The sequence below is a fragment of the Lagenorhynchus albirostris genome, chromosome 4, assembly GCF_949774975.1.
Source record: "Lagenorhynchus albirostris chromosome 4, mLagAlb1.1, whole genome shotgun sequence".
Classification (NCBI taxonomy): domain Eukaryota; kingdom Metazoa; phylum Chordata; class Mammalia; order Artiodactyla; family Delphinidae; genus Lagenorhynchus; species Lagenorhynchus albirostris.
Genome location: NC_083098.1, coordinates 72,688,154 through 72,801,774, shown reverse-complemented (window position 1 = coordinate 72,801,774; position 113,621 = coordinate 72,688,154). Strand labels below are relative to the sequence as shown.

Below are 113,621 nucleotides of genomic sequence, written 5' to 3'. Positions count from 1 at the left end.
CAGTTATAAGATAAATAAGCACCAGGGATGGAACCTACAACATGATGACTCTAGTTAACACTGCTGTATGCATTACAGGAAAGTTGTTAAGAGAGTAGATCCTAAGAATTTTCATCACAAGGAGAAAAAATATTTTTTTTTATTGTATCAATATGAGAGGATGGATGTTAACCAAACTTATCATGGTAATCATTTCACAATACATGTAAATCACACCATCATGCTGTACACCTTAAACTTATACAGGGATGTATGTCCGTTATTTCTCAATAAAACTGGAAAAATAATTTTTTAAAAGAGGGGAATTACATAATAAAGAGGTCAACTCTGCAAGATGTAATGATCCTACATGCAAGTGTATGCGCTTAGAAACAGACTTAAGGGAAGCAAAAACAGCTGATCAGGGAGCCTGCCCCTTTTCTCTGTTTCACCTGCCTCCTCTCTAAGGGGCGGGGCCCCAGGTGGGCCCCCGCAACTTGGCGCGTCGTCTTGGCAACGGGAGAACGTGCAGGGAGGGGCCCAGAGGCGGGGCTTGTTACGCGCTGCCGCGTCGCGTCTGAGTTGGGCGCGCTGGGGCGGGGCGCGCGGAGTGCGGGCCGTCAGCCCATCCTCTCCCATCTTCTAGAAGGCGAGAAGCCTCCGGTCGTCGCCCAGCGGGAGCTTCTGGGCCGCCAATGGAGAGCCAGGAGTTTTCGGGTTCTTCTGGGCTGTCCGATGGGCACGACATGGCAGAAATATCCACTCGCTCAGAAGCCCTCCACAAGCCCATTGTAGTCAGGATATTTGACGTGCTCAACCAGCCTGGGGAGTCCGAGGAGCCGGGGTTAGCCGAGGAGGCCGGCGAGCAAGACCAGCCAGGCGAGTCAGAGGGGTGTGCAGAGTCCCACCAGATCCCCAAGCCCCACAAGCCCTATGAGCTCTACCAACCCTGTGAGCCCCACAGGCCCCCCAAACCCCATGCACCTTACAAGCCTCATCCACCCCGCGAGCCCCACAAGCCCCACGAAGTCGAGTTGCTTCCCAGAGCTGGCGTGATGATCTCCCCGTCTCTGCTGACCAGATCCCCGCCACGGCTTCTGCCATCTTCCCTGAGAGGTAGGTGTTGGGGGTCCCTCTGGGGGTTCTAATGGGAAGGTTTGCCTGCAAGGAACCTTTTATTTTTTTAATATAAATTTATTTATTTATTTATTTTTGGCTGCACTGGGTCTTCGCTGCTGCGCGAGCTTTCTCTAGTTGCGGCGAGCGGGGCTGCTCTTCATTGCCGTGCGCGGGCTTCTCACTGTGGTGGCTTCTCTTGTTGTGGAGCACCGGCTCTAAGCACGAGGGCTCAGTAGTTGTGTCACGCGGGGTCTAGAGTGCAGACTCAGTAGTTGTGACTCACGGGCTTAGTAGCTCCACGGCACGTGGGATCTTCCCTGACCAGGGCTTGAACCCGTGGTCCCTGCATTGGCAGGTGGATTCTTAACCACTGTGCCACCAAGGAAGTCCCCCCCCCATTTTGTTTTAAAGGAGGATAACACTTGTGTCATTTACCTGCTGTTTTGCAATGCCCTGTCTTTGGACCTCAAGAAGCTCTGATGGGAAATTGAGACTGGTGATGAAACAATCTCTTCACTCTGCTCTCTCTCCACCTGGGGACTTGCTAGCTGTCCTTGATTAGTCACTGTCACTAGCTGTCCTCGATTAATCACTGTCACTTCTTTTTGAAGCCCTTCTTAAGGCTTCTCTACAGTTAGTCATTGCAGTCCTCTGGGTTGCCACTTTGAACATACCTCTATTATAGCACTTAAGATTTTGGGTTATATCATTATCTTTTTCCTCAGCTAAGGGGAGGGATCCTTGAAGGGAGGATAGTTTTCTCAGTGTTTAGCACATGGTGGTGCTCAATAAATGCTATTACATTGTTAAAGATGTAGTAACAAAACACTCATTGAACAAAAATTCAAACAGTATGTTTACTAAGTGCTTGCTGTATGTTCAGTCATCACCAAGTTCACAAGCTAACAGGGCTGATGGGACTTGGGTATAAACATCCAGCTCACTTATGGCCTCTCATTGATGACTCCACCCAGAACAATTCCTTGTCCACACTGGGCTTCCAGTTCCTTGGCTGACCACGTTTCATCTCATTTTCTCCTTGACTTGTCTTTATCAGCCTTGATTCTATGGTCTGTCATGTCAGTTGCTTACTTACAACATCTTCACCTCCCCATTGGCTCTTTGGCTGTTCACCGTACTTCTCCTGGGAGAACCTCAACCCTGGTTAAGCCCACCCATCCACCCTCTGCCTACACCTGAGCATCTGACTCTTCCTGTACAAAATCACACAATCATACTGACTGCTTTTATTTCAATTTCATAACCACAGATCTCAGCTCGTCACTTGGCACTGCCTGGCAAGCCCACTTTATTCACCTAATAAATTAGTTCTCCTAATCTGTGAGATGACTAAATGCCTTCTTTACTCTACTCCAGCCTTCACACCTTTGACCCCAAACAGCTGAAGACTTTGCCTCACACTTGAGAAAATAGAAGCGATGTCATGAACTCCCTTATTTTCTTACCATGAATCTATTGCCTTACTCTAACCTGCACCCATGGATTCTGCCTTTTCTCATATTTCAGGGAAGAACTGTGCCTCTTTTTATGAGTGGCAAAAGCCTCCACTTGTGCTTTGGATTCCACTCTTGTCTCCTGAAGACCTTTGTTCCTGCAGTTATCCCCTCTCTCTCCTAACAGCATCAGTCTCTCTCTTTCTAATGAATCAGACCCATGAGCATACACATGTACTCTAGAATCTTCTATCTTTTTTTTTTAACATCTTTACTGGAGTATAATTGCTTTACAATGGTGTGTTAGTTTCTGCTTTATAACAAAGTGAATCAGTTATACATGTACATATATCCCCATAACTCTTCCCTCTTGCGTCTCTCCCTCCCTCCCACCCTCCCTATCCCACCCCTCTAGGTGGTCACAAAGCACCGAGCTGATCTCCCTGTGCTATGCAGCTGCTTCCCACTAGCTATCTACCTTACGTTTGGTAGTGTATATATGTCCATGGCACTCTCTCGCTTTGTCCCAGCTTACTCTTCCCCCTCCCCATATCCTCAAGTCCATTCTCTAGTAGGTCTGCGTCTTTATTCCTATCTTGCCCCTAGGTTCTTCATGACCATTTTGTTGTTGTTGTTTTTTAGATTCCATATATATGTGTTAGCATACAGTATTTATTTTTCTTTTTCTGACTCACTTCACTCTGTATGACAGACTGTAGGTCCATCCACCTCACTACAAATAACTCAATTTTGTTTCTTTTTATGGCTGAGTAATATTCCATTGTATATATATGTGCCACATCTTCTTTATCCATTCATCTGTCGATGGACACTTAGGTTGCTTCCATGTCCTGGCTATTGAAAATAGAGCTGCAATGAACATTGTGGTACATGACTCTTTTTGGACTATGGTTTTCTCAGGGTATATGCCCAGTAGTGGGATAGCTGGGTCGTATGGTAGTTCTATTTGTAGTTTTTTAAGGAACCTCTATACTGTTCTCCATAGTGGCTGTATCAATTTACATTCCCACCAACAGTGCAAGAGCGTTCCCTTTTCTCCACACCCTCTCCAGCATGTATTGTTTGTAGATTTTTAAATTTTTTTTTATTTTATTATTTTTTTTTTATTATTTTTTGCTGTATGCGGGCCTCTCACTGACGTGGCCCCTCCCGCTGCGGAGCACAGGCTCCGGATGCACAGGCCCAGCGGCCATGGCTCACGGGCCCATCCACTCTGCGGCATGTGGGATCCTCCCGGACCCGGGCATGAACCCGCGTCCCCTGCATTGGCAGGCGGACTCCCAACCACTGCGCCACCAGGGAAGCCCCTGTTTGTAGATTTTTTGATGATGGCCATTCTGACTGGTGTGAGATGATATCTCATTGTAGTTTTGATTTGCATTTCTCTAATGATTAATGATGTTGAGCAGAATCTTCTATCTTGAAATAACCCTTAACCCCATGTCTTCTTCAGACCCTTCCTTCTCGCACCATCAGCCCCATTTTTCTGCAAGTCACTGCAGAGCTTGTCAAAAGAGTTATCTGTACTCACTGACTCCTTTTTCTTGCTTGCCATTCTCTTCTCTACCCACCTAGTTAGGCGTCTTTCTCCTCCACTCTACTGAAACTGCTCTAGTTTACTGTCTTTCTCCCACCGCCAACCCTTTTGTCTCCTTTTTGTGTGGATATTTCAGTATAGGTGATCCATTTGCCTTCTTAGTTCTTTGACCTCTTCACTTTGAATGATGGGATCCTTCACTGCATCTTAGACACCCACTGCATTAGCCTTTGATAATGTCAATTGCTGTAGCACTTCCAAAATGTCTGTTTCAAGCACTCTAATCTCTAAGCACATCTATCTTTCCAGCTCACTTACTCCTCCTTGTACCCTCTCAATTCTTCAGCTTCAAAGGGACCTCTAATCCACTGATGCTATCAACTGTTCATTATATACCACTTACTACCTTATGTCCTTCTGTCTCTCCTTACCTTAGTCCATAGTCTACCAATGGAATCACTTCCTTGCAAGTATTAGCTCCCTTGTCTCTCCCTCTTGTCATTCTTGCTTAGTTAAATCCAATTCTTGCCTGCACTTGAAAAGATGCAAAAAAAAAAAAAAAAAAGATGACAAGGGAAAACAAACAACTATGTTGACTGATCTTTAAATCCATGACCTTGAACTTCAAGTGTGCTTTCATTGCTCTCAGTGATTGTGTGGCAGTCATACTACATTTCCCTAATCAATTCATTTGCTAACATGGAACCTACCAAACTACCAGGATCTATACATATATACTCTACCTTTTGTCCTGTTAATAATAGACAAGCTGTCTTTGTTCTTACCAGAGGCCATTCTCTCAACCTGTATGTTGAATCCTATTCCACCTAATTTTAAGCTCTTTGCCCCTAAAATTAGCCCCTCTCTTTCCCACATCATTTTATTTCCCTCTCCACTGGATCATTCCCATGAGCACATGAACATGCAACCATAACTCCTGTCTTGAAGAAACCAAACCTTCCCTTAACCCCATGTACCCCTCCAGATACCACTCCTATACTCTGCTCCTTTTTAGAGGAAAATTCCTCAAAATAGTTTATGAGTTATTGTCTCCATCCTCTCTTCCCGTTCTCTTGAGAACCGACTTAAGCTTTTATCCCCTCTACTTAGCTGAAGTTGCTCTTGTTGAGATCACAATGACCTCTACCTTGCCAAATTCAATGGCTAATTCTTCATCCTCATCTTACTTGTTTGACACATTCACTCCCTGTTTCTTGGAAGTCTTTCTCTACTTGACTTCTGGGATACCACTTCATCGTCATCCTACCTCATTGAATGCTCCTGACTCAGTTTCCTTTGCTAGATCATCTTTGTTTTCCCAGCCTCTAGGTTGAAGTGGGCGATGGCTCAGTTCTCTCAGATTCTTTAGAACTTTCCTTGCTCCCTGGATGATGTCATCAGTTCTGTGGCTTTAACTGCATGCTGATGACTTCCCAAATTATCTCCAGCCTCCATTTCTTTCTTGAGCTCCAGAGTTTTGTAACCAATTGTCTCTTTAACAGCCCTACTCGAATATCTAGTAGAAATGTAAAATTTAACATATCCATAACTGAACTCTTACTTCTGCCCCCAAACTTGCTCTTCCTCCACTGTTCCCCATTTTAGCAAATGGCACCACAATTCATTCATCCAGGTGCGAAGGTCAAAAACCTTGGAGTCATTCTTGACACCCGTTTTTCCCTTACACTTTCCCTCCAAGCCATTAGCAAACCCTAATTTTGAAATATGTCATGACAATGACCATTCTTTTTTTTTTTTTTTTTTTTTTTTGCGGTACGCGGCGCCTCTCACTGTTGTGGGCTCTCCCGTTGTGGAGCACAGGCTCCGGACGTGCAGGCTCAGCGGCCATGGCTCACGGGGCCAGCCACTCTGCAGCATGTGGGATCTTCCCGGACCGAGGCACGAACCCCCGTCCCCTGCATTGACAGGCGGATTCCCAACCTCTGTGCCACCAGGGAAGCCCGACAATGACCATTCTTAACATCCAAGCATTCATCACCTTTGTAAGCCACTATCATCTCTTGCTTGGTCTGCTTCAGTAGCTTCCACTCTTGCGACATTCATGCCTTCCCCACATCATTTCCACCAGTTCATGGTTCATGTGGCAGTCACAGGGATCCCTTAGAACATAAATTACGCACAACTCTCCTGCTCTCACCTCTCCAGAGGGAGTTCTCATCTTGCAGAGTTTGTAGTCTAAAGTCCTAAGTAAGCCTACAAGGCCCACATGATCTGACCTGCCTCTCCAGCCTCGTGTCCCACCACTCTCCCCACTGCCTCTGCTCTCCAGCCACGTGGGCCTCCTTGCTCCCACCTCGATCATTCCACTTGCTTTTTCCTCTGCCAGGACACTCTTCCCTCAAGTATTTGTCACCTCCTTATAAAGGTGTACCGGATCACTCTGCCAAAAATATACTCTTTGGTCTGCTCATGTTTTTAAAGTCCCACACTTTTGTATTCAACTGCCTACTGGACATCTTCATTTGGATGTATCATAGGCACCTCAAATATAATATGCTTTGAGACAGAAGTCTTGACTTTCCTCCCAATCTTGTTCCTCCTTTGGTCTTCCAACTGAAGACTGAAGATTTCCCCCCCGCCAAAATCTATTTCTCCCTGATTCCTTTTTCTTCACCCTCAAATCCAATGCATCCAATGTAAGTTCTCTTTGTTTTCTTTCCAGACCATTTCCTGAATTCATTCATTTCCTCTGCTACTTGCGGTCATTTACGGTCATCATCCCACTCATCCTGCTTACAGTCATTTCTCACCTGGATTTCTACATTCTCCTCCTGAGTAGTCTCCCTGCTTCTGCTCTTGTTCCCTTTCAGGTCTTTACTACCTTAGCCAGAGGGGATATTTTAAAAACCAAATTGGATCACATCTTTCCCTTACTATATTATCCTTCCTGTGGTGTCCCATTGCTCTTAGGATAAACCCAAACCTTTTGTAGGGGTCTCTAGGCTCCACGGGCTCTCTGACCTCACTCCCTACCACTTTCCCTACTGCTCACTCTGCCCCAGTCACACTGGCTTCTTTTCTCTTCCCCTAAAAGGCCAATCCCATACTTGGTCCTGCTTCAGAATCTGCATGGGTGGTTTTCTCTCCCTAGATGTTTATTGTTTTCCTAGGATCATCTCGTGGTTAATTCCTGTTCAGATCTCAGCCCATGTTTTTAAAGGGTGGGAAAGCCTACCTTTTAGAGGGCCTTGCCTGTCTGTGCTGCGCCACAATAGCCCCCCTGAAGTCCCGGTATAGAAAGTTTTCAGACTTTGCTTTAGAAAGGACTACTTTAAAGCTTCTATCTTCTGAATTTATCTTCTAGATTTTCCTTGTTAAAAATTCCAGTAAGTCTTTATGTTAATTCAATAAGCAGCGAGTATATTTATATATTATTTACATAAAATAATGTAAACATTAGGCCATATGTAGTCAGCATGTCACCCTGCCCCTCTCACTCAAGTGTTCCTTCATATGAAAGACGTTTACTGAGAATATACTAAGGCACTCTTCTGTGTCCTGTGAGGGTGTTGAGATGACTGAGACATGGCAGTTTTGGTTGTGTGCACATTTAAAAAATGTATATTGTAGAGTAAGTTCCATCATTCTAACACCTTACTAATGTGTTGTCACTAATCATCACTGTCACTGTTAAACTTTATTGAGCACTTACTATGTTCAGGGCATAGGCACTGAGCTGTAGATGAATAAGACGTGGATCCCATCCTTGGACTGTCAGTGTGGTTGGGGAGGCCAAACACATCCTCAACACATCCCTGGCATAGAAAGTAAAGTGGACTGGAGTATCCTATAGGACCATCACTTCATTTTTCTGAGTTAAATGGCAGTACTGACCTCTTTTATGGCTTCTGTATTGAATCATAATTAGAAATGTCTCTTTCTACTTCTAGGTGATGAAAGAATTCACCATGGGTTTTCTTTTCTTAAACATTGAAATCTTTGATCCATTTAGAATTTATCCTGGTGTATGGTATGAGTTATAAACCCAGCTTTCTTAGTGCCTACTCAGTTGCCAGTGCTATCTTGACCCAGATGAAATCAGGTGAAAATGAACATGAAACATATATTTGAAACAAGAGAAAAAGGTCACAAAAATGCAGACCGAGGGGGTGTGAGAGGAGACACAGCTTAATAGTTAGCTTGGTGATGTGATATTTTTGAGCTCTAGTTTGCATGGAGGTCCCAGTTTTTGTTGTTGTTGAACCAGATGGAAGGGCTTGCCCTCTTCCTGCCTCTGCCTTCTCACCCTCAAGCAAAACCCTTTCCCACATTCTCCTATCTCTTGCCCAAATGACCCTGAGCTAAGGCAGTGGGGAGCTGTGCCTAGGAGAGGATTGAGGAAGAATGAATAGTAATAATGATTATATAGCTTAATCTGTCATGTCAGAGAACATCCCAATGTCTGTTTACATGGTCATACCCAGCATAGACCTGGACTGCTTTAAGACCGGTCTTCAAAACCATAGTGTACCTAAAAACAAGCACAAATTTTACTTCAGAAAGCTTTGAGAAATAACCTAGGTCTTACCGAAGTACCTTCAAGGGAATTCTACCATCTAACACAGAGCAAATCCTGCTGAAATGTTCTTGAGGCACATCTCTTCCCAAGTCCCAGTCACCATGGCAGCTGTTCCCCACAAATACCTTTCCTCTTTCTCTCAAGCTGCAGCTTGCCTCTGTCTTGCCCGCCTGTGCCCCCTAGTTCTGTCCTGAGAGGTGTTCCCTGCCTTTCCTTTATAGGTCAGTGGTATCCCGTTCGTACCTGAGGCGGAGCAGCTCACACACGGGCTCCTTAAGGAGGCAGGGTAGAGGGCAAGTGGAGAGTAGTTATACTTTGACATTTCATCCTTACGGTGTTACAAAACACTTTACTTCTACATGCAGCGGGAATCCCCGTGTAGGAGTGCCTCAGTCCCCATCAGGGAACAACGGCTTTTTAATCATGCTTCCTCCCAGCAGATGGCAGCCTTCCCCAGCAAATGGCTTGGAGCACAAGCCAGATCATCCCACTGTTGGCTCCAGTGGCAACAAGAGCAGTGTGGTTTGTTTGCTGCGGAATAAAATACAAACATCTAAAGGGCATAACACAGCCATAACGTTCTGATTGTCTCTTAAAGGGAGATGCTAGTCATCATTCTGCTCAGAATCCTTTAGAGGCTCCTTCCTGTTGGCCTTATAATAAGAGCCAAACTCCTCCAGGGCTCATTGTGATCTGGCCTCACCACAAATCCTGCTCTCCTCTTCCTTGCTCCCTTCCCTCCAGCCACCCTGACTGCTGTCTTGCTGCGCCTTTCTCTTAATTTCACCTCAGAGCCTTCACACTTGCTGTTTCTTGGTCTGAAATGCTCTTCCTCTCTCATTTCCCTTTCTCCCCTCTCCTATATCTGGCCCTTTCTTGTCTTTCATTTCCACAGGTAGAGTGTCACTTCCTCCGAAGACACTTCCCTATCTCCCTAAACTAGGTGCCCCCTTCCTTCCACGCAGTGAACGTCATGCTAGTTTATCTTCTTCCGGTGCTCACCACCGTCTGAAATTGTTCACCTGCTTATTGTCTGTCTGTCCACCTGAAAGGCGAGCTGCTTGAGGGGAGGACAGGGACTTTATCTTGACCCTTCTCTAGTCCAAAGCTTAGAACGTGGAGATGAATTCCGCCTAAAAGTCATTCATATGGACGTGGTCTAGATTCACCCAGTCGTCGTTATTCAGCTCACAGCAACTTAGGTCCATTGAGTGTCCTACGTATTTAACACCATCTCATTTTATCTTTAAAACGACCCTTTGGTGAAAGTGCTATTTGTGTCCCCACTTTGCAGATGAGGAAACTGAGGCAGAGAGGAGGTAAGTGACTTGCCAAAGGCCACACACACAGTAACAGAGCAGAGATTGGGCCCAGGCAGGCAATCCCACACCCTGCTCCACTTTACCACCACACTTCTACCTGTGCTAGGTGCTATGGGTGACAAGGGAAGTAGATAGGAAGATAGTGAGGGGAAGGAGCTCAGCACAGTGCTTGGCACATGGTAAGTGCTCAATAGATATTATAGTGTTTTGTAAATAGTGGGCCTGTCTATTCTATCTATTCAGCTGTGTATGTTATGTGCTGTGAGGACTACAAAATAAAGCAGTCTTTCCTCACATGTTTACAAGCTTAGGGAAATACTATAGACATAAACGTAGCAAAATATGTAATTAGAGCCCAGATGAGTGATGTGGCCTTCAGTCCAACCATAACCAGACACTCTACCTCTACATACAATTATCTCCCATTCTTGTACCACCCTGCAAAGTTTTGTTTTGTTTTTTTTGACTGGGAACATAATTTGATTTTGTTTGGCACAGTGGGCAGGGGTCCAGTCTTAGAACTTCTGGACTTGCATCTTGGTGCCAGCAGCCTTGGAGACCTTCACATTGAAGCATACCGTCTTGCTCAGGGGCCATCCCTCACCCACTGTGTAAATGTCGCCGATCTGGATGTCCCTGAAGCAGGGGGAAAGGTGCACGGATGTGTTGTTGTGGTGCTTCTCGAAGTGGTTGTACTTTCGGCTGTAGTGGAGGTAGTCTCGGCAGATGACAGTGGTCCTCTGCATCTTCAACTTGGTCACCAAGCCAGACAGGATCCTGCCTCAGATGGAGAAATTACCAGTGAAAGGGCATTTCTTGTCAATGTAAGTGCCCTCAGTGGCCTCCTTCGGTGTCTTGAAGCCCAGACTGATGTTCTTGTTGTATTGCGGGAGCTTCTCCTTGACAGTTTCTCCAAGCAGGACCCTCTTCTCATTTTGAAAGATGGTCAGTTGCTTTCTGTAGACACGCTCAGTCTGAATGTCCGCCATCTTCCAAGCTGCCTGAAAAAAGGTTCTGCAAAGTATTTTTGTCCTCAATTTACAGATGAGGAATCTGAGACTCGGCATTTGTCTGTGGGCATGTAGTGGTGGGACCAGCATTCAAAGCCCTGTTAGTTTGATCCAAAGCCTGTGAAGTACTGCAGTGGCTATACAGGAGAAAAGGATGGAGAATGGAGAAAAGAAGCACTGCTGCTGTTACTCTCTAGGAAAAAGGAGCTGGGAAATATTTTAGGAACAGGGAGTGATACTGGAGTTGTACTCAGGAAGATCTGCCCCAAGGATGGATTGGATGTTTGAAATCCTGCCCCTGCCCCCAAAGAAATGTGAATGCTTGAACACTGCAGTGCCTGAGTCACGGCTCCACCCACATACTGGGGATTTCAATTTGAGCACATAGTAGAAGAGGGAGCTTGATGCCACTGGAAAGGGCACTAAACTAGGAGGTTAGTTCTGGTTTTGTCATAGCTGCATGTCTGTTTCCTTCCTAGTGAAATGAGAATTCTAGTGCTGAGAATCTGGATTTTAATACAGCTGCTTAATTTGATACAGCAAGATGTTGCCAAAATGAGATTACTATATATTCTTGATTATAAGGAAATTTGGAAAAACTCTAGCCAATTTGAATAGATAAACTTTTAGGAAGAAAGATAGTTAGACAAATGTTTATTTAGAAAGGTGTTAATTTATATTAACACCTATAAAATTAAAATAACATTAAAATCAATGATATAATTTAGAAATAGTTCTTATTTCTAACGTTACATTTCATGGAAAAGCAGTTTTATTCAACTTTTTCACTTGCATGCTTGACATCACTAGAGTTACCTTTTGAGTAATTTAACACTTTTTCCAGGAAAATCATTTTTATTTCTTAAGTTATTTGAGATAGAAAATTTAAGAGTTTTATTATAGAAATTTTCAAACACACCCAAAATAGAGAATGTTATAGTGTACCCCCGTATACCCATCACTTAGTTTTAATAATTATTAACATTTTGCTAATCTCATTTCATCTAGGTATTCTCTTACCAACCCTCCCTACCACACACACACACACACACACACATTTTGGGGCTTCCTGTAGGACAGGTTTTTTTAATTTATTTATTTTTCATACAGCAGATTCTTATTAGTTATCTATTTTACACATATTAGTGTATATATGTCAGTCCCAGTCTCCCAATTCATTCCCCCCACCCCCTGCTCTCCCCCCTTGGTGTCCATGCGTTTGTTCTCTACATCTCTGTCTCTATTTCTGCCTTGCAAACCAGTTCACCTGTACCATTTTTCTAGCTTCCACATACATGCATTAATATACGATATTTGTTTTTCTGACTTACTTCACTCTGTATGACAGTCTCTAGGTCCATCCACGTCTCTACAAATGACCCAATTTTGTTTCTTTTTATGGCTGAGTATTTTTTTTTCTTGAAGGATAAATTTATTAATTTATTGAGCAAATACTTATTGTACCAGGCATTGTACTTAACAGCACAGTTCCAGAAGCTGCCTTGTTAGTCTGATTCTGCCTTTGCTGGGGAACCTGTCATCTGCTTGTGCAACATCACTCATGGGCCTCATCAGACAAGTTGTTTTAAAGAAAATACTAGACACCATTTCATTTTGCCCATAAGTATCTTATATGTCTTTCTCATTGCTAAGGACTTTAAAAAACCCATAAATTATCATGCCATTATTTACACTTAAAATTTACAATTATTCTTTAATACCGTCTAATACCCGCTAAATATTTAAGCTTCCTTAATTGTCTCAAAAGTGTATTTTTACAGTTGGTTAGTTTGAATTAGCCCTCACACAAGGGCCACACATCGTCTCTTCTCTGTTACTCTTTTTTTTTTTTTTTGGCCGCACTGAGCGGCATGTGGGATCTTAGTTCCCAGACCATGGATGGAACCTGCACCCCCTGCAGTGGAAGCACAGAGTCTTAACCACTGGACCACCAGGGAAGTCCCTCTGTTACTCTTTAACACCTACCCTGATCCTCTCTCCCTTTTTCAAACACATTTGTTAGAAACTTTGGGTAAAATATACCATATTCTGAATTTAATTTGTTCTTTGTGACGTCTTTAACTTGCTCTTCTAGCTCCCCTTTTTTTTGGAAAGCCTATAGATTAAGAGGCTTGCTTAGACTGAAAATAGTTTCAAGCAAGAATTTTTCATAGGTGGTGCCACGCTTGGGGGCATACAGTGTCAGGCTCTGACGTTTGTGGTGGTTCTAAGATTGATGAGTGAGTTCAGGTGAGGTTGGCTCAACCCCTCCATGGGAAAGTTCCCCATCCACCTTTCACCAGGTGGTTTCAGCAGCCAGTTTCGTTCTTTGCCTAGGTTCCATTATATCATTAGGGATAAGATAGGCACCTTTTGAACCTGTGTTTTATGCTGTCACTAGAAATTATGTAACAAGCCATCAGAACCCATTCATGTAATGTAACAGAACTTAAAAAAAATTCATTCTGTAACTGTACTTTTATCTGCACAATACAACTACCTCATTCTTTGTGTTTCTATTTTGCTTTTTAAAATGATGTTTAATTATTTAGAGCAACATCCAATGCTTAGGATTACAAAAGCATATCCCCAAGAATAATTATTAAATCTGTTTTAAATTTCTTTACTTCGTCCCTCTTTTTAAATACTGATTTAAATTTAAATTGTAGGGAGATCTCTATAATTATTTTAGCATTAATTGAAGTTTTTTCAGGCTGATATGTTTTCGTTTCTCATTTCTTTGTTGGGAAAATAAAGTAATTGAGAAAGTGTCTCATAAGATGAAATTTATAAGAACTTGCATGCAAGGTAACCTCGTTTCTGAGGAATAATTTTTGGGAACAGAATCTTTCCTTATACTCAGTTATTTATGGTGCTCTACTGAAAACTTCTTATTTTTTAAAATTTATCATGGTTTCATGAAACGCATATATCAAGAGTAAAGTTTAAAGAAGGAAGAAAACTAAGAAAATAGGATTCTCTTCACCTTTTCATTCTCAAGTCCTATAATTTATTTTGTGTGTGTATAACACCGTTGAGACCTCACAAGAGAAGTTTCTTTCAGATTTCAATATTAGGAAAAGTTGATGTTTTTTGCTTTCAATGGTAGAATTAGAATGTTCAGATATAACTGTACAAGGCTTTAATTATACATTCTTCCTTTTGTTTCATTTTATTTTCCTTTCTCTTCTCCCTCCACTATTTTTCTATCTCTCCTTGAATTTTTCATCTTAAAACAGATAATATCCTATTGTAGTGTATGCGTTTATGTAAGCAATCTAAAATTCATTTAGAAATGAGGGGAGGGTATAAATACATAAGGAAACCAATGAAAATACATGTGAGTACATGATCACAATTAGGTTCTCATTTCATTAATTTTCATAGGTGGAATCTTTAACAGTAAATTATTGGGTTGGCCAAAAAGTTCGTTCAGGTTTTTCTGTAAGGTGTTGGAGAAAAACCCAAATGAACTTTTTGGTCAACCCAATACTTAAACTTTACAATTACTGAAACTTAACAGTTACTTAAACTTTTTTTTATTTACAGAAATTTAAGCATTTAAAATTAATTAATCTTAATTTTTAAATTTTTAGGATTATAGCTATGATTTATTGTGTATTTACTATGTTTTGGGCACTATGCAGAGTGCTTTACATGTATTATCTTATTTAACTTTCAGACAACAACCTTTTGTGGTACATGACCGTGAGAAAACTAAGGTATGGAGAGCTTTAGTAAACTTGCCCAAGATCAGAGGTTGGAGCCAGGATTTGGTTCTAGGCAGACTGATTCCAGAGCCAGTGGTCCTATCCATTAAACAATATTATAGTATTCCCTAAAGCTGTTTGCTTCAAAAAATACCAGTGCTTGTCCCACCCCCTGAGGTTGTGACTTAACTGGGCTGGGACCCAAAATTTTTAAAAGATTTCCAGGTGATTCTAATGTGCAGACAAGTTTGGAAACCATTGTAATACTGCTTTGCTTGGGACATAGCTGACACAATGGCCACCTGAGAGCTATTCCTTCCTGCCAGTTGATGAGATAACATCAAAAATGTGTTTCTAAAATGAAGCATGAAAGCTCTACCTGTGGGAGAAATTATAGCATGAAAGGGCAAAAGGAAATAGCATAATTCATTCGTATTACCAGCATTTGTAGAAGTTATTTTAGGATTAACTCAGTGTTATATTGACTCTGACTTGTGTATATAAAGCTGGAAACCAAGCTTGGTGATGCATCAAAATCCACAAAACAAGTGCTGTATCTTTCATGAGGGACAGCATGACTGTGTACAAGGGCATTTTTGTAGACTACTCTCCCCTCTTCCTTACGTCTGAGTCAGTTTAGCCTTAAAAGGAGACTAATAGAAAATAGCCGAACTCAAAATTTTCATTTATTTTTTTTTTTTAAGGTCATAGCCTATCTCCTAGTGGGCTGTAAACTCCTTGTAAAGAGAAACCAACCGTATCTTATAAATTTTGTTCTCTCAACTTTGGCACCAGGCTGCACATACTAGAAACCCAATCAATACCTGAGTGCTGTGTTTCCTACAGTGCTCCTACATTGATGCACTAAAGTTGTAACTAATAATTCTACCACTCACCTACTGTCTGCATCTATTATATGCAGGGTGTTTTACATACATGTCACTAATCTTTACACACACCTACCCATTATCCTCCTATCTGAGGAGAGGAAACTGAGTCTCAGAGAAGTTAAGGAATTTGCCCAAGATTGTACAGCTGAGTAAGTAACAAAACTGGGGTTTGAGTCATGTCTGTCTGATGCCAGAGCACACCCACTTTCCTTTACCCCAAACACTCCAGAGGGTGGACTCATAGATGTGATTAAAAACTCCCAAGGAGAAACTGTCTGGAACAATTTGTCATAATGAGGCCTATTATAATAGGCCTTTGGATAATTTGGCCTGTATGATCGCCTATATTTTCCCATAGTAAAAAAAAAAACTTCTAAACATAATTTTTTTTTTTTAAAGATTTAATTTTATTTATTTTTGGCTGCGCTGGGTCTTCGTTTCTGTGTGCGGGCTTTATCTAGTTACGGCAAGTGGGGGCTACTCTTCACTGCTGTGCGCGGGCTTCTCATCGCGGTGGCTTCTCTTGTTGCAGAGCACGGGCTCTAGGTGCACAGGCTTCAGTAGTTGTGACACATGGGCTCAGTAGTTGTGGCTCACGGGCTCTAGAGTGCAGGCTCAGTAGTTGTGGCACATGGGCTTAGTTGCTCCACGGCATGTGGGATCTTCCCGGACCAGGGATCAAACCCATGTCCACTGTGCCACCAGGGAAGTTGCTCTAAACATGAATTTTAATTTGCTTCCATTTTGTCTGTTTTGAATAGTTCAGGTGTATCCAGCTTTCTACTGTTAAAGATACCACCATTAACATTTTTGTGCATAAATCTTTGCCCACAGTTGGAATTATTTCTTTAGGGTACATGTTTAGAAGTAGAATTGGATTAAGGAGTATAAGCATTGCTGACTCGTACTACCAAATTATTTTTCACAAAGTGTACTGATTTAAATATCCACCAGCAGCATGCAAGTACTCATTTCATCTTACCCCTCCAGCATTGTTTTTTTTTTTTTTTTTGCTGCTCCTTGTGGCCTGTGGGATCTTAGTTCCCTGACCAGGGATTGAACCTGAACCTGTGCCCACTGCAGTGGAAGCACAAAGTCTTAACCACTGGACCACCAGGGAAGTCCCTGCATTGTTATCCTTTGTAAAAAAATTTTGCTCATTTGATAGTTTTTAAAAATCTCATTTTTTGTGACAGGGCGAGAGAGAGTCATGGACATATACACACTAACAAACGTAGTAAGGTAGATAGCTAGTTGGAAGCAGCCGCATGGCACAGGGATATTGGCTTGGTGCTTTGTGACAGCCTGGAGGGGTGGGATAGGGAGGGTGGGAGGGAGGGAGACGCAAGAGGGAAGAGATATGGGAACATATGTATATGTATAACTGATTCACTTTGTTATAAAGCAGAAACTAACACACCATTGTAAAGCAATTATACCCCAATAAAGATGTTTAAAAAAAAAATCTCATTTTTTATTTGCATTGTTTTGATTACAAGCAAGTTTGAACTTTTTCTTATGATTATTAGCCCTTTGTGTCTCCATAGATGAATTCCTCTTCTTTGTCCATTTAACTTTTGACACCTTCCTTAGTGTTTTCCTTATTCATCTATCCTTTTATACTCTTCAGTTATTAAGACTATAAAGCCTTTATCATTTTACCAAATATTTCTCCAAATTTTTATTCTAAGTTTTATTTTTTGACACACAGAAGTTTTGTTTTAAATATTTTAATCTGTATGTTTCCTCTGTATCTTCTGTCACCTTTAATGCAGATTAAAATCCAGTGATTAAGTAGGTATTCTCTTATTTTTGCTCTAATTCAATTTTTTTTTAATTTAATCTTTGATCTACCTGTGGTTTACTTTGATAAAGTAGTGTGATATATTTAATTTGGTCTTTCCCCTAAATAGTTACTTTTCCTAGCTCCTTTGTTTATTGATTTGTGATGGCTATTTTTATCATATATTTGATTCTTACTGAATCTAATTTTTGCTTTTACTTTTCTTTTTGCAGATCCTAGTCCCTGTGACTTTGTAAGGAAATGGTAAGACTATAGATATAGTACCATTTTCCCAGACTTTACTAGCTGAATGGGGCACTCAAGCTGGGGCATTTGAGGTGAAAGCCTGTCTTGGGGGTTTTGAGAAGATTCCTATGCTTTCCCTTTGTCATAAGGCCCTTTTCTCATGGTAATTCCTGTGGGAAAAAGGAAAGAAGAGAGGTGAAGTGATTAAAATGAAGATTTAGGAGAACTCTTCTTATATTCACTCAGTGCTTACTTGTTTGCTCAATGCTATGTGTGTCACATAATAGGGCTGAACCTTTAAGGGACTTGGGATTCTGCACTGACAATCTCATGTCATAGATTTTGTGAAGCTCCAAGTTAATGTATCCCAGTCTCCTCTTGCCTCTAATTCAAATTCAGTAGTTAATGAAATTTTAAGAAAGTGACCTCTATGAAAAAAAATGTGTGTATGTGTGTACATACAGTGTATAAACTAGATGCCTCCTGAAAATAGATGCTTACTCTTGGTTTGGCTAAGATATACTTAGAAGAGGTAACAGAATAGAATCATTAAAGAGAAAATACCAAGGGTTCATATCAATGGCTCATATAGATGAGAAGTAAATAATATCAGATTTTATTTTATTTTATTTTATTTTATTTTTTTGCGTTACGTGGGCCTCTCACTATTGTGGCCTCTCCCGTTGCGGAGCACAGGCTCCGGACGCACAGGCTCAGCGGCCATGGCTCACGGGCCCAGCCGCTCCACGGCATGTGGGATCTTCCCAGAACGGGGCACGAACCCGTGTCCCCTGCATCAGCAGGCGGACTCTCGACCACTGTGCCACCAGGGAAGCCCAAGAGAGTGTTTTTAAAATGTATTTGTTTTTACTGTTATACTACTTGTTGCTTTTGTTTTATTGCTTAATTTGGTTTGATTCTGTGAGAAAATTGTTCTATCTCCATTTTCTATCCCTGTCCCAGTCCTCTCAAACAATCTTGTTAAACAAATGTGCTGTACCTGATTGTTATAAAAGAAAATATTTTCTGAATATAAGCAAAATAGTCAAGTGTAAAAGAGCATTTTGACTGACAGAATTATTTGATTCAGACCTGAAATCATTTCCATAATTGTTGCTATATAAACATATATTTATTGCTCTGCACCTAAGGTAAGGATTTCCAAAACTTTCTTAGCTGTTGTCAAACTATAGGAGACTAATTATCAATGAAGACATGGAACAGCAAGGGAATCCTTATTAAAAAAAAATTTGCCTTCAAGAGTTAAAATCCTTCGACCACATTTTCTTGTTTCTGCACAGGATCACGACTAGACATTGTGAGGTAATATAATACCTGAGAGAGAAGGGAAGCCTGCCTTAAGATGAAGAGATGTAGGTTGCAGATGTAGCTATGGTGACATAATACACAATACGTGAATGAAAAGGAGAGATATTAGTCAGACCTCCACATAGGATTAGCAGATGTTAATGAGATGATTTCCAATAGAAGTAACAATCCAATTTAAGTATCTATAGGAATAAACGAGGAAACTGTCAACTGTCTTGTGTAAAATGATACATTAAAAGAATATTGTTTAGCTGATGAAGAAAAGGTAGGGAGGGAAATCTTGGCTTGGAGGTGATGATGGGAGCCAGAAGCTGACTTGCTTGCAAAGATTAATATATAATAAAATGTTCTGTCTGCACTAAGGCTTGCTGTTTTCCTCTACCAAGCCACCTCCCCTGGAGTTGGCTCAGGCTGTCTCAGCAGGGCTCAAACAATACCTGCATGTCAAAACCATTGTTTTATTGAGTAAGGGTGTAGTTTTTTGGGGTTTTTTTTCCTTCTGGCAATGGACAGTGTCTTCATTGTTTCCTGACAGTAACATGTCTTAGGGATTGCATTGTATCAATTACATAGCAGATCTCAAACTTTCACCGCGAAAGGATCTTTTGGTTATCTCAATCCACCACCACGATTTCATGTTTGGAAATATTTTTTGTTGTTATTGTTCATTATATTTGTTAACTTTAAAAAAAATTAAGGACATGCAAAAGTACTAAACAGAGTCTTCTATCAGCGTGAAGTAATGTATGGAGTTGATATAGTTCAGAAACAAATTTGGTGTTTGGGGGAGCCTCAACAGCCTGTTAGTGGGTGGTGTCAGATTCCATTTGATTTTCTGAGATGTTCTAAAGGTTGTGGACTCCCATTATTGTCCTCATAGATCTCCTAAGGTTTGGGGAACTTTAGGCTGGGAACCCTTAAGGTAAGCATCAGAGTAGTCCTGAGGGACAAAATGCAGATAGGTTAGTTGCAATAGGAAAGGGGGTAGTTAGAAGAGTCCAGAATATGACACTGGGGGAAAAGGGTGTAGAAGCGGTATACTGTTCTTACTGCCTTCAAACCTGTATTTTACCTAGCAAACTCTTTGAGTGATAACACAGTTTAAACAATCTTAAATGTATTACTTTATCTGGTTTACTGATGGTTCCATGATTTTCCCTTATAAGATGCTTAAACTCAGTTTATATTTTAAACAATTAAATACCAATTCAATTAAATTAGCATTTACTGAGCATTTACTATTATACATGCAAGGTATCATACTAGGTGCTGTGAATGAGAAAGGAAAAAGGAACTAACATTTATTGAGTACTCACTCCATGGTTAGAATGCTAGGTACATAACCCTCCAAGATGGATATAGTTATTTTTATTTACAAATGAGGCTAACTGCACTGGCCTCCTGTTATTTTTCAGACATATAGGCATGCTTCTGCCCCAGGGTGTTTGCACTTGCTATCACTGCTTCAATGGGATGATCTTTTCTTGAAAAGTTTATATACCTTATCCTTGTTCAAATATAAGCTGATCAGTGATGCCTTCTTTGACCACCCTATTTAAAATTGCAACCCCGTTCCCCTCTACATACTGCTCATCCCCTTACTGACTTTATTTTTCTTTGTAGCTCTTATTGACATCTTATATACTATGTATTTATTTTTTCATTATTGTCTTTCCGCCCTGACTTGAGGGCAAAGATTTTGTCTGTTTTGTTCCGCTATATACTCTCAGTCCTAGAACACTACTTGTTACATAGTAAGTGCTCAATAAATATTTGTTGAACAGATGAATGAAAACTGAGAGAATTAAGTAACTTGCTCCGGGATAAGAAAATAACACTTCATTTAAAAATAAGAAAACACAGAATATCCATTGTTGGTACTGGAATAATAATCTCTTACATGAGAAAAATGGTTGGATCAAATGTTCCATGTTTCTAAGATTGAGTGCTGCCACCATCACACTGGCCTCAGGGGAAATGTTCCATTGTTAATACTGTGGCCTGGGTGTGTGCCTAGAATCCTGACTTGCATTTCTCTGCTAGCACAGCTAAGGCAAGGCATTAAGGGGCAAAAAAGTCATTACTAAAGGCTGAGGGACAACAAAAGTTGTTGAATTAAACAGAGAGTAACATGGAAATAGATAAACTGATTGAAAGATTTCAGCTTGATCTTTAGGATGGATGGCCCAGTTTTGTGACTGTACAACTTCGGGAGTTCCTGTTAATCCCCCCTTGCCTCCTCCCACTTTTTAAAAGGAAGACTTCATGTAAGGGTTTGCCCGAATCCTACCTGACACCAGGCAGGGCCAGAGCTTATTTTAACATAAAGAGTTTAGAGCCTATTAGAGAGCTCAGGCAAGTGTTAGGGAGAATGCTTTTCCTCTCACCTGCCTTTTTGTACATAGAAGCACTTTCCTTGAGTAATTCTGGCCTCTTTCCTTATCCCATAATTAGACCCCCCCAGGGGGTAGAAGTGACATTTGTTTGATGGGATTGGGAGAGAGAACTGGTCACTTCTGGGTCCTCTCTCTTTGGGACCTGCTTATCTACACTGAATGATCTTTGTGATCTGCTTTCTGTCACATAGCAAACTTAGCCTCTGAAGGGGGAGGCTTGCAGCCTTGGGAGACAAGTTCAATACAGGGATGTCAGGGATCTGCAGGACTCTCTTCAATATCATCTTATCAATAACAGAGAAAGTATTTTTTTTCTACTTGTCTGACTTTGTGCCTATTTTCAGTTAGTTACTAATTGTGGTAGGCAAAAAGGGTTGTTATTTATTGGGTCCTTCAAACTCCAAGCAAGTACATAAATAATTATAACATGAGCTATAGTAAAATATGTGGTGTATTAGTCTGCATAGGATAGGCAATGCTGCAGTAACAAACAAGGTACAAAACTCTCAATGACTAGATGCAATAAAAGTTTATTTACCCCTCATGTCACGATCCAGTGTGAGTTAGCTGGCTGTGCTGTACAGAATATATAGTTTCTAGGGTCACTGCAACAGGAAAAGAGAGAGGGAGGAGGAGGACACTAGTTCTCTCTCTTTTATAAAAAAATTTTTATTGAAGTATAGTTGATCTACAATGTTGTGTTAGTTTCTGCTGTATAGCAAAGTGAATCACTTATACATATACACATATCAACTCTTTTTTTTTTTTAAGATTCTTTCCCCATATAGGTCATTACAGAGTATTGAGTAGAGTTCCCTGTGCTATACAGTAGGTTCTTATTAGTTATCTCTTTTATATATAGTAGTGTATATATGTCAATCCCAGTCTCCCAATTTATCCCTCCCCATCCCCCCCGCCAGGACACTAGTTCTTAAGTGCATTGTCCTGGAGTGATACCCAACACTTCTGCTGAATGTAGACATAACTGGTCACATGGCTTCAAACAACCGCAAAGGAGGCTGGGAAATGTAAAGGAACACATGGATACTTGGGGAGCACAAACTGTGTCTGCTATCAGTGGATTCAGAATAGTCAGGGAAGGTCCAAGGGAGCAGAGTAGGGCAGAACAGGGGATGAGCAGTACCCAGAGTATATTTTGCCTGTTTCATAGTTTTCTCAAAGCCAGATATTCTGTCTGAAATTTATCTATACAGTCTCTTCAGAATCCAATGCCATCAAGCCATTTACAAAATTACTTAAATTACTTAATATGAAAATTGTGGGAGTTTGCCATTAAGTGTGCATTTTACCTGGGTTCTTCTGGAGACAATATGCTCTTGGTTATATTGTATATATATTATCTTTGTTTTATTATGTACTGTATTTTTATTTTGTATTTTATTTGTATTTTATTTTATTTTATTTTTATAAAATAAAATTTTTATTTTATTTTATTGAGTATTTTGGGTCCACAATATTTTTGAATACTTTGCACTTTTTAGCACTCTTCAAATCACATAAAATAGAGCATGTGGAAAGGAGGGCCTCTGGAGTGTGGAGTTGCGGACTTTGGAGAAGCTGCTGGCCTCACTGAATGATGGAACAACCTACCAAAGGCACAGCTGAAGCAGCAGCTCAGATATAATTCTTTTTGAGGATGGTGCCTACATACTCTAGGACAAAGTATCTACTTTGAATCAAATAAATTGATGTGGTTCTGTGGCCCAATAAGAAGAATACAGTGATGACCAGGCCCTCCCATCAGGAAACTTGCTCAAGCCTCTTAGATAGCCTCATCCACCAGAGAGCAGACAGCAGAAGTAAGAAGAACTACAATCCTGTAGCCTGTGGAACAAAAACCACATTCACAGAGAGATAGACAAGATAAAAAGGCAGAGGGCAATGTACCAGATGAAGGAACAATATAAAACCCCAGAAAAACAACTAAATGAAGTGGAGATAGGCAACCTTCCAGAAAAAGAATTCAGAATAATGAGAGTGAAGATGATCCAGGACCTCAGAAAAAGAATGGAGGCAAAGATCGAGAAGATGCAAGAAATGTTTTACAAAGACCTAGCAGAATTAAAGAACAAACAGAGATGAACAACACAATAACTGAAATGAAAAATACACTAGAAGGAATCAATAGCAGGATAACGGAGGCAGAAGAATGGATAAGTGACCTGGAAGACAGAATGGTGGAATTCACTGCCGTGGAACAGAATAAAGAAAAAAGAATGAAAAGAAATGAAGACAGCCTAGGAGACCTCTGGGACAACATTAAACGTAACAACATTCACATGATAGGGGTCCCAGAAGGAGAAGCGAGAGAAAAAAGACACAAGAAAATATTTGAAGAGAGTATAGTAGAAAACGTCCCTAACATGGGAAAGGAAATAGCCACCCAAGTCCAGGAAACGCAGTGAGTCTGATACAGGATAAAGCCAAGGAGAAACACGCCAAGACACATAGTAATCAAAATGGCAAAAATTAAAGACATTATTGAAAGCAGCAAGGGAAAAACGACAAATAACATACAAGGGAACTCCCATAAGGTTAACAACTGGTTTCTCAGCAGAAACTCTACAAGCCAGAAGGGAGTGGCATGACATATTTAAAGTGAGGAAAGGGAACACCCTACAACCAAGATTACTCTGCCCAACAAGGATCTCATTCAGATTGGAGGGAGAAATCAAAAGCTTTACAGACAAGCAAAAGCTAAGAGAATTCAGCACCACCAAACCAGCTCTACAACAAATGCTAAAGGAACTTCTGTAAGTGGGAAACACAAGAGAAGAAAAGGACCTACAAAAACAAATGCAAAACAATTTAAAAAATGGTAACAGGAACATACATATCAATAATTACCTTAAACATGAATGGATTAAATGCTCCAACCAAAAGACACAGGCTCACTGAATGGATACAAAAACAAGACTCATATATGCTGTCTACAAGAGACCCACTTCAGACCTAGGGACACATACAGACTGAAAGTGAGGGGATGGAAAAAGATATTCCATGCAAATGGAAATCAAAAGAAAGCTGGAGTAGCAATACTCATATCAGATAAAATAGATTTTAAAATAAAGAATGTTACAAGAGACAAGGAAGGACACCACGTAATCATCAAGGGATCAACCCAAGAAGAAGATATAACAATTATAAATATATATGCACCCAACATAGGACCACCTCAATACATAAGGCAACTGCTAACAGCTATAAAAGAGGATATAGACAGTAACACAGTATAGTGGGGGACTTTAACACCTCACTTACACCAATGAACAGATCATCCAAACAGAAATACTAAGGAAACAGAAGCTTTAAATGACACAATAGACCAGATAGATTTAATTGATATTTATAGGACATTCCATCCAAAAACAGCAGATTACACTTTCTTCTCAAGTGCGCATGGAACATTCTCCAGGATAGATCACATCTTGGGTCACAAATCAAGTCTCAGTAAATTTAAGAAAATTGAAGTCATATCAAGCATCTTTTCTGACCACAACGCTATGAGATTAGAAATCAATTACAGGGAAAAAAACGTAAAAAACACAAACACGTGGAGGCTAAGCAATACGTTACCAAATAACCAAGAGATCACTGAAGAAATCAAAGAAAGTAAAAAAATACCTAGAGACAAATTACAATGAAAACACGATGTTCCAAAACCTGTGCGATGCAGCAAAAGCAGTTGTAAGAGGGAAGTTTATAGCTATACAAGCCTACCTCAAGAAACAAGAAAAATCTCTGATAAACAATCTAACCTTACACCTAAAGGAACTAGAGAAAGAACACACAAAACCCAAAGTTAGTAGAATGAAAGAAATCATAAAGATCAGAGCAGAAATAAATGAAATAGAAACAAAGAAAACAGTAGCAAAGATCAATAAAACTAAAAGCGGGTTCTTTGAGAAGATAAACAAAATTGATAAACCTTTAGCCAGACTGATCAAGAAGAAGGAGAGGACTCAAATCAATAAAATTAGAAATGAAAAAGGAGAAGTTACAACAGACACTGCAGAAATACAAAGCATCCTAAGAGACTACTACAAGTAACTCTATGCCAATAAAATGGACAACCTAGAAGAAATGGACAAATTCTTAGACAGGTATAATCTTCCAAGGCTGAACCAGGAAGAAATAGAAAATATGAACAGACCAATCACAAGTAATGAAATTGAAACTGTGATTAAAAATCTTCCAACAAACAAAAGTCCAGGACCAGATGGCTTCACAGGTGAATTCTATCAAACATTTAGAGAAGAGCTAACACCCAGCCTTCTCAAACTCTTCCAAAAAATTGCAGAGGAAGGAACACTCCCAATCTCATTCTATGAGGCCACCATCACCCTGATAGCAAAACCATACAAAGATACTACAAAAAAAGAGAATTACAGACCAGTATCACTCATGAATATAGATGCAAAAATCCTCAACAAAATACTAGCAAACAGAATCCAAAAACACATGAAAAAGATTGTACACCATGATAAAGTGGGATTTATCCGAGGCATGCAAGAATTCTTCAATATACACAAATCAATCAATGTAATACATATTAACAAATTGAAGGATAAAAACCATATGGTCATCTTAATAGATGCAGAAAAAGCTTTTGACAAAATTCAACACCCATTTATGATAAAAACTCTCCAGAAAGTGGGCATAGAGGGAACCTACCTCAACATAATAAAGGCCATATATGACAAACCCACAGCAAACATCATTCTCAATGGTGAAAAACTGAAAGCATTTCCTCTAAGATCAGAACAAGACAAGGATGTCCACTCTCACCACTATTATTCAGCATAGTTTTGGAAGTCCTAGCCACAGCAGTCAGAGAAGAGAAAGAAATAAAAGGAATACAAGTTGGAAAAGAAGAAGTAAAACTGTCACTGTTTGCAGATTTTATTATACTATACATAGAGAATCCTAAAGATGCCACCAGAAAACTACTAGAGCTGATCAATGAATTTGGTGAAGTTGCAGGGTACAAAATTAATGCACAGAAATCTCTTGCATTCCTATACACTAATGATGAAAAATCTGAAAGGGATATGAAGGAAACACTCCCATTTACCACTGCAACAAAAAGAATAAAATACCTAGGAATAAACCTACCTAGGGAGACAAAAGACCTGTATGCAGAAAATTATAAGACACTGATGAAAGAAATTAAAGGTGATACAAACAGATGGAGAGATATACCATGTTCTTGGATTGGAGCAATCAATATTGTGAAAATGACTATACTACCCAAAGCAATCTACAGATTCACTGCAATCTCTATGAAATTACCAATGGCATTTTTTACAGAACTGGAACAAAAAAATCTTAAAATTTTTATGGAGACACAAAAGACCCCAAATAGTCAAAGCAGTCTTGAGGGAAAAAAACGGAGCTGGAGGAATCAGACTCCCTGACTTCAGACTATACTACAAAGCTACAGTATTCAAGACAATATGGTACTGGCACAAAAACAGAGATATAGATCAATGGAACAGGATAGAAAGCCCAGAGATAAACCCATGCACCTGTGGTCAACTAATCTATGACAAAGGAGGCAAGGATATACAATGGAGAAAAGACAGTCTCTTCAATAAGTGGTGGTGGGAAAACTGGACAGCTACATGTAGAAGAATGAAATTAGAACACTCCCAAACACCATACACAAAAGTAAACTCAAAATGGATTAGAGATCTAATTGTAAGATTGGACACTGTAAAACTCTTAGAGGAAAACATAGGAAGAATACCGGTTTTTTTTTGTTTGTTTTTTTGTTTTGTGGTACACGGGCCTCTCACTGTTGTGGCCTCTCCCGTTGCAGAGCACAGGCTCCGGACACGCAGGCTCGGCGGCCATGGCTCACGGGCCCAACCACTCCACAGCATGTGGGATCCTTCCAGACCGGGGCACGAACCCATGTCCTCTGCATTGGCAGGCAGACTCTTAACCACTGCACCACCAGGGAAGCCCAGGAAGAACACTCTTTGATGTAAATCATAGCAAGATCTTTTTTTGATCCCCCTTCTAGAGTAATGGAAATAAAAATAAACAAATGGGACCTACTGAAACTTAAAAGCTTTTGCACAGCAAAGGAAACTACAACGAAGACGAAAAGACAACCCTCAGAATGGCAGAAAATATTTGCAAATGAATCAACAGACAAAGGATTAATCTCGAAAATATATAAACAGCTCATGCAGCTCAATATTAAAAAAAAAAAACCCAATCCCAAAATGGGCAGAAGAACTAGATAGACATTTCTCCAAAGAAGACATACAGATGGCCAAGAAGCACATGAAAAGCTGTTCAACATCACTAATTTTAGAGAAATGCAAATCAAAACTACAATGAGGTATCACCTCACACCAGTTAGAATGGGCATCATCAGAAAATCTACAAACAAATGCTGGAGAGGGTGTGGAGAAACGGGAACCCTCTTACACTGTTGGTGGGAATGTAAATTTATACAGCCACTATGGAGGACAATATGGAGGTTCCTTAAAAAACTAAAAATAGAGCTACCCTATGACCCAGCCATCCCACTACTGGGCATATACCCAGAGAAAGCCATGATTCAAAAAGAGTCATGCACCACAATGTTCATTGCAACACTATTTACAATAGCCAGGTCATGGAAGCAACCTAAATGCCCGTCGACAGATGAATGGATAAAGAAGAGGTGGTACATACATACAATGGAATATTACTCAGCCATAAAAAGGAACAAAATTGGGTCATTTTTAGAGACGTGGATGAATCTAGAGAGTGTCATACAGAATGAAGTAAGTCCGAAAGAGAAAAACAAATGTCGTATATTAACGCATATATGTGGAACCTAGAAAAATGGTACAGATGAACTGATTTGCAGGGCAGAAATTGAGACACAGATGCAGAGAACAAACTTACGGACACCAAGGGGGGAAAGTGGCATTGATATTGGGATTGATACATATATACACTAATATGTATAAAATGGATAACTAATAAGAACCTGCTACATTAAAAAAAAGAAAATTAAAAAAATCACATTAAATAGGACATTGGTTTTTCTTTCTTCCTCTAATGAGATTTGTTTGAGTAGGAGTCATCTAATGTAATCATATTTGTTAAACATTCTCTTTGAATTAATCAGCTGGTATTTGTTAGTTCTTTTTCTAGGAAGAGAATTCAAGATCTTTCTAGGCCTAAGAAACAATGGGGAGCCCCAGATAGGTAAGGCAATATTATGTAGTCTTGTGTGTGATGATGTATTCCTTACATTAAGTAGGTAAGTATTATTCTTACCTGTCCACTAACTGGATCCACTGAATCAATATTTTCACCTCAGTTGAGTCAACACATAGAAGGCAAACCCTAGGTCATTGATTCTCAAATTTGACTGCACACTGGAATCACCTGGAAAATTTTAAAACTGACTGATGCTTGAGTCCTGTTCCCAGAAATCCTGACTCATTTGGCCTAGGGTGCAGCATAGGCTTCAGGAGTGTTAAAAGCTCCCCAGATGATTCCAATACGCTGATGGCTAGTGAAAACACAGAGAGAAAAGCTCCCCAGATGATTCCAACCGCTGTCCCAGGGCATTATTCCACACTCACGTGAAACACTTGTGTCTATCCTCCAAGTTCAACTTTGTTGCTTCTAACAGCTGGTCCTGCTGTCTCTAAGCCCCTGCCTAGAGCATATCTGTGTTCTAGATTTCCAGCAGGCTGGACCCACTGTCTTTCCACTTTTGGTCACAGGACTCCCCCTTTTCTTTTTTGGCTCCCGAGTGAAGCCTGATTTTTTTTTTCTTTTTTCTGATCTCCTATTGCTTTTTTATTTTTTAAATTAATAGATTTTATTTTTTAAAGCAGTTTTAGATTTACAGAAAAACTCAACAGAAGTACAGAGAAGTACAGAGAAAGTTTCTATATTACCACCCACTAGTTTCCCCTGTTATTAACATTATTATCTTGCATTAATGTGATACACTTGTTACAATTAATGAATGAATATTGACACATTATTATTCCCAAAAGTCTGTAGTTTACATTAGGGTTCACTTTTTGTGTTGTACAGTTCTATGGGTCTTGACAAATGCATAATGTCATATATTCATTACTACGTTATTATACAGAATAGTTTCAGTGCCCTAAAAATTACTTGTGCTCCACTTATAGATCCCTTCCCTCTCTCCGTCTTCTTCAGACCCCTGGTGACCACTGATCTTTTAACTATATCTATAGTTTTACATTTTCCAGAATGCCATATAATGTTGGAATTGTACAATGTGTTAATTTTTCAGACAGGCTTCTTTCACTTAGAAATATGCATTTAGGGTTCCTCCATGGCTTTCATTTCAGTAGCAATTTCTTTTTAGCATTGAGTAATATTCTGTAGTCTGGATGTACCATAGTTTATCTGTTCACCTGCTGAAGGACATGTTGGTTGGTTCTGATTTTTGGCAGTTTTGAATAAAGTTGCTATAAATATTCATATGCAGGTTTTGTGTAGATACAAGTTTTCACCTCTTTTGGGTAAATACCTAGGAGTGCAATTACTGGATCATATGGTAAGAATATGATCTTAGCTTTGTCAGAAACTACGAAACTGTCTTCCAGAGTGTGTCTGCACCATTCCCACCAGCAATGAATGAAAGTTCCTGTTGCTCCACACTGTCATCAGTGGTTTATATTTTAGCCCTTCTAATAGGTGTGTAGTGCTATCTTATTATTTTAATTTGCAATTCCATAATGACATGATGATGAGCGTATTACATATGCTTATTTGCCATCTGTATATTGTCTTTTGTAAAGTGTCTATTCAGATCTTTTGCCCACTGATCGGGTTGTTTTCTTATTGTTGAATTTTAAGAGTTCTTTGTATATTTTGAATACCAGTATTTTATCAGATGATATAGACTGAATGTTTATGTCCCCTTAAAATTTATATGTTGAAATCCCAACCCCCAGTGTGATGGTATTTTGAGGTGGGGCCTTTGGGAGTTGATTAGGTCTGACCACCTGGTACAGTGCTTTACCCAAACTGGGAGCACAGTGTAGATAAGTGGCATGCCCATTTTTTGCTGACCTGACTATAAATTACAGTGTTAATTACATGTTGGCAGAAATAGAACTATCTCTAATAGGTTCATTTTTGGTCAGCATCTTTTAAGACAGTAGATAAAACAGTCTTGTTCTTGTTTTAACTTCCATAAGTAGTTTATTCAGCTTCTGATGTCTGGAAACTGTAAAATTTTGTAATAGAGATAGTTCTTGAAGTGAAGTAAAATTAGTAGAGAAGACATCAAGAGCCATTTCTAAGATGCCAATTAGCAGTGAATTTCTTACCATTATATTTTTCTGCTTTTTAACAGAAAACTGTTTTGGGGAAATCAAGATCCTATTCGCCCTGTTTCCCGGAATGCTTTGAAGGCTCAACTGACCAAAAGACTTGAGAACCTTGCCCAGCCTAAGGAAGTCTCCCACGAATATGTACCTAACAGGTTAGTATTTGTGTGTTATCAGGAACACAAAATTTATTGGGGATTAGGGATTCTATATCTGTTTCCAATCTGATGCTACAGTAAAACTTTTCCAGAGCAACATCTAATAGTTAGCTGTTGCAGACTTGTATTATATTTTATACTGTCTTGGCTTATCACAATTTTGATTTTTTAATAAAATAAGGTAGTATGCAAGGATACGTACCATATATAACACTGTTGTGGGTGAACTTATTTGTGCATGAAACTGTGAATTTTGTATACCACCCATGGGCGTGGTTACCATAAGTTAATTAGGGCATCTAAAGGTAATAATGTTAAGACTTTTGACGCCCATTGCAAATTTGTTTTTGGTGCATGTTTGTTGAATGACTGGACTTTCTGCTGGTTGGCTCTTTGAGGAAAGATGGTGAGGTGTAGGGAAGATGGGTACAGGCAGTGAGGGAGTTTAAAGTAAAGAAAAAAGTGAAGATGCTATTATTTATCTGAAATTTGGTTTCCATGATAATTGAGGTAGCCATTTCTCTCCTCTTTCAATATACAACTTTAGTCAAAAGTCAGCAAACTTTTTCTGGAAGGGGCCAGATATAAAGTTGGCCATTAAATATCTGCAGCAACTACCCAACTCTGGGAAAGCAGCTACAGACATATGTAAACCGAGAATGCCTGTGTTCCAATAAAATTTTAGAATTTTTGCATCAGTGTTCATGAGGGATATTGGTCTATAGTTTTCTTGTAATATCTTTGTTTTTTGTAATGTCTTTGTTTATGGCAATGCTGTCCTCATAGAATCAATCGGAAAATGTATAGAATTGGTATTTATTACTTCTTCTCTGTGGGCTCCAATTACACATTAGGCTGCTTGGATTTGTCCTACAGCTCATTGAATCTGTTCTCTTTCCCTCTCTTTCTGTTTTATTTCCCTCTGTGTTTTCACTAGCCATTTTCTCTGTAGTATATAATATACTATTAATCCTATCCAGGGTAATTTTTATTTCATGTGTCATAGTTTTTATCACTAGAAGTTCAGTTTGGGTATTTTTTATATCTTATCTCTACTTGCTCAATTTTTTAATCTCCTTGCCTACTAATTCTATACTATGTCATTTGTGGGTCTGTTTCTAGGGATTGATTTTTCTCATTATTGGTAATAATTTGCTGCTTTTATATGTTTGCTGCTTTTTTTATATGTGGGAAATGCTTATGCTATAATATTAAGTGAAAAAAATTAAATAGAAAACTGTATTATGATATGATCCTCTTTTTATTTTTAATAATGTTTATTCATCAAACATGTCATGATCTTTACCATCTCAAGACCTTGTTCATATTTCTCCCTCTGCCTACAATGCTTACAATGACTAAGACTTTCTGGTCCTTAAGTCTCAGCATAGGTCTCAGCTTTTCGGAGGGACTTTCCTGACTGCTCTTCTCCACATAACATTCCACCTCCTCACAAACCTACTCGGAAAGCCTCTATCTCTGTTGCATAGCCAATGCCCTTCATAGCACTTATCACAACTATCTACCGAATTTTTGCTATTCTCCTCCCAACATAGAGAAGAAGCTCCAAGAAAGCAGTGATTTTGTGTCTGTCTTACTTTCTGCTCTCTCCTTAGTGCCTAACAGTGCCTGGTGCTCAATAAGTATTGAGTGTATGAGTCAGGAAATATTTTTCCAAAGTATTGTTGTCTCTGAATGGCAGGATAATATATGCTTTTTGTTTTTCTCTCTTAAACTTTTCTTGCTCTAACAAAGTTTCTATAATGAATATTTATCTCTTTTACAATGAGAAAAATGCAGAGTATTTTAAATACTCTATATTAAAATAATATTTGAGTACTTGCTACATTGATGGAATGGTGAGACTTGGGTGTGTAAATGACTACAAGACAGGAGAAGCACCTAAAGGCAGCAGCTATACATTCTATTAATATACAGTATCTATAAGCAGAAAAGATATGTACACATGAAACTTAGAATTAATATACAAGTTAGTTAATAAAATTTTATTTGAATAGTGCTTTGTAACTTAATTAAATGACTTACATTCTCTTATTTAATCTTCATAACCACCATAAGATGTATTATTTTCTCCATCTTCTAGAATGCTCGTGTACTGCTAGTTGTTGGCAGAGTAAGGCATAAGTATTATGGTTTGATGTTAGCCACTCCCACCTCAGAGAATGTTGAATAATTGAGTTATGTCTCTGGTGTCCTCCCATCTTTCTTCTTCTTTTTTTTGTTTGTTTGTTTTATTTGCTTCCTGAACTTCTACCCTTTGCCCTACTCTCCAAGAGCATCTTTCTTTTGTGCTGCTCACTCCTTCCTTCCACCCACTGTGCCCTCCTTTCTTGGGTCTGATCTCTTCCAAATGCCCCCCTGTTCAAAATCACCTCTTCCTTCTCTGTCTCCAATTCCCAAACTGAACTCCCAGTTCCTGCAAAAGGCAAATCCCAGGTAAGTGCTGGAGGTTCTCTGCCTGTCAGAGCTTGGCTGTGTATGTGGGTGGCAGTGGCTGAGTCAGCTCTGTCAGGCAGTAGAGCCAGGGCTGCATAGTCTCAAGCCCCTTAAAAGCAGATGTGTGATGGTATAGATGGGTCTCAAGTCTGAGTGGTCAAAAGCAAGGGAAATACAGGCTTAAACCCAGACCAAGGCTTATATTAGCAACCAGCAGACAGAAGCCTGGGCAGATGAACGCAGAGCCATATCTATGAATGTCCTAAAGGAGCAGAGGTCCTTTGGAAAATAATAGAAGCAGGAGTGGGACTACGATCTAAATTAACGCCAGGTTAAAGTAGTCAATATCACTTCTTTTTCCACTAATGATAATATTTTGATAAAGGAAAGATTGAAGGGCAGGAGTGATAAGAAGAACAATATTATTATCTTAAATAAAATCTTAATAAACAGAGCCTGATAATGATTAAATAATCTATAAACCATGATCAAGTAGCATTTATTCCTAAGCTCAGAGGTCTTTAACATAAAGAAAAGCATCATGTAATTTATCCTATTAACTAAAAATTTAGTAAAAATATTTAAATTGTCTATATAGATGCTAAAGAAAATATTTTATTTAAAAAGCAGCAAATTTTCTCTTCATCAGGGTAATTTTTGGTCTATTTAGAAAATGAACTTCATTTATTACAGAAAATTGTCTGTTTTAGAATAGGATATTAGAAGACAGCTGAAAACTTGATGGCTTATAACTGTTTCTAATTTCTCCCTATGTAGAAAATAGCTCCGCAGCGAAGGGATAAACTGTCATACCCACTCCCCTAGACCTGGGGGATGGGGGTCAGTGTTGGAAATTACTATGGTAATTTGAATTCATGTCTGTTTCGTTCACGTCTTTTCTCTTTTACAACTTGCAGGGTTCAGTATTATTACAGCTGCGGTAGAGAGTCTGTAATCTGGGAGATCCCTTCTCCTGCACTGCTTGGCCAACCTTCCAAAAGGATCCAGAAGCTGGCACAGCCCAACAGATTCAAGAAAGGGTATCTAATAAATAGGTAAAGTACCTTGAGAATCTCCATAAATTCTCATCTAATTTGGTGGATGTCACAATATTGTTGTTCTAATTTTAGTGTCTGCAATTTCATAAAATAGAAGTCCACTTGTGTTTCAAAGCATCAGGGTGAAAAATCAAATATTTGCAGCAATTGTGGGTAATCAGAAGATCATCATCAATAATTACATTTGACTCAAATTGTAGTGAAGCTAAAATTCACACTAAACTTACCGCTGTCAGCCAATTTAAAAATATGCAAATGAAACATTACAGGTTTTTTCAATTCATGTTCTCTTACACCTCTGTGACTGCAAATGCTCTTCCTTCTGCTTTAAATTCTGAAATTCTCCTTGTCTTTAAAAGACAGATTAGGAAATTCCCTGGTGGTCCACTGGTTAGGACTTCATGCTCTCACTGCTGAGGGCCTGGGTTCAATCCCTGCTGGGGGAACTAAAATGCCATAAGCCATGCAGCATGGCCAAAGAAAAAAAGAGCTTAGGTGTTACTTTCCACATGGGAGTTAAGATTGTGATAAGGTTATTGGAAAAAATGTTAGGTTGCATTAGTGGAATATGTACACTGGACACGTTCCACCAAGTGTGGAGTGTGATAGTACTACTGTACACTACTTTAATCAGAACACATTACATATATGTGTCCACTTATGGATGTTATACCTGAAGAAACTGATAATAAATTTGAGGCTATTCAGAGGTGACGAATGAGATGTTGATTCTTCTGGAAGCTGTTATATGAACAATAGTTAAGAGAAATAATATGTTTAGCTTAGAGAAGACACCTAAGTAGCAGTGATAGCTATGTTTCAAGGGTCAGCATCTGAAAGAGGAAAGGGAAGTCAAAGTAAAATTACTTAGAACTAGAAGTAGAACAAGGAATTTACAGAGCAGCTGATGTCAGCTAAGTGTAGAAAAATCTTTCTGGTAGCTATGCAGTAATGGAGGCGTTTATTTGGAAAGGTCAACTGCCAACTCCACCCAAATCCCTGAAAATGTTCAAGCACAAACTGGAATGATGACTGTACATGGATTTTAGAAAAGATTCCTGTATTCAGGCATAGGTTGAACTGGACAACTTGAGTCTTTTTCCATCATAGAATCCAGCAAAAGTGGCCCAATTCCTCCACAAAATTTGCTTATTTGTCAGTTTATTAAATAAAATCTGTTAAGTTAGTTAAAATATGCATGTAAATCTGGTAAAGATCTGTATCTGTAAACTAGAAGAATACTTTAATTATCTGTTACCAATTTTTGAGACATCTGAGATTGACGTTTCATATAAGTGAAACCCCCTTGAGTGCTAAAACTTCCTGTATTTTTAGAAGTTTGTTTCCCTGCTTTCCTAAGGAGATTCTTTTGATACTGAACATACATGTAACCTTTTTCCATTGGCTTGAGATATTTATTATGAATATCAACTATCACATAATGATTTAATTTGGTAAACCTCTCAGAAAGTGTTTAAGTATGAAGCACATTGCTTAGCCTAAGTGGTCTGACCTCTTTAGATTATGATATTCACTTTTCATAGCTTTCCTGTCATTTCTCTTTTTATTGGGAGAATAGTCTGTAAGTAGCCTCTTTTCTGATCTTTTGTGCTCTGGAAACAGATAACCAAGCTTGTTCAGAATTGTATGAGGGGGAAAATGCAAGTGCTTAATGAAGACACACAGGGTTGTCCAATAAATGTACTACATGAGCCTGGACTTTGTGACATATATTTTAGCTGATTCACTAGAGGGCTCAACAGTAGATTTGAGCAGTCAGAAGAAAGAATCAGCAAACTTAAAGATAGGTCAGTGAAGATGATCAAGTCTGAGGAACAGAAAGAAAAAAGAATAAAATAAAATAAACAAAGCCTCAAAGCCCTGTAAGACAGCATCAAGGGTATTAACATATTGATAATGGGAATTTCATAAAGAGAGTAGAGAGATAAAGGGGCAGAAGGAATATTTAAAGAAACAATCGCCAAAAGCTTCCCAGCTTAGATGAAAAACAACCTTCACATCCAGGTAACTCAACAAACTCCAAGTGTGATATACTCAAAAAGATCTACAACCTGACGCATCATAATCAAACTGTCCACCATCAAAGACAAAGAGAGAATCTTGAAAGCAGCAAGAGAAGTGACTCATCATAAGCAAAGGATCTGCAATAAGATTAACAGGTGACCTCTCATCAGAAACCATAGAGGCCAGAAGGCAGTGGCATGACATATTTAAAGCACTGAAAGAAAAATACTGTCAGCCAAGAATACTCTAGCTAACAAAATTATCCTTCAAAAATAAAAGAAATTAAGACATTTCCAGTTAAACAAAAACTGAGAAAATTCATCACAGCAGACCTGCTTTACAGTAAATACTAAAGGGAGTCCTTCAGGCTAAAATGAAAGGACACTAGACAATAACTTGAATCCACATGAAATAAAGAAATAAAATTGAGTTAACTACATAGGTAAACATAAAAGGTAGTATACATGTATTTTTCTGTTTGTAACCCTTTTATTCTCCTACATAATTTAAAGGACAGCTGCATAGGACTTCCCTGGCAGTCCAGTGGTTAAGACTCCATGCTCCCAATGCAGGGGGCGCAGGTTCAATCCCTGATCAGGGAATGAATATCCCACATGCCGCGTGGCATGGGCAAAAGAAAAAAAAGACAACTGCATAAAGCAATAATTATAAATCTGTGTTGATGAACATACAATGTATTAAAAAACAGCCCAAAGAGGGGAGGGAATGGAGTGATATTAATCTGAATTAGATTGTTATAAGTTAAGATATACAGGGTAACAACTAAGAAAATAATTTTTAAAATATAGTAAAAGAAATAACAAGGAATTTAAAGGGTACACTAGAAAATATCTAACATGGAAGAAGGGTGGAATGGAGGAATAGAGGAATAAAAAGATGTAACATGTGAAAAACAAAAGCAAAATGGCAAGCATAAATTCCATGTTATGAGTAATTGCATTAAATGCAAATGAACTGTCCAATCAAAAGGCAGGGATTGACAGAATGGTTTAAAAGAATGTACTCAGTAGTATGCTGTCTATAAGACACATACTTTAGATTCAAAGAAATATATAAGCTGAAAGGAAAAGGACGAAAAAAGATATACTATGAAAACTAACTGAAGTGAGTGGATATACTCATATTGGACGATTAGACTTTAAGACAAAGAAGGACATTTTATAGTAATGAAATGGTCAATCCATTAGAGGACTATGACAATTATAAACGTATATATACCTAACAACAAGAACCCAAAATAGATGAAGCAAAACCTGGTAGAATTGAAAAGAGAAATAGATAATTCAACAAGTTCAGTTTTTCAATACTGTACTTTCAATAATAGAAAGAATAACAAGCAGAAGATCAACAAGGAAATAGAAGGCTTGAACAATACTATAAACCAAAAATATCTAATTGACATTTATAGGACACTATACCCAACAATAGCAGAACACACATTCTTCTCAAGTGCACATGGAATATTCTCTAGGATAGATCATGTATTAGGTCATAAAACAAATGTCAATAAATTTATAAGAATTGAATTCATACAAAATCTGTTCTCTGACCACAATGATGAAATTAGGAACCAATAGCAGAAGAAAAAATTTAAATATGTGTAATTAAATACACTCCTAAACAAACAATGGGTCAAAGAATAACTCACTTTGATATTAATAAAATGAAAACAATATACCAAAACTTATGAGATACAGCTAAGGTAGTGATTAGTGGGAAATTTTAGCTGAAGATACCTACATAAAAAATAAAAAAGATTGCAAATTGTAACCTAATCTTCCATCTTAAGAGATTACAAATGGAAAAGCAAACTAATTCAAACAAGCAGAAAGAAGGAAATTATAAAGATTAGTGTGGAAATGAATAGAAACCAGAAAGACAGAGAAAATCAACAAAACTGAAAGTTGGCTCTTTGAAAAGATCAACAAAACAAACCTTTGGCTAGACTTATCAAGACAACAGGACAGAAGGCTCAAATTACTAAAATCATGAAAGAAAGAAGGGACCTTTCTCAGGAATCATTTGCAAAAGAAGGGTTGCAAATTGATCTTATATAGAGAAAAAAGTATTATAAGGGATTACTATGAGCAATTGTAAGGCCAACAGATTAGATAACATAAACGAAATGGACAAATTCCTAGAAAGACAAACCACTGAAACTGACTGAATAATAGAAAATCTCACCAGACCCATAACAAATAAAGAGATTTAATCAATACTTTTTAAAAACTTCCTATGAACAGCTCAGGAACAGATGCCTTCATTGATGAATTCAATGATATGCTTAGAGAAGCCCTAGACCAATCCTGCAGATTCTTCCAAAAGGTAGGTCACTTCCCAACTCATTCCATGAGGTCCATGTTACCCTGATACCAAACCAAAAAACGTTTGTAATGACAAGAGAAGAAAATGACAGACAATATCTCTTATGAATATATGTGTAACAATTCATACCAAAATACTACCAAACCAAATCCAAATATACATGCAGCAATCCACACCAAAATACTACCAAAGCATATCAAACAATATATAAAAATAATTATGCACCATGACCAAGTTGGATTTATTCTAGGAATACAAGAATATGTTGAGTTCAACATACTAAAATCAATGTAATACACCAAATTAATAGAATAAAAAACCCCAAAACTACATGATTACCTGAATAGACTCAGAAAAAGCACTTAACAAAATTTAACACGTATCATACTCCACAAACTAGGTAGAGAAGTGAACTTCCTCAGCTTGATAAAGGGCATCTACAAAGAGCCCACAGCTATCATCATAATTAGTGGTGAAAGACTAAAACCTTTCACCCTAAGATCAGGAATAAGACAAGAACATCAGCTCTCACCACTTCTATTCAACATCATACTAGAGGTTTGAGTCAGGGCAGTTAGGCAAGAGAAAGAAATAAAGCTATTCAGGTTGTAAAGGAAGAAGTATTGATAACTCTCTACTCATAGATGACATGATCTTATATATAGAAAACCTCAGGGAATCCACATGAAAACGATTAGAGCTAATAAATTAGTTCAGGAAGGCACAGAATCCAAGATCAATATACAAAAATCAATTGTATATCTATCCACTAGCAATGAACAATCTGAAAATAAAATTAAGAAACAGTTCCATTTACAGCAACGTCAAAAAGCACAAAACAATATGTGCAATGGAATATTAGCCTTAAAAAGGAAGAAAATTCTGACAAATGCTACAACATGGATGAACCTTGAGGACATTATGCTAAATGAAATAAGCCAGTCACAAGAAACCAAATACTGTATGACTCCACTTATACACAGTACCAACTGTAGTCAAATTCATACACAGAAAGTAAGATGGTGGTTTTCAGGGGCTAGGGGGTGGGGAGAATGAGGAGTTGTTTATGGGTATAGAGATTTGCATGACAAAAATTGTTCTGGAGGTTGGTTGCACAACGATGTGAATACATTTAATGCTACTGTACTATACACTGAAAAATGGTGAAGATGGTAAATTTTATGTTATATATATTTTAATATAATTAAAAATAAAAGAACAAAATACTGAGGAATAAACTTAACAAAAGAAGTGCAATGTACGTACACAGAAAGCTACAAACATTGTTGAAAGAAATTGAAGATTTAAATACATAGAAAGACATTCTCTGTTCATGGATTAGAAGTCTTAATTTTCTTATGATGACACTTCTCACCAAATTGATCGACAGATTTAGTACAATCCCTATTAAAAGTCCAGCTCTCCTTTTTGGGTAGAAATTGACAAGGTGATTCTAAAATTCATATAGAAATGCAAGAGACCTAGAATAGCAAAAACAATCTTGAAAAAGAATAACAAAGTTGGAAGACTTACAGCTTCTGATTTGAAAACTTACTAAAAAGCTACAGTAATCAAAACAGTGTTACTGGCATAAGAATAGACATATAGATCAATGGAATAGAATTGAGAGTCCAGAAATAAACCCTTATGGTATATGTCAGTTGATTTTTGACAAGGATGCTTAGACAGTTTAATTGAGGAAGAATAGTCTTTTAAACAAATGGTGCTAGGATAACTGGATATCCACATGCAAAAGAATGAAGTTGAACCCCTACTTCACACCATACACAAAAGTTAATTCAAAATGGATCACAGACCTAAATATGAGAGCTAAAATTATAAAACTCGTAGAAGAAAACATAGGCATATATCTCTATGACCTAAGCAGTGGTTTCTTAGATATGACACCCAAAACACATGTGACAAAAATACAATAAATTGGACTTCATTAAAAAGTAAAAACTTTTCTGCATCAAAGGACACTCTCAAGGGAATGAAAAGACAACTCGTAAATTGGGAGAAAATATTTGCAAATCATATATCTGATAAGAGACTAGTATTCAGAATATATACAAAGAATTCTTAATACTGTTCAAAAAAGACAAATAACCCAATTTAAAAAATAAGCGAAGGACTTGAATAGACATTTCTCCACAGAAAATATACAAGGAACAAGAAGCACATGAGAAGATGCTAAATATCATTAGTCATCTTGGAACTGCATGTTAAAACCCTGAGATTCTACTTCACACCTCTAGAATGGCAATAATAATAATAAAGAGAAAATTACTTGGAGAGGATGTGGAGAAATTGAAACCCTCATATATTGCTGGTGGGAATGTAAACTGGTGAAGCTTACGTGGAAAATAGTTTTCCAGGTCCTCAAAATGTTAAACATAGAATTATCATATGATCAGCAACTCCACTCCTAGGCATGTACCCAAGACAGTTGAAAACATATGTTCACACGAAAGCTTGTACATGAATATTCACAGCATCATTCCAAAATAGCCAAAAAGTGGAAGCAACTCAAATGTTCATCAATGGTTGCATGGATAAACAAAATGTGACAAATCCATATAATGAGATATTATTCAACCATAAAAGGAAAGACATACTCATACATGATTCTTAAAAATATGCCAAGTGAAGGAAGCTAGACACAAAACGTGACATATTTGTATGATTCCATGTATTTGAAATTTCCAGAATAGGCAGATTCATAGAGATAGAAAGTAGATTACTAGTTCCTAGTGGTGGGGAGGGGCTGGGGAGGGGGTAATAGGATGGGATTTTAATTGGTATAGGATTTCTCTTTAGGGTGTTGAAAACGTTCTGAATTTAGGTAGTGGTGATGGTTGCACAATTTTGTGAATATTCTAGAAAGCATAGAATTGTACACTTTAAAAGGGTAACTTCTACGGTATGTTAACTATATATCAAGTTTTAAAACTAACAGACTACCCCTAGAGGGTAATCATATTTATTTGAGAAAACCTTTTTCCATATTAGGTTTGTAGGTTTGTTGGTTGATAGGTTTCTGTTCTGGGAAAGGAGTATGTGGGGAAACCACCTATGATAATCGGCCAGGTTGCTGGGAGTTATGTCCAGCACTATCTCAAACTGCACTGCAGAGGAGACTGGCCATCACAGAGGGTTCTTGGTAGTGACTGGAATTTTTATCTCAGGGTTTTAATAGGAGGTTTTGGTAGGAAGTGAGGTGTTTTTTAAACTGCAAGTCTCAACCTATCAGTGGATCATGAAATCAATTCCAGTTGTTGTTTTTATGAAATCAAATGAAAATTTAAAAATCAGAATGCATTGCCTAGGGAAAGCATCGTTTCATGATCATTTTGTTTCAGATACACAGATTTACATATATTGTATCACAATATAAAATGTACTTCTTACTGTGGATCATAGTAAAACAACTTTAAGAAACACCAATCTAGTAGAAAGAACACTAATGATTATGGGAAAAGATGTTCCTAAGATAGAAACAATAAATATAATTGATTGGAGGTTGATTATAGCAATGAAGAATGCAGTTATTGTTCCTCCAGTGATTATAATATTTCATGTTCCATTTGCATATAGGCCCTTCAGTGATTACTTAAGAGATTCTCTTCAAATCTCTGATCCTTCTCCCCGGATATTACGACTCTCAATACCCAAAGTCACAAATCCAAACTATGTTCCTCCAAGAAGCGTAAGTGGGTCCATGTGAAAGAAACAGTTCCTGATGCACTTTGTAACATGTAGCATGTTTGTAACTGTAATGTGCTCCCCTCTTATTTCTAGATGTGTTTTTTCCTTTTCTTCATGTTTATTTTCCCCTCTTATCAAATGAATTTTTCTGACTATCTGCCCTGTGCCTAATGTATCAGTCAGGATTTGATGAGAGAAGCAGAACCACAATGCATATTATAGAATTAACCTTAAGCAATTGTGGGAGCTGATGAGAAGTCTATGGAAGACTGTTACAGCAGCTGGGACTTGGGTCTGGTCATAGATCTAGAAGAAATGAGAGAGACTAGGGGTAGTTCAGCAGTCCCCTAGAAGATATTTACTTCAGGAGAGGCAATTATAGGAGAGTCTTGCCTGTTCAGACAAGGGAGGAAGGGCTGATTCTATTGCAAAGGAAGGCTCAGGTATGTTCAGGGCTTCAAAGCCCCCCCTTCATTGGAATGTGCCCTTATGTTCCGATTCCAATTTTTAAGGTCCAATTCCTTCTCAATCATTGCCCTAACTTTAATATAGGAGACCATATAAGTTTGGGAATTCAATTTGTGCTGTAATTCATCCACTCACAGAATTAGATTTTACGCTTGGTTTTGAGAATTTTCAGTCCTGTGACCATTAAAGATAAGGGTTTCTTTTGGGTAAGTCACAAAAACTTTCTGGTCCCTTAACTATGCCTTAAGGTGGGAATTTAAAGGCCTGAGCTGGTAATTTCTTTCCTCAAGTTCTCCAGTGCACTTAGAAGCAATGAGCCCACCTCACTATACCTCTTTATTTCACTAAAATGATCTCTGTCAGCAGCTGCTTGATTACCAAATCTTGCTTTCTGTTTTGTCAGTGCATGCCACGGATTACCAGTGTGTTTTTTTTTTTTTTAAACGACTGGCAATAGGATCATTAATAGCTTTAAATCTAATCTGCTCAGAAAACAAATTCCAGATGGTCTAGAACCAGTACAGGCATACCTCAGAGATATTTTGGGTTCAGTTCTAGACCACTGCAATAAAGCAAATATTGCAATAAAGCAAGTCACACAAACTTTTTGCTTTCCCAGTGCATATAAAGGTTATGTTTACACTACTGTATTCTATTAAATGTGCAATAGCATTATGTCTAAAATAACAATGTACACACCTTAGTTAAAAAAATACTGCTAAAAAATCTTAACCATCATCAGAACCTTCAGTGAGTTGTAATCTTTTTGCAATAGTAATGTCAAAGATCACTGATCACATATCAGCATAATATAATAAAAATGTAAAAGTTTGAAATATTGTGAGAATATTTCTTTTTTTTTTTTAACATCTTTATTGGGGTATAATTGCTTTACAATGGTGTGTTAGTTTCTGCTTTATAACAAAGTGAATCAGTCATACATAAACATATGTTCCCATATGTCTTCCCTCTTGCGTCTCCCTCCCTCCCACCCTCCCTATCCCACCCCTCCAGGCTGTCACAAAGCACCGAGCCAATATCCCTGTGCCATGCGGCTGCTTCCCACTAGCTATCTACCTTACTACGTTTGTTAAGTGTGTATATGCCCATGACTCTCTCTCGCCCTGTCACAGCTCACCCTTCCCCCTCCCCATAACCTCAAGTCCGTTCTCTAGGAGGTCTGCGTCTTTATTCCTGCTTTACCCCTAGGTTCTTCATGACATTTTTTTTCTTAAATTCCATATATATGTGTTAGCATACGGTATTTGTCTTTTTCTTTCTGACTTACTTCACTCTGTATGACAGACTCTAGGTCTATCCACCTCATTACAAATAGCTCAATTTCGTTTCTTTTTATGGCTGAGTAATATTCCATTGTATATATGTGCCACATCTTCTTTATCCATTCATCCGATGATGGGCACTTGTGAGAATATTTCTGACACAGAGATACAAAGTGAGCAAATGCTGTTGTGGGGAAATGGTGCCGATAGACTTGCTTGATGCAGGGTTGCCACAAAACTTCAATTTGTGAAAAACGCAGTATCTGCAAAGTACAATAAAACACAGTATGCCTGAACAAAGAACCCATCCTTAAAGTTCTGATCTGGTTATCTGTTGCTTTATACCAAACCACCCCCAAACTTAGTGATTTTAAACAACAGCCAGGGGGGAGGAGTCAAGATGGCGGTGTGGGAAGCTGCGGAGTTAGCTCTCCCCACAACTAGGGCACCTGCTGGCCGCTGGTGGGGGACTCTAACCACCAAGGAGACGGGAGGAATCCCAGAGTGAACCAGTAGGATGTAGGGGGACTGAGGGAGGAGAAGTGGAGGCCAGAGAAGATCGGCACTCCTGAGGCCGGGGAGATCAGGAGAGGCAGGCGGGAGGGACTCTCCGGGAAGAGCGGGAGAGGAGCAGCGGGTGATCACCTGGCCCACTGGGCCACAGAGCCTGCTGAGCTCCCAAGCTGGTTCCCCCCCTCCAAAGCCCCATCCAGGCCGCGTGGGTCCTGGGGGCATAGGAGGGAGGCCAGGGAGATCAGGAGTGGCAGCGGGGAGGGGCCATCCAGGAGAAGTGGGAGAGGACCAGAGGGTGATTGCCCTGCTCACTGGGGCCTGGGGAGACTGCTGAGCTCCCAGGCCAGTTCCCTGCCCTCCAAGGCCCGCCACCATTGGTCCTGAGGGCATAGGAGGGAGGCCAGGAGATCAGGAGAGGCAGGCGAGAGGGGCCCTCCCGGACCCCAGACCGGAGGAGTGGGAGAGGAGAGGAGGGAGTTTGTCCCGCCCACTCGAGCCCAGGAAGCCTGTTGGGCTCCCAGGTGAGGTCTCCTGCCCTCTGAGACCAGCGGTAGGGGGCACGCCTGGGCCCTTTCTGTTCCTTGAGCCTAAGCCCCACCCCCACAGCCCACAGGGCCTTTTTCAGCCCTGTGGTTCCTGAGCATAGGCCCCACCCACCACCCAAAACTTGCCCTTGCTTAGGCCCCGCCCTCAACAGCCAAGGCCTTTCATGACCTTTTTTTTTCTTTTCTTTTTAGCATTCAGCAAGTATTATTAAAATGAAGGGAGATTTATGGATGACACTTTGTAACAATCAGGAACTGTTGATTAATAAAGTTAGTTCGTTATTCTCCTGAAACCTAGGCAGCAATGAGAATTGTCAGACGGATCATTTTACTCATTATTTTTGATTAATGCACCCAGATTCTCTGACTCTGAAGGGAAAAAAAAAACCTCCTCCTCTTTTTCACTATTGTGGTACTAACATACCTTCCGGTTGTTGATTCATCTATTTTTGCATTCTTTCTAACATATCTGTTAGTTTCCTAGTCTAATTTTATGTTTTACTTTGTTATTGTTTGGGTTTTTTTTTACCACTCCACGTGGCTTGCGGGTTTTTTTTTTTTTTTTTTTTCAGTACGCGGACCTCTCACTGTTGTGGCCTCTCCCGTTGCGGAGCACAGGCTCCGGACGCGCAGGCTCAGCGGCCATGGCTCACGGACCCAGCCGCTCCGTGGCATGTGAGATCTTCCCAGACCGGGGCACGAACCCGTGTCCCCTGCATCGGCAGGCAGACTCTCAACCACTGCGCCACCAGGGAAGCCCAATTCTAGCAGTTTTTGACAGTGACTTTTAAGAGTCCTAAATAATGCTTGATTTGGTTTCCAAACTTAATTAAATACCTTCAAATACTTTATAAATACATTAAATTTGATTTCTTTTTAAAGTATTTTATTTCAACCATCTACATTAACAAAACCTTCTCAAATATTAAATAATTATTAAAAATCTAATACTTTAAACTTATAAATATAGTGAACCTGAAGTTTTTTAACGTTGTAAGAATTGATACTAAGGTTCTTGGACTCTTTAATCAACAGAAATTGATAAGAGGCCAGATGAGAAATTCAGGTAAGGCTTTACTGGGACTCGTGCTATAGCAGGAGGGAGGGAAAACAAGTAACACATGCCCTTGCTCACTCCCTGAGAGGAGGCGAGCTGGTCCCTTAAACAGGGTGAAGATAGGGGCCAATAGGTGGATCGGGCCGGGGGGTGGCATACGTGGTGGGCCCACCCTCTTGGTGGTGCTGGGTACAGGGATCATGCATAGTACCCTACTTTTGCTCCTGGTACCTCAAAAGTGGCAGCTGGGTTTTGGCCTTTTTGTATGTTCTTATTGTTCATAATTTGCCCCAACTGCGCTTGCGCGCAGTTCTTTTTAGTCCCTTTTAGTTTATTTGTATTCTGTTGCTCCAGGAGGCATTTGTCAGGGTGGAAGCACTACAGTCAAGGGTCTCAGGTCCCAGCCAGTCTCAGAATGACATAAATTTAAGATTTCAACTTAATGTCATAATTCTAAACAGTTACTCTGTTATATATTTCAAATTGCAATTGTAGTGTTATCACTCTTACAGGCCAAATTCTCTTAAAACATATACCTGCTTTTTATTTTTTATTTATTTTTATTTATTTATTTTTTTGTGTGATACGCGGGCCTCTCACTGTTGTGGCCTCTCCCATTGCGGAGCACAGGCTCCAGACACGCAGGCCCAGCAGCCATGGCTCACGGGCCCAGCTGCTCCGCAGCATGTGGGACCTTCCCGGACCGGGGCATGAACCCATGTCCCCTGCATCGGCAGGCGGACTCTCAACCACTTCACCACCAGGGAAGCCCCCTGCTTTTTATTTTAATAATATACACTTATTTTTTGTTTTAACAATAATTTCAAATTTACTGAAAATCTGCAAAAGTTAAAGTCCATTGGCTTTATCATTCTCTCTCCTCCGTGGTGTGTGTGTGTGTGTATATTTAATCTTTTCCCTGAATCATTTTTGAAAGTTAATGACAGACATCATATACCCCTTTTCCTCAGTACTTCAGTGTGTGTTTCCTAACAAGAGGACATTATCTTATATAACTACCATACTGTTATCAAGATCAGGAAATTTAACATTGGTATAATACTATAACTAATCTATGGTCCCTGTTCAAATTTCATCAATTCTTGCACATATTTATTATTAAGACAAAGTATTAATTCTATGATTTTGATTTTCTTAGGTTTTTGACAGTTAATTCTAAATCTTCTCAGAGTTTACAAATAACACACACTCACAAAAGAAATCAAGTTACTATTACGGGTACCTGAGGTTACTTGCCACCAGAGACTTTGTATGGGTACACTGTAGGAAGTCCTTTTACCTCTATGAATGTCATGCCAAGTCTCTTTTTTTTTTTTTTTTTTTTGGCAGTACGCGGGCCTCTCACTGTTGTGGCCTCTCCCGTTGTGGAGCACAGGCTCCGGACGCGCAGGCTCAGCGGCCATGGCTCACGGGCCCAGCCGCTCCGCGGCATGTGGGATCTTCCCGGACCAGGGCACGAACCCATGTCCCCTGCATTGGCAGGCAGATTCTCAACCACTGCGCCACCAGGGAAGCCCCCCAAGTCTCTTTTTATAATAGCTGTTAGGACTACAAAACTTAAAAAGAAAGGGGTTGGTTTCATAGCTCACTTAATCCATAACTATTTTAATGAGATCTATTTTATTATAAAATTAATATTTTGTAAAATAAATAATTAATATATTATGTGCAGTAAAAAAAAGGCAGCCCAAATAATGCAAGTGAATATGTAAATAAAAATCACTTTTGTTGTAACACATTTTCAGACTTTATGTGAATCACCTCAAAAATGTTCATAACCTTGATTCAGTCATTTTACTTCTAGAATTTTTATTCTCAGAAAATAATCAAGATTGAGAATGATGGGGGAGAGACATGTTGGTATAATGACCTCATGGATTAGGAGAAATTTCATTTCTCCGATTATTAATAAAGTCACATTGTTCTCTACATTTATTTGCCATGTGTATTTTCCTTTTCTAAATTTGTCTGTTCATGGCTTTATTTTTCTACTGGTCTGTTCATTTTTTATTGATTCACAAAATTCTTTACATCTTAGGGATATTAATCCTTCATCTGTTATATATGATGTGCATATTTTTCCCAGCTTGTAACTTGAAAGTTTGGGGTTATAATTTATATAATAATAATATATATAATATACTAAAATTATAATATATGTATAAAATTTTAAATGTATGGATCTTATATAGTTTAATAAGCTTTTAACAAATATATATACCCATTCATTAACCACCATAATCAAGATACAAGAATAAGTATTATTCTTGACTGAGAAGCCCAAATGATCTTTTCTCTTTATTTTGTTAATGTACATACTTCTGTGCATAGTTGCTTAGAGTTGGTTTTTTGGCTTTTGTTTTGTTTTGCTTTTGTGGCATGTGGGCCTCTCACTGTTGTGGCCTCTCCCATTGCGGAGCACAGGCTCCGGACGCGCAGGCTCAGTAATGAATGAGGTAATGAATCTTTGGTGTTTATTCACATACATACACACATTTTCATCTATATTTATTTCCATATTGATTTATATATGATTTTTCACCTTTACCTCCAATTCTGATCCAACACTACCGAGTTTATTCTTTTCCTCCCTTGCCTTATTTGTAATGCTTGTCTCTGAAAGTTAAAAACCTGGCTCCCATTACCCTTAATACATGTCCTCTCTGTGTATAATCATTCCCCCATCTCTGCTGTCTTCTCTTTCTGCATATGGGCTCTTACACCCCGCACTATGCCACTCAGTCTCTGACACTTCATACTGGGAGGCCCCTTCCCAAAGCTCTGATCTCTTACTGGTATCTCTGATATCTCAATCCCTCTTACTTGGTCGACCCTTCTCTTGATGCTCTGGCCCTGACATCCTGCTATGGGCCACTGTGCCTTCTCCCTTCCCACCAGACTGAGACACCTACCTTGCTTTGCTCTCCCAGATGATCAGGAAGGGGCGAGGATGAACTGCTTTCCTTCTTTCAAGAGTCTTATCCTGTCTAGTTTCTGCCTACTTCTGATTTCTTTCCAGTGCCTTCAAAAAGTTCTGTTTTGTTTTGTTTTGTTTTCAATGTTTTATTCAGAGTCTCTAACTGTTAGAGGCAAGAAGATTAGTTCAATACAAGCTACTCTGCTATTACTGGAAGCAGAACTTCTAATTTGCCTCTTAATTTTGTTTTGGTTATCTTGAGGTTAAAATTTTATGTGTGGTAAAACCCATAATCTTATTATTTTGAGGTTTCTTCCATTGCTTTATGATTAGAAAATTCTACCCCAAAAGAATTCAGAAAATCACCCCCAGTAGTGTGCTTGTACTGGCTCACAAGAGCTGATGGTACACATCTCTTTCTAACTTTGCATTTAGTGAGATCCATCACCTTCATAGTTTGAAATTGACCATGGTGGGAATTTTTGCACCATAGAAATTGGCAAGCACTACAAATGAGTCTTTTTTCTCTGAGGAGCTAACTGTTAAACATTTACCTGCACACCACTGGTCACCTCTATTTTCCTGTACTATTTTTGTGGTTTCTTTTTATTTTTAAAGTAGATAATTCCTCAACTTATTTGAAGTATATTTCTATGTAAAATATGGGGTAAGAATCTGCTTCTCCCCCATGATTGCCCCAGCCTTTATTTGTTCACTGCCACAGTTATTATATACCACAATGTTATTTATACTAGGGCAACGGTTTTCAAAAATGTGACCCAGGTATGCATAAAGGTTTCCCAGAACCTTTTAAGTAATCTGAAAGTTCAAAATTATGCACAAGTAAAAGGTTCACTCAATGTGTAAGATAGGCAAATGGATTTTATGGTAATGGAGTATGAAAAGTTCCTTGACAGTTTCAGATTGTACATTGCAACTCTTATGGGGTTTTTTTGTTTTTTTTTTTTTTGCGGTACACGGGCCTCTCACTGTTGTGGCCTCTCGCGTTGTGGAGCACAGGCCCCGGACGCCAGGCTCAACGGCCATGGCTCACGGGCCCAGCCACTCCGCGGCATGTGGGATCTTCCCGGACCGGGGCACGAACCTGTGTCCCCTGCATCGGCAGGCGGACTCTCAACCACTGCGCCACCAGGGAAGCCCGCAACTCTTATTTTTAAGAAACTACCCTTTGTCAAGTTTTATTTTAGTATCAAAGAAGAATATCCACAACTATCTGAAAAAGCTGTTGAAATATACTCTTTTCCAGCTAGTACGGGGAACTGGATTTTCTTCATATACTTCAACCAAAAAACAGTGTCTTCTTAAACCAGATATTAAAGAGATTTGCAAAACTGTAAACATATCAGTCTTGTCACAATTTTTTTTGTTTTGGAAAATATAGTTCTTCGTCATAAAAAATATTTGTATTTCCGTGTAATGGGTTCTTTTTACTTGAAATAATAAATGTTCTTAAATGTCTCAGTCTTTGGAAGCCCTCAGTCACTTTTTAAGAGGGTAAAGAACGTTACACATCAAATTTATACAATTAAAAAAAAGTGTAAATGGGCTCTAGACCAAAAAAATTGAGAACCACTGTATTAGATAATATTTCTGAATTCTCTATTTGGTTACACTGATCTATTTTTATGCAAGTATCATTTTGCTTAAATTATTGTAAATTTAAAAATATTTTAGGGCTTCCCTGGTGGCGCAGTGGTTAAGAATCTGCCTGCCAATGCAGGGGACACAGGTTCGAGCCCTGGTCCGGGAAGATCCCACATGCCACAGAGCAACTAAGCCTGTGTGCCACAACTACTGAGCCTGCACTCTAGAGCCCGGGAGCCACAACTACTGAAGCCTATGCACCTAGAGCCCATGCTCCACAACAAGAGAAGCCACTGCAATGAGAAGCCCGTGCACCGCAACGCAGAGTAGCCCCCACTCGCCACAACTAGAGAAAGCCCACGTGCAGCAACAAAGACCCAATGCAGCCAAAAATAAATAAATAAATTTATTTTAAATATATATATATATATATATATATATATATATTAGAATAGGGTAGGTTATGTATACCCTTTTCTTCTTTTGGCCATACTTTCTTATTGTCCTTCTGGCTTCCCGCTTTAGTCTTTCTCCCACATGCCTGACAGATTAATCTCCAGCCCTGACCATGCTTCCTCTCCAGTGAAAAGATTTCATGGTTCTTCGCTAGCTGTGAGCAGTGCCCTCCACATCTAACCTAGTTTCAGATGTATTTGCAAGCCTGATCTCCCTGCCTGACCAGACACAATCTGCTCCATGCCTCCTTGCTTCTGTGTCCAGACTTTCCCTTCAATCTTCCTTCCTTCATTCTCCCTATCTTTTCTCCTCCCTCTACTTGTCAGAATCTGATCCTTCCTTCAAGGCCCAATTTAATATCCCTTTATCCATGAAAAGAGAATTCTTCTTGGATTCTCCCACATTTCCTCTGATATTCCTCAAAACTTTATTCTCTTTTATGGATATCAAATAATCAGTGATTTGCTTATAGGTTTATGATTCCTTCTAAGTTGAAAACTACTTTAAGGAAAGGTACTGTTTATTATTCTTTGTTTTGTCTTACATAATATAATTAAGAGATATTTGTATAACGAATTAATGAATGATGTTTTATTTCCTTTTTGATTGTAAGCCTTAATTGAAGGCACTGGTTGTCATATATTTTTTTGATTTTCCAAGAGGCTGATAGGGGACAAAGCTTTATTCATTGGAAATGCTTGATTAGTACTTCATGGTATTGTGTAGATAGATAGGACCTTTGTTTGAATCCCAGCTCTGCCACTTACAAACTATATAAAGTTAAATAAAATGCCAAACTTCACAATACCTTGGTTTCTCCATTAGTGAAATAGAAATAAAAATGATATGCAGGTGAGAAATAAATGAATTAATAGGTATAAAATACTGTCTGTGTTAGTATCATCATCGTCATCATTTTTATTTATTTATTTTTGACCGTGTTGGGTCTTCATTGCTCGGCACAGGCTTTCTCTAGTTGCAGCGAGCGGGGGTTACTCTCTGTTGCGGTGCACGGGCTTCTCATTGCAGTGGCTTCTCTTGTTGCAGAGCACAGGCTCTAGGCACGCGGGCTTCAGTAGTTGTGGCACGTGGGCTCAGTAGTTGTGGCTCGCAGGCTCTAGAGCACAGGCTCAGTAGTTGTGGCACACGGGCTTAGTTGCTCCGCAGCATGTGGGATCTTCTCGGACCAGGGCTCGAACCCGTGTCCCCTGCACTGGCAGGCAGCTTCTTAACCACTGCGCCACCAAGGAAGTCCATCGTCATCATTTTAAACAACATAAGAAGGGGTTTGGAACATACCTTGTGTGTTAATTTTCTACCCACAGTTAAAACCCTATTTCATTTCCAGTTATTGATTATATTCCCACCTCAAAGTTTTGTGGTAAGTTTTGAGTTTGGATATAAGTAATTTAAATAGAAGACGATGTAATTTGAACACATTTCCACAATTAAGGTAGTGAGGAGTGTCTTGGGGGACCAGTACAACATTGTCTATGGAGATATGGTTCTGTTCTGCCTTTCTTCCTCTTGTCTTTGGTTACTTTGTATTGTCCATTCCAATTAGAAGAGAGCTACTTAAATTCATTTTAAGCATGGGGATTTGTAATAATGTGAATTCCAGTTTCCAAAGGGCAAGATAATTAAGAACAGAGCAGAGCTCTCCCCCTTATAGTGTTCTCATGTGATAGGGCTGAGAACTTCCCTCTTGGCTGAGTTTATTGTTCTAGTAATCAGCATTGCCATTTATCTCTTAGTCCATTTGTGTACTTGTCATTTTCTCCCCATCTTTAGTTTCACAGTAAGTTCCAAAAAATCTGGGTTGGAATTTATACAACCTAGTTTGAGAAGGATGGAAACTGACCCTTTCAGCTATGATCATAGGTTACTGCAGTATTCTCATCCTTTTTGCTGGATTTACTGAGAAGTCTGGTCCAGTGGTCAGATACTACTTTGTAACTTTGATTGCGATAGTGTTTATTGATTGATGCTTACAGGTACTGTTTTCTTTTTCTCCCCTAGACTAAAACCAAAATTGCGACGTCTGCCCTGACTGCTGTTGCAACTCCAAGAACTGTAGACCTTGCCTATCCAAGGATTAAGATAGAGGGTCTGTGCTTTGAAAGAGAAAGAATTGAAATGCCCATCCGTCCTGTAAGCCATCACTACCTTGGCATCCTTCAGCTCACTTTCTGTTTGTTCCTAGGGTGTTGTTTTGCTTCTATAGGGTATAGACCAAAGTCATTGGAAAAGAAAACCTTGAAAGAGTGGTCTGTGGCAGGAAGGAAGACCTAGCTGCAAGATATGGAGAGGGGCTGCAGGTAGAGGGTGAAGAGCATGGACTTTGGGGTCAGTAAGAGCTGGGTTCAAATTCCTGCCTCACCACTACTAGTTGTGTGATGTTGTAATAACCTTCCTGAGCGTTATTCATTCAATAAGGATTTGAATCTCTACTGTGTGCCCAGCACCGTGCCCAGTGAACAAGATGGAAGGAGACAGAAAATAAATAAGGAAACAGATAAGATAATGTCAGGTAGTGGTAAGTGCTATGAAGAAAATAAAATGGAAAAAAATAAAAAATAAAATAGGAAATGAGTGACTATGGCTGGGGGTGGAGAATAAGCTTCTTTGCATACGGTAGTCAGGGAAAGCCTCTCTTAAGGAAGAGATATTTGAGCTGAAACCTGAATAATGAGAAGGAGTCAGCTAAGTGAAGATCTGAGAAGAGAATGTTCTAGTAGCGGGAAGAGCACATGACAAAGTCCTTAAGTAGGATAGCTTTGAAGTTGGGTGGAGCAAGGTGAGCAAGGGGATTGTGAAGATAACAGTTCCCAGTTTCAGGGCTGTTCAGACTTGTGATAATAGATAAGGCAGGTGCTCAGCACAGAGCCTGGCACGCTCAGTGGATTGTTCGGGGGTTTTAAAAAATCCTTTAAAAAAGTGATACCATGGCACATAATCATACTCTGAGAACCCAAACTAATCTGTATCAGTGCAAATATAGAACATTTTCAGGGCTACTGAGTGGTGTTTGCTGTGGTCCTCATTCTTTTGAATGAGCACTTGAGAGAGAGAATAGTAGCTATATGTCATCTTTCCTATTTTACCAGTAAAGCAACATAATAGAAAGGCCTCCTGGCGGATGTGGTTTCCAAAGTAAGACCAAAGGGAGTTGATGAGTCAGTCAGTCAGAATATATTTATTCAGCACCAGTTATACAACAGAGCCTAGTCTAGCTTTTGGCAAACAAGTACTTCTCTCAAGTGGCTTATATTCTGGTGGGGAAAAACAGACAGTAAACATAACCAACAATGAAATAAATGAGCTAAGTCAGGTGTTGTTAAGTGCTATGAAGAAGATTAAATAAGTACTGTGGAAGAGGGTAGTTAGAAAGGCTGATATATCTTGGATGGTCAGGGAAGAACTCCTTGAGGATGTGATGTTTGAGTCTAGGGACTTGAATGACGAAGAGGCAGCCATGACAAGATTGAGGAAAGAGGGTTTCAATCAGAACTAGTAAATGCAAAGGTCCTGAGGTGGAAAGAGCTGGGCCAGAGGGGCCTTGTGTGACTAGGGTCATAGTGATTGAGGTGGGGATGGGAGGAAGGTGAGGTTGGAGGAGGGTATAGTAGGCAGATCATGTAGGACCTTCTAGGCCACAGTAAGGAGCCTAGGTGTTATTCTTAGCAAAATGGAAAGCCACTGGAAGGTTTTAAACACTGTGAGTGACATGATCTGGCTTGGGCCTTGGAAAGTACTTCCCTCATGAAGTTGTTACGGTGATTGCATGGGAATGATTTAGGCAGATCGCTGAGAACACTGTCTAGCTCATGGAATACACTTGTTAAAATGCTCCTTCTCTCCCTCAGTAACTGCTGTGTGAAGGCTGGGTTGTGGAGGAGTGAGAATGGAAGCAGGGAGATCAGTTAGGAGAGTCTGTTACAGTAATCCAGGAGAGAAAGGATGGTGACTCGATTAGGGCTATAGTTGAAAATAGAGGGAGACGTGGTGAAATTTGAGGTATGTTTTTGTGTCGTTTTGTTTTCCACTATAGATATCCTGTGCTGCCTTGCTCGCCAAACCTAGCTCTCGAATACTAGCTCTAGCTAAGCCCAGGCCTCTTCATCAAGATTATTTACCTCCCCGGGATGCCTACTGGCCAGTATCTTGTGCTGCTATCCATTCCAAGATATCTCCCAGAATTCAAGAACTAGCTAATCCAAATACAAGGTATGTCAATCTGAGGCTAAGATGGGACAGGAAAGGCAGGGGGTGCTAGGGACAGGGAAAAGTTGACCTATTAAGTTCAGTGAAATGAATCATAGAAATAGTAAAAATTTTAAAAATCATCTTATTTGTTACATTTATTGTGACAAATCTATGGTCTTCTTACCATAAATATAAGGCTACAGTTAAAGGGTTAGTGGACTAGTATTGAACTTTAGACCTAGGAGACAACTCTGTAATTATGGATATGGGATTATTTATCTAACATATATTGATAAGGATTATTTATCTAACATATATTGATCTAATAAGTTTCAGAACAGAAACATAATATGTTGTAATTTGTGTAAGAAAAAAATACATATATGCCATATATTTGCTTACATATGCCTATACTATCTCACAGGAGTACGTAAGAAGCTAGTAACAATGGTTACTTTGGGGGCCTAGGGAGCCAGGATGGTAGGAAGACTTATTTTTCACTAAATAGGCTTTTGTATTTTTCAATGTTTTTGCATCATGTACATGTATGAACTATTTCAAATAAATCAGAAAATATATTCAACAAAGAAGAAATTGCCTCTAATTCCTACTCATTTTTTAGAAGACCTCTCAACTTGCCTGAACCTCAATTCATTTTGTTACCTTCAGGGGATAATACCTGATCCCCTTTTTAAAGCACCATCAAGAAAACCTAACTGAAAAAGTAGTAGTCTTGAGCTCAGGGAATAGGAAATGTGTTTGGTCTTATATAATAAAATATTTTTAAAAATTTTTTTATTTTATTTTTTTAATAAATTTATTTATTTATTTATTTTTGGTTGCCTTGGGTCTTTGTTGCTGTGCATGGGCTTTCTCTAGCTGCAGCGAGCAGGGGCTACTCTTTGTTGCGGTGCGCGGGCTTCTTATTGCGGTGGCTTCTCTTGTTGTGGAGCACGGGCTCTAGGTGCACGGGCTTCAGTAGTCGTGGCTCGCAGGCTCTAGAGCGCAGGCTCAGTAGTTGTGGTGCACGGGCTTAGTTGCTCCGCAGCATGTGGGATCTTCCCGGACCAGGGCTCGAACCCATGTCCCCTGCATTGGCAGGCGGATTCTTAACCACTGCACCACCAGGGAAGTCCAGATTTTTAAAATTTTTATAATGTGTTTTTCCTTAAAAAAAAAAGTTCAACATCAAATGAAATGACACTCATTCTCTGTACACTGACAAAGGAAAGTGAGGAGTAAGACCAAGTGCTCAAGAGTCTGTCCTGGTAGCAAGATTATTATTTGGTGGTTAAGGTATTAAGGATGAAAACTTCAAAAAATTGATTTCTTTAAGTTCACCAGTGGATTGTCTGGCTTGTTTTAACATCGTCAAGTTATTGAGAAATTTCCAGAATTTACTTTCTATGGAAAGAGGAAAGCCTTCGGAATCTGACACATATACACATCTAGACTTGACCACAGGTCACTCTTACAACGTCCCTGAGCCTTCATTTCCTTATATGTATAGTGGAGGTCATGATACCTGTTTTATGTGGTGCTTAAGAAAATCAAAATGAGATAATATAGTGCCTAACACATAGTGGATGCCTGAGAAATGTTAGTTCCCTTTTCTGTTCATCTTATTTTAGGTCAAATCCTTTTTTCCATTTCAGGACTCCTGTGCGTATTGTATATTACGATCCAGAAGTCTTTAAAGTCAAGCCAGCTGCTTTGAAAGCACAGTGTTCTCCGAGGATCCATGAGTTGGCACAACCTCTTACGCGTTAAGCACAGAAAGCCACATCAGTCAAACTTATTATGTTTCTAGAAGACATATTAGATGACTTAGTTCCCTTGTCTGGTACTGTCAGTTTATAGCCCCCACTCCCTCAAAGCACACGAGACCTCTAGGGAACACCACTGCTGCTGTTACCGGTAATCATGTCTTTAGCAGGTCTGGGGACTCCAGCATGCAATAAAAGAGAAAATGATAGCCTGCCTTATTATCCTTACTATCTCCTCACGTGCATCTTGGCTGTCTCATTGCTCTGACTGACCTGAAGATACATTCTTCCTTATATTTGCTGGTTTTGCTTTTCTTTTCCCCATGAGATCTGTGTTCTCCAGTAGCTGATCTCACCTCAGTGCCTTCTCTAATAAATCCTGAGAACTGAAATCATTCCTTGTGTTACTTTTCCAACGTCCCCTCATTACCAAGAAATAACACTGAAATGGTGAAGCCTTTGTGGCTAAGTCAAAATGCTTTATATAATCTGTAGATGAAATTGAGGGAGTACGTTACCTTAAATGATCACATCTCCACCAACTTCTGTTCCTTCACTCATGCTCAGTGTCATTTATCATGAATGACAGAAGAAGCTAAACATTTGGTAAGCATTATAATGCTTTGTCAGATTGCATCTGCCCAGAGTTTTTATTTCATTTGCTTTATTCTCTCCATGGATTAGTATTTTACAAAGTAAACTAACTTTTATGGCCTATCTAGATTTACATGAAAATGAACTTGTTTGAAAACCAGTTTTACAGATGAATGAGTTCTATCTCTAAGGCCTTTATGTTAAAGAGATAACTAGTAAAAAAAAAAAAAAAAAAAAAAAAAAGAGATAACTAGTGTCCTGGAGAGGCAATACCATACAATAGTTTTGGTTGGTTTTTGTTTTAGTATTTTTTTTTTTTTTTAGGTAGGAAAAAAAGGTAGGTGTATTGATTAAAATGAAGCTAAATTCTTTTCCTAGCTCTAATGAAAATAAACAAGTCTAGAGCTATTGAATTTGAATCCAACAAACAGGAAGAGAGACAGTCACTTTTCACGGTCATTGCTTTTTGAGATAGGCCCGTGGTAGATTTGTCCATCCTTGGATTGCACAGCAAGTGTATTTTTTGTACTATTGGAATAAATCACCTAAATTGCCCAAATTGAACCTAGTATGTAAATTGATTACTGCAGGACAAAAAGTCCAACTGGAATTTGTCTGGGTCTAGAATAAGTCATGACATTTATAAAACCCAAGTACATTTCTGAGATACCTTCAATGTTTGTATGTTTCAGAACATGATGAAATGTATCCATTAAAAAGTACTCTGAAGAGATGGACCTCCAGCAAGGTGTCATGGGAGCTCCAGTGACCATACTCTCCAGTGAATGTTATTATTTTTTTAAATTAAAGCCTCTGGAAATGGCCCTTAGGACAAACAACAAATGAAGAAAAACATCTATTCAGGGATATCTATGAAAATTCAGTAAGAAAGGTGAGAGTCTGTGATATTCAAACTACATGTAAGCAGATTGTTTCTTGCCATGAATTACGGTTCTGTTTTTAAATTCAGATTTAAAAATTAATTTATAATTCAAATTAAATTATATTCACCTTTTGCCTATTTCCTCCCTTTGACTTGGATACAAGAATCTTAGAGCCTAATGAATGTAATGTTCAAACATGGTGAGCCCCTCAGCAAGTAAAATTCCTAGCATCACGACTAGTCATAGCAGGAAACCAAGCAATAACAGCCGCCACCATCATCCCCTCCTCCACCACCACCGCAGGAGATTGACAGCTCATCTGTGCCCCTCTTCTGCTTGGTTTCCGGTACTTTAATCTGAATTTATTTTTACTTGTTCCGTGGAGTGTATATGTGTGTGCATGTTCATAAACGTGTGTCTGTATTTGTCTTTATTACGTGTTTGCGTGTAAACTGAAAACTTCCTGAATCCGTTAAAGAAGTGGTTAAATTATAATTAAATAATCTCATTGAGGAATACTACAGAGGCCTGTGATTAACTACCAAAAGTTATAATAACTTCGCTAAGAAGCTCAAATGTCTTCTCACCCCTTTTAGCTGTCGAGTGTAATAGCTGTAAATGTCCACCTTTCTGCAGCTTATATTCCCAGACTACTGTATTAACTGTCTCTGTTAAGCCTTGGAGTGATTTTCAGCTCCCTGTTAGGAGAAAGATGGAGAATGTTATTATTAGATTTGTGAAATTTAGGTAAGTTAAGATTGTTCATTTTGGAATATGCCATCAGTGAGACTATTCATGGTCTACCTAAACTATCGAAGGATTTTTTTTAAAGCCACTAGTTCAGGAAGGCCTGAAATTCCTCAGGACAAAAGATGAAGGTTAAAACTGTTTTTTTCTGCCTTACCTGATAATATTCCCTTCTTCCCTCCTCTGGTTCTCGAAAACAAAATGAAAGCTTAACTGAAAGTTCCCACTAGATAAGTTTAATTAAACAGCATTTTGTTATACTTGACTATCATTGTACCCCTAACTCAAGCATCTGAATAATTATTTTCTATTTTCATAACTCAGGTATAGACTAACTTCACATTGAATTAATCATTAAAGCAAAGCTCATTAAAATGCTGATATAAAATATGTTTTGTTTTGATTTCTTGAACAGTAGGAAAAATTAAATATATTCATCTAAATATTCAAAAGAGAAGGTAGTGTTAAAATTTGTATGAAGAAAGTCAACTGACCTTAAAGTGCCAAAATGAATACCTCTATTTAATAAATAACAGCACATTTTACAGGGAGGTAAAAAGGAAAGCATTCCGTTGTTAATGGGTGTTGTATTTTACTAAATTTAAATAGTGTACTAGTGAGTAATAATTGACCACTATTACTCTGATAGTTATAATTGAAAAGTAAGGGGCTTCCCTGGTGGTGCAGTGGTTAAGAATCCGCCTGCCAATGCAGGGGACACAGGTTCGAGCCCTGGTCCGGGAAGATCCCACATGCCGCGGGGCAACTAAGCCTGTGCGCCACAACTACTGAGCCCGTGCACCACAACTACTGAAGCCCACGTGCCACAACTACTGAAGCCCACACGCCTAGAGCCTGTGTTCTGTGACAAGAGAAGCCACCTCAATGAGAAGCCCATGCACCGCAATGAAGAGTAGTCCCTGCTCACCACAACCAGAGAAAAGCCTGCGTGCAGCAACGAAGACCCAGCATAGCCAAAAATAAAATAAATAAAATCTATTAAAAAAAAAGAAAAGTAATATCAAAGAAATACCTCACATTTAAGTAATAATTTTAACCTCTTTAATTCCCAAATATTATTAGTTTTACCTTCAATTATACTATAAGAAGGGATAGAGAAGACATTCTACTTTGTTTAGATTTCTTACTGAAAAACAGAACTAGAAGTTATGTACCTTTATTTAACTATAAAAGTGCTAAACTATGAATCATCCAGGTGTTGTTTTATTGTGATTTAACCATGGATTTAATGCTTCTCTTGAACAATCAATGAAATGTTCGGTACTCTGGATTTTTATCTGAAGGACTGAAACTAAACATGTTGAACAATCTCTCCAGATTGTTTTAAAAATGAGTAGCAATTCTAAATAGTTTCTTTTGGAACTAGGAGGAAGAATTTTATATAACTATATAGATTATATAATTTAAAATATATATATATATATATTTACCTCAACCACTTTTTTTTTTTTGAGGTGAGATTGGTATATGACATCATATGGTAGATTTGAACTTGAATTTTGGAATCAGACCTGGGTTTGTATCCCACGTGGATCATTTACCAGGTATGTGATTTTGAAAAAATTCCCTAACTCCCTGTGCCTCAGTTTCTTTATGTATAAAGTGAGCTCCTGTGGCATTATTGTAAAGAGTAAATAAGAACATTATGTAATAAAGTATGAATTGGAAAAAATTGTTTAAAATTTAGCTCCTTTTGCCTTCTAAGGGGGGAGTGGCATACTTCATATCACTGGGAAAAGAAATATCTTTATGGCTTGATTCATACATTAAGTGAATGTTTGTTTGATGTCTTTGCTTTGCCAGGCACTGTGCTAGGCACTAAAGCTGTCATAGTAAGGCAAACATATATGGGCTCTGCTCTCATAGGCTATTTAGCCAATTGGGAGACATGGATGTTATTCAGACATTCACAAATAAATGTAAAATACAGCAGTGGCAAGCGCTATGAAGGAGAGGTTATAGTGCTATAAAATGACAGAATAGAGAACTTTGACTCCCTTGGGAAGGTGAGGGAAGGATTCTTTAATGAAAGGACGTTGGGCTGGAATCTAAAAATTAAGTAGTGTTAACTAACAAAGAAAGGACAGGAAATCAGTCCAGGTAGTGGGAAATGTGGTTAGTGGATATTTGTTGATTTGGGGGCGACCCTGCACCCATTCCTCCTCCTTCTGGTAAGAACTCCCAATTTTCTTTGGGGGATTTCTCTTCATCAATAAAGGTTTATTGAGACTTTTATTCCAGGTACCCTGGCCGAGGGATGGGCATGTGACCTGAGCCAGCTCATTGAACTGTCCTCTGGGGCTTTGGATCATGGGCAGAGCGGTGCAGAGGCAGGGGTAGTTGGAGGCGGTCGTTCCCAGTAGTGGTGCCCTGATGAGACTTCACTGTTCTCCTCCTACTTTTTTTTTTTTTTTTTTTTTTTTTTTTTTTGCAGTACGCGGGCCTCTCACTGTTATGGCCTCTCCCGTTGCGGAGCACAGGCTCCAGACGCACAGGCTTGGCGGCCATGGCTCACGGGCCCAGCTGCTCCGCGGAATGTGGGACCTTCCCGGACCGGGGCACGAACCCGTGTCCCCTGCATCGGCAGGCGGACTCTCAACCACTGCGCCACCAGGGAAGCCCTCTCCTCCTACTTTTGATACCTGGAGCTGCCCAGGCCCCCACCGCGGCCCTCCCCTGTTCATCTGCCTCAGGAGCTGTGCACAGCCTTGCAGTAAATCCCCTGTGGCAGGTGGGTAGAGGTGTTGGGGACTGAAAGGCCAGCGTGGCTCAGATGGGAAGAAAAAAAGGGGTTGTGTGATCAGTGAGGAGGCAGCAGATGGAAGCCAGACTGTACAGGGCCCTGGAGGCCACCTTGAAGATTTTAGTCTTTATACTAAAACCAGTGGGAGCTGTTGAAATAATTTAAGCATGAGGATAATGTAACCATGGTTGCCTTTTGAAAACATTACTTCTACAAATAAATTGGGGAGGGGGCAGTGGAGGTAGATAGACCAAGTTAGGAGGCTACTTAGTAGATCAGATGAAAGATGAAAATAGTTTGGTGGTACCATGGTGGAGATGCAAGGAAGAGACAGGCCTTGAGAGATATTTGAGGAGGTGTATTTTCACAGGATTTGGTGATGGATTGGATGTGGGGTTGGGGAAAGAAAAGCATTCAAGATAATTCCTCGATTTCTAACTTATGAAACAATATATAGATAGTGAGGGTCTGAATATACAAGTGGACAATGGCCAGGCCACATATGACAGTAGAACTCTGACTCACCACCTGTGCAGCAACCAGGTCAGGAATCCAAACCACAGCCTCTGCAGCAATCAGCCCAGAATGGTCAGGATCTGGCCAGTGGTCCTAATTGATACCTATTTTTTGCCCCCACTTCCATCTCAGGACCAAGTAGAGAAAGCCAAATATATTCCCCAAGCCAATCGCATAGGATGCCCTGTTTCTAGTTAGGCAGTCTCCACCTTCCCCATGCCAACAGGGTCTAACAGAGTATTCCTAAAGCCTCCATCCCCTTCCCCCCTTGCCCCCCCCCACTATAAAGCTGTCCCACTCCTCTGCCTTTGAGTCTCTGCCAACTGCAAGTAATGGTGGCTGACTCCCTGGCCATAGCAGGCTCTGAATAAACAGCCTGGGTGTGTTCTCATTTGACTGATCTTTCCCACAACAGTGAGCCCTTCACTGACGTAGGGAACACCGGGAGATGACCAGAAGAAAAGAGTGGAAAAGCATGAGTTCAGTTCAGGACACTTAGATTAGAGAACACCTTTGAGACATCTAAAAGGAGATGGCGGCTGCAGGGCTGTATTATGACTTTCAGGGACCCTAGGCACTTTTGCTTTTCTGGTTCCTTTCTTCCTTAAAATAATATTAAAAATTATATTTTATGACTGCATTAGTATAAAGATGAATATATAAATATTATATATTAAGACTTTTTCAAATTAAAAGTTCATCTTTTTTTCTCATATAAAAAGAACTAAAACATTTTTGTAATCTCCTGAAAATGTTATGGTCTGTAGGCAATGGGCCCACTGTGCCCAATGGAGCAGTCGGCCAGGTTCAGGTAGGCAGTCCTTACATGGGTCTGTGTTGTAGCGTCGAGACCTGAGACCTGCTGCAGGTGTACATGTGCAAGTCATCTCAGTTAGCTGTGGTTGGAGCTACGGGGTAAGAGGGAGGACCAGGACAGGGGGAATCCTGACTTGATATTTGCTGAAATTCGAGAATTGCTGTTAATTATATTTAGAAGGGTATTGGTATGGTGGTTATGCTTTTAAAAGCAGTTCTTTTAGAGATGCAAGCTGAGACAATTGTGAATGAAGTGATATCTAGAGTTTGCTTTGCAATAATCCCAACAGGGGAATGGATGAGGCTATAGAGGAAACGACTCTTGGTTGTGAGTTGGTGATTGTTGAAACTAAGTGATGGAATCCTAGGATTCATTGTCTAGACTATTCATTCAATAGTCTCTCTTCTGTTAGATATGTTTGAAGTTTTACCTAATAAAGTGCAAGATAGGAGGGGAGCTAGGATGGACAGTTACAGGTCTCAGCAGAGGCTTGAGGGGCCTGAGCAACTCAGAACTCCCCCAACGCTGCATACCAATCAGGTCTGCTTCACTCCCACACATTCAGTGTTAGGGCTGTTTAAGGGGAGAAATCAAGGCAATGTGTCTGTATTCCATGGCTGGGGACAGTGTGGGGAAGAACTAGCACATACAAGATGGTGAGCTAGTTTATAATTTGATGGAAATAGGATCGTGGATTTACAACCCACTAGAAATAAGGTAAAACGAGATAAACTGGTGTTCCCACCCCAAATCCAGGGGAATGGGAGGGACTCAGGACTTTCCCCACACTTCTGGTGGGGGAGGGATTTTGAGTCAACTCTAATTAAATTTTCAAAGGTCAGGATACCTCTGTCGACCTCTAGGTTGCAAGTGCTTGACACACAAGATGTGAACAAGTGGGAACAGAGAAGGTGTTAAAGACTTGTTTGTTAACCTGGATTTGGTTGAAGGAAATAAAATTGGAGCACCAATATTACATGGCTTCCTGCAGTCCAGGAGAGAGGGGGTGAAGGCAATTCCATTTCTGGTTCAAGGTGGTTGGTCTGGAATGAGGCCTTACCAAGTATTAGCTGTGCAACCCTGTACAAATTACTTAACTTCTCAATGAAAAAGGGCTAATAGTGTTTGCTGTCAAGATAAGGGAGTTTCCAGTACATTATACCCATCCTTTCCCTGCCTGAGTTAAGAAACAATTGAGAAACCCAGGCAGATGGAGTTCAAAACAACTCATTTACAATTGGTAAAGCTGTTTGGAGAAGGTGACTTTGGTGGACCAATTGGATTTCTAATATCCCCCTCCTCCTGAACTGAACTGAGCCCCTGGCTCAATTCACCAGACACACCTGCCCCCGGAGCAGGCTGAACACACTCTGCTTATGGCTCTAAGATCTCAAGGAGGGAGAAATGCACTCCTTCTCCTAGATTCACCAGGGGAGGAGTCACTGCTCCCACGGGAGGAAATAGGGGTGGGTGAGGGCAAAAACCAGGAAGTTCTCTGGGGAATTCTCCCTCTCCACATGGAAACGGGAGCACAGTTGTTCATCTCTAACACCTACCTCACTGGGTTCTTGTGAAGTATTGTACTTAGCACAGTATCCAGTACATGGTAAGTAGGTTTTGTTTTCTTAGTCATTATTATTAGCGGATATTAAGATGCTTCTCACATCTTTTTGGATAATGGAGTTTACTTCCTCTGGTGGTACTCATTGTAGTGCCAATGAAAACACAATCCTCCTATCAAGAAGTGGAGTCCACTTCCCCATGCCTTGAGTCTGGGGTGCCTGTGACTTGCTTAGACCAACAGAAGGTGGCAGAAGTGACATTGCATGATTTCCAAGCCCAGGCCCTGAGCAGCCTTGCCTTCTTGGCATGCTGCTCCAGAACTGCATGGAAAGAAACCCAGCCTCCCTGAGAGACCTCTAGCAAGAGAAGTCCAGACCTCCCCTCTGAGCCCGGCGGCCAGCTCGCCCTCTGCTGAATGCCTCCATGTGAGTGAGCCAGCAGGACCAGCAGAAGGACTGCCCGGCCAACCCACAGAAAGGTCAGGAAGGAGACTGATGGTTTTAAGCTCCTCTTTGGGGTTGGTTTGTTATTCAGCAGTGTGGAACTGAAACAGTGAAGTAAGAGAGTAAGAGAAAGAGTAAGAGAAAGAGTAAGAGAAAGTAAGTAAGAGTAAGAGACTGAAGCCGTGGGTGGTAGGGAGGGCAGCAAGGGGTTCGGACTGCAGCCAGCTGATTTTCAGAGGTTTGTGAGCAAGTACTTGGTTAGGGTCTGCTAAAGGAGCAGGCACACACTTCTCCCTCAATTAGCTGTTTTAAGTGCCTTTATCCACTTGTGTGAACTAACCTACAGCAGACCTGAACTTAAGTGACCCCTGACTGGCCAGTAAGAAACTGCATGAATTGAGGCAGAGGAGTGGGCTGCCTCCCACCTTCCCTAACTCTCCCCTCCTCCTTCAGAGGGCTTTGCTTCCTGAGGACCTATCTGAGGAGGTCCTGGCCTGTGACCATCCTTAGAGACATAGCACAGGCAGTAAGAAGACAGAGCCTGAAGGCATGCATTCTTTCACAGTTTGTGTTGTTTTTTGTTTTGGGGTTTTTTTTTTTGTGGTACGCGGGCCTCTCACTGTTGTGGCCCCTCCCGTTGTGGAGCACAGGCTCTGGACACACAGGCCCAGCGGCCATGGCTCACGGGCAGAGCTGCTCCGCGGCATGTGGGATCCTCCTGGACCGTGGCATGAACCTGTGTCCGCTGCATCAGCAGGCAGACTCTCAACCACTGCACCACCAGGGAAGCCCTGTGTTGGTTTTTCTTCTCAGTCTGGGAGGTGCTGCCATGTGAGAAAACTTCCCCACCCGTAGCAGCATGCATCTGCCTGCCTGCCTGCTCTCTGTTGCCAGGGCGTGGTCTGTTGGACCTGTCAGGATGTTGGGCATCCTAGGCTGGATTGCAAGACAGGGCAGGCAGAAGGCTGGAGACAGAGAAAGGGGGCTGGGGGAGCAGGGGAGCAGAAAGAAGCAGCTGGTCTTCAGTGTGAAGTGGGGAGCAAATTCACCCCAGGATACCAGGGACACGTAGGCAGTGGGCGGGCAGCTGCTCTGTGAACAGGGAGAGGGTGATTGAGGCTTGGCCAGATGGACATGAAAGGAAAGCAGTAACAGACCCCAGGTAACACACCGCATTTTCTGTAATGATCTAAGCAGGCAGGAGTGCCCTGGGGCTTGGATAGTTTAAAAGCACCACATTCCTGGCTTCAGCAAAGCTTAAAGCATGGCCTAGGTCAGGGAGCCATTTTAAGTTCTGGCTTCTCTGGGATTTTTAAGTGACCCGTGACCCGTGATTGTCTAGTAAGAAGCTGCATGAACTGAGGCAGAGGAGTGCATTGCTCACTGACAGAGCCGAGCCTCCCACCTTACCTACCTCCCCCCTCCTCCTTCCAGGGGGTTTTGCAACTAAGGACCTATCTGAGGAGGTCCTGGCCTATGACCACCATTGACAGCAGAGACATAGCACAGGCAGTAAGGAGAGGGAGGCTGAAGACACATGTTCTTTCACAGTTTGTGTTGATTTTTCTTGGTTGATCGCTGGTAGAGAAAGCATAAGTGACTGTATTATATGATCTCATATAATACAGGGAGGCAGTGTAGGTGTGGCCGGGAATGTGCTTTCTGGAATCAGAATGGCAGGATTTGAACCCAGGACCCGCCACTTACTAGCTTTGTGTCTTTGGATAAATTAACTAACTCCTCTGGGCCTCAATTTCCTCACTTGCAAAATGGAGCTAAGAATAATGCTGTCAAATGCTGCTCCCCAGAGCACCACCAAAGAGCTTGTGGACAAAGCAAAGCTGAGTTTATAGCTCACTGAGATAAGGGAGATCCCTACCTCAGCAGAGTTTTAGAAGCGTCTAGTAAAGACAGGGCAGTGGTGGGGTATTTATAGGTTTTCGGCTTGTTTAGGATTGTGCAAGGGCTTGACAGACACAGCAAGGTGAGGGTTTCCAAATGAGTCTTTGAGAATTGATGAGACCAGTGGAGTACTTTCATGACAATAACAAAAGTTGTATGTAACTTCATCTTCCTGGGCAAGAGTTTCCAAAAACCTATTACTGAAGGCTGTGGGTAAAAGTCATGCTAATGTAGACAGTGATCTGTGTAGGCACAGATGGTTTAGGTTCAAGTTCTCCCATTTACCTCCAGCACTGCTGTGAGGATTAAATGAGACAATGGATGAAGTGCTCTAAGTATAGTCATAGCACTTGATAAATGTTCAGTGATTATTGCTATTAGTGCATTATTTTCCAGTCCAACCCCCATTTCTCTTGCCAGTTTGCTAGTGCATAAAATTCCATCTCCAGAATTGTTTTCTCATAACCTAAGGCTTTATCCCGTTTTAAAATGTAAACACAGGCAGAAAGGGTACCTCACTAAACCTAATCAGGCATTTACACCTCAGCATGGAGGAGTTTATAAAATCCTAAACAGGAAGCCTGGAAGCTTAGAATATAAGCTTTACTAATCCCTTAGGAGAAATGGCCCCATACATCCCTAAGCTGTTCTTGAGGAGCCTTGCACGTGCCCAATTACATGCAAGACTAAGGACAGTAACACTAGGTCCAGGACATCTGAATTTCCCCCTTTCAATCTGGTGTCAGGCTGCTCCCATCTAGTAAGATGCTCTTACCTCCTTGGCATTTGTGCTTGCCCAGGGTTCTCCAGAACCAGTAGGGGATTTTCTCCCTCCCTCCCTCCCTCCCTCCCTCCCTTCCTTCCTTCCTCTCTCACTTTTTGTCTCTTTCTTTTCTTTCATCCTATCTATCTAAATGGGATTTATTATGAGGAATCGGCTCACAAGATTATGGAGGCTGAGAAAGACCCATGATCTGCCGTTTGCAAGTTGGAGACCCAGCAAAGCCAGTGGTGTAATTCACTTGGGGTCTGAAGGCCTGAGACCCAGAGGAGCTGATGATATAAATCCCAGTCTGGGGGCTTGACGTGATGAGATGAGATGTCCGAGCTCTAGCAGTGAGGTAAGAAAAAAAGAAGGAAATTCCACCTGTTTCTGCTTTTTGTTCTACTCAGGTCCCCAGTGGATTGGGTGAAGTTCATCCACATGGAGGAGGGCCATCTACTGAGTCCACCAATTCAAATGGTTAATCTCATCTGAAAACATCCTCACTGACACACCCAGAAATAATGTTTAGTCTGGACACCCCATGGCCAGTCAAGGTGACATATAAAACTAACTGTCTCACCCAGTCATAGAGAGGAGGTGGGGATTTGCAGGTGGAAGAGGTATGCGTCATTATCTCTAGAGAAGGAATAAGGTATGTTTTTGAAATCACACACTACCAGTGAAGCTCCTTAGGTTAGGGAGTTAGTAAGCTGCCCCACTTTATGCGAAGTACCTACACTCAGTCATATCTTCTGCAGGTTTCCACATCATGCCAACAGGCTCTAGACCTAGGGAGCTTAGCCCTGGCTATACCTTAGAGTCAACGGGGCAGCTTAAGAAAATACCTAAACCAGGTCTGCCCATGCAAACCCTGACCGTCCAGCGCTCAAGCAACTGGACCAAAATGTTAAGGTGAGGCCCGGGCACTGCTCTCTTTCAGAGGTTGCCCAGGTGATGCTGATACACAGCTTGAAGAAGCACTGCTCCAGATCAGTGCTATTCAAACTTTAGCTGCACAAGAGTCGCTCAGAGGACTTGTTCAAACACAGATTTTGGGCTTTCACTCCCCAGAGATTCTGATTCAGTAGGTCTGGGTTAGGGCTTGAAAATCTGTACTTCTAAGATGCTCCCAGGTGATGTTGATGCTATGTATTAGTTTTCGGAGGGCTGCCGTAACAAAGGACCACAGCCTGGGTGGCTTAAACAACAGAAATTTATTTTCTCACGAGTCTGGTGTCTAGAAGTCCAAGATCAAGGTTTCAGCAAGGTTGGTTTCTTCTGGGTGTGTGGACCCCATCACTTTGAGTAGGAAGACTCTAGATTCCACAGATCAAAGAAACAGTATGGGTTCACCAGTTAAGAGTCATTTATAAGAAATATGATCCCTAATGGAATGGCTTCTTTTATATATTCCTTTGATATTAATGAGATCTCTGAATTCTCTTTGCCCTTCCCTCTAGAGTGAAGTGAGCAAAGGGTAGAGAGGTGGACAGAGAGGTCTGAGGTCAGAGAAATAGCCAGGAACCAGGGCTTTGTAGATGATTATGAGGTCTTTTCACAGAAGGAGGAGATGAGCGCTCTCCATACTGTGACCTTCCGCTGAATATTCCAAGCTGCGGGAGATCTTCATATATTAAGATCTTCCTTTACCATCATTCGTCAGCCAACTGAGATGTTCCATGGCAAGGTGTCTGTATTTTCCTTTGCCCATTTCCCTGTTTTAGTTTAAAATGGGTTAACATTTTTAAAAAAATTTTTTATTGTGGTAAGAATACTTAACATGAGATCTACCCTCTTAACAAATTTTATATGTACAATACCTCATTGTTGACTACAGGTACAGTGTTGTACACCAGGTCTCCAGAGCTTATTCATCTTGTTGGACTGAAAATTTATGCCTGTTGGTTAGCAACTCCCCATTTCCCCCTCCCCCTAACCCCTAACACCATCATTCTACTCTTTAATTCTATGAATTTGCCTGTTTTAGATACCCCATATAAGTGGAATTATGCAGAATTTTCTTTCTGTAATGGGCTTATTTCACCTAGCATAATGTCCTCAAGGTTCCTCCATGTTATTGCATATTGCAGGATTTCCTTTTCTTTTTTAAAGGCTGAAGAGTATTCCATTGTCTGAATATACTACATTTTCTTTATCCATTTATCTGTTGATGGACATTTAAGTTCTTTCCATAGGTTGGCTATATGACAGGCAACAAAAACAAAAATAAACAAATGGAATGACCTCAACCTCAAATGCCTCTGCACAATAAAGGAAACAGTCAGCTGAGTGAAAAGGCAATCTAGAGAATGAAAGGGAGAAAATATTTGTAAGCCATGTATCTGAAAAGGGGTTAATCTGATAAGCGGTTAATCTCTAAAATATGTAAAAAGAACTCCTGCAACTCCATTGTAAAAAAAAAAAAACAACTAGTCTACATAGGTTTGATACACATGGAGTGACTCTTGTAGAATAAAATCATCGGCAGCACTAGCACACTAGGACGCACTGCAGAGTCACAGCTAAGGCCGGCTGGCTGGGATTCTGCAGCATCTACATTTACCTAAATGAATGTAAGAAGTTAGCTGAAAAATTGCTGTTTCGAAGCCTCTCCCTGGGCCTTCCTGCAGCAGCGAGTTGTAAGTCCTGCAGGGGAAATGGCAGACCACAGCTACAGCCTGCCTGCAATTTACACAAAGTAACTTCTCAAGGAAAATAAAGTCATAGCCCAAGAATCAGACGGATTCTTGCACAGCCAGGGTGAAACCTCTTTAAATTAGTTGCTTGTCCAGCTCCTTGGAAGTTTTTCATGTTGAAAAAAAGAAAATACTTGGATGTTAACTAGACCTATTGTGATCATTTTGCAATGTATACAAATATCAAATAATTATGTGTGCACCTAAAACTAATATAATGTGTGTCAACTACACCTCAATTTTCTAAAAAAAAACAAAAAACACAGCTTATATTCCACACACACAAATTTTTTTTTTTAATTATTTATTTTTGGCTGTGTTGGGTCTTCGTTTCTGTGCGAGGGCTTTCTCTAGTTGCGGCAAGTGGGGGCCACTTTTCATTGCGGTGCGCTGGCCTCTCACTATTGCGGCCTCTCTTGTTGCGGAGCACAGGCTCCAGACGCGCAGGCTCAGTAGTTGTGGCTCACGGGCCTAGTTGCTCCACGGCATGTGAGATCTTCCCAGACCAGGGCTCGAACCCATGTCCCCTGCATTGGCAGGCGGATTCTCAACCACTGCGCCACCAGGGAAGCCCCCCAATTTTTTTTTTTTGATGATCAGATAAAATGAGTTGCAGCTTTAAGGGAACAAAATAAACTCGTGTTTTTAAGGCACATGACTTTCAGCGGGGCAGGCTGAGGGGTGCATTTAGTTGTGGAAATGCATTGTAAGCAAATTTGACTTTTGTGAATCTAAAATGTTAGAAAGGAAAAACTTTTACTCTACTCTGTTAGGTTTAGTGTCTGTGGACCTGTGAGTTAAACTGACACAAGAGATTAACAGGAGAAAAAGGTTTATTCGTATGTATATGAAAACCAACAAAAGCAGTAGTCGGCTCTTTAAATAGTTAAATTTAGAGGTTTATGGACTAACTTAGTAGAGAAGAGGGAGGAAAAAAGGTGTTATGGGAAGACAAATAGGTTTCTTTAGGAAAGACAAGTGGATTTTTAGGAGAACAAATGGGAGATAAGAAAGTTGGTGATGGGCTTACCCTGGTGGTGCAGTGGTTAAGAATCCACTTGCCAGTGCAGTGCACACGGGTTCAAGCCCTGGTCTGGGAAGATCCCACATGCTGCAGAGCAACTAAGCCCGTGCGCCACAACTACTGAAGCCCGCGCACCTAGAGCCCGTGCTCCGCAACAAGAGAAATTCCCGCAGTGAGAAGCCCGCACACTGCAACTAGAGAAAGCCCGTGCGCAGCAACGAAGACCCAACGCAGCCATAAAACTACCCCAGACAGGGGATTTATGGCAGCCTTATTTCCCAAATGTTGCTGCTTTTAGTCAGCTAAGGGAAGCTCTGAGAAGGCTTCTTTCCACATCTGTTGAATCTCAAATGCTTCAGCTTAAAATAATCTTCATATCAGCTCTAGGTCCCCACAATAGTATGAGTCAGAAATACCGTCTTGCTGCATAAGGAAGTGACTTGTAAACTGTTCTCTATTGCTACCTACCACCTGGCAGTGCCCCTTTAGATGGCAAGCTGTAATCCTCTTCATCCTCCGTGCCAGGAGAGCTATGGTTATTTGAAGACATCTGAAATTCTCTTTGAAATTTAGCATTTATTACATTGTTATTCTCACATATGCTATTACTATAATTTGAAAGATTTTATAAATCCTATAAAAATATTATTCAAGTTATGATGTTGCTAAAATCAGGGCTTAAAAAATGCAACCATAAATCAAAAAGTTCAGAATAAAAGTTAGATAAATTGGTATGAATAAAGCCAATCAACCAAATTAATACTATGCTATTAATTTAAAGGATAGCCCTATAGGAAAAATTTTAAATAGTGCTTAAAAATTAAAAGCAAAAAAAAAAATTAAAAGCAACATTAAAGTAAAAATGTGCTCCAGTAGTTATAGATTTTTGTACTCTACAAATGCATTCCTCATACTCTTTATTCCTTTGGTAAAATGAGCTTGATTTATGAGAGATCTCCCAAAACTTGTTCCTTGAGTAAAATATGACCTCTATATAAGAGGGTGGACAAAAGCTAAGACATCATTTAGTTCATGAGCAAAGAATCAAATTGCAATTCAATGGCAGGTGTTTATGTAGAAGAGCTAGAAGTTGAACAAACATCTCAAAACTGTAGGGCAATTAATTCTGCAGACTCATGGCAACTATAAAGTAATTCATCCTTAAAATTATGACAAGATCAGAGATGATAAGTATGTGAACTCTGCTTGAGTTCACATAGAAATAGATTTGTGAAATAGTTCACATTGAAATAGTTCACATAGAAATAGATCTATGAAATAATGTTGATTGAAAACAATTATTGATAGAATTCAAAATAGTAGTTATTTTAGCTATGGACAAAATACAAGCTTGTCTACTGATAAAGATGGGGACTTAATTTAAACCTATGTAAATAGGACTTATATTCATTGGGTCCTCATTTTCTCCAGAGTTGTTTGTGTTAATGATAAAAGCAAATTGGAGTGGTCACCAGCTTCGGGAGGGGAAGGGAGGAAGGATAAATTGATGGAGCACAGGGGATTTTTAGGGGAATGAAACTATTCTGCATGATATTGTAATGGTGATGTATATCATTATACATTTGTCAAACCTATAGACTATACAACACAAGGAGTGAACCCTAATTTAAACCATGGACTTTAGTTAATAATAATTATCAGTATTGGCTCATCAATTATAACCATTGTACCACACTAATACAACATATTAGTAGCAGGAGAAATTGGGGGGTGGGGAGTAGGGGTGAGGAAGTATGTGGGAACTCTGTACTTTCCACTCAATTTGTCTGAAAACGTAAAACTGCCCCCCAATTAATAAAGTCTGTTAATTAAAAAAAAGCTAAATTGGTGGACAAAGAGATTGCTGATTCTTGAATCATCCAACACAAATCAGGCTAAAACATGCTTTCGGTTCTTTATTTACTTTGCTTAAAGGTGCACTGTTTATTTTGCAAGGGTGTAAGGATTAAGCACGAAATGAGAGCAATAGAATGTCTTGCACCCGTTGCCAAAATAAGCTTTCCCATTTGGTTGACTATCATGAACCTTAAGTCAGTCTACTCAGAGGAATATATTTCACCCTTTATAGGAAAAGTTCCAAATCTTCTTCCATTTATTTAGGAAGTAAACCCTGTATCTTAGAAATTCTCACTACAGGATTCACCACATCAACAAACATATATGCTTTATTGTTAGTATCTTGTTATCAGCAATCACACATTTAACTTCATCAGAACACACAGCTTTCGCTCAGGCGGTGAACCAGGTCAGTAAGCCCCTCTCGTCAGTGGAAGTTCCGTAATCCTAGAGAATTCAAACTCGCTCTCACAATCAGATCCCAGTCTCCTCCAGCCCTGGAGCCACTTGCATCCTTTCTCCTCTGGCCACTCACCACCTTCTCTGCCTTGAATCATGGGTGTAAACCCAGGTCTATGAAAAAAACATGTCTTTATTCTCTCCAACTCAGCTTGCCTTCTGACCTCAAGCTTTATTCCGCCTAGCTGGTGGAAAAACAGCCTCCCGTCTTTCCGGGGTTCCAGGAGCCTCCGAGTGCCAAGATGTTGAGTGGGGGGGGGGGGAAGATCCTCTGGGCCATGGGCCATGCAGGTTACTGCTTAGACATGTCATCCCTCTCCACATGTTCCCTGCAGGTCCTCCCGCTTTCTGCTGCTTTCCTCTGTGAGTGGCACGTGGGAGTCTTTGGCAGGGCTGCCTTTGATCCTATCTGCCTCGACACAGCCATTTTCTCTCTGGGATTGTTTCCCTTAGTAGTGACTAGTAGTGACTGTGCTGCAAAGCCAGGCACAGGTCTTTTCTGCTCCTGGAATCCACGACCTCTCATTTTTCCCTCTAGACTCCCACCTGTTAAAAACACTTTCCAGTGTGGGGATGACACGGGTTCTCTTTCTTTAATCTTCTCCACAACACCCCACCCCTAGGATTCCCTAAGGGCTTAAGTTTTTGGAACAAGAAGCAAATACTTTCAAACTATATGTTTTCTCCCTTGTACATCCCTTCCTTAAGGCAATGAGGCCAGAGCCTGCTGGGATGGAAGGAAGGGAAAGGAACCCTACAGAGAAAAAGGAAGAAACCCATATTTCAGAGTATTATTTGGCCATGTATTCTATTTGTATGGAGGCCTTATCTCCCTTAGTATATTTTAGACTGTCTGATAGCATGAGTTGTTTTCTCATGTCCTCCCTAGCATTTGTGGAGTGAAAAGGTGTGCCCTTGACAATCTCTGGTTGTTCTTCCTTTAGCCTTGACCAGCTTTGAGGACAGCTCTGGAGTGCTCCTGTGGGGTCGTGATGGTCACATCCCCGCTGCTACATCATAAGACTTCCGTTCCTAGTCATTGCCAGCTATTACATTTTGGGCCACCTTTGGAGACACTGGATACCTCTGAACACAGTTCACCAGAACAGGTGAAATTTTAAAACTTTTTTCTTTTTTTTTTGCGGTACGTGGGACTCTCACTGTTGTGGCCTCTCCGGTTGTGGAACACAGGCTCTGGACGCGCAGGCTCAGCGGCCATGGCTAATGGGCCCAGCCACTCCGCGGCATGTGGGATCTTCCCGGACTGGGGCACGAACCCGTGTCCCCTGCATCGGCAGGCGGACTCTCAACCACTGTGCCACCAGGGAAGCCCTAAAACTGTTTCTCATCAAATAGAAAAGGTTTGGTCCAAATTATTAAGAGGATGGTGAATGTTATAACCATATTACTATGGCAGGGGGAGGGAAGGGGTAGAAACCTTCATACATTGAGTCTCCTACCCCAAAATGCCATAGTGCTTCTCCAGAAGCCTCACATCAGATACTCCTCTAGGCTGAAGCACTGAAGGCCTGTCTTAAAATGTAAACGTGCTCTTTGGTGATGCTCTTAGATGACCTTGGTTACTCAGTAAAGAGCAAACCCTGAAGGAATGAGACACAGGACAGGTAAGTTTTGATGAAACAAGGTGGGAGGGGGAAAGGAGAAGACCACAGCCTCCCATGGCAGACTGGGGTAAGAAATGGAATATGAAAGGGTCTCAGAAACCAACCCAAAGGTTTGTAATTTTGTCCAAGATGGGTAGGCCCTGCATCTGTGGTAAGGGGGTGTGTGAGCCCATCAACTTTCTTTTTTGTGAGTTGTCCGATGAGCATTTTATTCATTCTCCCCTCAACTCTGCAGGGAGCCTGCAGCTGTGGTATTTAGCTCCCCCTGGGTTTCCATTGTGTGGGCTGGAGTCCCAGGGCCCTGGGTGGCTCACCACTGGGAGGGCACCACGCTGATGGAGAAGGCGGAATAAGCTCTTTGTTCCAAGCACTTCTCCTCGCCTGCTTCCACTGCCCAGGGCTGATGGGATTCTCCACGCCCCCCACCCCTCACAGCCCTGAACCTTGTCAAGGCCATTAACTTTTTTTTCAGCTGTATCAATTTAAGAATTTTTTATGGAGATGTAATTGACAGCTAACATTATATTAGTTTCAGGTGTGCAACATAATGACTCGCTAGTTGTATGAAACACTGAGGCTGGGTGCTGAGCAGCAGATCTAGTGAGGGTGGGTCCAGGCCTCATTCACCCCTGCACCCCAGCGCCCAGCCCTGTGTCTGCCACCTCAGGGCCACTCCTGCAATGTGTGCTGTGCTGAAATGAGCTGCATTTAGTCCATGTTTGTGGAATTTGGGTCTACCTCCCCAAGCCTTTTAATATCCCCAAATAAGTCTCAGGCTCTGAAAAAGACAAATTGATTTTACTAATTGACTCAGGTGATTCTAATTCTTTGTCTTTGCTTTTCTAATTGTTCTCCGTGCTCCGCAAGTATCAAGGAGTCCAACGTGCAAAGAAGTAGAAAGCAAAGGGAAAGACCCCTTCTTATTGTCAGACCAGACTCTCATGTGCTTTTGTGGAATAAGTATTTTGTACCAGGAGTGGACAACAAAGTGGGTTCCTGATGAGAGAAGATGAAAGGAATGACCGCGTTGGCCAGGATGGGGATATCAAAGGCCTTCTCTTCCCTCTGGCCAGCTGCTCAGCTCCTTGGAGCAAAACAACCCGTCTGTCTGGGATTTGTGTTAGACCTGATCCTGCTGTGGCTTTTCCCCAGACTGTGTAAGGCAAGTTCCCTGCTTATTATCCTTGTTTAGACTCAGCTAAACTCATAAACAGGACCTCTTAGGTTGCTGCTATTGTTTTGAAACTTTCTGGGCTTTGAAGATGGTCTGTGATTGATTTATTAATTACAGAAACTCGAATTCTTGGTTCATTAACCCTCACAGCTCCCAACTCTTGGTGCAAATGGAATAACTTAGTTGAAGTGCAGCTGAATTATCTAAACCTGCAAAAGATTTTAAATGGTTGCTGTTTGACCTTGTGGTATATGTGCGGCAAACTGTTCTCTGAACCCCATACAGGACATGTAAGAAAGGAGGTTTGAAATCAAAACCGTCCTGGGAGTGAGTCCTATGGTCACTTTATGTATATTGCATATTACTTGGTTAACGAAGTCATTTGCCTAAACTTGTTTGCTTAGACAGATATTATAACTACTTGTGTTCTGTAACCTCACACCAATTTGAAGGTATGGCAAACAGTTGTGGGTAAGAGAAAGACGGGAAGAGACAAACTGGTTCAGGTGTTCTGAATGAATGTTTTGGAGCTACAGGTGCTACTGATCTAAAATTAGTTGTTTGTATTTTATTATATTATTTCCATTACAAAGCATATATTAATACAATATATAAGTATATACATTGTATTAAATTTAATGTATTCTATTAATATATAATGCATTAATATGAACATATATTCAATTTATTGATAAATATATTACTTTACATTTGATATATTAATATATAACATATAATGTATGTTATATTAAATATAAATTATATATATTTAATTGGAAGTCCCTTGAGTAAATAAAACAACTTGTGCTGTGATGGCTCAGTGAATACTGTTTGGTTAAGCACCTGAATTCCAGCTGCCTTACTTTAGAGGTGAGAGTGCCTTGCTGCCAAGCTTTAGTTTTGTTTATCCTTTTTCCTCATTTTGCCTTTGCAGAAAGTCATCATACGAGTTATCTATTTCTGTGTAACAAGCTAACCTACAGCTCAGTGGCTTAAAATTGTAAGTGTTTATTATCTCAGTTTCTGTGGGCCTTGAATCTGGGTGCAGCTTAGGTGGTTGCTTTAGCTCCTTGCTGGCTGTCGACTAGAAACTTCCCTCAGTTCTTTGACATGTGGGCCTCCCCACAGGGCGGTGCACAGCGTGGCAGCAGGATCCTCAGAGTGAGTGAGAGTGAGCAAAAGAGAGCAAACAGAAGCCTGTCTTTCTGTAACCTAATCTTGGAAGTGACACCCCATCAATTTTGTCACAGGGTCTAGCCCAGTCAAGGGGAGGGGATTCCACAAGAGCATGAATATCGGGTGTAGGGATTTGAAGCCACCTTAGGTGGTGCCTACCCCAGCTAAAGAGAGAAAAGTGACTTTTTACTTATCACAGGATACTATCAAGAAAGTGAAAAGACAATCCACAGAATGGGAGAAGATATTTGCAAACCACATATGGAATAAAGGTCTAATATCCAAAATACATAAAAAGCTCTTAGAGCTCAGCAATAAAAAGACAAATAACCCAATTTAAAAATAGGCAAAGGATTTACATAGACATTTCTCCAAAGAAGGTATACAAATGGCCAATAAGTGCATGAAAAGATGCTCAGCATCATTAGTCACTAGGAAAATGCAAATCAAAATCACAATGAGTACCACTTCATGCATACTATATTTTATTTTATTTTATTTTTTAATTAATTTTTTTACTGGAATATAGTTGATTTACAGTGTTGTGTTAGTTTCTGCTGTACAGCAAAATGAATCAGTTATACATATATCCCCTCTTTTTTAGATTCTTTTCCCATATAGGTCACTACAGAGTACTGAGTAGAGTTCCCTGTGCTATACAGTAGGTTCTTATTAGTTACCTATTTTATATAGAGTAGTATGTACATGTCAATCCCAATCTTCCAATTTATCTCTCCCTGCTCCTTCCCCCTGGTAACCATAAGTTTGTTTTCTACATCTGTGACTCTATTTCTGTTTTGTAAATAAGTTCATTTGTACCAGTTTTTACATTCCACATATCAACGATATCATATATTTGTCTTTCTCTGCCTGAGTTCTTTCACTCAGTATGACAATGTCTAGGTCCATCCGTGTTCTATATTTTTTTTAAAATGAAGAATAACAGATGTTGACAACAATATGGAAAAACTGGAATCCTCACACACTGAGGTATAAAATGGTGCAGCCACTGTGGCAGCAGTTTGGCAGTTCCTCCAAAAGTTAAATATAGAATTACCACGTGACCCAGCAATGCCACTCCTACATAGGTATACACCCACGAGACATGAAAACACACATTCACAAAAAAGCCTTGTACATGAATGATCGTAGCAGCGTTATTCCTAATAGCCAAGAAGTGGAAATAATGCAAATGGCCATCAACTAATGAACGTAAAAACAAAATGTAGTATATCCATGGAATGTTGCTCAGCCATAAAAAGAAATGAAGCACTGATACATGCTACAACATGAATGAACCTTGAAAACATTATGCTAACTGAAAAAGGCCTGACACCAAAGGCCACATAGTGTATGATTCCATTTATATGAAATGTCCAGAATAGGAAAATCTGTAAAGACAGAAAACAGATTAATGTTTGCCAGGGGCTTGGAGGAAGGGGGAATAGGGACTGCCTGCTAATAGGTACAGAGTCTCTTTTTGAGGTGGTGGAAATGTTCTGAAATTATATAGTGGTGCTGGTCACACAACTCTGAGGATACACTAAAATCCACTGAACTCTACACTTAAAATGGTGAATTTTATGTTATGTGAATTTTATCTCAATAAGAATTCTTTTTTAAGTTACTATGACCAATGGTAACAAATATTTACTGAATGTTTGGTAGCCTGCTAAGTACCCTGCTGTGTCTGGGTTCTAGAACCCAGGTCAGTGGTTTTCAACCTCAGTGGCACATTAAAATCACGTGGGAGCTCTTAAAATTTTTGATGTCCAGGCCACACCCCAGACCAGTTAAATCATAATCTCTAGGGTAGAATCCAGGCCTCAGTGGTTTTTAGGGTGCCGCATGAAATTCCATCGTGCGGCCAAGTTTGAGAACCGCCAGCCTAGAGCATCATGACTCCTCAGCAAGTTGGGTTCCCTCAAGATGTCACCACTCTCACACCCTATCTTCTTTCCATTAACAGTAAACAGCAAAGAAAGCCGCTTGTCCTCAAGGACAGACTCCTCCTCCAAGTCAAGACGACCCCTTAGTTTCTCCTAATTCACCACTATTTTCCTTTCTGTGGGTGACCCAGAATGTTCAGTAATTTAAAGAGGGAATATTTTATGCTTTGCAGTGTTTTTCTCATTTTGGATTAGGTTGCTGTGATTCAGCTGTGGGCAGAGAATCATTTGTTCCACTTTGGAACAAAAGTTGAATTCTGTCCAAATGGGTTGGCACTTTTGCCCTGAAAAACCTGGATTTTATAGTTTATGAAGTTCTGAGCAAAAACCTAAGATGAAATGAGCTAGAAATGTGAGGACTTTTACTGGGCCTATGTGCTCTCTTTTGTATTTATCATCTAACTGTAATACTTTAGTTTATTTAACCATCTTCTTGGCCTCCCAGAGCCTTAGCCGTTAGTGTCCTAAATCCTCCGTTGCCAGCAGCACAGCAACCTGCTTTTGCGCGGTATTCATTCTGTTTGGCAAACCCATGTGGTCTTGTGTCCCAAACCACGAGTGGTCCTAGTTAAATCCACCAATCAAAGTACTAACTTTTTTTTTCATTTGTCCCCAGAAGCTGAAGCCAATTTGTGAAAAAGATGGAAATGGGTTAAAAAAAAAAAAAAAAAGAAGTTAGATGATTTTAAAGAGCCATAAAGAAAGGATCAGCTACAGCTACTTTAGGCTACAGGAGGACCAGTGAGGTTTTAGCTAGTAACCCACCCTGGTGGTAGGTGATGGGGGTAAATATAGTTGGCCCTCTGTACCCCAGGTTCCACATCTGCAGATTCAACCAACCATGGAACAAAAGATACTTGAAAAAAAATTCCAGAAAATTCCAAAAAGCAAAACTTGAATTTGCCATGCGCAGGCAACTATTTACATAGCATTTACATTGTATTTGCAACTATCTCTATAGCATTTACATTGTATTAGGTATCATAAGTAATCTAGAAATGATTTAAAGTATACAGGAGGAAGTACACAGACTATTTGCAAATACTATGCTATTTTATAGGAGGGACTTAAGCATCCAGGCATTTTGGTATCTGCAGAGGGTCCTGGAACCAATCACCCAAGGATCCCAAGGGACAGCTGTACACAGGATCAGCTCTGGCACCACTCACAGGGACAACGAGAGAAGAACTCTGGAAGGGAGACTGATCGGAGACTAGCAACTTCCGAAAACTTCTGGCAAGAACACAGAAAATTGCAGAGGCCTGTGGAGTGGAGGAAACCCACCCAGACAAGAAAGGGCAGGGAAGTAACAAGCAGAAGCATGTGGATCTGCCCCTTGAAGGTAGTAGAAATCAGCCATCTTTCTAGAATTAAATAGAGTGCACAAGTCTTGAGTATAATTTTTACACATATACACCTATGAAACCACCAGCCAAATCAATACCTAGAACATTTCTATCTTCCCAGAAAATTCTCTCATGCCCCCTCCAGCTCAGTAGCCTCCTCCCCTCACCCAGAAGTAGCCTCTGTTCTTATTCATATCACTGTAAATTAGCTTTGCCTTTTCTTGATCATCATATGAATGGAATCATATAGCATATTTTCATTTGTATATGGCTTCTCTTGCATGGCGTAATGTTTTTGAGATCTACCCGTATTGTTATGTGTATCAATAATTTGTTCTTTTATTATTGCTGCGTAGTATTTCATGATATAAATATGCCACATTGCTTATCCAGTCCTCTGTTGATGGACATTTGGCTTGTTTAAAGTTTGGGGCTATTCTGAATAAAGCTGCTATGAACATTGGGGGTACAGGCCTTTTCATAGACATACACATTCATTTTTCTTGAGGAGATATCTAGGAGTGGAATTTCTGGGTCATAGGGTAGGTATATGTTTAGCTTTAGTAGATACTGCCAAACAGTTTTTCAGAGGTGGTTGTATCATTTCACACTTTTACTAACAGAACTCCAGTGGTTGTTTTTGAGATGAAAAGAAAATCAGCAAATACCTTAACCTGGGCCAACTTCCTGGCAGCATAAAATTTGGGATATTTGCGGTTGAGTGATGAAAGAAAAACAATAAAAACAGAGGCCAGGGAGGGGCCTGTAACTGTCCCACCCCAACCAGTACCAGCAGGAAGGAAACCCTACAGCTATTTTGGGATAGTTTCCTAGCAGGGACATTAGCTAGTTAAAAGGGAAAGGGATTTGATAGAAAGGGAGATGCTAAAGTTGTTTCCAATTAACCTGTTGGAAAACAGTAATTAAAAAAAAAAAAGCAGGGTAGGTAGTAATGTTCCTCATACTTTACTGGGCAGGAAAATTCTGGTTAAAAATACAGAATTTGCATTTTTAAAGAGATATCCCAGGTGATATCACTGGTGTTTCAAAAACTACTCCAAAACATTGTTTAGAGGTTCAGCAATGCTAGCACATAATGTGTGCTGGGAATAAAAGTAAGAATATTCCCATCTCACTCTACATCATAGCACCTTACTGACACTGACCTTTTTGACCATTAAATGTTTTGTTGAGTATTCTTTTAAACACATAAAAATTGGGAGAAAGCTTCCACCTTTCACTTTGCCCCCTGGGGGTCTTCTTCTCAGTAATGCAAGGTTTAAAAGTGAGAGTCGGCTTCTTTCCTCCCGTCCTTGTTGCCAAGGAGGATGATCAACCTAGGTGACCCCAATCCCCTTTTAAAAGGATTTACTGTTAGTCTCAATGTAGAGCTCTGAGGAGATATCAAAAACTACTGATACATCATTGCAAAGTTAAAGCTATTTTGGCACATAGTACGTACCTGACACACGTTGAGAGAATTACATTTATTTCATTAAAAAATATATTAAGTGCCTGTTATGTGACAGGCATTATGCCAAAGCAAGGAATACCGTGGTGGAAAAGATAGAGGAGGTTTCTATTTTGAAGAGGTTTGCGTTCTAATGGGGAACTGTATTAGTCAGGGTGGGATAACTTCTCTAATGAAAACACACAGACACCTAATTCTCAATGGCTTAGCTCAATAAAAAATGGATTCTTCACTCGTTTCGTCTCAGTCTGATTTGGGCTGATGAGAGGATGGGTGTTCTGCTCCATGCAGACCCTCGGGGTCCCAGGCTCCTTCCACATTCTTTTATGTCCACAGAGCCCTCTCCATTCAGCCAGCAGATTGAAAAGAGAGTTAGGAGACTGCACGGGTAGTTTTCATGATACGGCCAAGCCTAGAAGTGGCAGACATCACTTTACCCACATTGCATTGACCAGGCTGAGACATGTGGCCACACCTAACTGCAGAGGAGGTTGGGAAACATAGCTGAGTATGCAGAAAAGAAAGGAAAGAGTTTGGTGAACACACACAGTCGCTACTGCAGGGGTAGACAAAGAAGTATAATCTGGTGTGGTTAAGTGCTGTACTATGGGGAGGTAAAGGGTGCTTGATAATATACGGGAGAGACACCTAACCCATACTGAGCTTGGGCAGAGAATATCCTGAAGGAACTGATGTCTAAGCTGGCAGAAAAAAAAGTTCACTGCTCTCTACAATATGGTAACTTGTCCCCTAATAAGATACTACTCCCTTGCATGAACAATTTGTTTAAATCCAAAAACCTTTTTTTTTTTTTCCCAAAGTAACCATTAGAAAATAATAAGCCCTTTCTTGGGTTCCTCTTGTTCTCTGCTTTAAGGAGAAATGGGCGGAGTCAAGACGGTGGACTAGGAAGACGCGTAATTCGTGTCTCCGCACAACTAGGGCACCTACAAGGCACTGGTGGGGGACCATGGACGACTAAGGGAACGGGAGGAACCTCCAGTGACCGGGTAGGATGTGAGGCATGGGGGGAGTGAAGGGGGAGGAGAAGTGGAGGCCAGGCGGGACTGGTGCCCCTGAGGGGCGGCTAGGGGAGGGGAAGGGATACCACACCCGAAGGGGGAAATTGGGGGACCATTGGGAGGGCGGAGGATCAAAAGGGAGCATGGCCAGGCTTCTCCTGCCTACTTGGGCCCCCCCAGAGCCTGCTGAGATCCCGGGCCTGATCCTCTGCCCATCGAGGCCCCCTCCAGCTGGGCGGGTCCTGTGGGAGTGGGAGGGAGGGAAGGCAGAGCAAAAGTAAAGGTCGGACCTCCGAGACCGAAACCCCTGAGGGTCGGCTGGGGTAGGGGAGGAGTTCCTACACCCAGCGGGACCCACCGATGGTGAGGGGTCCAGCGGCGACGGGGTGGACCCTGGGGGAGATGGGGGGGAGGGGCACAAAGGAACGGAAGGGAACGGGGCGAGCGCTTTCCCTGTCACTTAGGCACCGGGGAGCCTGTTGGGCTCCCGGGCCTCAGATCCTCCCTTCTAATGCATAGAGCCCAAGCCCCGCCCCTACACCCCCACCCAGGGCCCCACCTCTACACTCTGTGACCCCCTCTGAGACCCCCTCCAACGCGCTGGGGCTAAACCCCACCCACACATCCTCACCCAGGGCTCTACCTCCAAACTCCGGAACTCTACACGCCGAAGGCCCCCCTTTCCACGTGCTGCCTCTCCCTTTCTGTGCAGATCCTAAGCAGAGGTCCCGCCCCACGCTTGAACGGCACCCTGCCTAGGCCCCGCCCCCAAAGCCTTTTCTGGCTACGTGTGTCCTGAGCCTAGGCCCCTCCCCATGCTCAAACGTCACCCCCCCACCCGCCTAGGGCCTGCCCCACCCTAAACCCCACCCCTCCTAAACTCCGCCCCCATAGTCAAGGCTTTTTTATTTTATTTTATTTTATTTTATTTTCTCCTCTTTTAGATTGGAGTTCTGTTTTACCTTGTTGATTCACTGCAGTTGATTCTTTAATATTTTTATTTTTCCTAATCTTTTATTTTTCTAATTTTATTCTTTATACTTTGTTACTATTCTCTCCTTTCGCTTGTTCCTCCCCCTTTTTTCTTTTCTTTTTTCTGTTGTGGTTTTATTTTACCTTGTTGCAGTTGTTTCAATTATATTTTTCCTATTATTCTTTGATATTGTACTGCTCCTTTCTTTCTTTTTCGTTTTTTTACTGCACCACGAAGCTTGTGGGATCTTGGTTCCCAGGCTGGAGGTCAGACCTGAGCTCCTGTGGTGGGAGCTCTGAGTCCAAACTACTGGACTAACAGAGAACCTCAAACCCCAGGGAATATCAATTGGAGTGAGGCCTCCAGGAGGTCTTCATCTCAGCACCAAGACCTGGCTCTATCCAACTGCCTGCAAACTCCAGGGCTGGATGCCTCAGGCCAAACAACCAGTAAGACAGGAATACAGCACCACCCATCAAAAAAGAAAAAAAAAAAACGACAAAAAATATGTTACAGACGAAGGAGCAAGGTAAAAACCTACAAGACCAAACAAATGAAGATGAAGTAGGCAACCTACCTGAAAAAGAATTCGGAGTAAAGATAGTAAAGATAATACAAAATCTCAGAAACAGAATGGAGAAAATACAAGAAATATCTAACAAGGATCTAGAAGAACTAAAGGCAAAAAAACAGTGATGAACAACACAATTACTGAAATTAAAAATAGTCTAGAAGGAATCAATAGCAGAATAACTGAGGCAGAAGAACGGATAAGTTAGCTGGAAGATAAAATGGTGGAAATACCTGCTGAGGAGCAGAATAAAGAAAAAAAAATGAAAAGAATTGAGGACAGTCTCAGAGACCTCTGGGACAACATTAAATGCACCAACATTCGAATTATAGGGGTCCCAGAAGAAGAGAAAAAAAAGGGTCCCAGAAAATATTTGAAGAGATTATAGTTGAAAACTTCCCTAACATGGGAAAGGGAATAGTCAATCAAGTCCAGGAAACACAGAGAGTACCATACAGGATAAACCCAAAGAGAAACATGCCGAGACACATATTAATCAAACTATCAAAAATTAAATACAAAGGAAAAATATTAAAAGAAGCAAGGGAAAACAATAAATAACATACAAGGGAATCCCCATAAGGTTAACAGCTGATCTTTCAGCAGAAACTCTGCAAGCCAGAAGGGACTGGTAGGACATATTTAAAGTGATGAAACGGAAAAACCTACAACCAAGATTACTCTACCCAGCAAGGATCTCATTCAGAGTCAGTGGAGAAATTAAAACCTTTACAGATAAGCAAAAGTTAAGAGAATTCAGCACCACCAAACCAGCTTTACAACAACTGCTAAAGGAATTTCTCGAGCCAGGAAACACAAGACAAGGAAAAGACCTACAAAAACAAACCCAAAACAATTAAGAAAATGGTAATAGGAACATACATATCAATAATTACCTTAAAAGTAAATGGATTAAATGCTCCAACCAAAAGACATAGACTGGCTGAATGGATACAAAAACAAGACCTGTACATATACTGTCTACAAGAGACCAACTTCAGACCTAGGGACACATACAGACTGAAAGGGGATGGAAAAAGATATTCCATGCAAATGGAAACCAAAAGAAAGCTGGAGTAGTAATTCTCATATCAGACAAAATAGACTTTAAAATAAAGACTATTACAAGAGACAAAGAAGGACACTACATGATGATCAAAGGATCAATCCAAGAAGAAGATACAACAATTGTAAGTATTTATGCACCCAAGATAGAACACCTCAATATATAAGGCAAATGCTAACAGCCATAAAAGGGGAAATCGACAGTAACACAGTAATAGTAGGGGACTTTAACACCACACTTTCACCAAAGGACAGATCATCCAAAATGAAAATAAATAAGGAAACACAAGCTTTAAATGACACGTTAAACAGGATGGACTTAATAAATACTTACAGGACATTCCATCCAGAAACAACAGAATACACTTTCTTCTCAAGTGCTCATGGTAAATTCTTCAGGACAGACCATATCTTGGGTCACAAATCAAGCCTTGGTAAATTTAAGAAAATTGAAATCATATCAAGTATCTTTTCCGACCACAACACTATGAGACTAGATACCAATTATAGGAAAAAAACTGTAAAGTACAAACACATGGAGGCTAAACAATACACTACTAAATAACCAAGAGATCACTAAACAAATCAAAGAGGAAATCACAAAATACCTAGAAACAAATGACAATGAAAACATGATGACCCAAAACCTATGGAATGCAGCGAAAGCAGTTCTAAGAGGGACGTTTATAGCAATACAATCCTACCTCAAGAAACAAGAATAATTTGAAACACCCTAACCTTACGCCTAAAGCAATTAGAGAAAAAGAACAAAAAAACCCAAAGTTAGCAGAAGGAAAGAAATCATAAAAATCAGATAAGAAATAAATGAAAAAGAAATGAAGGAAACGATAGCAAAGATCAATAAAACTAAAAGCTGGTTCTTTGAGAAGATAAACAAAATTGATAAACCATTAGCCAGACTCATCAAGAAAAAAAGAGAAAAGACTCAAATCAACAGAATTAGAAATGAAAAAGATGTAACAACTGACACTGCAGAAATACAAAGGATCATGAAAGATTACTACAAGCAACTCTATGCCAATAAAATGGACAACCTGGAAGAAATGGACAAATTATTAGAAAAGCACAACCTTCCAAGACAGAACCAGGAACAAATAGAAAATATAAACAGACCAACCACAAGCACTGAAATTGAAACTGTGATTAAAAATCTTCCAACAAACAAAAGCCCAGGACCAGATGGCTTCACAGGCGAATTCTGTCAAACATTTAGAAGAGCTAACAGCTATCCTTCTCAAACTCTTCCAAAATATAGCAGAGGGAGGAACACTCCCAAACTCATTCTGCGAGGCCACCATCACCCTGATACCAAAACCAGACAAAGATGTCACAAGAAAGGAAAACTACAGGCCAATATCTCTGATGAATACAGATGCCAAAATCCTCAGTGAAATACTAGCAAACAGAATCCAACAGCACATTAAAAGGATTATACACCATGATCAAGTGAGGTTTATCCCAGGAATGCGAGGATTCTTCAATATATGGAAATCAATCAATGTGATACACCATGTTAACAAATTGAAGGATAAAAACCATATGATAATCTCAGTAGATGCAGAAAAAGCTTTTGAGAAAATTCAACACCCATTTGTGAAAAAAACTCTCCAGAAAATGGGCATAGAGGGAACCTACTTCAACATAATAAAGGCCATATATGACAAACCCACGGCAAGCATCATACTCAATGGTGAAAAACTGAAAACATTTCCTCTAAGATCAGGAACAAGACAAGGTTGCCCACTCTCACCACTATTATTCAACATAGTTTTGGAAGTTTTAGCCACAGCAATCAGAGAAGAAAAAGAAATAAAAGGAATCCAAATAGGAAATGAAGAAGTAAAACTGTCACTGTTTGCAGATGACATGACACTTTACATAGAGAATCCTAAAGATGCCACCAGAAAACTACTAGAGCTAATCAATGAATTTGGTAGAGTAGCAGGATACAAAATTAATGCACAGAAATCTCTTGCATTCCTATACACTAATGATGAAAAATCTGAAAGAAAAATTAAGGAAACACTCCCATTTACCATCGCAACAAAAAGAATAAAATACCTAGGAGTAAACCTACCTAAGGAGACAAAAGACCTGTATGCAGAAAACTATAAGACACTGATAAAAGAAATTAAAGATGATACAAACAAGATGGAAAGATATACCATGTTCTTGAATTGGAAGAATCAATATTGTGAAAATGACTGTACTACCCAAAGCAATCTACAGATTCAGTGTAATCCCTATCAAACTACCAATGGCATTTTTCACAGAACTAGAACAAAAAAATTGCACAATTTGTATGGAAACACAAAAGACCCTGAATAGCCAAAGCAATCTTGAGAAAGAAAAACAGAGCTGGAGGAATCAGGCTCCTGGACTTCAGACTATACTACAAAGTTACAGTAATCAAGCCAGTATGGTACTGGCACAAAAACAGAAATATAGATCAATGGAACAGGATAGAAAGCCCAGAGATAAACTGACACACATGTGGTCACCTTATCTTTGATAAAGGAGGCAAGAATATACAATGGAGAAAAGAAAGCCTCTTCAATAAGTGGTGCCTGGAAAACTGGACAGCTACATGTAAAAGAATTGAACTAGAACGCTCCCTAACACCATACACAAAAATAAACTCAAAATGGATTAAAGATCTAAATGTACGGCCAGACACTATAAAACTCTTAGAGGAAAACATAGGCAGAAACTCTATGACGTAAATCATAGCAAGATCTTTTTTGACCCACCTAGAGAAATGGAAATCAAAACAAAAATAAATAAGTGGGACCTAATGAAACTTAAAAGCTTTTGCACAGCAAAGGAAACCATAAAAAAAAGACCAAAAGACAATCCTCAGAATGGGAGAAAATATTTGCAAACAAAGCAACTGGCAAAGGTTTAATCTCCAAAATTTACAAGCAGCTCATGCAGCTCAATATCAGAAAAACAAACAACCCAATCCAAAAATGGGCAGAAGACCTAAATCGACATTTCTCCAAAGAAGATATACAGATTGCCAACAAACACATGAAAAGATGCTCAACATCAGTAATCATTAGAGAAATGCAAATCAAAACTACAATGAGGTATCACCTCACACCGGTCAGAATGGCCATCATCAAAAACTCTACAAACAATAAATGCTGGAGAGGGTGTGGAGAAAAGGGAACCCTCCTGCACTGTTGGTGGGAATGTAAACTGATACAGCCACTATGGAGAACAATATGGAGGTTCCTTAAAAAACTAAAAATAGAAATACCATATGACCCAGCAATCCCACTACTGTGCATATACCCTGAGAAAACCATAATTCAAAAAGAGTCATGTACCAAAATGTTCATTGCAGCTCTATTTACAATAGCCAGGAGATGGAAACAACCTAAGTGTCCATCATCGGATGAATGGATAAAGAAGATGTGGCACATATATACAATGGAATGTTACTCAGCCATAAAAAGAAACGAAATTGAGTTATTTGTAGGTGAGGTGGATGGACCTAGAGTCTGTCATACAGAGTGAAGTAAGTCAGAAAGAGAAAAACAAATACTGTATGCTAACATATATATGGAATCTAAAAATAACTGGTTCTGATGAATCTAGGGGCAGGACAGGAATAAAGACACAGACATAGAGAATGGACTTCAGGACACAGGGAGGGGGAAGGGTAAGATGGGACGAAGTGAGAGAATAGCATTGATATATATACACTACCAAATGTAAAATAGATAGCTAGTGGGAAGCAGCTGCATAGCACCGGGAGATCAGCTCAGTGCTTTGTGACCACCTAGAGGGGTGGGATAAGGAGGGTGCGAGGGAGATGCAAGAGGGAAGGGATATGGGGACATGTGTATGCATATAGCTGATTCACTTTGTTATACAGCAGAAACTAACATAACATTGTAAAGCAATTATACTCCAATAAAGATGTTGAAAAAAAAAAAGATAATACTGAAATACACAAAGCAAAAAAAAAAAAGGGTGTGAGAATTCCCTGGTGGTCCAGTGGTTAGGACTCGGTGCTTTCACTGCCCGGGGCCCGGGATCAACCTGGTCGGGGAGTCAGGGAACTAAGATCCCGCAAGCCGCACAGCTTGGCCAAAAAGGAAAAAGAAAAAAAAAATGGCATAATGTGGCATATGCTGTTGGCTGACTGCTCAAAAGCTATTCCTTCCTTCTTCTTTGAAAAGAAAATGCAAATTTTCTTCAGCTATCAAACAACAGTGTGTTCTAGGAAAACAGATTCTATGAAATGGGCTGGAATTAGTCTACGGCAACCATGGTAGTCCAATTCACCTTTCATTCATTTGGCAAATATTTAATGAGCTCCTGCTATGTGCCAGTCTGTTCTAAGTGCTGACTATCTTTGCCAGTTATAAGCATGGGGTGGACATGTGGTGCAATTCCAGACAGTGAGGGGCAAGGGGAAGACTGCTGGGGGGCTTCTGGGAAAGGCTTTTCCTCCCTAAAACAATAAAATGAGAGTTGCCTGAAGAGAAAGGCAGGGCTTTCCTTCCTGTGTCCGGATGGTGGGTGGTGTTATGTGGGATGTGGTACTTGGAACTGGAGTAGTAATCTTGCGACCACGAAAAGAAAGAGAAGAGAATCTCAGGGAGGATGACACAGAGCTCTGGCCTAGTTAGGTGGTCAAATTAGCCAAACCTGGAATCCCCTACATTTCTTATATGAGAAAATAGAAAGCCTGATAAGACACTTTCAGTTGGATATTCACTCACTTGTAGCCAAAATCATCCTAACAAATACGTGTGGTTTTGTTGGCGTTGTTTGTTTTGGATTAGAATGAGTGAATATTTTAATAAATGGATGAAGACTCTGATATTTTTTTATTTTCCTCTCAGCTGTCCTGTTTGATCATGGAGGATTTTATATCCCAGACATCTTTATGGATAAAAATCATTTTCCTTGATCTGTCTCCTCCTTTGGCCACTGCAGATCCCCCCCACTGGAAGCTGACATGTTTGGCAGCAAAGCCACGTTCTCTTCTAGGTCCCCTAGATGTGTGCCCCTTGGGGAGCACTCCGTTATGAGGGTGTTTGGGTTTTTTAATGTGGAAGAGGCATCTTCTCATTTGAAGAATCATCTTTCTTTCTGTGAACTTGATAGGCAGGTTCGTTCCTCCCTGCCTCCCCCCCTAAATTTGCTCCCTCCCTTCCTCCCCACCCAACCTCTCTCCCTCTCTGTCCTTCTTTTACCACAGATGAACTGGGCTGTGAGCTGTACTCTCTTTGACCTGTGAGATTTTTGGAGGCTCCTTGAATCTTGTTCAAACATGAACCTGGGAAACTCCATGTCCTAATTCAAAGCTTCCTGACTGAACTCAGTGGAACTCCAGCTAAGGAATTAAGTTGGTAAGCCAATGATATTTGAAATGAATAACGGAGATATTTGGGGATAAGCTTTAATTTTGGAATAAGTATGTCAAAGAGCTTTTGCTGGAACGATTTGGCATAAAGTTGCAAATATTTAAGATGCCACTTGGCTTCTCACTGTCTTGATGATGCCAGTACAGGGGATATCTTTCCCATGCACTGTGAGATTTGGGTGCTAATGCCTATTTGATCTCATTATTACATTGTTGATCTAAAAGATCATCGTCACCCTTTGGGGATTTTCATGTCTGCCCATTTCTTATGTCATTGGTTGTTTTGACTAGTAACTATAAGTCAAGGGAGAAGTGTGGCATTGGTTAGGGTACTGACAGGAAATAGATGGCAGAAGTAATTAAGACAATTTAATGAAAGGACTCTACAAAGATTTGAGGAGTTTTAAGGGAAATCAAGAAGGGTAGTGAAACACTGGGGCTAATAAGTGTTACTACCTCTAGGATTAGAATAGGTCAAGGAGAGGAAGAGGTTACTGAAAGCTGGAGAGACTTATAGCTGTGGAAAGGGCTTCCTGACAGAGGCTGTGGCCTTGGCTAGAAGAACATAGTCACTGTCAAACCATGACTCTGGATGGACGTAGACTGGGAAAAAATACCCTGATCTTACTCTACTCTTATCCTCTGATCTCCTGCTAGTGACTATCATTGGCTAAACCCCAGGAGAAATCAGGGGGCAAGGGAGCCTGGTTGAGGTATCTGTAATGTCACCCTCCTTGGCCACAGAGTCGGGTAGAAAAGGATGCCGAGTGGATGTGGAAGGACAAATAGGACTATTCCATTTGTGTGCCTTCATTTTCCTTGTCAATAACTTTAGAATCAGTTAGTAGGTAGGCAGATCCTAGACCCATTCTTTAGTCTATATGCCTTTATTGCTTAGGGTAAAGGCTAGGCTCTATAATAAGAGATCCCCAACACTGTGACTTCATCAAGATGTAACTTTATTTCTCTATCAGGTATAGTCCTATATAGAAGGCCAGGGTTGGTGGAATGACTTGATGGTGCTGAGTGCTTTGGTAGATTATTAGTTCTGCTGAAAAAAGTATTTCCAGTCTTCTTCCTCTGGAAATAAGGAAGAAATGTGCTCTTCTGCCCCCTTGGGGTTAGTTGTGGTCATGCAACTTGCTTTGGCCAGTGAAATGTGAGTGTAAGGTGTGTCAGAGAAGCACTTAGTTGCCAGCGCAAGGCTTTCACACTCCTTTCCCTGTTCACTGAAATTTGTGGAAGCACTACTGATATGAAGGACAGCCATCCTGAAGAGTTTCTCAGAGCTGCAGCAGATTTGTGGAAGTGAGAAGTAAAGCATTGCTTTTAGGCCACTGAGATCAGAAGTTGGTCGTTAGTGCAGCTAAACCTGCTATTTCCTGACTAATACAGAGACCCAGGCTCTTTCTGTTTTGTTGCCCTCCGGCACCTAAGGGATTGCGGTCATCTGCATGATATGAGACAACCAATTACCATAGTCACATTCTAGCTCATGGGAAGTGGGAAGGAGAAACAAGAGAGCACACTTAGTTTTTTAGGGACATGACCTGGAAGTAGCACACATCTCTTCACTGACCACATCCAGAGCTTTAGTTATCTATTGCTGGCTAACACATTATCCCAAAGCTTAGCAGATTAAAACAACAGACCTTTATTCTATCAAACCATTTCAGGAGCAGCTTAGCTGAGTGGTTGTGGCTCAGGGGCTGCAGTTGTCTGAAAGCTAGACAGGGGCTGGAGGACGTACTTCCAAGCTCACTCACAGGGTTCTTGGCAGACCTCTTTCCTCACTGGCTGTTTTCAGGGGCCTTAGTTCCTTGCCATGTGGACCTCTCCACATGGCAGCTGCCTTTTCCTGGAGCAACTAATCCCAGAGAGAGAGAGAGAGAGAGAGGGAGAGAGAGAGAGAGAAGCTGCAGTGTCTTTTAGAAACTAATATCGGAAGTGACACATCATCATTTCTGCTTTTTTTACTGGGTCACACAGACCAACCCCTGTTCAGTGTGGAAAGGACCTACGCACATGTGTGAATACCAGAAGGCAGAGCTCATTGGAGGCTGGCTATAAAACCTAACTATATGGGAAGTGAGCAAATTTAGTCTTTAGCTGGGCAGCCATTCTCCTCAGATAAAATTACAGGAAGAAAGAGAGAAGGGCTAAGGGGACAACCAGAATTCTCTGCCTCAGCTCTCCCCCTCTGGAGAAAGGGGACATATATATATATATATATATATATACACACAGTTTTTCTCATACATGAACACACATTCTGTATCTTGAAAAGATTCTAAGCTTCTGGATTATGGTTCCTATGCTATGCCCCGAGGATTCTTATCCTCAGCATCACTATCCCCAGAAACTTGCCTTCTTCACTCCCAGGCAATGCCAAATTCCAAAGTAGAAACCTTTTTTTAAAAAAAAAAGGGGTGGGGAGAGGAAGCCTCCATCTGGGAGAAAGAGAAAGAAAATCCTTCTGCATTGCTCATCTGGAATTCCAAGGATAAGTCATAGGAACTGTGAGTCAGTTTGTCATTGTATCTGGGTAGTTGGATGAGTTACATAAATTGAGATTCAAGTCCAATGTTTCTCATATTTTTCTTTTTTTTTCTTTCTTTTTTTTTTTTTTGCGGTACACGGGCCTCTCACTGTTGTGGCCTCTCCCGTTGCGGAGCACAGGCTCCGGACGCGCAGGCTCAGCGGCCATGGCTCACGGGCCCAGCCGCTCCGCGGCATGTGGGATCTTCCCAGACCGGGGCACAAACCCATGTCCCCTGCATCGGCAGGCGGACTCTCAACCACTGCGCCACCAGGGAAGCCCTCTCATATTTTCCTAAGTTTAGGTGGTGGACTCTTACAAGAAGCCACATTGAAATTTATGTTTACAGGAGTACATCCCCAGTGCAGCAGTGCTGAAATATTTGTCAGAATACAGCTGATGGTGAAGCTGAAGGGAGAGGCTCTCTAGAAACCTTTGCTTCTTCATGCCTATAATTGTTCATAGAGACCACACTATCAAAGCACCAGCCTTCTGAAAACCAAGAAATCTTATTGTCCTTCCTCGTCAACATAAACCGTGGCTCATGTCCTGCATCCCTGCCTGACTTACGTGTACTCCACTACCTCCTAGTACTTCCATCATGGGATGAGAATATGAAGTTTTAAATTATACCATTATTATTGCTAGTTACTTTGACATTGAGTTTGGGCAGGGATACATTTGAAACGATGTGAGGTTTTAAAATGACCCTTTAGTGGACAGTGGAATATGTGAACAAGATTTCTACATGGAGATGGCCAGGGTTTAGGGAGAGTAGCCAGATGTCCCCAGGAAGGTAACAAAGTCATATCTACCATATGTTTGCACTTAATTCAAAAACGTATGTACTTAATATCCATATATTATCTACCTGTTAGTAATCATCTTTTCTATTAATATGGAAAAATAATCTTTTTTCTCAAGTCCCCAGTGATTGAGAAATGTCTGGTACTCTGTCCAGTTACTTTCAGGGTTTGTTGGCCTATGTATTCCTGGCTCTCTTCTACTCTAAGTTCCTGCTTCTCCTGGATTCATAATTCCCCTAGTGGCCAATATTCCTCCTTCCATGCACTCCTCTCTTCCTTTCTTCACTCTCCCATTAGTTAGGATTCTTTTTGCTGCAAATGACAGACACACCAAGAAGGGAATTCACTAGTTCACAGAGTTAGGAAGGCTGGGATGGCCTGAGGGAAGAGTGGACCTAGCTGCTGTCTGTCTGTCTGTCTGTCTCTTTCTCTAACTTCCATCTCTGCTTGCCTCCATTCTCTCTCATTACAGTGTAACCTTCTCTACGTGGCTGGGTAGATGGCTGCCTGCAACCCCAGGCCTCCACCCTCACAACTCTCCATGCACGAGGTTAATAGAGAACTGCCCCTCCCGGTCCAGTTGGGAAAACTCTGGTGAGGGATTTTGATTGGCTCAGCTTAGGTCAAGAGCCCATACCTTGGTTCAGTCCCTGTGTGTGAAGGGAGGTGGCTTTGTGATTGGCCAGTCTGGGTCGTGTGTCTAATTCTGAGTAGAGTGGGGAACCTGGGACACTGTGATTAACTGCTCTACCAGGACCACATGAAGTGGGAGGTGTTCCCCAAATGTAAAGGGGTGCTGTTACCCCTTTATAAGAAGAGAGCAGACAGAAGCAGAGCTTCTGCTGTCCACTGTGGGCCACAAATGTGGCCCAAGCAGCTCCTTTCCCGGCTCCCAAAGCATCACCAATGCAAGGCTATTTTGTGCAATAGTGCTTTCCTAAAGGTAGAAGATAACAAAGAGCAGTGACTGAACGGCAACAGTGGACCAGCATCGTACAGGTGTTCATTTAAAATGAATATTTGACATTTTGAAGTCTCTGAGCCAAATCCACCAGTCTTCTGGGTCAGCAGACTTGTTGCTGGAGCCTGCACGCCCATACCAGATCATTCTTCTCCATCTCTCCTCTCAGTGCCTGAGGGCCCCAGCTAGCCTCCTACCTGAGCATCCCTGGGACACAGTCCCAAGTTCCTGCTACTTTATTGTGCACAGCCACTGAATTCTTCCTTTTTTTTTTCTCCTTCTAGACCTGTGTTTTGTAGCCAACAACACTCATCAGGACGCTTTCATAAACAAAAGAGCAAATTCTCCCTTAGGAAGAATCTTTCTAAGGATATTGTGATTCATAATAAGAAATACCTGTGTTTGCTCTTCATCTTACTCCTGGCACACAGCTCCTAAAACCCTTGTAATTTCCTAAGTGATAAGAGTAATGTGAGCATCTTGTGTTACAGGATTTGGTCTTTTGCCCTCAAATAGTTCCAATTGCTGAAGTAGCTCCAGAGTGAGAAAGGTGAAGGGAGCATCTTGTTATTCATTAACAAGCCCCTTTCAACCACACCTGAATTTATGTTATGGAGGTGATTTTTGGAAAGCCCCTGGATAACCACTGGATGGGGACTGGTCACTGGGGGAACCAATCAGGTGATTAGAGGGTTGGAACTTTCAGCCCCACCCCTCCCCCTCTGACCTCCAGGGAGGGGAGAGGGGCTGGGAATTGAGTTTAATCGTGAATGGCCAATGATTTTATCAATCACACCTCTATAATGAAACCTCCATAAAAAACCCCTAAAGTACAGGGTTCAGAGAGCTTCTGGGTTGGTGAATAGGTGAAGGTGCTGGGAGAGTGCTGTGCCCAGAGAGGGCCTGGGAGCTCCACATCCTTCCCCCGCATACCTTGCCCTTTGCATCTCTTCCATCTAGCTGTTCCTGAGTTATATCCTTTATAATAAACTGGTAATCTGGTAAGAAAACTTTTCCTGAGTTCCGTGAGCTGCTCTAGCAAATCAATCCAATCCGAGGAGGGGGTCTTGGAAACCTCCAATTTGCAGCCAATCAATCAGAAGCACAGGTAACAACCTGGGCTTGCAACTGGCATCTGAAGTGGGGGGCAGTCTTGTGGGACTGAGCCCTTAACCTGTGGGATCTGATGCTAACTCCAGGTAGACAGTGTCAGACCGAATTGAATTGCAAGACATCCAATTGGTGTCACAGGACTGCTGCATGTGGGGGAAAAAACCCCACATATCTGGTGTCAGAAGTGAGATATTCTGAGTAGAGTGTTGTAGCAGAGAAAAACAAGAGTTTTTCATTTATACATCCTCTCAGAGCAGTGGTTCAAACAGCAGCTATCTCCTAAAATGGTTTCTTCTCCCAGCTCCCTGTGTATTTATGCACTGAAAACATGCCTACCCTCAAGAATATTAAGGTTAATATTAGGGTTACCTCTGCATGGTGAGATCATGGTTAATTTTTATGGGTTTGTTTGTTTTATTGTATGTTTGTTTGGGGTTGGTTTTGCCTATCTGTTTCTACAATTAACAAATGAAACTGGTGCCATTCAAGACAAGAGAAAAGGACAGAGCCTGCTGCTTCTGTACCTTTTAGCAAGAAACACAAAACTCTTCCCCAGGACTTCCCTGGTGGCGCAGTGGTTAAGAATCCGCCTGCCAGTGCCGGGAACGCGGGTTCAAGCCCTGGTCTGGGAAGATCCCACATGCCGCGGAGTAACTAAGCCCGTGCACCACAACTACTGAGCCTGTGCTCTAGAGCTGCGAGCCACAACTACTGAGCCCATGCACCACAACTACTGAAGCCCACGCGCCTAGAGTCCGTGCTCTGAGACAAGAGAAGCACACGCTTCTGCAATGAGAAGCACATGAACCACAACGAAGAGTAGCCCCCGCTCGCCGCAGCTAGAGAAAGCCTGCACGCAGCAACAAAGACCCACACAGCCAAAAAAAAACAAAACAAAAAAACTCTTCCCCAAAGCCTTCTAACACTGCCCCCTCCCCCTCCCCACACCACCACCACCACCCCTCCCCCCTTAAACCTAAACCTCATTGGCCAGACTGTGTCACATGACCACAGCTCCGCGTAAGGAGGTGTAGTATTGTATTTTGGTTTTCCAGCCTCAGCAACCTTGGTAGACAAAGGAGGTAACAGAGAGAGGGGTTGGGAATAATTATCAGGCTAAGCAGCCAACAGTGTCAGCAACAGAAGTAGGACACACAGCGAAGAAAGAGGGGATTGTGCAGAGTTTTTCCCAGCCTGGGGTGGGTATTACCACTTTGCCGTGTGACCCTGGGTGTCCAGAAGAGACTCCTGATATTAAAAGTTAGTTAGAGCTCTGGGTTCTGGTTAAGGCTTATCTCAGGCATCAAAATGAACCTTTCCCTGTCCTCATTAGTACTTTGTAGCAGTAGTAATTATTATTATTTTTTCAAATTTCAATCATTTATTTCATCTGACCCAGTATATCCAAAACACTATGATTTCAACATGTAACCAAGAGAAAAGTTATGAATGAGATATTTTACATTTTCTTTTTTCATACTCAGGCTCTGATATCTGGCGTGCACTTTACAGCACGTCTCAATTTGGATTAGCCACATTTCAAGTGTTGAATAGCCACATGTGGCTAGTGGCTACCAAACTGGACTGCGCAGCAAGCTCTAAAGAGAGCTGATCTAGAGTTAGAGGGAGCTCTAAAAAGATTTCGATCTAGAGCTAGAGAGCTCTAGAGTACTAGCAATAGTAATTATTATTACTATTTACAAAGTGCCTTTTTTCTTTTAGTAGAGTATTGCTATCTTTGTATTACAGTTGAAAAAGTAAACTCAAGGAGGTTAATATTGGTAACAAATTTACATTTAAAAGGGCACTGACTCTTTCCCTGAGGCTGCCCAGCAGTGCAGAGGTGGAGACTCAGGTACATTTAAGATTTCACTCCACCTGCTGAACACTAAATCAACCTAATTAAGGTTGATGACACCGAGAAACTAGGGCAATGGGTAGGCCTCTGAAAAACTGACCGAGAGGAAAACTTGGCGAAGTGGCTGGTTGCAGTTGTGTGGTGGTTAAAGACTGTGGTATCATCAAGGAGTCCTTCAAATGCAAAAATGAACAAATAAAAAACTTGGCTCTAGTTAAACCTATATATTAATTGAATAATTAATTAGTTAAAGGATACCTGATCCTCATTCCCTTCCAGCACCTGCTATTTAAGGACTGTTGACTCTTGGGCCTGATAAACACAGGAAGTGATCCTTCTGTCCTAAACATGCTTCTCAGCTCCCAGCTAAAGGCACACTCTCTGCCCAGCTGGTTAACTCTTCTTGTCTCAGATGGCTTATTCTAGAATCATGTCTCTGGTGTGCTGGAGAAAGACTTCTGAGCTGGGGCTTAGACCTGGTTTAGCATCTCTCTCATTGCCTGACATGGGCAAATCTCCATGCTCTGTCTGGATCTGCTTTGCCTACAGTCATATGAACAGCACTTTTTTTTTCTCTCTCTGTTAGTCTGTGTCTATGAAAGTGCTTTGAAAGGTAAAGAATACTCTCTCTATGCGGGTATGTATGATGTGCTCACATTCCTGTATTGTCCCCACGTCCTCCCTTCTTTCTTTCCAGAAAGTGTTGTCAGTATCCAGCCCTGTGCTGACAGATTCTCAGACCACCATCAGTTAGGTTGCAGAGGAGCAAGCCAGATGAGGCTGTTCTGCTCAGACCGTGGTTCACTGTGTATTGTTTAGAGAAGAATCTTGTAAACATTTGTATTCTGCATAACTGCTAGTATTTCTTATTCTGGGCTCTTTATTTTAAAGTACTGAAAAGACTGTGCCTGCGTTCTAGGTAAGAGTTCAGAAGTACATGCCAGCATCATTCTGGGCTGGGCTGGCAGACACTGCTAGTGGCTTTTCCAATATCCATCCTCCCCTTCTTTCTTACCAACAGAACCCTAATTTTTCTCAAGGCAGTACTATGTCCAATTAAAAAGGCTCACCTTCCCAACTCCCTTGCAGTTGGGAGTAGCCATGTGACCCAGTTCTGGCCAATGACATGTAGGGAGAAGTCCCTAGATGGGGGCCTCCAGGAACCTTTTTTACAGGGAAAAGTCTTAGCTGGCATTTCCCTTTGTTTTTTCCTTTTTTACTTGAAATGCATCCATCTTGTCTCCATAAACACAAGAGCCACATGCTAAAAATAGGAAAGTAGGAAGATAAAATGTCTGCAAGTTCTTGGCAATCTTAGGGAGCAACCTACCTGCTGATTTCTTATGTAAAAATAACTAATCAATTAAACAAACATACAAAAAGCCTATTTGGTTAATCCATTGTAATCAAGTTACTGCTCCATGCAATCAAACGCAATCTTAACTAATGGACTGCTAAGATGTTTAATGTGCTCTGACAGAAAATGGATGCAAATCCACTGTAGAGTCCTTTAGAGCAGTGCTGATCAGGCTTTCATGTGCATAGACACCACCTGGAGAGCTTGTTGAAAATGCAGATTCTGATTCAGTAGGTCTGGATTGGACTCTGAGATTCTGCACTTCTCACAAGCTTGCAGCTAATGCTGATGACGCCAGTCCTGGACGACTCTGAGTAGCAAGGATTTAGAAAATGACAGCTTTTTTGTCAGGCGGCTTCTATGTTGAGCTATTCTGTTTTTCTTTGATATGCTTATTATTCAGTTAAAAATCTGCAGAGGACTCAATGCATTTTCAACAAAATGTTAAGGTTTTATTTAGAAAATCACTTTAGAGACAAAACACTGTTCATTTTGTTTAGCAAAATGAATTTAACAAATGCATTTAAATAAGGTAAATTCAAGACTTCTGTGGATTTTTTTCCTTAGTTACTTGATTTTCTGCCAGTGGAAGTTTCTGTCTTCCAGCCTGAGTGCTTTCCAAGTTAATTCAGCTATAATCCAAGGAACTGCTTTATGGAATCTGAATAACTCAAATTCACTCTGTATTCTTACTCAATCTCAGTGTATTAAATGAAACACAAGGAAAATGACTTAGGAAAGTAGAATTAGAAGGAAATGTTTCTCCCTCTTGGTCATGTTACCTTTTCAACAGAGGCCTTGTCTTCTCTGAAATGGATGGTGAAAGTAAATTGTTACTGGGAGGTGATGGTCAAAAAGAAAACTTAGATGGTTTTCACACCATCTGTCATCATGACCCAAAGGAAATGCAAGCCACACCACTTCCAGCCAAGCCACTGCTTTACACAGAAGCTGCCCATAGCTTCCTATTGTTATTTTCTTTTCTAGTTATATACATTAAAAAAAAAATACAACGTTGTGTTAAATAGGAGGACAGCTAACAGAGGAGCATATGACACTACACTGAAAAACCAAAAGAGCTTGATTAAGTTGAGGAGAGAAACAGCAGATGGTCTTCATGGAGGGAAGCCGCCAATGACCACCATCTCCTCAGTCTGTGACGGATCTGCACTCTGAGGGTAGGCCTTCTGACAGCCGCCACTGGGCCAGGCGCTGCTTGAACCATTTCTGGAGGAGGGAAATGTGCAAAATTACCTGTCACATACTGAAAAACTGAAATGTTCATTCCCTTTCTAAAAGTAGCTTCTGTGGCCCAGCTGGAAAAGAGGAAAGCAGTCTGAGTCCCTGGGGATGGTTCATCTCATTGTGATACTTATATTTCTGCCTCAGGACCTTTGTACATACTGTTTTCTATGCTTAGAATATCTGACCTTCATTATTTATCTGATGATAAATAATTCTCAGGGCTCAGCTTAAATAGAACCTTCTCAATAAGGCCTTCCCTAACCATTTTATCAAGTAGATTCTCCATCCATCTCCTATTCTCTGTGTTCATACTTTGTTACCTTCACAGAACTTTTAATATCTGTAATTAATTTATTTGTGTATTCACTTGTTTTTAATCTACATTTCCTTCTAGAATATGAGATCCATGAAAGCAGAGTCTGCATCCATCTTATCATCATTAGCCCCTAGCATAAGGGCTTAACAGAGATTAATAAATGTTTGTTGAATGAATAAAAGAAATTGAAGCATCTCCTTGATGCCCCAGATAAATCTGTATGGCTGCTATACCTCATCAATGTGTGATGATCTCAAGGGCCTTGGTCATCAGTAGCACTTAGTAAGAATTTGTTGAGTAAAATGAATGAAAAACTAAGCGCTGAACAACCTTGGGGCACTCCTTTCTGAGGATCCATGGAGTAGTCTAGACCAATCGTTCCTGCTCCAGGGCCGCTGAACAGTGAGAAAAGAGCAAGTGGGATTCCCAGTTTACTCAAAATCTTCTAGCTCTGTGTGACCCAAATATTCACACCTCGCAAAAGTGACCATGGATTTAGGAAAAGCCCCAGATGGGATACTTCTAGACAAGGTACCATGTGAGGGCTAAAACATATTTTACGCATTTTAAAATGCATATAAAGGCATATAGATCTGCCTTTATTATACCCCTGAAGGGCGGGGGGATTCTGCAAAGTGGAGATAAGGAGACCCATGCTGGGGAATAGTCTGGGGTATGAACCAGGTTGGCCAGGAGGAATCTGGATTTTTGAACAACAACATTGAAGAGGCAATAGTGAAGAAATAGAAGCAGCAAGCATTAATCCACATGGGAGAGGATGAGTAGAGGGCTCTGTGGGAAGGCAGGACCTCCAGGCTTTATTCTCCTGTGCTTCCCAACCTTTCACACATCATGGCACACTTTGAGAATGAAGACGTTTTCATGTCATACTGCTTGGGTAGGTGACCACTGGGGGCTCTGCAGTCCTGGGCCCTGCCAACAGGAAGCTTGTTGTAACCAACTGGCTCAGAACTTGAGGAAGTTAGAGCGCCAGTCAGCTCAACTGTAAATGAAGAAGTAAACTTAGGGGCTATCTACTGTCCGTTGTAGTGTTTCTAAAATTTACCTGTTCTAGGGGTCAGTAGATGAGGGGACAGAAAGGAAGCAAAAAGAACACAGTTGTGGGATGGGTGCCAGACCTGGAATGTGCTGATGGAGATGGTATGGTGAGAAACACCTAGAGGGCTCTGACTTGGCACAGCCAGATGCAGATTCAACCTCTGAACAAACAGGGTGGGCTCTAGGGCCATGCGTGGGAAGACCTCATCTCTGCGGAGATCTAGGGAGTCAAAAGGCATTTCAGCATAAGCCCAAGATGAGAAGAAAGGGCGAGAACCACAGGGGAAGGAGTGCTTCTAAGGCTGAAGGTCTGTAGAGCTAGAAGGGAGCGAGCCCACAGCACGGCCTAGGGCTCTGCACCAATGCTCACCTGGCTGAACAGCAAGGGACAGCCTAACACCTGTCAAGATCAATTGTCTTATATACCTTTGTACTGTGGGGTGGCAGCAGAGAAAAGTAATCTAAAGCCAAGGGCAGCAGACTACTCGTAGGGAAGGCTTCTCTTTGGGGGTTGCTCTCTGGGTGCCATAGTTCACTCCTGGGGATCTCCAACCTTAAGGAGAATAGAGAGCTCATGTATCTTTGGTGGCTTTAACCAACGTTCTACTGCTAAAGGTGGGCCTATTTGCTTCTGTGATCCATGTGTATATTTAGTTAACTCTGGAATCTGGTGTGAGAGCAGCATAGTTCCAGTTTCATTAATGAGGTAGCTCTGCAGGGGTTTCAAGGCTACGAGGTCTGATTGAACAGAATTTGCAGTTTCTAGAGCTGAATAAATGGCAGAGTTTTACAGACTGACTAATTAAAGCTTGGAGGGGGAAAGGCTCATTTTCTATCAGGATTCCTTTAAGACAGAATGATTGAGCTGGCTTCATTCAGAAGAGCCACCCACACCTTTATACTAGTAATGAAGCAAAATTTTAACATACAGTTACTGAAAATAACTTCAGCAATGACCAAATCTGTGAATCGGTGAGTTGGCATCCAAATGATTAATAAATTGCACCCTAGCATTGGGGGATGGGAGGAGGTTCAAGAAAAGCTCAACTGTTTTCCACAGATATATATTTTTTAAATCACACATGTATATAATAATTTAGCAAACCAGTTGCTCTCCAACAAACGTCATTAAACACCTTGCTTGCTTTTTTCACCTCCAGAGCTGAATCTTATCGCATCTCACTCACATCAATCCTAATTTTCCACCTGGCTCTCTCCTTCTCTTCTTCGTTTCAGTCATCCCCTGGGAAAGACATTCATCCCTTGCTTGCTTATGAATGGATGCCCTCATTAGCCTTGCCCATTGATGGAGGTTTATTTACTCTGAGAGAACAGATGATAATTAGACACTGGGATGGGGAAGGGGTGAGGCAGAATAATATTGTTCCTGTCCTTTTCTCTAGTAACTAACATTTCATTCTTTTTAGGAGGAGACCTTTAGAGGTCTTTATTCCATTGATAAGACATCTAACAACTAAAACTAGGGTTCTAGGAAGAGTCCCAGGACATCAAGAGGGGATAAAAATCCTGGAAACCAATCTAAGAACCAACACCAACTACACTGGGATTGAATCAGTGATCATAGAAAATGGAAGATCATTCTAACCTCCCAAGGGGCTGATAAGACCTTTCCCAGCCCCTTCTCACACTGACTTCAAAATAATGAAAGACACAGGGGTCGAGATTCTGTAAGGTTTCTCTAATTTAAATATAGGACATATCTAATTACTGTCATGAGAAAAAACCCATTCTAGGACCCCAGCAAATGCACCTTAAAAAGTTATTTCCATTAGAGCATCCTTCACTTCATTCTGGGTTCCTATAGGTGTCCCTCCCCCCCCCACCACCCCAAGTAAAGAACATTGTCCTACAGTGGGACAGTTATAAAGAGGTCAAAGGCCTCAGTCAGAGAATATTTCAGCATTTTAGTCCCTCTTGCCTTTGCCAAAGTATCAGCAGTGTGAATCAGCTTGAGTTAACTATCTCATAGGACCATCACATGCTTATTTTTCTTCTAGTGTTACTTATTCTAGGAAAATGAATATGAATCCAATTCTGGAAGTGGGTGGTATTAGGCATAAGGGACCAAGCATATGAAATAAATATTATTTTGGCTTTGATGACCTTTTCTCATGGAAAAGGGCAATGCTAACAAATAGAAGAAACAGGGGAAGTGCTGATACCAGACACTGCTTATGTTTAGGCCCAACAAACCTGGCCTCCATCAGTTATTTAAAGGGTCCCCACAGGGAAAACATTCTCACCCACCAGTAACATGGTAACTGCTAAATTTTGCCTGTCTCTGAGCTCTTGGGTCTCAGATGCTTCCCTGTGGTTGATGCCGGAAGACAGAGGGGAAAGCTGAGCCGTGGCAATCTCAGGGAGGAAGAAGGTGTTAGCCTCATGGCAGGAAAAGGAAGCAGGGAGCCCTGCTATGAGGCTGACTCATTCCCCCGAATGCTTACTTCAGGGCCGAGTTTACCATTTACTCATTTGAGGATGGGAGAAGTGTGTGTGGTGGGGGGGTGGGAGAAGGGCTGCCTGAAAGGGGCAGAGGAACCTGCTCTGTAGGGGTCTGAACTGGCTGACCTCAGTTATAGAAGGGTGCCCTCTCTTTCTTCCTGCCCCCAACCTGATCTCAGTTCAGTTCTCTCATATAAGGTGAATCTTGAGGAAAGATTGAATATAGCCTGAGATGACTGTCATTTACTGCATGGATTTTTTTTCAGGAAGAACTAGAACATAAATTGAATTTTCAGTGCTTCCCTCCCACCCCACCCAATTGTTTCCATTCCTTTTCTGTGGAGACAAAATAGCATGGTAGTTAAGCATCTGGGCCAGGGGGCCAGACTGCCAGGGTTCAGATCCCAGCGCTGCTACTCCCCAGTGGTGGTCTTCAAGTTATTTAAACTTTCTGTACAGTGGAGCCAAGAGTGCCCATCTCATAGCATTGTTGTGGCAAATAAATGATTTAGTACTCGGAGAGCACTAGGCGGCACGTGTCATCTGTTACAAAGGCCAGCATAACCATTCTGCTTTAGGGAATGACAGTCACTTGCCAAGGGAGAATCAGGCTAATACGGGGCCCATGGTAAACTCACAGCCTTAAAGCTGAGTTACTGTCTCTGTGATCACTCCTCTTTTCTAAATATAGTGTGGGATTGTAAATGACAACAGTTCAGCAGGCTGCCTCCTGGGGAGAGCTGGGGTTCTGAGAAACATGAGCTGTTCGGCTTGGGTTACAGTCCATCACCTTCCATTAAGTTCTGGTTCTGGCTAGCCAGATATCTGTTCCCTTTGCAAAAGACTGATATGCTGGACTTTCTGTTTGACCTAGGAGAGGGAGGATTTTCTATGGGCGAGTTCTCCAAAGGCTTAATTGGTAAAAAATCATTTGGGGCTTGGGATCCAAAATGGATCTTGGGGTCTTGGTTCTAGGATTCACTGGAGCACCCATGACAAGCTTTTAAGCCTCAGCTAAGTATGATTCATGGTGAGGAGAGAACAAAATGTCTGAATGCTCTGGTCTATAAGTTGGGAAGAATAAGAAAGTCTCTGCTTTAGACCTGCGACTAGAGGTGTGAATTGCTTTGGGCTCCCATGGGAGAGGTGCTAGAGGAGTTCCAAGTGGTATCATCATGCAGAACTAATTGTCTTTCCATGACCAAAGGGGAAATAGAAGAGTTTAGACAGGGGTTTAAAAAAAAAACAAAAAAAAAAGTCAGTTGAAGGAGCCAATACTGCACCTACCGTACCTAGCGGTTAAAAATCATGGGCAGTGTTGCATTCTCTACCCTAAACAATTTTAAGGATAATAGAGGAGCTTTTAAAATAGATAAATAAATCAATGCACTTATGGTGACATCTTTTTCCTGTTCCTTCAGTTGTAATGTCAGATGTCTACCTTCTCAGAAAACTCCAGAAAAGGACCCTAAACCTTAGAGCCGTGGAATTTTTAAAAACCGGAACCAAATCTCCCTGGCTCCGTGCAATTTTAGCTCTGCAGCTAACCGGAAGCTGCAGCGCGATGTGATGCAAAGAGCATGCTTAACGACCTGTGCCGTCACGGCAAGTCTCTCCCTCTAAACCTCAGTTTCCTCGTTTACCAAACCTGAGCACTGAATTTATAGCTGATCACTAAGATCCCTTCCAGCTCTGACACTCCCTCTGAGAATAGATTTGAGGGCGCTGGGCTCAGAGGGCGCACACTGCACCTCTCCTAAAGGTTTCGCTTCCAGCCCAGAGGAGAAAATAAACCCGGGAAAGCGAGACAAAAGTGGGCCAAGGGACGCTGCTCCCAGCCCAGAGGGAGGAGAGAGCGTTTATCCCGTGCTGTAGGGGAGAGTGGAAAAGCAAGGAGAAGGGAGGGTGGGCGTGGGGCTTCTAAGCAGCTCCCGCGGGAGCCACCGGGCTGGGGTGGAGGGACAGACCTGGCGCCCGTGGAGCCGGGGAGCTGGGATGCTGCTGTGGGAGCGATACAGGTCTGGGCTCCCGGGGTACGGGCAGAAGCGACGAAAGAGCCGGGGGAAGGAGGCCAAGCGGGAGCCGAGGGCAAGGGCGACCCCCAACCTTCTCGAGATCTCCCAGGCGAGGGTGGGCGCGGCGGGTCCCCGCGGGCAGGAGTCGGGCGCGCGCGGGGGCTTACCTGGGTCTCCTCCTCGGAAAGGCCGGCCTCGGCCGCGATCAGGCACAGCGTGGTGGGGTCCGGGTGCTTGTTGACCTTGTTGAAGTTGTACTCCAGGATCTCCACCTGGTCCTCAGTGGGGCCGCTCGCGGTCTCCGCAGACATGGTCCCGACACGGCTGCGGGAGAGGGAGAAGCGGCGGGGTGAGCGAGGCCCCGGGCGGGCGGGACGCAGGGAGGAACGGCGATCCGGAGCGCTGCCGGGCACCTTCAGCCCCCGGGGCTGTCCCCGCCCAGGGTCGCACGGCGCACGGGTCCCCGGCGCTGCAGGCTGCTGCGGGAGCCTGCCCGGGCTCCTTCCAGGGGCGCGCACCTAGGGGTCCCGCCGCTGAGCTGCGCGTCCTTGGGCTGCGCTCCTGCCCCGAATTTTTACAAGTTTCCCCGGGGTCAGTGGTCTGGGGTGGTGGGAAGAAGCTGACGCCGCGCCCTCCCGGCCGTGAGCCTTTAAGGAAGGAGTGGAGGAAGCGCGGCGGTGATTTTGAAAAGCCGTCTTCAAAGCTTCCTCCTGGGAGAAGGAGCTGCCCTGGGCACAGTCCTGACAGATGGCGTGGCTGGGCTGCCCCGAGTCCGCGGCGGGGCCGCCTCACCCGTGCGCGCCCTGCCGCCTCTAGAGTAGTTTAGCACTTTGCAGCCCTCGCCAGGGAGGGCTGCACACCCCTACACCTCCTTCAGGGAAATGACCCACAGGACAGAAGTTACTTCTCAAAGTTGGGGAAATCGGGGGGCGCTTTTAATCTCTTCCTTTTACAGAGGTGAAGGTAGGTCCGCAGTGATTTACCCCTGCAGTTCCTAAGGCCGGGAACAGCGTAAGGAGAAAGTTCCACCTGAGGGCTTGTGTGAGTCACTCTACGATCTGCGACCTCCTTCTCCTTCCCTTCACCCCCGATTTTTCTAACTAAAGCCATGAGTCAGAGGCCTCCAGTCAACCCGGCTGTTCACTTCCCAGCGTGGCCTGGACATTGTTCCACAGGGCCCACCAGAGTCCACTGCGCTATGTTCCTCCCTAGATGAGGCCTTCCAAGATAGAGCCAAAACCCAACTGAGGACGATCTACAGCAGCTGTCTTTGAAATCAGGCATCCCCTCTAATTGTGTTAAAATTAACTGTAAAGTCAAGAGAATTGGTCGGTTACCAGCTTCAAGGTCTCTTGTATTTCCTTACTTTAGAGCCAAACGTTACTCTAGCAGATCGGGGGCAACATGACTTCCTGCTACATCTCTTATACCTAAGTAGCCTCTGAAATGGGACCAAAAAACGGCAGATGTGCACCCCTCCCCTTCCCCCAATCTTAGATGTATTGAGGTATAGGAAGTTAGACTCTAACTTCTAACTATAGAAGTTAGAGTCTATCTTCAAGTTCCTGGCTGAGCACTTGAGACAGACAGGTCAGCACTTGCCATTGCTGACAGTAAAAGACAAGCACAAGTGTGGGAATCCCGTTGGTTTGTTGTTTTAACAAACAATTGCACAATCGTCCAGCACAATCCTGAGTAGGTTTTGCTGTGGTCTGTGCCTGGGGATGAGCCATACTCCACTGATCTGCCTGCATAATGTCCCCGATGCTGTGGCAACCTTCTCAACCAGGACCTGCATCCTGGGCTCCCTGAATAAATGTCTTTCCCTCTCCTCTTGGTCACCTGAAGAGACTTCTCAGGTGAGACAAGAAGCCATTCTACTGTGAGGGATTCTGGGCTTAAGCCAGTTATCAGGTCATAGTGAAATCGTCATGATTTTAGGGAGTTCTGTGCTCCCCCGCTTAATCTGTCCCAGTGATTCCTGTCACAGTGCTGAGGAAGGACGGGGTCAAGCCAGGTGGTAAATGCCTCTTCTCCTGTTGGCACCATCTCCCCCTTTCTCTGACACAGAACTTCAGAGCTGGAAAGAACCTTGGTGACCAGCAACCTAGAATGGAAAGCCTTGGCTTCAGTTTCAGTCCTGTGCTCTTCTAGACCCTTCTCAGCGGGCCATTCTGTCTTTAGTTTGGCAGAAAAAAATCAGGAGGGCAACCGTGTAAATGCAGGCAGGGCTTGTTGCTGTTTTGAATGGGCTTTGACTGCCCTCGTAGGACACCAGTTCCAGCCAAAGCTGCCCACTGGAACCACCCACCACTGCGCATTTTGCCTGAAAAAACACAGGAGAGGGGAAACTGCTGCCTCTGATTTAATTCCTTGCCCTAGAAAGGTTCCGTCTAATTCCAGTTACACAGTTATGCTGGCTCTTCCAGGAAAATTTTTGCTGCTGCTTTGTAGACTCCCCAGTCCTTCAGAAGTGTTCATCAAATGTACAGATTTCTAAACTGGACTCAGATTCAAGGACTGTTCTACATGTACTTCTTTCCCTCTTTTGGTTTTTTAATTGCTATTATATAATCCATGGGTGACTCATGTTCTTACATTTAATCAGGTGCATCTTCTCTTACATTTTTGCGGCTCTCCGTTAACAGGACTTTGTACGAGGTTTCATGGATAGGTCCACTTGACTTTAAAGTACTCCTTGGGTTAGTTGGCTGAGGGCCATTGGACTTGGTTGGCTGCTAAGGAGACTTGTGGAAGGACAATTTGAAAGTACCTACTTCTCTAAGGTACACTAAACAAACAAACTTGACTTCTAGAAATGAGGATGGAAGATCTAACCACGATAGAGATATCTGCCTGTCATTTCTCCACAAAACTCAGTCTCTGTTATTTCAGCCCTCTTTGGTTGACATGTGTTTGCTGCTGCTTCTCCATTTCTTCCCTCCCTCTCTTTCTTTCAAAGGAAACTTATAAATCAAATCACCCTAGTAACCTTGGCCTTATAAAACTTCTCAACTCTTTCCAGTAAGGAAACTGTTGAAAAGTATCTCTGAAGGTAGTCTAAACAATGTCAGATGAAAAGAACTAGAAATATTTTAAAGCTTCTTAAACTTTAATCTGAGCACAAGTTCTATTGTTGCTGTAGTTATTCATATGAAACATTCAAAGAGTAATTTGTCCTGTGGTTGTGTTTTCTTTTGTGATTGGGGGAAGACAATGCATAAACCTTTTCAAGAGATTAGTTGAAAACTGCTGGCTTTTTTCTAAATTCCAATGCCTGGGTAGGCAATGTGTGCCAATAAGACAGCTTTACCTTTGTCCTCTAATCCTGTAGTCATTTATTTTAAAAGTATCTACCTATATGAACCAGCTCATGGAGAGTGCTACAAACTGGAACCTGCAGAACTCTCTTTAGGGTCACATTTACCATCTTCTCCTCCCCGACCCAGCCATTCTGACCTCTTTGTAATGCCGCTGATTCTAAACCGCGAGAAGAAGATTATCAGTGGCAGATACTCCTCATAAACAATCCCATGGTGAGCTGACCAAAAGCAAAGAAAGCAGATGGATCATTCTTTAGTGTTGTCTCCCAATTTACTTTAGCCTGAATCTCCTTTATGCTCACGGTGGACTTTCTGGAAGCAGTGGGCTCTTGAAGTATTCTGTGTTTTCTTAAGTGAGAAAAATAATATACCACCATTTCCCCGAGAGAAGCGGTGGGTCTTTGGAAGTGGATAGAGTTTCCTCACTCGTCACTCACTGAACTACTCTGCATGGGGTTTGAGGGGGGATCATGCAAGCTGTCAGTGTTTCTCAGAAATGGACAAATGGGAGTGGAATATCGATCTGCTTCCCCGGGTTAACAACAAGGCTGGTTTTCAAAGAAAGGATTTTTTTGGTTTTGTTTGTTCTTTACTCATGAACCTGGTGGTTAATATCCTTAAGCTTAGGATAGTTCTCATGCCTGGCTGGGCCTCAGAATCACCTGCGGAAATGTGTAGGCACACTGCTGACCTCCTGGACCAAAACCACATTGTAGGAATCCAGCATGGGAGAGACACAAAAAGTATCTCAGCTCTCACAAGAGTTTGCAACTTAATCATTAAAATCAACTGTAAATGTTTACAGCTTCTTATACCTTATACCGTTAAGATGCTTTAAAATATCTTCTAACTCTGATGCTGTATATCGTCTCAACGCTTGGGTAGACAGTATGTTGAGGTAGTTTTAAAAGAATAAGCTTTTAAAAATATACATTGGAGAGGAAATTTGGACGTTATGCTATTTACCTTTTGTATATATGGTCAGGAATGTGGAAATTGTCTTTAAAATTATGAATTATTAAGAGAAATTTCCCCACGCTTTCAAAAATTCAGAAATAATATAAAACTCTTTAAATTTTTTTTCAGAAAAACCCATTCTTTTGTTGAGATCAGAGTTTAAGAAAGCAGGTCATCAAAAGAAAAATTCCTTCCACCTTGTCATACAAATTTTCATAATTGAGTTAGAAGCCAAAAATTACAGTGGAAGAGATTTGTCAACCTTGACAAATGATTGTCCTCTAAATTCTTAAATTTTCCAGTGAGGGTAATGCTAAAGTTTAAGTTATGGTTTATATAGACAATTTATATAATACAACTTAAAGCTGAACATTAGATTATGAATGCACCATATACACATAGTATCATCGCTGTCTTCAGAGAAACAAGATTCCAAATTTAAATAGGAAAAAACATTTTTAATGGTCTATTGATTCCAGTTTTACATATTAAAAAAACTGGAGGAAAATACAACAAAATGTTAACAGTGTTTATATCTACACAGTGAGACTACAGATGACCTAAAATTTTTCTTCTTTTATTGTTCTGTTTTTTCACATTCACTACCCTGAAATTAGAAATGAAAATTTTTTTCTTAAAAAATTATTCCTTTTTTAGATTAGTTCCATCACATATGTATGGATTCCTAAAAGACCTTTTCTTTTAGTTTTTGTATTTTTGAGATACATAAAAACATCATACTATATGTAATTCTTTTGTTATTGCTTTGTTCATCAACATGTTTCCAAGATTCATTCATATCTCAGCATGCAGAGAACTTCATTCATATTCTGTGCTCTTTCCGTTTAGTGAATATACTGCAATGTATTTATGTCTTTTCCTGTTGGTGGATATTTGGGTTGTTTCCAGTGTTTTGCTATTATGAACAATTTTCTCTGAACATTTTTGTATATATCCTCTGAAGCACATCTAGGAAGGCTTCTCTAGGAGTGGAACTGGTCATAACGTATGTGACTAGTAGCTTTACAACATTATACCAACTTCTTTTCCAAAATTGTTGAACAAAACTGTACTCCTATCGGCAGTATATAGCATTTCCTTTGCTCTACATTCTCATCAACGCTTGGATTGTCAAACTTCTGAATTTTTTCCCAAAATTGTTATGTATTCTTTTTGTCCATGAATAATATTTAAAGCTACTTGAAGCTATTTATGTTTCCATCCTGATTAACTTCTTGAGGCTAAAAGGTTCCACATGTTTACTATTTACTCTAAAAACGTATTTCCTGTTCCAGCCCAGAAGGAGATTTGAAGTGTTTTTGGAGGGTTTAGACTCTGTCTCCAGGCTAGCTTGTTATCTCCACTGGTCACCAAGAGCCATACGGAAGATATATGGAAAACTAATTATAGCAGATCTTTTGTCTGTATAATGCTAAAGATGTTACTATCTTCCCTTCTACAGATCTCCTGGGATCAGGACTTGACTCTGCACTTAAAAACTGCATAACCATATCAATTTATTGTCC

The 113,621-nt window shown here is 41.0% G+C and overlaps 2 protein-coding genes, 2 long non-coding RNA genes and 1 pseudogene across 6 annotated transcripts; 3 read left to right on the top strand and 2 right to left on the bottom strand.

Annotated features, from left to right (window-relative positions):
• The first annotated feature begins 674 nt into the window (after positions 1 to 674).
• Positions 675 to 57,279, top strand: SPMAP2L (sperm microtubule associated protein 2 like). Its single transcript, XM_060148110.1, has 9 exons — positions 675 to 1,095; positions 17,599 to 17,629; positions 28,504 to 28,569; positions 30,713 to 30,841; positions 34,219 to 34,356; positions 42,328 to 42,439; positions 53,323 to 53,454; positions 55,355 to 55,530; positions 57,165 to 57,279. Exons 1-9 carry the CDS (start codon positions 675 to 677, stop codon positions 57,277 to 57,279), a joined length of 1,320 nt encoding a protein of 439 aa, XP_060004093.1.
• On the bottom strand, positions 10,488 to 10,994 carry LOC132519336 (small ribosomal subunit protein uS17-like; annotated as a pseudogene).
• A 3,697-nt stretch (positions 57,280 to 60,976) lies between the features above and the next one.
• On the top strand, positions 60,977 to 77,765 carry LOC132519822 (uncharacterized). 3 transcript variants are annotated; one of them, XR_009540312.1, is made up of 4 exons: positions 60,977 to 61,065; positions 75,252 to 75,416; positions 75,820 to 75,932; positions 76,800 to 77,765. It is a non-coding gene; the product is annotated as an uncharacterized LOC132519822 (long non-coding RNA). The 3 variants fall into 3 exon arrangements; XR_009540311.1 differs by lacking the exon at positions 60,977 to 61,065 and adding an exon at positions 66,388 to 68,626; XR_009540313.1 differs by lacking the exons at positions 60,977 to 61,065; positions 75,820 to 75,932 and adding an exon at positions 66,388 to 68,626.
• A 6,178-nt stretch (positions 77,766 to 83,943) lies between these two features.
• LOC132519823 (uncharacterized) lies at positions 83,944 to 102,060 on the top strand. Its single transcript, XR_009540314.1, has 3 exons — positions 83,944 to 84,058; positions 91,919 to 92,069; positions 101,746 to 102,060. It is a non-coding gene; the product is annotated as an uncharacterized LOC132519823 (long non-coding RNA).
• HOPX (HOP homeobox) lies at positions 100,852 to 108,300 on the bottom strand. Its single transcript, XM_060148111.1, has 2 exons — positions 107,983 to 108,300; positions 100,852 to 101,944 (listed from the first exon to the last, which is right to left on the bottom strand). Exons 1-2 carry the CDS (start codon positions 108,124 to 108,126, stop codon positions 101,867 to 101,869), a joined length of 222 nt encoding a protein of 73 aa, XP_060004094.1. The 5' UTR covers positions 108,127 to 108,300; the 3' UTR covers positions 100,852 to 101,866.
• Between the last annotated feature and the right edge of the window lie 5,321 nt (positions 108,301 to 113,621).

Bases quoted from the DNA above. Each gene is read 5' to 3' on its own strand.
- SPMAP2L (XM_060148110.1), top strand. From the start codon at position 675: ATGGAGAGCCAGGAGTTTTCGGGTTCTTCTGGGCTGTCCGATGGGCAC. The intron at 28,570-30,712 runs GTAAGGCAATAT...GCTTTTTAACAG, and splicing joins CAATGGGGAGCCCCAGATAG to AAAACTGTTTTGGGGAAATC. The intron at 53,455-55,354 runs GTAAGCCATCAC...TTTCCACTATAG, and splicing joins TTGAAATGCCCATCCGTCCT to ATATCCTGTGCTGCCTTGCT.
- HOPX (XM_060148111.1), bottom strand. From the start codon at position 108,126: ATGTCTGCGGAGACCGCGAGCGGCCCCACTGAGGACCAGGTGGAGATC. The intron at 101,945-107,982 runs GTAAGCCCCCGC...TCCCTCCTCCAG, and splicing joins TTTCCGAGGAGGAGACCCAG to AAATGGTTCAAGCAGCGCCT.